Raw genomic sequence first — 135,249 nt, 5'->3', positions numbered from 1 at the left:
GGCCACACTGAAGGTGCTCAGAGGCCACACGAGGCTCAAAATGTCATCCCAGAAAGGAAGATGTAGACTTCGGAACCTCTGCCACCAGCACAGATAAACAGTCCATGGAGCCAGATGTGGTGTTGGGAACACCTGGGAGGTGAAGACGGGGCATCAGGAATTCAAAGCCAGATGCTATGAGTAAGTAAATAAGTAAGTAAAGGAGGTGAGGGGGAGAGACTGCCACACCGGTGTTTCGTTCCTTGTCAGAGAGGGCCCCAACTGTGGCTCTGCACTGCTCTGCCCAGTACACAGAGGAAGCCAAGGCTATCAGTGCCACAAACCCAGCCACGGCAACAGGGCTGTGCCTGCAACCAAAAGCGACAGAGTGCTGCCACCCTCTTGAGACTCCAGAAACCAACCAGCCATTGGGCTTGCCTTGTCCTGAAAGTTTTGCCATCAGGGAAGTTCCATGGGGAGATGATTTTTACCCTGAGACTCGAAACCCTGTGGGGTTGTGGTGGCCCCGGCTGGTTCTCATGTGAGGGCTTCTGGTGGAGGGGGTAGGGCTCCTAGTAAATGTCCCCGCAGAGGTTCTTGGCACTATACAACGTCCATTTTCCCGCAAAGGTATTTTGACACAATATTTGAACAATGGTACTTGATGTGGTCATCAAAACGGCCAGTGGTCTTGAGAAACCTGGAGTTAGAAGTTTGGGGAAGTGGGGCTCTTTTACTACAGGATCTGGCTATATGTACTGTGGATCTTTAAAGAGGGGTGTATGGAAGCTCTCCAGAGGGACCCTCTCTTTTGCAGATCAAGGACGGGCTCACTTACCTTCCAAACCTGCTCTACCCTGACTCCTGATCACCCTCATGGTTGGTGCTCTCATGGTCTACCTAGCAGACGTGGGACAGAAGATCCCCGGAGTGTCGTCCTGTGTGTGGAGGGTTTGGCCATCAGTGTGGAGCTGGTCCTCTGGAGCATGGTAAGGACTCAGAGACAGCAAGGCTGTTGTCATCACTGTGGATTTTAAGAGCATTCCTTAGGAGTCAAGCCCAGCATATACAGTCACTGGCCATCACCCTCACGGTGAGATGGTGACACCAGGTTTCCAGCAGCCAAGTGTGTATGCTGTTGGGCTATCATGTGCACACACCACCCAGGGTGTCGCACAGAGTGCAGGGTTTGGTGCCTTCACTCAACTTTGGCTTGTTTTTGGATTCCGGCGCTTGCGAGGGCTGCTGTCTACAGCATCATGCTATCTTTATGGCTCTATGTCTAACACTGTATTGTGTTTCTCATGAAGAGTCCTCTGCATGGGGGTAAACATGCTTTCTAGTGCAGCTGTGGACACTCTGGCACGCAGAAACAAGCCTGACTTAAGTCAATTATTTATTCCTCACCAACCCAGATTTCTTAATCTGGAAAAGGGGGGAAAAAAACGGTCACTGGCCTTAGTCACAGCAGGCCAGGTGGAAGGGATGACACAGAACAACGTCCTTCCCTTTATTTCAACAGCGATGCTATGTTGAGGACTGAGTCTCTGACCTCAGAACTTAGAGACCCTTTCTTTCTCTGACTCCAATGTGATCAACTCAAAGAGTATTTATAAAGCTCCTGCTATCTTCAGCAAGCTTATTGCCCCCCAGGGAGTTCAAAGCTAAAGACTTCCCTCAGAGGGGGCTGCTGTGTGAGGTGTTTGCAGGCTGTGCAACACAGGCACCTACCTAAAGCGAGGAAGCATCTGGAAGGAACCCTCAATGGCCCAGCAGCTTTGTAGATGGCTCTCTGCCTCCCTCTGCTGGCAGTACTTCACCAGTGCGCCTCCAGCCAGCAAGAGGCTCTCCAGAGGGCATTGGTGCCCATCCCAAGATGTTATTTACGATGCAGACAAGGAAGCTGAAGCTCAAAGAGACATGAAGTACATTCACTAGAGCCAGAGCCATGTGATTCCCAGATCCACGGGAGGCGGCCTCCCCTAGAAAGGACGTAAGGGATTCATTTACCTGCGTTGCCCAGTAAATCACTTCAAAAGCAGAAATGGGTGCTCTGAGAGAAAGAGGGGTTTGGGCGGCCACTCTTCCAGGACCCGTTGCCACAGCCAGTTTGACACATCTGGCTCTCTCAAGGGCTTTGTTCTTTCCCTGCCCAGACTCCCGGAGAGTCCACCAATGCAATGCAAATTACCATCCATGTTTCAGATGCACGCCTTGCTGCTGTGCTGATGCTGTCAGAAGCAGCTGTGGCCAAAAAGCTCAGTCTCTGCCCAAGGGCTTCAACTAGGGTGGGCTTTACACTTGCTCTAGAGACCTCACCACTGGCCAGGATGCCCAAGGCTGCCTCTAGAGCAGGCCAAACTGAGCTGAAAAGCCCCCCAGGACTGCCCCAACTTCCAATATCCCATGGCAAATAGTCCTTGGCAGGCCTATAGAGTCACACCCCAGGGTTCCTTCCCTCTACCCAGACTGTCCCTTCAGCCCAAAGAGCTCTTGCCCCTGCTTTGACAAGTGCCTCTTAAGCACTCCACATCTGCAGCTTTCTAGTGTCTATGCCCCCTCCTGGACAGAGGGGTGGCCTGTCTGTCCCAATTGCAGCCAGCTGTGCAGCCCCTGGATCATCTTTGGAGGTGTGCTTCCCAGAGCCCCAGCACAGCTGGAAGACCTGTCTGCTCTGCCTGTGCCCCTGGGCTAGTATGACATCGACATCTTCCTCCTTGTGTGTTCTACTTCATTTCCATCACGTGCTTATCATCTCAGATGGTGGCTCAGTGATCTAAGAATGGGCCCCCAAAACACAAGCCAGGCCAAGCGTATTGCAGAACTCTGGAGACATGAAAGTCAAGTCACAAGGCCAACCAGGAAGCTCACAGTAGTGCAGTTAACATGTCCTACACCTGGAAGGGAGCAGGCCTACTGTGGATTCTGAGCCCTTGTTACTCATGAAGTTTCCAGAAGCCTTCGAGAAAGTTTAGGACAGGTTGTGATCACTATGTTTTCACAGGTGAGGAAATGCAGGTGTCTTACTAGATGCCTTGAATCTCTAGCTTCTAGAATCCTGTAGTACAGTTGGGCATAGCAACTACTCAACAGTTGCTTAAGCCATTTTGCCTATGTTCTACCAGCCTGGTGCGACACCAGAGGTGTGTCCATTCCTGTGGGGAGGAAGGACTGCAGGCCCCATTCTCAGCAGCCTAGGATAGGAATACAGTGGCCAGGGCTTCTTGGCACCTTCTGTCCACAGGTCAGCTCTCATTCACACCTGCGGTGAGCACCCAGGGTCTAAGACACTAGGGACGGAAAGCAGAGCCGGCAAGGTGCAACTGTCTGCATACGGAGCCCCATCTGCAAGCTAGCCTGGCAGTATGGGGACATGGGAAAGTGATGCTGGCCTGAGGCTCCTTTCATGCTGCCCACCATTGCTCTCAGGGGCTGGGCTTTAACCTTCAAGAAAGGGTCTCTCCTCACATAGGCCACATGATGGCCAGCCTGTGGGGCACACTGGTAGGAGCCTATACATTATAGGGTCTGGAAGCAAATGACACACACCCCTGAGTCACAGCTGTTTCTGCTTCCCAATCCTTCTCAGCCCATCACCTCCTTTTCCTTTAGGAAGCCCTTCCTATCCGCTCTTCCTACCCTTGTGGCCCTAACATGCTTTACCCAGGGATCCCTGGTTCCTGGACGCTAACCATTTCTGTTAGCCTTCTTGATCGGATGGAAAGGCGTCCTGGGACTCAGAAGCCCAGGAACACACAGCTGAGGTGGGACAGTGTCCCAATGGAAGGGCACCCTGAGACACAGGAGCCCAGGAACCACCCAATTCTGAGAAGAAGCCTCTTCAGCTTTGCACCTCCCAGAGGAGGGTATCCCCAGCTGAGCTCAGGAGCCTTAGACCCACTCGACCTCTTTGCTTTTCCTCTTCTTTGCTTCATTGCTTCCTGGCTTCTTCCGATGAGAGAGTCACATGAGGCAGCAAATCTCATAAAAGAGGTTTACTGGCAGGGTCCAGGATGTGGGGAACAAACTCAGGGTCAGATGTCCCTGCTCGCAGGAGAGGACAGCAGCAAAATGAACAAAGGACATGGGCTTATGTAAGCTTTCTTTCTTTCTTTTTTCTTTTTTTTTCTTCTTTTAAGACAGGGTTTCTCTGTGTAGCCCTGCATGTCCTAGACTCTCTTTCTAGACCAGGATGGCCTTGAACTCACAGCAATCTGTCTGCCTCTGCCTCCCACATGCTGGGACTAAAGGCATGTGCCACTACACCTGGCTATATAGGATTTCTTAGGGGCAGAACTTTTCAGGGCAGAGATTTCCAGACTGGTCGGACTTCAAGTCCTGAGCTTGGGGAGCTCAGGGGTTGGTTGGCTTTCCTGTTCAGGGATTGGTAGGATTTTTTTTTGTCGGGGGGGGAGCTCAGAGATTGGGTTTTCCAGCTCAAGGATTGGTGGCTTTTTTACCCCATTTTCTCTGCCCGTGGATTAGGATGGGAAGACCTTCCTGGCTTTGGCTGAGGTGCCACTGCTGCTGGGCTGCTCCGGGAGGCTGGAGAGGAGGTGATGCCACAGAGGACAGCTCCTGTGGCAGTACCTGGTTATGGCAGCAGGCTGAGGCGTCGCTGTTTTGTTTTGTTTGGGTTTTTGAAACAGGGTTTTTTTTGTAGACCAGGCTGGCCTCGAACTCACAGCAACCCACCTGCTTCGGCCTCCCAAGTGCTGGGATTAAAGGCATGTGCCACCACGCCTGGCCTGGTGTCACTGTTTTGACAGCTCCTGTGGTGGGGGGAACCTTACTGCAGTCACAGGCTGGGGCAGGAAGGAAGGACCACTGTTTTGACAGCTCTTGCAATGAGTTGCTCAGGGACCACACTTTCTCCTTTCTAGTTTCCATGTCTATGTGGAGAGTCTGCCAGGGTCTGAGCACAGTGCCACACACAGAGCAGGCACACACCTCCAAGAACACCCAATGTTGAGCCTACACTTAGCAGGTGTGAGGGCAGAGGCTTGAGGCCGAGGGTTAGCCTCTCTTCACCAACACTGCTACATTTTCCTTTAGCACTCCTCAGAGGCCTGTCCCTGACTTCTCAGTGTCAGAAAGGAGCCAATGCCACATGGCCTCCTGATTCAAAGAGGCTACAAGTCCTAGACTAGGTATGCCAAGTACACACCATCAGGCCAGCACTGTCCAGGAGGAAATGTACTGCCAGCCACATGTGGAATTTAACATTTCGTAGTTACATTAAAGAAAAAAACATAATTTTTTTAAATAAGAGATTTTATTCAATCCAACATACTCAGAATACTGCACTTTCAACATTCAATAAACATGCACTAATGAGTCACTGTGAAATCGTATCTATCTAGTACAGTTTATGGTCAAAGCTTAGCTCAGTGTGAACCAGCTATATGTAATCACTCAGAGGCCACCACACCAGATGGTGTAGCTACTGGGAGAGGCTGACTGGGTGAAGATACAGAGAGTACAATGTCACCAAGTGCTAGTCACAGTGTCAGAAAGAGCAGGAAACTTCTGACATGGCCTCCGTGCATGGAAGTCGCGTGGGCTCTGTAGTGTAGCCTAGGCTGTAACAGATGCTGACTCTGCAGGGACTACAGGGTGTGCTGGAGACACTCTGCCCAACTTCAAATAGAGGAGGAGTCCCCAGGCAAAGGGAAGGGGGCACCCCTAGACATAGGAGTCACCATGTGTCCCGCCTGCCCCACGCAGTCCCAGTTTGTGCCTGTTGCCTCAGTATATGCATTAAAGTACCCTAATTCCAGATCTCATACTGCCCGGTGGCTTCCCAACGTCCAGAGAGGTTAAAATCAACAGAGGAGGGCTGACTGAGCCTAAACTGGAGTGCCTGACTCAGAGGCCAGATTAACTTGGCTGCATAAGGCATTGAGTCCTGTCTCTATCTTAGGACAGAAAGCCCCTCTTTAACATCCTCCACCCTCTACCCTTGGAGGCCTGAGGGTGGAGACCTTGCATTTTATTGGTTATTGTTGTTATTTGGACCTTTCTATTACTTAGCTCTAACCATCCTGGGGCTGTGGTTGCTGCTTCTCTTAGGGGGCCGAGGCCTGGGTCTACCAAACGTTCTCCTGTGTTGAAAGAGGTTGGGAATCTGGTTCTCGAAGGACAAGTGTTAGCTTTACAGAGTGACCCACATTGCCACGTCAGCGGAGCTGGAACTGGACCTCAGCGCTCGGGCCTCTGCGTGGCTGAACGCTGGCCAGCTCCACCACACTTCCTACTCCTTCCCTGTCTCCGGGTTCGCAGGCGCATGTCTCCATGCCCTCAGGGGTTACAGGTGAGGGGGGCCAGGCCTGGTCAGTTCCCGGATGACAGCACCCACCTTTTTCCGGAGAGCTCTGCACCGACAGACACAAGCCAGACCTGCTGACGTCCCTGGTCAAGAAGCCCAGCGCTCAGCCCAGGGCTTGAGGCCGCGCCCCACCGGGAGGAGACATGAGGGAGATTAGAGGACCTGGCCGCCAGGCTATGGCTCCTTTCCTCTAGCAGAGGCTAGGGGACCGCGTGAGCGAACTTGCCAGCTCTAGAAAAGGCTTTTCCCCCTTAGCCAGGCGAACTGCACCCGGTAGGCTGCAGCTTAAAGCTGTAACCAGGCAACGGATGCGGCTCCGCGCATGTGCAAGCACAACCCGCAGCCGACGCCGGCTTGTCCACTCCAACAATCAGAGTGGCGCACGCGCAGTCGCCCCGCCGGCGTCCTGGGGAAGCCAACGGAAAATGGTGAGGGGGCGAGCGGCAGGGTCCGCTAAGCCTCCGGACTCAGCGGAGCTGCTGGCTTCGGTCTTTGAAGACTGCTGCGGTCTCGATTGAAGAACCTGGTCTCTTCAAATCCTAAAGCAAGAAGAGTGCTAGACAGAACCCGCGTAACCAGGGCGACGTCGGGAGGCGGGACCGCGCGCTCTTGACCCAGCAGGTGAATGAGGGGCGGGGCCACGGAAGCGACGCTGTAAGGGACTGACGCAGAGGGGCGGAGCTTTGGGGGGGTGGGACGACGGGATGAGGCGGCAAAGGATTGGACGAGAACGAGGGGCAGAGTCAAGAGGAGCGTGACGATAAGGGGGCGCTAAAAGGAATGGGAGGGAGAGGGGGGCGGGGCCAGAGGGGGCGTGGCAAGATCTAAGTGCTGAAGATAAGCACGGAGCGCTGCCGGGGAAGCAGGACCGTGGGGGCGGGGCAAGGGGTGAGGCCGCGAAAGACTGGACTAAGGCGAGGGGCGGGGTGATCCAGGGGCGGGGCGCGCGCTGACGTAGCCGTCGGACACGTCGGCGGCGGCGACTGGAGCCGGATGTGCCAAGATGGCTACGGCTGCTGCTGGGTACGCTCTGGTTCCCTCTGCTGCCGCCGCGGTCGCCGGCTGAGTTTCAGTTCGCAGCGCCTGAGAGGCCAACCGCAGCTGCGCGGGTGAGGGCTGAGTGTGTGGAGCACGACCGAGGCCCGCAGGCGGGCGAGGCTGCGGAGGCCAGGCAGGCGCAGTGAGCATCGGGCCTAGCCCGGAGTGGCGAGCGCATCTCAAGAGACGCCGTCAGGCCTGGGGAGAACGACAGTACCGGTCCGCCTGGTGCTGAGACACCGGGCAGGCTACGGGCCACGTCGCCTTGGTGGGTTGTCCGGGGCGCTCGCGATTCCTGGACCTGAGGGGAGGGCAGATGCCGGATCTGGGCTGCGGGAACTGGTCGGCCGCTGGGGATGGTGTGTTAGCATGGCCGTACAGTGACACCTCAGGAAACCTGCACTTCTTTAAACCGAAGGCAGGTGCAGAAAATTGCAGAGCGAGACTTTTGCTGGGTTCTGAAGATGTTTGATTCTCGTTGGCTCGAAGACTTCCTCCGCATAGCTGGTGATGGGACACGTTTCATTTGAACCAGGGAGTAGCAGCATTTATTTGTAATCTCTTGGCCGGTTGGAGCAGGATGTCGCAAGGGAGGTCGTGGACTGTTTTCTACCAAGGTGTAGAAGAATGTTTGCATGGCAGCGGAGCGTCCAGACACTAAGCCCTGTAGATCAGCTCTGGCTGCTTTGCTAACACGTTTTTGAGTGGCTTGTCGAGTGGTCGTGCACGGGTGAAGATTTCCTTTCAAATGTGTTAACTAGAGGCGGTTTCCATTCTGAATGCGACCATAAGAAACAGCAGATTCACATCTTACTGCCCCTGCCAGTCCTCAAGCTAGTTGCAGCACAGTACAGCTCCTCGCATTTTTTTGTCCACGTACCCTTTCCTAGGGTTTCAGTGCTTTGCAGACGAGATAAGAGGCAAAGTAGAGATTGGTTCCTCTTCTTGTGACTCATTACTCCTGGTGGTATTCACCCGAGTGAATCTCCGAACTGCCCTTGGGATTTTCTCTTGAGATACTGTGCAGATTTTGATATCCTGTCTTGCTTTTGTAAACATTTATGAATGTCCTCGGGTGTCCTCCTCACATAGTGTATAACTCTTTCTCTTCTGCAGATGCCTTCTTCAACGTTTAAAGGGTCTTGGTTCAGATTTTGACTTAGAAGAGAGGTGCTTATCTTGTCTGTCTGAGAAGTGTATCACTGGTAGTCACCATGGGGGAGACTGTTGGCAGAGTGGCGCTCACTAATGTTTTTGGGTACCCCTGTAGCGTATAGGTTACAGGTGTTAAGTCAGTGGCAGTGAGAGAACAGGGAATGTTTTAAATACCAGCATCACACAAAGTCACGCCTAAAATGTCTGTGTTGGGGCTGGAGAGATGGCTCAGAGGTTAAGAGCGCTGTCTGCTCTTCCAGAGGTCCTGAGTTCAGTTCCCAGCAACCACACGTAGCTCACAACCATCTGTAATGAGATCTGGTGCCCTCTTCTGGCCTGCAGGTGGACATACAGATAGAGCACTCATAGTTAAATAAATAAATAAATCCTCTTTTTAAAAATAGATTACACACATCTTATGTAAGTATGTATGTAGATATGAGGAAGTAGAGCTGCAGAGGTGGGTTTATGAATAATGCATTTTTGAGCTCAGTCGGTCTCTCTGAAACAAGTGATTTTTCAAAAAGTAGATAGCTGGTTGAACAGAATAAATAAATGTGTCTATGATCCTGAGATAAATGATAGGCAGTTCATTATCTTTCTGTTGGTGAGTAAAGAAGATTAAAAGAATAATGTTCAAGTCACAAGATTGTTTCACCGGAAACTGGCATACTTTGGAAGGCCTTGATAAATTATAGTAAAATCTTGTTAAGAGAAAATTCAGAAGAAACTTCAGAGGGGAAAAAAAATCCTTGTTCCTTCTACTTATGAATGTAGAAACTAGTTTCAGTGAGAGATGGTTACCTTCATCTGCTCACTGGCAAGCCAACCTAATGACACCCGATGCATCGCCCTGTAGAGTATATTGTATTGTAGTTTAGTTTTTGCCTGTTTGGTTTTAGTTGTTTGGGGTGTTTGAAATTCTTGAGATAAAGGCAGCCTCAGTTGCCTTTTGTGCTGTCCAGGCAGGGTCTGGATCCACGTTATTGTGTCTGTGTGGCGCTGCTCCTGGTCAGATCAGTAGGGGTGGAGCAGCAGTTCTTCCCCTTTTGGCTCATGGACAGAGAAACAGCAGTGTTCTTTCTTGCCTAAAATGATGACAGGTTAGACCCTAATGAACTCCTGGCATTACTTCTAATTGCAGTTGCCTTGTAGTCCAAGTCCAGGTGCCTGTCAACTGGATAGAGTCGTCTTTTGGCATAGGAAGGAGTGCATGTGGGCAGTAATGGAACTGAGTCAATAGATTAATAGAGCTAACGTTGAGGTTGGGATTAGAGACCTTTTGTAAGTTGCTTTACCTCAAACACATATATCAGTGGGCTTTGGTTTTGTTTTGTTTTTTAATCTGAGTATCAGAAAGATGTCTAAGAACAAAACGTACATCTGTGAGCTAAACGGCCTTTGCCTTATTTTTCTGTGGATTAGCTAAACAAATTTCTTTTTGAAGGTGGTGTCAGGAAGAAGGACTGACACAAAGAAAAGGGCTGTCAAGGTGCCACGCTTGAATTGGGCCTTGTTCAAAAGCAAGAAAACTCTGGTGAGGATCTTGCTGCTCCCCCCCACTCCCCACCCCCACCCCAGCTTTTTTCCCCCTGAGGTTCATTGGGAATCCACCTGTTGGGAATGTGAGTCCAGTAAAGCTGCTGCACGTTTTCTTGGGATTTTTAGTCAACCTTGTTACAACTTCAGTGGCCAGAGGCAACTTTGTTTCACTGTTTTTGGAGGACAACCGTAGATATTTCACTTCTCGTGGTAAATGGATTTAGTAACTTTATAACTGTGGTTTAGGAAGAGTAAAGGCTTCTTTTCAGGACTTAACCTTACAAAAGGCATGAGATGGGTGTTTTTTTCTTAAGAGTAGAGTTGGCTCTTTCTGGATGTGGCAGTGGTGGCTTAGGGAAGTGTCAAGGACCAAGCAGCATCTGGTGGTCTGTCATCCTGGCAATAGGGTTGTTTCTTGTCCCTGACAATGTGGGGTGGGGATGTGGAGATGTGGAGCCCTTGGTACGTAACTGATTTGAAATCACATTTAGTCTTTTTATTTTGATAGTTTTATTGATTGCAGCCAGGACTGTCAATCTTTTGGTCTTATGCTCTTATGTTTTCTTTTCTTTCTTTCTTTCTTTCTTTTTTTTTAGCACAAATTAAAGAAAAACTCTACCCTGCCACTTCTATAAGCAGCATATCCTTGAGTGGACGACTCCAGCATGCAGCCACCACCTCAGGCAGTCCCATCTGGCATGGCAGGACCACCTCCAGCTGGGAATCCTCGGAGCATGTTCTGGGCCAACAGCCCTTACAGGAAACCAGCCAGTAATAATGCACCAGTGGCTCCCATAACACGCCCACTGCAGCCAGTAACGGATCCGTTTGCTTTTAATAGACAGACTCTTCAAAACACACCAGGAGGCAGTTCATCCAAAAGCAACCTGCCCAATTTGCCTGGCCCAGCCCTCTCTGGTTTTTCTCAGTGGCCTGGTTTGCCTGTGCCTCCTGCAAGTGCTGGGGAGATCGCCACAGGACTTCATGAGCCTCTGTCAGGAGCTCTGCCACAGCCTAGAGCAGATACCAGGCCATTTCCTCCTGCATCTACCCCTTCTTCACTGCCTGGGCTGGAGGTGAACAGGAGTGCTGAGCTTGCTTCCAGCTCAGGACCTGAAAGCCAGATGCTGCCACATCCACCTCACTACATTCCAGGAATGGGTCCTGAGCAGCCTCATGGAGGCCATCTGAGTGACCGTGGGGCTGGGCCTGACCACCCCGTGAATAGGCACACCCCACATGATGGTGCTGTGGCCCAAGCAGCATCTCCTTTCTTCCCTCAGCCACACATGCCAGGTCAGTGGGGGCCAGTACAGGGAGGCGCTCAGCCCTCCTATCAGCATCACCCACCCTGCGTGGAGGGACCTGTGCAGAACATGGGGCCCCAGGCAGCCAGTTTGCCCCATTTTCCCTCTCCATCAAGTCTACTCCAGGGACCTGGCCATGAACCCCATGGCCCATTGACATCTACTTCAGCGTCCTTGGCCAGTGGCGAAGGGAATGAGCTAGCCCACCAGCAAAGTAAAAATCTCCCGTTGACTAGCTTCCCCCCTAAACATACTTTTGAGCAGAATCCCAGAGTTGGGACTATGTGGTCAAGCCCAGAGTTCAGGCAGAATCCAGGAGTGAATAAAGAATATCTGTCAGACCCTGCCCATGTGAATCCATTCGCTCAGGGAAATAGCCCTGAAAGCCAGGCGCCCCGCCCCCCAGAGGCTGCAGCTAGCCATGCCCTGCAAGAAGCAGCCCCTGGAGCTCTCTCCATGTTTTTTCAAGGGGAGGAGACAGAAAACGAGGAGAATCTCTCATCTGAAAAAGCAGGCCTTGATGACAGAGTGGACTTGGATGGCTTCTCTTCGACCTCCAGATTGAGCCATCCGCCACCCCCTGCACATGGAGCTGGTGGTGTCTACCAGGCCTTTCTCAAAGGTCCTAGCAGCGAGGTTGCTCAGGAGGGAGATACTCAACCATACTTTCCTCAGTCTATGGGCGTCCAGCTTGACAAACAGACCACCATGACCCCTGCTAGTGATACGTGGGGTGATACCTCAGTTGCTGCGACCCACTGTGCTAGTGGGCCACAGTGTGAGAATGTTGAGAACTTAGAATTTGTTCAGAATCAAGAAGTTTTGCCACGTGAGACCCTGAATGTGGATCCCTTTTCCCTGAGTGATCAGTTCCGATATGGGCCCATTCCTGGGCCAGCTGCCTCCAGGCCCGTTACTGTGGGCCACACCAGAGGTGGAGGGCTAAGTCTTGAGACCGCTGATGTAGCACTGCACCCTACACGACCTGACAGTGTGTCGTCCAGCTATAGCAGCCACGGCCACAGAAGTCCTCCTGGGTCAGCCAGACCCCAAGAACTGGTGGGCACGTTCATTCAGCAAGAAGTTGGAAAACTTGAAGATGATACTTCAGGAAGTTTTTTTAAGCAAATTGATTCTTCTCCTGTTGGAGGAGAAACCGATGAGGTGACTGGGAGCCAAAATTACTGCAGCAGCTTGTCCCAGCCTTCAACCCCAAGCCCTCCAAAACCTACAGGAGTATTCCAAACAAGTGCAAATAGTTCTTTTGAACCAGTAAAATCTCACTTGGTTGGAGTGAAACCGATTGAAGCAGATCGTGCCAACATGGTGGTTGAAGTGAGAGGGACCCGGGATTGCCAGAAGAAGCGCAGGGCTGCGGTGGGGCCACCTGATGCCACCCCAGGAAACCTGGAACAGCCACCAGACAACATGGAGACCCTGTGTGCACCTCAGGCCTGCCCTCTGCCTCTGAGCACCACCGGGGAGGCTGGACATCTGGTTTCACACACAGCAGGGCCACCCTCGGATACTCTGCGCCCTGTGCCTGAGAAGAGGCCCTCAGCCAGGGCGCAGGGGCCTGTGAAGTGTGAGAGCCCAGCAACAACTCTGTGGGCACAAAATGAGCTGCCAGATTTTGGTGGCAACGTCCTTCTAGCCCCTGCTGCCCCTGCACTTTATGTCCCTGTAAAACCAAAACCTTCAGAGGTTGCTCATCATCCGGAAAAGGCAATGTCTGCACCACAGCCACGGAAACCAGGGTCTATGCCACGCTTGCAGAACCAAGACCCTCCTGGTGCTTCTGAGAACCTTGAGAACCCTCCCAAGGTAGGAGAAGAGGAGGCGCTTCCATTGCAGGCAAGTTCTGGTTATGCGAGTTTGCTGTCCTCCCCACCCACTGAATCTTTGCACAATCAACCTGTCCTGATTGCCCAGCCTGATCAAAGCTATAATTTGGCTCAGCCTATTAATTTTTCTGTGTCCTTACTGAATCCTAATGAGAAGAATCAGTCCTGGGGAGATGCCGCGGTGGGGGAGAAACCTACAGTGAGCAACAGCCGGGCTCTCAGTGGTAATCCTGAAGAACGTGCTGTTTCGTCTGGAATTCCAGCCAGTGCTGTGATTGGCTTATCTTCGCCTAGCAGTGTCACCCAGAGTTGTGTCTCTCGAGGTTCTGGGTCTTCTGAAAAGATTGCTAGCCAGCCTGCCAGCTTGTTGGTTCAACAGCTATCCCCTCCAACCCCAAAGAACTCATTTCCTAAGAGTCAGAACCCTAATGCAGAAAAGGGTCCTTCTGAGTTTGCTAATAGTCCTGCTGGAAGTACAAGTGTGATGCTAGTTCCACCTGCAAACAGTTCCTTGGTACCTACTAGTAGTAAAGCAAATCACTCTAGTAACCAGGAGGAAGCTGTTGGCGCCCTAGACTTCACAGTAAATAGAACTTTGGAAAAGCCTGTAAGAATGTACAGCCCATCTCATTCAGATGGCCCAGCTTCTCAGCAGGCTCTTGCCAGCCATCCCAGACAATCTGGGCCTGGGCTGCATAACCAGGATCATTTCTATCAGCAGGTAACAAAAGATGCCCAGGACCAGTATAGCCTAGAAAAAGCCCAGCCAGAGCTGGTGCCTCCTCGGCCACAAAATTCCCCCCAACCAGCACCCCAAGCCGCGTGTCCAGAGCCTTCAAATCCAGAAAGCCCACCCACACAGGGACAGTCTGAAAACTTGGCCCAGCCACCAGCAAGTCCTGCTCCAGTCACCATGGGCCAGCAACTGCTGCCTCAGCCACCACAGTCCTCCAGTGCATCGGTTACATCTCCTAACTCCAGCCAGGCAGCTGTGCGGTCAGAGCAGCCATGGCTACACCCACCACCTTCCAATGCTTTTGGCCCAGCACCTCAAGACTTGGCATCCTACTACTATTATAGGCCCCTGTATGACGCCTACCCTTCACCGTACCCGTCAGACCCTGGGACGGCCTCCCTATACTACCAGGTAAGAGCATGATGTTTAACCATCTCTGTTGCCTCACTTTGCCCCCTTTTCTCCTTTTATGCTATTTCTCTCAGGAGTAACCTGTCTTCAGACCAGTGTGGTACCCCTGAAAAAAGTTCTGTCCACCAACGAAGATCTTCCTTCAGAGGTTCCTGTCAGATATGGCATGTTGAGTGGCTTGTATTATTGATGCAGTTTTTGTGTAGTCCAACATCTGATTGACAAAAAGAGTGCTATGTTTCCTAGAGCATTCCTGAGCTCGCTGCAGTTACAGTGCTGTGTTGACCCCTTTAGGGAGTATGTTAGCCTTTGGTAGGTTGTGTGTTGTGTGTTGTTTGTTTGTTTGTGCCTTGGCACAGGGTGTCACTGTGTCAGCCAAGTTAGCTATGAACTTAAAACCCTTCTGCCTCAGCCCTCAGCATGTTTCACCATGCCTCACTTTTGTTTGTGGTGGTTTTGGTTTTGACAGGCTTCATTGACCCCTGGTTAGCTCATATGTCGCTAAGGATGACCTTGAAGTCCTCACACTCCTGCCTCCCCCTCCTGAGTGCTGGAATTACCAGTGTGTGTCACTATATTCAGCTTTTTAAAATATATTTTAAAACGTTTATCATGCATGTGTATGTGTGCATGTGGGCACACCCACACCACATTGCACACGAGGATGTCAGAAGTTGGTTTTTGCCTTCCACCATGTGGGTTCTAGGGGTCAAACTCCAGCCAGCCATTCTGCAGACACCTTTTATAGGGTTTTAATAACAAAAACAGCTCAGCAAACCAGCGACAGGAATAACTCTAGGAATCCTCCATGTCCTTCCTTGAGAATCTTTGCGGGAAAAAGGTTAGATTGTCCATATGCAGTAATGAAAAGAGGTGGAGGGACCATAAGCCTCTCAGGAGCATAGTAGTGACCCTGCAGAGGGGAGGCCTACTGCAGGGGGGGGGTGCTACTACAGGGGGGGGGACTACTGCAGAGGGGGGTACTGCAGAGAGGGAGGCCTACTGCAGAGGGGATGCCTACTTCAGAGGGGGAGGCCTACTGCAAAGGGGAGGCCTGGTGCAGAGGGGAGGCCTACTGCAGAGAGGGGTACTGCAGAGGGGAGGCCTACTGCAGAGGGGAGGCTTTCTGAGGTCTTTCCTGCCTCCTCCTGGTGTGGTGCAAGCACACAACTGCTGGTTAGAATCTACTTAATCCTGCAGTAGTATGAAATAATGTTGTCTGCAGACATGCCTGATCACTGTTAGCTTTGCCTCACCTCTGGCCCAGACATATCAGTACTCAACTTAGGTGGATTGTGTTACTGGAAGGTGAAAGACCCAAGTCCTCCAGTGTTGGGGGCCAGGTGGTATTGAGTTCTGTGTGGCCTGAGAACAGTTGGCACTGGCACTGTACAGGAAGATGGGTCAGAAGAAACCTTAGAACAGGGTGTAGCAGCTAGGCCAGAGCTGCCGTGGCCATAGGCGTATGCCTCCCTGTCAGCCTGCTGTGCTATTAGGTATACATGTGTGAGCAGCTATGTATCTAGATTTTAGAAGAAGAAGAAGCCATAGTTATTATTTCTGTCTGAGGCAATTCAGCCTTGTGGCCTGATCTTGGGCTACCGAGTGGGTGGAGCCACAGATGAACTGTAGGCTCCTTGGGAATCCTAAGCCTCACAGCTCTTCTGTGAATGTGCTGTCACACCTCCATACTGCTGTGGTCCTCAGTGGTCAGAAGAACTGTTTGCCATGATTTCATGTTGCCTGTCAATTGATGCAGGGCTGAGGTTTTTGCACATGGAGGGATACGCTGTGACTCATGCCTGTATCACTTCATTTCTCTTCAGACATCCGCATGTCCTACGGGGCCTTTTTTCAGAGATAGGGCAGAGACCATGGTTTTGTTCCACCATGGCTGAAATCCTCATCAGAGTAAGATGATTTTTTTTTTTTTTTTTTAAAGCCAGGTATCAGTGGTTCGTGCCTTTAAGTGTGAGACTGGGGAGGCTGACAAAGGTGGATTCTACACGTTTGAGGCCAGTGTGAGCTGCATAATGAGTTTCAAGTCAGTTTAGGCTAAGTATGAGACTCCGTCTCAAAGCAAGAAAACAAAGAAAAAACAAAACAAAAACATCCCCCTAAATTCAAAAACAACAAGCAGTATCCCGTGTGTGTGTGTGTGTGTGTGTGTGTGTGTGTGTGTGTGTGTGTGTGTGTGAGGCTTTTAAAAAACCAGTAGTTTCGGGGCTGGAGAGATGGCTCAGTGGTTAAGAGTGCCGCCTGCTCTTCCAGAGGTCCTGAGTTCAATTCCCAGCAACCACATGGTGGCTCACAACCATCTATAATGTAATCTGATACCCTCTTCTGCAGATAAAGCACTCATATGCAATAAATAAAATAAATAAATCTTAAAAAAAAAAAAAAAAAACAGTAGTTTCAGGGTTCATTCACGTGGATCCCTGGTCTCCTTGCTTTACTGAGGTGGTGGCTAATGTCCATTTGTGTCGCTGAGATCAGATCGTCTGTGTGTTTAACCCTGCAGGAGGAAGACTGCCCTGGGGGAGGGGGGCTGATAAGGAGATTTCTGCTAGCTGCCTGTTGCCATGGGTGGCACCTTAGGCTTGGTTTTCATGAGAGAATCCTACCCAGGATACTGCTCCTGGGCAGTGGGCATCTGAAGCACCTAGAGCTAGTCCTGGCCACTCAATGTCTGCCCTTCCTGGAGTCTAACAATGCCCAAAACTTCTTTCCACAGGACATGTATGGCCTGTATGAGCCTCGATACAGGCCCTATGACAGCTCAGCATCCGCGTATGCCGAGAACCACCGCTATTCGGAGCCTGAGCGGCCCAGCTCCCGTGCAAGTCACTATTCTGACCAGCTCACTCCCAGGTGGGAGCTGCGTCCCAGGCGGCTGCTTTACTCTCATTCTCAGCTGTTGGTATTGCTGACCATGATGGTAACTTAGTGATGAGAATAACTCTTTATCTGTAGAGACTATGACAAGCCTATTTTGTCAGCATGAGCAAACAGAGGCAAAGCACACTGCCACAGGCAGTCCTAGAAGAGCTGTCACTTTGCATTTGTCCCCAAGCCTTAGTCAGGCCAGACCCTATGTAAGGCCACTAAGAGGTGGCCTCTGTGCTATTAGATGGGTGGTTGTTCCTGTCATGGGCATACCCGTTCTACTGGGAACCCTGATCACAGAGGTGGCATAATCCATAGCTCTCTGATACAGCGACTAAAAGCTGTGTTCTGTGCCTGGCTCTGCCTGGTTTGCTGAGCACCCCCCGCCCCTTCTCCTAGCCTGCATACCTCCTATTCTGGCTATCCATGCCTCTCTTGTGTAGTCACAAAGGAAGATTTGGAAAGAACTCTGGTATTGTGCCCTCTGAGTAAGTCTGTGTGCTAGGTCAAAGTTCTGTCTGCATTCTCAGTTGCCCAGAGCCTGCTGTTGATGTTGTGTGCACTCCAGGCCATTGACAACATTGTGCAAAATAGTGGGGCGTGGGCCTTGGTCACTGTGGACTCTGCTCCCTCAGTTCCTGCCCTTGCCCTGGTTAGTCAAGCCCAGGAGTAGGTGTTCATGGTACTTAACCTTGCTATAAGGATGTGTCCTTCTTTCGCTTAGCAGCTCCCAGCTGCTCAGGTTATATGTATTATGAGGCTCTGGATTTGATCCCTAATACACAGACTCCAAGTGCATATGCACATACGAGAGACGGGGCATGGGGGTCAGCCAGAGACAGAAAGACAGACAGACATACACTTGATTTTGAGAAAATTGTAGGGATCTTATATGGGAAGTAGCATTTAGACTCATACAGCTCAGCTTTCTGATTCAAAATCTGTGAGACGGCAAGAGGCATGTGAATCTGTTTGCTGGAGCGCAGAAGAGAGAGTGCCAGGGCCAGGGCCAGGGCCAGGTGCGTGTCCTCACTGTCAGTCTGCCTCCCACATGTCTGCTGCAGCTTCATTTGTGCATTAGCTTCCAAGAGTGACTGTGACAGAGCCTCAGGCTAGGCCAAGTTGCCATCCTTGTGATTTGTCACTATAACAACAGCTCTTCACTTCCCTTCAACTCTTGGGGTCCTCTGAGTGTCCCAGCCTGCAGGAGAGTCTGTTCTCCTGTCTCTGTCTATGTTTGTGGACACTCAGTGTTGATGTGATGCTCAGTGTTAGGGAGATGACATCGCCACAGGAGCTGCTTGGGGTGGGACACATTTCCTCACATCCTCTGTGTGCTTCCTGAACTGTACGTAGGTAAGCTGGTGAGAGCACATAAGGCAGTGGCGTGCTCTTGGTCTTGCTCTGTATCAAGCTTCGGGCACCACTGCCGTACAGATGCCAGCCTGGAGTAGCCAGCCTCAGTGGTGGTGTTCCTGTGGCTGGGCGGCTGCTGAGCAGTTTTCTGAAAGGATATCAGAAAAGTAAAAAACAATGTTTAGTGCCTTTGACAATCCTGAGAGTGCCAGAAGTGCTTACACAGTCTTTTGTGAGCAAATCTTGACCTTCTCTGTAAAAAGTCAGTAAGGCCAGTTCCTTACTGATGTGCTGGCCCTGGCCCACCTCACAGATCCGCTCCTCCACGGCCACGCTGAGCACACAAAGCTAATGACCTTCCCTTTACGGGAAGTCGTTTTCTTTGGGCTCACATCTGTAATCCCATCACTGTAGAGATGTAGGCAGGAGGATTGTAATGAGTTTAAGGCTAGCCTAAGCGACACAGTGAGACCTTGTCTCAAAAACAAAAAAAAGAAAAGGAGAGGAGAGGAAAGTCGTCGGGATTTTAGGTTGGTTTGGCTCGTGGTCCTTGGTGTTGCTCAGCATGCGATACGGACTTGTTAGAATGCAGCCCCGACCCCCCCACCCCCCAGGCATCTTAAGGAACTCAGTTTTAGGGAGTTTCCTGAGTCCATAGTCGCATTTTTGTTTCTGTTTGTGATCTGGTTAGAATCTTCCATGGCTGAGGTGCTCTCATGAATGTCTGTGTGTGCTTCAGGTTGGCTGATTTCTCACTGCACTTTAAGAAACAGATGCTATGTTTAATAGCTCTTTTTTTTTTTTTCAGGCAAGGATATCCTGAGGCATACTATAATTCGAAGAGTGGCTGGAGCAGTCAGAGTGATTACTATGCAAATTATTACTCTGGCCAGTATGATTACGGAGGTATGTTTAGAAGTTGTAGCTATTGCTGGGCACTCAAGATCACTTTTCCTTTCACTGGCCTGTGTTTTTATCCCAAGCCAAAGTAATTAAGAACTCTGAACATCTGAGAAATGATCTTTTTGGCAACGTCATTGAAAAGAGCATGGTGTCTCTGTCGTATTGGTGTGAAGTGCAGTGACTAGCCCTGAGACTTCCTGACCCACTGTGCCTGCTCGGGTGTCAGCTGATGAGGCCAGCTTCCTATCACCGCTGCCGCACTTAAATGCGCAGAGGCCATTTGCTCCTTGGTGGTGGATGTGGCCTGCTCATTGTGGCAGTTACGATTTCTTCATAAGCCTCCATACTTCTCTTTCACAAAACATGTCCAGGAAAAGCTGTGAGTTCCCTTAGCGACCCTGCTGTGTGCTCTTGTGTTACAAGGCCTAGCAGTCCCTTGACAGGCCTACATGCGGTTCCTTCTGCCTCCTGTGGGGCCCTTTGCCCCTTAAACATTTGCATTACTTGTGACTAAGAATATTGTACATATTCCCCTAAAACAATACCTCTTGGTTTTTAGAGTTAGTTTTTAATGAAATTACCTTTCTTTCTTTCTTTTTTTCTTTCTTTCTTTGTTTTTCAAGACAGGGTTTCTCTGTGTAACAGCCCTGGCTGTCCTAGACTCGCTTTGTAGACAAGGCTCTGTGGAGAGATCCACCTGTCTCTGCCTCCTGAGTGCTAGGATTAAAGGCATGAACCACCACGCCCAGCTATGAAATTATTTCGTAAAATACCGGTATCCTAAAACATGAGCTGGAGAGATGGCTCAGTAGTTAAAAGCACTGGCTGCTTTTCCAGAGGACCTGGACTCAATTTCCAGAACCTACGTGGCAGCTCACAGCTGTCTGTAACTCTAGGCCCAGGGGATCTGGCACCCTCACAGATAATACATGCAGGCCAAAGTGTGTGTGTGTGTACACATACATACATACATACATACACATATACATATACATATATACACACATGCATATATGTGTGTAAGTGTGTATATATACATATATGTATACTATGTATACATATGTGTGTGTATACATACATACACACACACACAACCATACATACATACATACATACACATCCTGAATCACATTAGGAAGATAATTAGTATAACCTGTAGTTGAGAATTGAGATTAATTACTAAAAGGGCTGGAGCTATAACTGTGCCACCTAGCTATACATCTGGCTATTCTTGAAGTCTTAGCTTTGATCCCTCACATCATAAAACAAGCCAAAACAGTGAAAAAGAACTTAGTACAGAACTCTTGTAGTAGCATCCAAATGCTGGCACTGAGAGAATAGCCAGTGAGTGCTGCATCATGCGCAGGAGGCAGCTGGCCTCTCCGGGTCAGAGCGTGTTCTCTAGACCATGCCTGCCCTGTACTCCTACCTGTCCGCCTGCTCCGGGAGCTGGAGGGGTCTCCTGTGTGCTGCGACCACACTCGTCTCCTCGTTCTTCACTTGCAGACCCAGGCCGCTGGGATCATTACTATGGGTCTCGCTTCAGGGACCCACGCACCTGGGACCGGAGATACTGGTATGACTCGGAACATGACCCATACAGGAAGGAAAGCTATGCTTACAGCGACAGGTTGGTGAAATGCACATGTATGAAGGAAGTGGGAGGAAGCTGATGTGTGCCTTGCTTGCCCTCCTCTTGTCTTTAGGAGTAACCAGCCATAGTTCTGGGACTTCTGGGAAGTAATCTGTTAGCGTCTGACAGAGGAAGCTCTGGCCACCCATCCCTGTGCCCTGTGGGAGGCCTATGGGAGGAGAACTGGCTCAGATGTGTTTCTTCCCAGGAGCTCTGGGAGGACCTGAGGTCTGCCTCCTTTCTTCAGTGTCCCTTTTCCATCCTGCCTATAACCCAGGAAAGGGGACACCCTCAAGTTGCAGCTGCAGGGTGCTCTGAGACCACCTGTATCTGAACCCAGGATTTGCTTTCTTGTGCAATGCCAGCAAGCTTAGCTGTAACTAACAGTCTTCAGGATAGAGGGATAAACAGGGCAGTGAGCAGTCAGGGCTAGCAGCAGCCTTGGGAAGGTCCTTGTAGTTACATGGTGTCCCGGGGAGCTGTCCTTCCAGTTCCCTGCTTTGGTCCCCTGCTTACTCTAGGCCTGAGAAGTGTGATGATCACTGGAGGTATGACCCTCGCTTCACGGGGAGCTTCGATGATGATGCCGAGCTCCACAGGGACCCCTATGGAGAAGAAGTAGATAGGCGCAGCACCCACAGCGAGCACTCAGCACGGAGCCTGCGCAGCACTCACAGCCTGCCCAGCCGCCGCAGCAGCCTCAGCTCCCACTCACACCAGGTGTGCTGGGCAGGCCTGGCAGGGGGAAGAGCAGCTGTTTAGGTCTTGGCCCCAGCGTTGTCTCTGCCTGGTTCTGGCAGTGTACCCACAGTCTTTCTGGTGTTCATGGGCGCTCACTTTCTCTGCTTGATTTCTTTCTCAAGAGTCAGATTTACAGAAGCCACAATGTGACTGGCGGTTCCTTTGAGGCCCCTCACGCCCCAGGCTCACTTCATGGTGATTATGCCTATGGCACCTATGCCAGCAATTTCAGCGGTGCCCATGGTTATCCAGAGTACAGCTACCCTGCAGACACCTCCTGGCCTGCTGTGGAGCAAGGTGCGTCTCAGCAGTTCAGAGTGCAGCTACCAGACTGGGATAGAACAAGGGAGTCCAATCAGCTCCTCTCTGCACCCTGTGTCCACTGTCCTGAATGTTATGGCTTGTTGGTACAGGCCAGTCTGGCCCTTGGATTGACATTTGACTTAGGGTCTACGAGCTGTCTGGTGATCATGTGTGCACTGTGTGACTTTGAGCTCTTTTTTTTTTTTTTACGATTTATTTATTTTTTATTATGTATGCAGTGTTCTGCTTGCATGTACATTTGCACACCAGAAGAGGGCACCAGATCTCATTGTAGATTGTTGTGAGTCACCATGTGGTTGCTGGGAATTGAACTCAGAACCTTTAAAAGAGCAGCCAGTGCTCTTACCCTCTGGGCCATCTCTCCAGCCCGTCTAGTATCCTTTCTAGTCAAGCCTTGAAGGGCTCTTCTCTACTTCTCTACGTTCCCAAACTGCTGTGTGGGTGAGCGGGTCCCCTGTGAGGCTCTTGTTCTGATTTGTGCCAGAATCCCATTCTGACTCCCTCCTGAGAGGCATAGCTTAAAAGGTGTAACTGAGAGCTCTCCTAACTGAAGTCTTGGTCAGGGACAAACCATTTTTGTGTATGAGGTACTCAGCTCTTTTGCTCTTGGTGCCCTATGACAGTCAGTCTGAAGCTGACCTGGTCAGGGAGCGTGGACAGGAAGTTGTAAGACATGACCAGCTAGCTCACTGTTTCTTTTCCTATTTATTTAAATTCAGTTCCATCAAGACCGACCTCTCCTGAGAAATATACGGTGCCTCATGTCTGTGCCAGGTTTGGTCCTGGCGGTCAGCTCCTTAAAGTGATTCCCAACCTGCCTTCAGAAGGACAGCCTGCACTGGTGGAGATCCACAGCTTGGAGGTAAGCGGGGACCTGTGGTGCTCTCTGCACCTCACAGCCGTGGGAAAACCTGCTTTTCTGGAAGCTTCAGCTTCTAGGGCTTTTGTACTGTTTATTTTTGGTTTTTTTGTTTTTGTTTTTGTGTTTTCGAGACAGGGTTTTTTTGTGTTAGTCTTGCTGGCCTGGACTCAGTTCGTAGACCAGGCTGGCCTCAAACTCACAGCGATCCACCTGCCTCTGCCTCCCAAGTGTTGGGATTAAAGGCGTGTGCTACCATGCCTGGCTGTTTGGTTTTTGTTTTGTTGTTGTTGGTTTTTTTTTTTCCATACTGTTTAGAGGATGGCTCTTCTCCCAGAAGTCAGCACATTAAGCAGATGCTACACTTATTAGATATGGCTTCATTGTGCTTTTTCTTTTTCTGTCCTTTTTTTTCTTTCCTGTCTTTTATATTTCGAGAGTGATTTTTTTTTTTCACTAATGGACAGAGACTGGAGGGTGCACAGATATTCTGCAGCCTCAGGAGCCTCTCTTGTCACATCTGCCAAGCTCAAGTGGGGATTTCCTGTTTAATTGGAAACCTCCATTGTAGTTCATGCTCGTGTGATTGGGCCAAGTCCCCTCGCCCACTGGGCGGAGGGATGGGCGTGGCTCCAGGAGTGGCTTCTGCGACTCAGTCTGCCTACACACAGGAGCTGCTCTGCCCCTCTCATTGCAGACCTTGCTGCAGCACACACCTGAGCAGGAAGAGATGCGCTCCTTCCCGGGACCTCTCGGCAAGTAAGCTTCCTCGGTGCAGTGTCTCTTGATGTCTGCCATAATGGCGGCTGCTGAGTTTGGCTCACAGTTTTGGTACCTTCATTCACTGGGTGTTTGTTCTTTCCCCAGAGATGATACCCACAAAGTAGACGTTATTAACTTTGCACAGAACAAGGCAACAAAATGTTTGCAGAATGAGAGTTTAATTGACAAAGAGTCTGCAAGTCTTCTTTGGAATTTCATTATTCTGTTATGCAGGCAGAATGGGGTATGTTCCTTTTTACTTCTTGAATGTTCTCCCTGTTTGCCTTTGGCCTCAGAATCTATTCCCTCCTCCTATCCTGAACTGTGAGCAATGTCAAGCCTGCCATACGGTGCTCCTTCAGGAAGAGCATCCTGCCATGCTATACTTCCTGAAGACGAGCATCAGTGGCACCCACATGGGCAAGTAGGACAAAGGGGAGGGGTAAGATTTGGGATGAGCTGACACCTCAGCCCTTAGGGGAGGCTGAGAGTCAGGTGTCCCTACCCACATGGAGAGTCGGACATCTTTGCCGATGTCTAACACATGCTGCCTTTGCAGACCTGGCCAGGCTCTGACAGCATGGGAACTGTCTTGCCGTCTGCCTGGATCTTAGTGTTGCTCTCCATCCTGCCCCCATTAATCCTGTAGACCGTGGTGGGAACAGACATTGCAGAGCTTTTGTTACGAGACCACAGAACTGTGTGGCTTCCTGGGAAGTCACCCAATGAGGCAAACCTGATCGATTTTACTAATGAAGCTGTTGAACAAGTGGAAGAGGAGGAATCAGGGGAGGCCCAGCTCTCGTTTCTCACAGACAGTCAGACCGCGCCCACCAGCGTGCTGGAGAAGGAGACCGAGCGGTTCCGTGAGCTCTTGCTGTATGGCCGGAAGAAGGTAGGCAGCGCTGCAGATGTTTTCTAGTGTCCGTCTATGGGCTCAGGGCAGAGACCAGCCTCCTTCAGGGAGCAGCTGCAGTGAGTGTTGTTGAGGGATGAAGTCCGGCTCTGCCTGATGTCTGTGGAGGGATCAGCAGTGCTTCCTCTGAGATGCCCACTCAGCGTACAGTGTGGATGCTCGTCTGTGTGCAGAATCCCAGTCCTCTTACGAACTGAAGCTGCAGGCGCTCCTGTGCATTTTTGTTAAGACATAGCGGAGGCTGACAGTGCGCACAGGAGTGCTGAGAGTGCACATTAGAGCAGAGGATGTGCTGAGAGTGGGAGATGCGTCATACTGGCCCATAGAGTTCAGTACAGCAGGGGTAGCTGATTAGCCCAGAGCTCTCTCTCCTTCATTTTATGATCAACTTAGACGTTCATGGATTAGTCTCCTTTGGATCTAAGAATTGACCGTGTGCATGATAAGCATATACTCTCAACTATATCCCAACCTAGAAGGTGGTTGTTTATTTTTAAAATAAGGTCTTTGTGGCCCAGGGTAGCCTCAAATGCATGATCCCCCTGCCTCAGCCCCTGAAGTTCTGTGGTTTCAAGTGTGTGCTACTACACCTGACCAGAAAGCTTTAAAAAGAAAAAAAAAAGCCTCGCTATATTTCCCAGCAGGCCTTGAACTTCTAGACTCAAGTGGCCTCCTTCTCTCTATTTTCTGAGTAGCTGAGCACAGTGGCGCCCCATGCCCAGGGAAAGCTCATATGTGGCCCTTGGGATTGTAACATGGATGTTTCACAGCTAGTTGAAATCATAAGACCCTATTGGCTTTTATGAATATTTACTTCTTGTTTGTTTTATTTTGTTTTTGGTCTTTTCAAGACAGGGTTTCTCTGTGTAGCCTTGGCTGTCCTGGACTTACTTTATAGACCAGGCTGGCCTCAAACTCACAGCAATCTGCCTGCCTCTGCCTCCTGAGTGCTGGGGAGTAAAGGCGTGCGCCACCACACCTGGCTTGAATATTTACCTCTATTGCCAAGTTTTGCCTCTTAGCCAGAAGTGCTAAATTGTACCACAGATCATTTGGGATGCTGGGAGCCTATGTTGAGGTTTTCTTTTGGGGGGGGGGGGGCGTTGTTTTTGTTTGTTTGTTTGTTTGTTTGTTTTTTCTAGAGAGGGTTTCTCTATATCCTTGGTTGTCTGGAAACTCTGTAGACCAGGCTGGCCTTGAACTCACAGCAGTCCACCTGCCTCTGCCTCCTGAGTGCTGGGAGTAAAGGCGTGCGCCACCACTGCCCAGCTGAGGATGTTATTTTTATTGGAAGAGTATTCGAGGAGGTTACATGTCACCTAGATGAGGAACCCATCCTGATGTTGCACTCCTTACAGTGGTGGTGCTGCCATTTGTTCTAGCTGGTGTGCTGGTTCCTCACACAGGACTGGAGGATAGAAGCAGTATGTATCTCTAGGTGCTCACTACAGGGAAAGGGCAGAAAGGCAAGACTGTCATCTACTAGCTGTGAACACAGGGTGTATTTGTCTTTTTTGACCTGCCACTTTTTTTTTTTTTCCCCTGCATGTGTACGATGATATGTGGTTCTGTCTGGTCCAATGGTGAATGTGATTGTTCACACAAACCCTGAAATGTATTGCAGGATGCTCTGGAGTCTGCCATGAAAAACGGCTTATGGGGTCATGCTCTGCTGCTTGCAAGTAAGATGGACAGCCGGACGCATGCCCGTGTCATGACCAGGTGAGTCATCTTGAAGTGCTCCCCAGCCCAGCTGCACAGCCTGACTCTGGCACTCAAGTATCTTGTCTCTGCTATAAGGTTTCTGTGGCCTTTCTTGGGGTTATATTGTTGAGGGAGTTTTAAATTTTTTATTGCCTTGTTTTTTACCATTTCTGTAAAACCTCAGTGAACTCTTCATTCTGACGGTTGGGTAAAGGGCTGAGAACGGGCTGTGGTTTTTTTTCCTCCCCGAACCAGAGGGAGAGCTCCCCATTCTCTGTACACAGGTTTGCCAACAGTCTTCCGATCAATGACCCCCTGCAGACCGTCTACCAGCTAATGTCTGGACGGATGCCTGCTGCGTCCACGGTGAGTGTGCAGGGCCCCAGGACACTAGTGGTGGCCCACAGTCCAGTGGGATTTGTGTGTGCTAAATACTAGAACTATGGAGTCTTTCTGAAACCTGTGTTTCTTGTTCTTGCTTTCTCATTGGGCTTGGCCATCAGGAAATTAAAGGAGACAGTCTCTGAAGGATAAGGATTTGTTTGGTGTTCTCATTGTAGTGTTGTGGAGATGAGAAATGGGGAGATTGGAGGCCACATCTTGCAATGGTTTTGTCCAACCTGAACAACAACATGGACGTTGAGTCTAGGACCATGGCTACGATGGGTGATACTCTAGGTGGGTTAAGTATGCGGTAGGCCTTTGGAGTCTGGCTGTGTGAACTGTGCCAGGACCCGTAAGAGACATGGCCTTCATAAGTCAAATGTCTCTTTGGCACCTTCCCTGAAGAGTTTCCAAGGACTGATGAGATGTGGTTGTTCTGTCTCTTTTTAGCATCAAAAGGCCTGCTGGATGCTGCACACTTCTGCTATCTGATGGCCCAGGTTGGATTTGGGGTTTATACAAAGAAAACTACAAAACTTGTCTTGATCGGCTCAAATCACAGGTAAGGAATTAAGTCAATATAACAGTATTCATTTTCCTCTAAGAAGCCAGAGACCCTTGTTTGTCCTTCAGTTACTTTGGAAATGACATGATGGGACATACTTGGGGTTACCTGCTCTGAGGTTGATGATGCCAGTAATTGGCCACTTTTCAAAAGGAATAATTTGCTTCTCCCACAGTTTGCCATTTTTAAAGTTTGCCACTAATGAAGCCATTCAAAGGACGGAAGCTTATGAGTATGCGCAGTCTCTTGGGGCACATACCTGTTCCTTCCCTAACTTCCAGGTGAGCGGGGGCTGCAGGGGGTGGCCAGTGCTCACCAGGGCTTGCTTAGTTAGGGTTTGAAATTCTTTCAAAAGTAATGATGAGGTGTTTTGTTTTGGGGGTTTTGTTGTGTTTTTATATTTTGATACCTTGAATATACAATTGATCAAAATGCCATATTGAATAAAAGATTTTTATTTCTATTTTTGTTCTTAATATTCCAGACTAGATTTTAAGAGCTTTTATATATAAAATATTTTTAATGAGAATTGTGTGGCCTGACCCAGTATCCGAGTGAGTGTGTGTGTATTAGTAGGGAATGTTTATAGTTTGCCCACAAAAAAGACAGTTGTCTGAATGTCTGGCAGCAGCAGACCATCAAATCTTGAGGGGCTGGCTACATCAGAGGTGATACGAGGGGTGTAGGTGTCTGCTTTGACCTTTCACTGTCACAGAGGCATCTAAGATCTCTGGAGCGATGTTTAGGCCCAGGTCTGTAACGGTGCATTTGTGGGAAGCCTCAGGACTGTGGTGGTGCACTTTTTGTTTGTTCCAGGTGTTTAAATTCATCTACCTGTGCCGCCTGGCCGAAATGGGACTTGCCACACAGGCCTTCCACTACTGTGAAGTAATAGCCAAGAGTGTCCTGACGCAGCCTGCTGCATACTCTCCGGTGCTGATTAGCCAGTTGACTCAGGTTAGGATCTTCTGGTGCCTTCCTGCTGTCATCATGCCAACTCAGCCAAGGCTCAGGCTTCTTCTTGCTGGGCTTGGGGGTAGTGAGTGGCACTCGGCAGAGTGACACCTAGACACTACTTTGGATACCTAAAGTGCTCTTAAATGGCTCTTGGGTGGCTCTTTTGGACTTTGCACAGGAACTCTACAGATACCTGTGCCCATGCAAAAATTCAGCTATAAGCTTCAAAATAAAAGGATCCGTCTGTGTTGAGGGAACCTGCATGTAAAGTGCTTTTAGTTGGTTAAAAGCTCACACTTGTCGGCCAGCAGCTGAGTCTGCGTCCTCACTGCACCTCTGCCAGGGACCTCTTGTTATTTTGATCAACCTCCAGACAGGAGCAAAAAGCCCACAGCCACCCTAAGGAGGTCCTAGTATGTGGTATGTCAAGCTCAATTCCTAAAATATGTCCGTGGGATAACTAAAGAAATTGCTATTTTGGAAATATTCAGATAAACCCAAAAGTACAGAGAATAAATAATAAAGGAGGCTCATGTCATGTGCTCCATCTGTCTTAATCCACTCAGATCCTTTAAAGGCCCTGGTCAGCTGGGCACTGGGACAGGCCTCCTGATCCATGTAAGTGTCAGCTCCACCCTGGGCTCACGCTGATCACCCAGCTTTGTACAACTCGCCGTGACCTCCTTCAGCACTCGCCCAGTGTCCTACACTTGGGGACAGTTTTGTTGGTGCCATGTGGCAGTAACCTCTGTTCTCTGGAATGCAGATGGCTTCGCAGTTACGCCTCTTTGATCCTCAACTGAAGGAGAAGCCAGAAGAGGAGTCCTTCGTGGAGCCGGCCTGGCTGGTGCAGCTGCGGCACGTGGAGAGGCAGGTCCAGGTGCGTCTTCTGACAGCACAGCCTTTTCCTAGAACTTGGCCTGGAGGCATCTGATGAGAGGGTTTGTGCCCCTATTGTTTTCACACTGAAGCATTTGATGGTGACACTGGGAGTTTCTTCGTTGCCAGGAAGGCATTGGGGGCATGCCACCTCTTGAAGTGGAGAGTGCACTTGGGTTCACATGTGCTGTCAAGCATAGGCTGTAGCTTGACTCTGTTTCCTGTAGGAGGGCACTGTTCTGTGGAGCCAGGATGGAGCTGACCCCCAGCAGTGTCACATCGCGCCGGGCTCTGAGGTGGAGCAGTTGGATGGCCCAGGACTCAGTCAGCAGGGAGGGCCAAGGGCCGACAACCCTCTGCTGATGCCAAGCACGGAGCCTCTGATGCATGGTGTGCAGCTGCTGCCCACAGGTGGGGCCCAGAGCACCCGTGGACTTGCTTGCTGATGTCTGCTTTGGAAGAGAGAGTGTTTTCTACCAGAATTGAGGCATTGTGTGCCACATGGTGACTGGTGATCTGTGGGCCTTCTCCTCCCTCCTCATGCTTGAGCACGTGAAGGCGCAGAGCTTCACATGCTCCTCTGTGATGTCATGGGTGCCTGTGCCCTCCTGGCCCTGGTCCTTGACGGACACCAGCTGCCATTTCACTGCTTGCTTCCCATGGCTTCCTCAGAGCTCTATCAGAACAAGTGCCACTGCTGCTCAGCCTGAAGCTGCCTCTCCCCATCTTACTCATCTTGGGAAAGGTTACCCCATTCCTCTAGGGATGGAGGTACAGACCTACCTCATATTTTGAACCTTTTTCGTGGTCAGGCAAAAACCTGCTCTGTCCTTTTGTCTCATTCTGCCCCTGTTCTGCAGCTATCCTCAACTGGCCTGAGGACAGACAGGGCTTCCCAGCAGGTCAGCCCTGATAACCTTGATACCTCCCTACTCTATTCCAAAGCTCCCCTGCCGACTCAGACTGCTATTGGCCCCCATCCTGTGGCTCCCATCCTGGAGTACTTCCCTCATTGCCTGTTTTCTTTCTTTGTGGTTCATTCCCTGCATCAGGATTCTTATTTTGTATTGGGAGATGGGAAATTCACTGTGTTGCCCAGGTTGGTCTTGAACTTGTGGTTTACAAATTCCCATCTAAGCCTCCTGAGCGATTGGGCTCATAGGCATATGCCCTTGTGCCCAGTGTTGAGCTGGTAGACAGGACTTGCTGTGTGGATGCCTGTGTGACCCAGGCAATGGGGAGAGTACACTACCAAGGCAGCACTGTGCTGGGGACCACGCCATGCAGGTTACAGCCCTGCCCCACGTCACATCTGCTGTCACACCCATCCTGACCCCGAGCTCCTAGGACGTGAATGGTCTGTTTTTCCCTAGACCACGGGCAGGTACTGCTTTTTAGCTACCTCATCAAAGAAGCATGGCTGTGCAGAGCAGCTGTAGGAAATGAGCTTGTGACAAGCTGATCAGTGCCTGCCTGGAGCAGTCAGCAACAGTTGACCTTAGATTTCCTCTTCTCTACTGTGGCTTGCAGCTCCTCAGACACTCCCCGATGGCCAGCCAGCTCACCTTGCCAGGGTGCCGATGTTCCCAGTGCCAATGTGTCGACCCCCCCTAGAGTTGAGTCCTGCCTATGGACCCTCAGGGGCTGCACTTGGCTTCCCAGAGTCCTCCAGAACTGATCCTGCAGTGCTGCATCCTGGGCAGGCCCTACCAGCCACTACACCAGGTCTCCAAGAAAGTGGGCCTCCACTCCAGCAGGCCAGAAGCCCAGATCCAGGTATGTCTGCTGAGGGACTGATGTTATCCTGAGAGCAGAGCTAGTTAGTTGGTCTCGGTATTAAAGGAAGTAGCTGGTAGAAGAAATCGTGTGAACTAAAAGTGCTGGCTTTGCAAACTGAATGGGTTAAGAGTCCAGTGCAGGGAAGCAGCAATGCTAGTTTCTGCTGTGGTTTGGCCATGTGCTACCATTTGAAGCCTAACTGCCCGTTAGAGTATAACAGAATGGCCCTGGGGCATTTGCAGGGTCTGTCTCAGTGCTTGTGGGTTGCCTAGGTGGGTGGCAGATGTTTCTTTGGAAGTCAGATTTGATAGATCCTGTGCCTATCTGTGACTGTCTCACTATCTATTTGAACAAAACAAAACATAGGCTTGTTGGGGCTGGAGAGATGGCTTAATGGTTAAGAGGAATGGCTGCTCTTCCAGAGAGCCTGGCCTCAATTTCTAGCACCCACATGGCAGCTCACAACTGTCTGTAACTCCAATTCAAGCGAATCTGACACCTTGACACCCATAGACATAAAATTAAGTAAGTTATTAAAAACAAAAAACACAGACTTTGGCCATGCCTGGTGGTGCACTCCTTTAATCGGAGCACTTGGGAGGTAGATCGCTCTGAGTTTGAGGCCAGCCTGGTCTACAAAGTGAGTCCGGGACAGCCAAGGCTACACAGAGAAACCCTGTATTGAAAAAGAAAAAAAAAAAAAAAGAAGCCCTTTCTCAAAACAGCCAAACAAAACAAATACAAAGAAATACAGGCTTGCTTTTAAAGAGAAAAGCAGTTGCCATACTTTCGGGGAAACCTTCCTTTTCTGTATTAGAAAGGAACCCTGGTGACTGAGCCTGGTAGTTAGTTGCTTTGCCCTCGGTCTGCGCTCTGCCAGCGCCCTTTTCCCCTCCTGTCCCATGGCAGCAGCTCCAGGACCTTGTCGTTCTCTTTTGTTTTGACAGAAGCGGTGCCTCGGGGCTCACCTGTGAGACACTTGGCTCCAGAGCTCAGCGAGGAGGAGTGTGGTGGGAGCGTTTCTGACCTGGTACTTCCCGTGCCTTGCTGTGACTGGGTTTTATGAGTTGGCTGAGTAGATGCCTTGGCTCCTTGTTCTTAGTCTGAAATAGGAAGGTAAAGAAGGGAAGGAGATAACTTTTCAGTTAGATTCTTAAAGTGAAAGTGTCTCTAGAGATCACTGTAGCTGGGGCCAGGGAGGTGCATCAGCTGGTAAGGGTGCTTGCAACCAAGCTTGATGACCTGAGTTCATTTCACATGGGAGACACAGAGAGCCAACTCCTACAAGTTATCCTGTTACCTCCACACATATGGTGTAATACTTGTGCCTCCAGGCACATGCAAACAAGTAAGTTTAAAATTTACTTCAACTAGGCCTGGCGTGGTGGTGCACGCCTTTAATCCCAGCACTCGGGACTCAAAGGCAGGTGGATCGGTGTGAGTTCAAGGCCAGCTTGGTCTAAAAAGTGAGTCCAGGACAGGCAAGGCTACACAGAGAAACCCTGTCTCAACCAAAACAAAAACAACAAAATTACTTTGACTCTTCAGATGTGAAAGTTGGTGGGGAAAGAGGCAAAAGAGAGAATGGAGTGTTGTAAAAGCAGTTCCTGTAAGCAGAAGGAACACTCACCTATAGTGAAATTCTAGCTGTAATTAAAAAAATTTTTTTTGGTTTGGTTTTGTTTGGGGTTTTTTGTTTGTTTGTTTATTTATTCAAGACTAGGTTTCTCTCTGTGGCTTTGGCTGTCCTGGACTCACTGGCCTTGAACTCACAGCAATCCACCTGCCTCTGCCTTTGCCTCCCAAGTGCTAAGATTAAAGGCATGTGCCACAATGCCTAGCCACTTTTGTGTGTGTGTGTGCACTCGTGTATGTGCATGCATGGATCCCTGTAGAGGCCAGAGGCGGGCATTGCATCACCCAGAGCTGGAGGTACAGGTGTTTGTGAGCCGCTGCATGTGAGTGCTGAGAAGTCATTACAAGCGCAGTAAGCACACTTAATAACGGAGCTGTCTCTCCAACACCTTGATTTCTTTTAGCATCACTGTGGGGGGTGGGGGTGCATGTGCTCTAGTCCTGCAGACGTCAGGGCAACCAGGCTCTTTGCTTCCACCTTCACCTGGGCTCTAGGATCAAACTCAGATTGGCAAGCTTGAGCTGCAGCGCCTTACCACGAAACCGTTCGTTAGCTCCTGGAGAGGCTATTTAGATTGTGCTGTTTTTCTGAAGGTCCCTTGCCCAGCTCTGAGCAGCGCCGTCCTCCGGGCATACATATGTTCCATTTCTTGGAGCACGGCCATGCTCTTTGTTGCTGCTTGTAGGTGTGTTTGGCATTTCTCTAGCAGACTGAGAAAGCTTTAGGTGCCCGCAAGGCCGCTCGGCTCCCTTCAGTTCCCTGCCCTACTAGATAATACTCCCTCAGTCCCCTTCAGCTCCTCACCGGGAGCTCCAGGAGAGCCAGTGTTCATCTTGCCTTGTGACAGGGCTCCTCCAGAACAGCACGGGACTTGGAGACCTCCCCTGTGTGGGATCGTGGCAACTCCAGTCTGACACCTGCTCCATCCCTGACACCTGATGCGGAAGGGAAGAAACCTGCACAAGCCATCAAAAGGGAGGCCAAGGAGCCCAAGAAGGTAACCAGGCCTGCCTCCTGTCTGGTGCCGAGGGGTAGGCTGGATGTAGAGGGAGGGCCGTAGCCTACAGCAGCTGGCCTGGAGGTAGGAGGCAAAGACCAGGCATCCTTGTCGGGTTGTTGTTGTTTGGGTTTTTGTTTGTTTTTTTGCCTTTTGGTTTTCAAGACAAGATTTCTCTATGTAGCCTTGGCTGTCCTGGGCTAGCTTTGTAGAGCAGGCTGGCCTTACAGATATCCGCCTACCTCTGCCTCCCCGAGTGCTGGGATTACAGGTGCCACTGCACCCAGGGACATTCATCTGTTTTATATCAAAAACTTGTACATTATTTTCCCACCCAGATTATTTCTGTACAGGGAGAGGAGCTTTGTGTGGAGCCATCTTGACTGCCCAACTTCCTTCTACTCCTGGGGTGGGAAGAGCCTGATGCTCAGTTTGCTAGAGGTTGGATATGGAATGCTTCTGTAGGTGGCATATTACCATCCTGGCCTTGGTTATGAAAAATAACACTTATCAGCCAGGTGTGGAGGTGCGCACCCTTAATCCCAGCACTCAGGAGTCAGAGAGGCAGGTGGATCCCTGCGAGTTCCAGGACATAGTAAGGCACTGTCTCAAAGAGAGATACACTTAGAGTTGTGGGGTGCTGCCTAACTTTTGAGGTGTCCTAAGTCTCATCCCCTGACTGTGAACGCACACAGCTCATTGCACATGAGAGCCACCCACATGGCCGTGTCCTCCATTGCTCCCTCCCTGGATGTGGGTACTGCACATGGCGGCACACGGCCATGGCCAGGCTCCTCTCTAGGAAGAGCCCTCACGCCTTCCATGGCTTCATTTAGACTGAGTCGTGGTTCTCTCGTTGGCTGCCTGGGAAGAAGCGCACGGAAGCTTACCTACCAGATGACAAGAACAAATCAGTGAGTGTTGCCCAGATGTGTCAGTGCTTGGTTGGGGGGTGGAGAGTGGGCAGATAGCAAAAGCCTGTCACTGGTTGACAGTACCCTGTATTAGGATTTAGAACAGACTTGATAGAGTTCACATTTTTTTGGGCTGGAGAGGTGGCTCAATGGTTAAGAGCATTTGCTACTCTTCTAGAGGGCCTGGGTTCAATTCCCAGCACCCACTTGGCAGCTCACAACTGTCTGTAATTCAAGTTCCAGTGGATCTGGCTCCCTCACACATTCATGTAGGCCGAACACTAGATAAAAACCAAAAATAAAATAAAATAAAATAAAAAATTGATTTTTTTTTTTTTAAACTTAACATTTTCTGAAGTTGTAAAGTGTCTAAATCAGATTCTAGTTCCTTTTAATTTGTTCTGCTGATATTTTTCTTTTTAAAATTTGGGCAGATTGTTTGGGATGAAAAGAAAAACCAGTGGGTGAATTTGAATGAACCAGAGGAGGAGGTAAGCAGTGTATTTAGGTTGCTGTGTGAGAGGAGGGCTGCCTGCTTTGCTCCTTGTCGCCTGGGCATCGTGCCTCTCTTCGGAGAGTCCTCGCCGGGCTCCATCGTGTTAAAGGTATTGCTGAGCTGTCTCTCCCTCTGCAGAAGAAGGCTCCACCCCCACCTCCAACATCGCTCCCCAGGGTTCCACAGGTGGCTCCCACTGTGCCTACAGGACCACCCACGGCCTCCGTGAACATGTTTTCTAGAAAAGCAGGTAATAGCTGCAGCAGAAATCAGAGGTGTGTACGCAGAGCACTGTCCAGTGGCATCCAGAGCATAGTCAGCTGTCAGAGTGCTCACACCGCCCGTGTAGACAGGGTGCTTTCCACCCTCGGAGCTGGTAGAGAGTCCATAGGCCAAAGCTCCCCTAGTAAAATATGCAGCCTGGGCCTGGGTGGAATGGAAGCAAGCCCATTCGGCAGTACTGGTGGGCCCCCATTGTTCCTCTGACTCAGTGGTAGCCAAGAATATCGGAGGTTGCTTGGTGCTCAACTGATTGCCTCCCCTCTTGTTGGTAGGTGGGTCCAGAGCTCGCTATGTGGATGTTCTAAACCCAAGTGGGACACAGCGGACTGAACCAGCTCTTGCTCCTGCAGATTTCTTTGCTCCTCTCGCCCCGCTCCCAATCCCTTCTAACTTATTCGTACCAAACCCAGGTAGGAGTCCGTGCGTTAGGCCCGTGTCTGCCCTGTCCTTACTTACCAGTCTGTCTCTGAGCCTCTGGCCCCAGTCTGCCTAGAAGAATGACTGGGCCAAGGTGCCAAGGGCTAGAGGATTGCGTGTACTTCTTTGGCAGTTGGCCTTTCCTCTCTGAAGGTCCAGAGTTGAACGCCTACATGAAGATTATTATACAGAACGTCCCAGGGATTAGGATGGGGTGATGACCTCATGCTCTCTCACTCACAGATGCAGAGGAGCCACAACCCGCAGATGGGGCTCAGTCTCAGGCAGAGCCCGCCCTGGATTCTAAGGTATGCAACAGTGCTGTGGGAAGAATGTGAGGGGCTCCCTGCGTCCTTCAGGATTCCTTTCCCCTTTTCAAATCAGTATTAGGTGTGTCTAGGTCACACTGCCTACATTTGTTTGGTAAAAACATTAGAAGGTGGATTCAAGGCCTGAGGAAGGCGCCCAAGGTTCAGTTTGGAAAGATGGAAAACTCTAAAGGTGGATGGGGTGATGGCTGTATAACAGTACAGTGCATTAGTGCTTCTCGCTTTGAAGTTGTGTGGGTGGTAACTGTGTTAAACATGCTTTACCAAAGGTTTTTAATTTTTATTTATTTATTTATTTTTTTAAAGACAGGGTTTCTCTGTATAGCCCTGCCTGTCCTGGACTCACTTTGTAGACCAGGCTGGCCTTGAACTTACTGCCTCCTGAGTGCTGGGATTAAAGGCGTGCGCCACCACGCCTGGCTTTAAGATCTTTTTTAAAACATTGTTTTTAGAAAACAATTAGCTCTAGCAGTACAAAAAGTAAAGAAGTACAAAGAAAGCAGATAAATGTCCATGTTACTAGGAAACTATCCTGGTCTGGACCCCATGGCTTCTCCCACTGTCCCCCATAAAGTTGGAGGGCAGTGATGTGAGACACACACAGGCTATGGGCTATGCCTAGCACAAGCATCAAGAACCACTGGAAACAGGACTGTGGGGCCTCACAGAAATCCCTGAGCATAGAGAGCAGCCTTTAGGCTACAGCAGGACAGGTTTCTTCTCCCTGTGTAAAAGGCTCTTTGAGATTGGAGTTAACACATTTCATATTTCCTCAATAGATGGTAAATTCTGCAGCCTCACCCCCTGGACCTGAGCTCTCACCTTCCAAACTAGATGGCTCCCAGGGAGGAGAGGTAGGGAACGCCATCCCTACATGAGTGCTGTGTGTGTGTTGAGAGGGAGTGTGTGTTATGTGTGTATTTGTATCTTATATGTGTGTGTGGGAGGAGGTGGAGGGCATGTGTGTGCATGTGCATGAGTGTGTGCATGTTGCATGTATGTGTGGGTGTGTGTAGATGTGGTGGGGCATTTTGGCCTAGAACAGAGGCTTCTTTAGAAATGTGTGGAAATGAGGCTGGAGTGATAGCTCAGAGGTTAAGAGCACTGACTGCTCTTCCAAAGGTCCTGAGTTCAATTCCCAGCAACCACATGATGGCTCACAACCATCTATAATGAGTTCTGGTGTGCAGGCAAAACACTGCATACCAAATAAATAAATAAATAAATAAATAAATAAATAAATAAAATGAAATGTGTGGAAATAAGTAGGAAAAGGAAGTGCAAGATTGAAAGACTGTGTTTTATTCATAGTAAAACATTAACTTGTTTGATCACTTTTGCTCAGGAGCTCTGAGTCAGGTGTGGGGGCTGACATCATTTTCTAGCCAGAGTTCTCTCAGAGTAGCCTAAACAATTTCAGAATTTTGAAGTGTCCCAGTGTGAGAGCTGAGAGCTAGACAGAGTTTTTTCCCCTTTCCCGGAATAATGACAGTTTTCTTAACCAAAACTATGGATGGCATTTGAAGCTATCTCTGGCTGTCTTCATTTGAGTGACATTGATTCTAATGGCATCATAAAGCTTTTGAACCCAGCTGGCAGCTTGGAGCAGAGGCGCATGCTGATCTTCATGTCTGTATCTGTGTGTGTTCTTGCTGTTCCATAGCTCTCGCGCTGTAGCTCTCTGAGCTCGCTCTCACAGGAAGTGAGCCGGCATTTCCATCAGGTACCTGTGGCTGGTGGCTCCCTCCTTCCTTGGGGCTGTGTAGCCCTTGTGTCCTTAGAGAGTCTGCCATCCTCTTCACTTTGTCACTAACCCCTTGTCTTACCCCAGCATCATATGGGCAGAGACGCAGTTTTCCTTTTTTAAAGGGTCTGGGCTTATGCTACTGTCTAGATATGCTGGTGGTGGACTCACCTCACAGGGTTTAGAGTTTTGAGATGAGCTTCGTAACTGCTCCTTGTGAAGTGGCCTGACCCCAGTCATGCTATCAGCATCTCCTGAGCTAAGACACCACTTGGGAAGAAAGATTTCTTCTTGCTGATGAGGCTTGAGGAAGTCTCTTTGTAGCCAATGGGAGTGTGGCCATGATAGCCAGACTGGAGGAGACAAGGAATGCTGTTCACCTTGTGTCTTGGAGCCAGGCTGTGTCAGTAGCTGGGGGCATTTCTAGCTGCCTGTGACTTTAGAGCAAGCAGGTCTCCTAACTGCACTAATGAAGTCTCAGTGTCCTGCACTCATCATCTGCATGTTGCTGTTCAGATTATTTTTACTGCATGGTGCTTTGTCTCTGGCTGTTCTGTGAACCATCCAGTAATGAAAACAGGTGTTGCCAGAGCTGTCTTTCTCTGGGGCCTGTTGGAACATTGGTGGTCCTTCTGATGCGCTGTAGCACTGGCTTGCTGAGGACCTTCTCTGTGCTTCACAGGCTCCTGGAGACCACTGTCCTGCAGGGGCCACTCCTGGTGGCTCTGTGCCCTTTTACAACCCTGCTCAGTTGGTACAGGTAAGTGACCCGTGGCTTTGTTCCTCATGACCCCAGCTTGCCTGCTTTGTGAGTCTCTTTTGTTTTTTGTTTTGTTGGTTGGCTTTGGTTGTTTTGTTTTGAGACAGTTTCTCTGTGTTGCCCTGGCTGTCTAGAGCTTTTTTTTTTTTTTTTTTTTTTTTTTTTTTAACATACATTGGTGTTTTGCCTGCATATATCTGTGTGAGAGAGTTGGATCTCCCGGAACTGGAGTTACAGACAGTTGTGAAATGTGGGTCCTGGGAATTGAACTCCGGTTCTTTGGAAGAGCAGCCAGTGCTCTTAACCCCTGAGCCCTCTCTCCATCCCCTCTGGCTATTCTTTAATGCAGAGTTACACAGCCACAGGGCAGAGATGTGGCTTCCAGTCCCTCTTCTAGGCCTAAGCCTCCCTTTCTTGTAGATTTGCTGTCTCACTTGACGTAATCTGCGTTCTTGCTTGCCTCATGTCTCTCACTGCTTTGGGCTCTTCAGGTTAAGGACTGTTGTTGTTGTTGTTGTATTTTGAGACAGAGTTTCTCTGTGTAGCCCTGGCTGTCCTGGACTCACTTTGTAGACCAGGCTGGCCTCGAACTCAGTGATCCACCTGCCTCTGCCTCCTGAGTGCTGGGATTAAAGGAGTGCGCCACCACACCCGAGGTTAAGGGCTTTTCTTTCTGTTACCATGGGCTGAAGGTTGCCTCCCTCTGTTGCCAACTCCCTGTTCCTGCACAGGATGTATGGCTTCCCCCAGGTGAGCCAAAGGCTTCCAGCCCAGTCCTCTTCTTCTTGAGAGCAGCTCCACCAAGGAGACTCCTGGTTTGGAGTTTTTCATTGTCTCATTCCTGATTAATCCCTCTGGATGACACACTGCCCAGTAGCTTTGAAGACCTTTTGGGTCTGCCATAGGTGCTGGGTTTAGAGTTTGCTGGGTGCAGTTTTCAGATGGGAATTTTCTGGTGCCCACTGTGAGATTCCAGGTCCTCATTCTCTGTCCCTGAAGACTGGAATGGCATCTTTCCTTAAGGGTCTGACCACCCCCTCCTCAGTCATGGTCCCATGCACTTCTGCCCAGGAGAATATAGAGTGAGCTGTGTGGTTTCTTTCCTCCACCAGTCTTTTGGGGGGAAGTGTAGTTCAGCTTCTGTTTGGGGAGCTGTGGAGGGGAAGGTCTCTGGGCAAGCGTCGTTATTTTGGGGGACAGGAGACTTGAACCAGGCACTTATACATGCTAGACAAGTACTCTACAAACTGAGTTATTTCCCTAGCCCTGGGGCAAGCATGTTGTGTGGGTTTTTTGTTGTCTATTTTAGTTTTGGGTTTTTTTTTTTTTTTTTTTCTTAATTGAGGAACAAGCAAGCAAAGTTTATTATTTACTTAAATTTTTATTTTATGTATATGAATATTTTGCTGCATTTATGTCTGTGTGCCATTTGCATGCCTAGTGCCTACAGAGACCAGAAGAAGGTGTCAAATCTCCCAGAACTGGAGTTAAAGATGGTTGTGAGTTGTCATGTGGGTGCTGGGAATTGAACCCAGGGTCTCTGGAAGAGCAGCCAGTGCTCTTAACCACTGAGCCATCTGTCCAGCTGCCTTATTTCTTTTGTTTGTTTTTGTTCATGTCATGCAAAGTCTACTGAGAAGTAATTAATTCGTGGCAGCCAAGAAGGGCTCAAAAATGAGTTGCCTGCTCAGGTATCTGACCTTCTGATCACAATGTCCTCAGCTCACTCTCCCAGGGACCCTGCCCTCAGCTGTGTTAGAGCCAGCTCTGGTCACTCTGTATAGTCCTCTTGAGGGCCCTGCCACCTCCTGTGCTGGGCCCTGTGTAAATGAGGCTGCTGCTGTCACGTCTTTGTCTATATTTCCAGCTACAAGATCTTATTTTTCTTTTGACCTTGTAGTTGAATACTATGACAGATTCCTTGGATTTGATCCAAGTAAGACCTAGTGAGGGAGGAAGAATATGCTGGTCTTCTCTAGTGGCATGCGGTGACAGAAGACCATAGGCCACTGTCCACGCTTGGGCTCACGGAACCCTTAGCTGGCGCAGCTCTGTAGAGCTAGCCTCCTCAGTTCTCATAGCCTTGAGAGAACTGTGGCAGAACAAACACAAATCATTTTTGCAGTGCTGTGGGCTAGGAAATGCTAAGCAGCGGAACTTGGCACCCACAGAAGGTGCCAACACACTCTGCCCGTGCGTCAGTGATCTGTGGACCCACCCTGCTACCCAGCCTCTAGGCTGGACACATGTAGGTCACTGCTGTTCTTTTTGTTTCAGGCTTCTGTCACCTCAGGGAACTCAAGACCAGGGAGGATTGGCCAAAGAAAGTATGCGGCATTGAACTAGGATCGCTGCTGGACTCATGCTTGGAACCCTGAGATGACCAAGAACCGATCAAGCCGCCTCAGGTCTCATGGATCCCGATGGACATGGCAGTAGCTCCGAGCCGGTCACACTGTGTGCCCCTCCTTGCAGCCCATGTAGATGAATTATTGAAAATTGATTCCAAGGTTCCTTTCAGATGCTGAATGGAGTGGATCTAACTCAAAGTCTTTCATGTAAAAGAACAATGTTTCCTTCTTAGCCACTTTAGACAAATTAAGGACGTAATATTTTGAGTCACTTGAGGATCCCCCTGAAGAGAGGCTAGATGGGGCTTTACCACAGGAAAGCTCCGTTCCTTGGAAGCTAGGGCCTTGCCTGAGAAAGGCTGTAAATCAACCACGGTTCCTTAGGATGCCGAGAGAAGAGTGACTGGAGAGGATCCTGACTCTACTGGGCTGCCTGGTCTAAGAGGAGCCCTGAGGTGACTGGGTAGCTGTGCCCTGTCCTGTGGACCAGGGAGTCCACACCAGCTCTTCAGAGGGCTGCCAGATGGCAGCTTCTCACAGCCTGGGAGGGAGGTGGTTACCAGGGCATGTCTCTCCAAGAATTCCCAGCCTCGCTGCATTTTCTGTGGCCTGATTAGGGCTGGGTGGATCTTACTGCTCAGAGCTCCCCATCACGGTCCAGCCCCCGGGCAGAGCCCCAGGGAGCTGATGTTCTAAAGCTGTTAGTCCTAACGAAGGGTCTGTGTAGGGCCCTAGCACTGACTCACTGTCACCTAGAGGCACCTTTTAAAGAGGTGGCGTGGCTTACGGTTGGTGTCCTAGCACACACTCTGGAACCTTGCCCCTTTACCCCAAGCCCAGCAGGGACCTTCAGCAAATACTCAGTGGCTCGACCACGTCACTCTTCGTACTCAGAGCTTTAAGGCGTCACTGACTGTGGCTAAACTATCCTTTTACTCTAAAGAGGAGAAGGAAAAGATTTTAAACATTTATAAAAATCAGCAGGTAATTTGGGTAGAAAACATAAATTGTTTGGCATTAAATTTAGAAATTGTAGAAACATGGAATTAGCACAGCCCTTTCTGGTTTTCTGGTTCTCTGCATCACCTAGGAAAGACTCACAGAATGGTTTCCAGAATGGTCCATAGATGAGTGTGCTTGGACTCTCTTGTTTCTGTCACTAAGAAAGCCCTGTCCCTGTGGGTCAGTAGCAACTTGTGTCCTTGCTGGGACCAGGCAGGAAGGACCCTTGCCTCTGGTGCGACCCTGCCCAGGCTCCGTGTTGACTGCCAACCACTTTTGATTCAAGAAGCTTCTTCCCTGGGAGCTGCTATTTTTCCTAAATTCAAATTGTTAAATAAAATATTTTGGGCTCTCAAGTAACTTCATTTATGGCTTCCTTTGTGTTTTAAGGGGGGCGTTGAGATCTTCAGTGTGGCTAGAGCCTTGGACACTATCGTTGTGGCGGGGTCTATCTGGAGCGCCTCTGCCAGATAGAGCGTGGGCTCGTTTGGGGGCGTGGCTTCCGGGATGGGGGGAGGAGACTGACGCAGTCCTCCAGACGCCAGGGGGCGCTGTGGGCGGCGGTGTGATCTTGGGCTAGGCGGTTCTCAAGGCAACCACAGAGCGGGGCCTGGGCCAGGGTGACCACTGGATTAAGCTGGGGCGAACCCTGGGCGGGGGCCGGGGCACGGGACAGCAGTCGTTGTTCCAGCCGCCGCTGTGATTGGGCTAGGCCGGCCTCCCCCTGCGCTGGGCCCGGCCGGATCAGACCTCGGGCTTCTGGCGGCGGGTCTGCGACCGAAGGGAGGGCGCAGGTGAGCCTAGGACGCCGAGCGCGCTGCCCTACTCTGCCACGGTGGGGTGGAGGGCTGGCCCGGGGTGCTGGACAAGCTTCTGCAGCTCCGAGGAGAAAGTGCAGCCCCGATGCCCGGTGCTTACTCACACAAGGTCGCTTTAAGACCAGCAAACTGGCTTCAGGGAGCTAAGAGATTTTCTCCGCAGTTCCTCAGGCATCTGTGAGAAGTCAGGACTCCAGCCATGCAGCCACAGGCCCTGCTCCAAATGGACCGCCACATGCCACAAAGGGAGCCACCCGAGTTTTCTTGGCATCCAGCAGGTGACCTCTGACGTGCATCCTTGACAACACGAGCTGCTTACTAACCTCCCAGGGAGGATCTCTTTCCTCAGGAGAGCCAGGCTGAGTGGGTGAGGGCAGGCCAGGTCCGGACTATGCCGTCCAAGTCAGCTTGCCTGCGTCACATGGAGGCACCTGGGCAGCTGGAGGGCAGAATGCTCCAGGGACAGCTTCTAAACGCTGAAAAGAAGCTCACCCCAACACCGGGCTCCCTACCAGCCACAAACTCTCAAGGTTCAGAGACAAACCCCATACCTCCTTTCAGCATTCCAGCAAAGCCTGGCGACCAGCGCCCACAAGCCGAGGCAAACCTCATCACCCCACAGCCGCCCATGAGACCCAAGTTGGAGCGAACCCTGTCCCTCGATGACAAGGGCTGGAGGAGGAGACGGTTCCGAGGTAGTCAGGAGGATCTGGCTGTCCAGAACGGGGCCGGTCCCTGCAGGGGTTCCATTCGGGACTCTGCCGCCCAGTCCTCTGCCTACCGTCGGCCCCTGCCCTGCCTCAGCACATCCCTACAGGAGATCCCTAAGCCCAGAAGGAGTGACTCTCATTCTGCAGGGAGCAGCACCTCCTTGGACCTCCTGCACAGAGAGGCTGCCCCAGGTGGGGGCTCCCCCAAGTTGGCAAGTTTGCGTGCCTCACACACACCACCAGCCATGGACCTCAACATAGCCTCCAGCTCCCTGAGGACAGCAAACAAGGTTGACCCTGAGCACAGCGACTACAGGCTCCGCATGCAGAACAGACTGGTCAGAGCCCACAGCAGCCTGGGCCCTAGCAGGCCCTGGAGCCCCCTGGCTGGAGACGATCACTCCATTCAGTCAGCCAGATCTTCCTTCAGCCTCCTGGCCCCCATCCGCACCAAGGACGTCAGAAGCAGGTAGGGCTTCCTGGAGGGAGGGCCACGCACTCTGGAGACATCATCCAGACTCCTCTAATTGGGCCAAGAGCAAACTGAGCCGGGCATGGTGGCCCATGCTTGTAACCCTAGTGCTTAAAGGGTTGAGGTAGGATAGTCACAAATTCAAGGCCAGCCTGGGCTACAGTGAGCCACCAGCTCCATAAACAGATGAACGTAAGGAGACAAGCTGCACAGAGGCTGTGTGAACCGCTTCCCATAGAGAATGCCTAAGACTTGGAAATGGAAAATTAGGCAGGTCTGTATCATTTCAGAACCTTTCCTTTGTGGGTCAGTGTCATTCACAGAGACCCTGAACCCGTAAAAGTAATCATCCTGCCTCCTTCCTTCCACAGGCAGATGAGAGCACACCCGTTATGCTATCATGGCACCCGTAGCTAATGTGTCCATACATCCTGTTAGGCAGCTTTCTCCCTCTCCGAATTGGCTCCCCCCCTTTTTTTTTCCTGTGTGGAGGGTCATGTTTGGTTAGGTTTGCTTTGGTTTTGGTTTTGGTTTCCAGACAGGGTTTCTCTGTGTAGCCCTGGCTCTCCTGGACTCGCTTTGTAGACCAGGCTGACCTCAAACTCACAGCGATCCTCCTGCCTCTGCCTCCTGAGTGTTGGAGTTAAAGGCATGCGCCACCATGGCTGGCTGTGGTCACAAGTTTCTTTGGCTGTACTGTTATTTAACCACTGTCCATGAGGAGCTCTCAGGGACTCCTAAGTGATGCCCGGAGGAGGGCTGGGGGCTGTCCCATCACATTTTGGACCCTGGGTCAGCGTTTTACCAGGACATTTAGATACCAGTTAACCCACTGGACCAAGTGACAGCCTTGGGAGAGTCTCCGCACTATCTAAAGCCACAGGGCCCCAGTGTCTGTGACGAGGACCTGTTAATGTCCACACACCACCCTGAGAATGCACAGGACCTCTGTTTCCTGTGTTTGGCCTCTCTGACCCCAGTAATTAACTTGTATGACTTATACTGAAAAGAACCTCGGTGCCACACTAAGATGAGCCCTTTCTTCTGTGATTTCCCTGTGCTGGCTCCCCTCTCCTGGGGCCACAGCCACCACTGGGGGGCACAGGACCAGAGCATGGAACCTCCTTCCCCAAGCTGGTCCCTTTCTGACGGGGGCTTGGTCTTGGCCTGTAAGGTGCATCCTGCCTATAGCTCTCCCACAACCATGTTGTGGACATGGGGTGGGTGGGGCAGGAAGAGTGGGGAGGATCTGGAGATGGCTCTTGCGTCGTTTCCAGGAGCTGCCTAAACAGGGGACTATGGGTTAGAAGGTTTCATACAAGGGACCTCGTGGCAGAAATCTGGAATGGGGTCACGTCAGGGCTGCCTTGATCTAGAAGGCTGAAGGAGCCTTCCTTTCCTGCGAGTGATGTGTCTCCGCAGTGTGGTTTCTGCCTGTTTCCAGATGGTCATTTCTAGGTTTCCCAGTCAATGACTCCAGCCCTGCCAACTCCAAGGCCCTCTTCAGGAGATGTTGCCGGCTCGTAGCTGCACAGACCATCTCCAAAGAGAGCCACGTTCCGAGGGGCCTCGGGTGGACATATCTTTAGTGTGGCCACCATTCAGGTCCCTTTAGCTGCTGGAGGGAGGCCGTCCTCCCAGCACCTGTAGGCAGCCCTGCAGGGAGGTCCCTCTATGCCACACCCTTTCGCCACAACATGCCCCGGTGCCCTCCTAGCACCTCTAGTCATTAGTAGGCCAGCAATCCTTTTAAATATTTAAACATTTTTTATTATTTTTAATTAGGGGTGTGTGTGTGTGTCTGTGTCTGCATGTGAGCATGCATGTGAGTTATGTGTGCCAGAGTGCCAGGTGCCTGCAGAAGTCAGAGATGTTGGATTCCCTGGAGCTGGAGGTACAGGCAATTGTAAGCTGCCTGATAGTGCTGAACACCAAACTCAGATCCTCTGGAAGAGGTTTTTTTTTTTTTGAGACAGGGTCTCTCTGTGTAGCCTTGACTGTCCTGGACTCGCTTTGTAGACCACATTGGCCTTGAACTCACCTGTCTTTGCCTCCTGGAGTTCTGGGATTAAAGGCATTTGCAACCACGCCTGCCCCCCCCCCCCTCTTTTTTTCTTTTCCTTTTTCTTTTTCTTTTTTCTTTTTCTTTTTTTTTTTTTTTTTTTGGCTTTTCAAGACAAGGTTTCTCTGTGTAGCTTTGTCTTCTCTGTAGACCAGGCCCAGAGATTCACCTTCCTCCGCCTCCCTAGTGCTGGGACTAAAGGTGTGCGCCACCATTGCATACACCAAGCACTCTTAAGCACTGAGCCATTTCTCCAGTCCCACCGGGGTCTTTTTAAAGAGTACCATTTCTACCACATTCAAAGCATTATTACATGCAGTCCATAGGAAGTGAAAATAAGTCTGAGTGATACCCATGGATCCCTGTCAATCACAGGGAGCTGATGGGGGGGGCGGGACTTTATCCAATCTGTTTCACACCTCACAACTCCAGCCTGACACAGTGTTCAGCTCTGTCGGCTTTATCCTGTAGTCACTCAGCGGCGAAAGTACCTGATATTAGTGTGTCAAAAAGGGAAGTACTGCTGACAACACTTCACTCTGGGACACAGATTTGACTTTTTTCTTTTCCAACAATTTGAAAAGTGTGAAAACTATTATTTATTTATTTCATGTGCATTGGTGTTTTGCCTGCATGTGTGTCTGTGTGAGGGTATCGGAACCCCTGGATCTAGAGTTACAATTGTAAGCTGCCATGTGTGGCTGCTGGGAATTGAACTAAGTCCTTTGGAAGAGCAGCTTTTAACCACTACGTCGTTGTCTCTCCAAACCCGTGAAACTACACTTAGTGGTTGGATCAGGCTTAGGTCAGTCTGCCAGTTGCTATTTCAGAAGAGGCCACCAGGTTGCGGTAGCTGACCCACTACTTAAGAAAATTAATTTGCACCTGGCGATGGCGGTACACGCCTGTAATCCCAGCACTGGGGAGGCAGAGGCAGGCAGATCTCTGAGTTTGAAGCCAGCCTGGTCTACAGAGCAAGTTCTAGGACAGCCAGAGCTGTTACACAGAGAAACCCTGTCTTGGAAAAAATAATAATAATTTGTCTGCATGTATGCACGTGTGCCCCGGCCCGCTGGGGTTCGACTAACGCTCGGGAGGAGAATTTCCCTGTATAGGGACAGAACACAAGACACGAAGAAGGGGGCAAGTCTGGATTCTGATCAAACCCCGTTTAATGAGAAATTTCCTAGAGTTTTTATAAGGCAGGGGGCAGGGAAGCATATTGCTATGGCAACCCAGCTGTAGGCTATCTCAAGATGCGAGGAATTCCAAGCAGGTCACAACATCCTGCCACACCGAATATTTTGCTATCTTTAATCTAACTGTTAAACTACAACAGGGTGGCTCCATCTAAATCTTACCTTTAGTCTAACTGCTGAGCTACGACAGGGTCAGCTGGTGTCTGGTAAATGGCAGACTTCTGGAGAAATAGGAACCTAGGTTCTGACAAGATGGCTGAACATTAGCCATGCAGCCCGTCCCCTACACATGTGTGCATGGGCGTGCAGTGGTGACCATGTGTAAATCTGTTGGACGGTTTGTGGGAGTTGGTTCCTTCCTACCCTGTGAGCCCTGGGGATCAATCATGTACATCAGATGGATGGCAAGCACCGTCACACAGAGTCAGCTCACTGGCCTAATGTGCCACTTTTTTTTTCCCCCTCTTGTGACAAGGTCCCACTATGTAGCCTTGGCTGGCCTAGAACTCACTAGGTAGACCAAGTCACATTTTTTTTTTTAATTAGGCCAGAGACTTGAAAAGCACATAGGGCTCCTGTCAGCTGGTGTTGGAGTGATGCCATGTGTCTCTCTGTCCCTTCTTAAACCAGTGGAAGTGGGGGTGAAGCGAGCAGTGTAAGCACCAGCTTCCTCTGGGAGCGGGGCAGCTGGGTGGTGGCTGACAGGAGGAGTGCGCAGCTCTGAGCAGGGAGCGGAGTGCCTGGACTGTGCTGACAGAGGACTACCTTGTCCTGCTATCCCAGCTGTCCTCTGTCACCACTGAGCAGCCTCAGGGTGTCTTGGGCCCTTGCTTTGCACTGTAACATGTTCTCTTCCGGGTAGAACTGGGGGGTGGGAAGAGGGCACGAAGATGGGGCGGGAAGTGACCTTGGCAGAAACAGGAGAATGTGTCTGGGATTCTGGAAGCTAGGTGGTCCCCATGCCACTGCAGGTAGAAAAGCCACAGGAACAGTGGGGAAGAGCGTGCCTTCCCTGAATAAAGCCTGTGCGCTTGGGGAGGGCAAGCAATGCTGTTGTAGAAATGGAAACGCAGGAGGGAAGGTGATGAGTGGAGGGAAAGCTTGGGCTGAGCGCAGAGCCAGGGCACGCGGGGCAGTGAACAGAGAGGCTTCAAAGCAGAGAGCCACACAGAGGACTGCCCTGTAAGAAAGAGTGTGCGAGGAGGGGACAGTGGCAGGGACCGTGAACGGGGAAGCTGAAATGGCACCTGGAAGAGTGGCTTCACAGATAGCATTTAGAGGAAGCCAGTGAGACGCCGGCCTGCGTGTGTATAATTTCTTTTTATTTAGAGTTATTTTATATGTATATGTGTGCTCTAGGGATCCAGCATCCTCTTCTGGACGCCACAGGCAGCACCAGGCACACCCGTGACGCCCGGACATATATTCAGGCAGAACCCTCATATAATACAAATAAACATAATCTCCGGGAACTAGAGTTAGGGATGTTGTGAGGTACATTTGGGCACTGGGAACCAAACTTGGGTTCTGGAAGAGCAGCTCAGTGATTTCAATACTGAGCCATCTCTCCAGCCCAGCACCTTCATTTCTTTTTCTTTTGGAGGGAGGGTAAGGGTGGGGTGGGGTTTGGGTTTTTTTGTTTGTTTGTTTGGTTTGTTTTGTTTTTTCAAGAGTATAGAGATATGTAAAAGATAAGACAAAAAGTAGATTATTGAATCTACTTCTCAAGGCCTTAATTGTTACTCACAAATAAGGTTAATTTTGATTCATTGACATAAAATTTTGTTATTGATACAAAGTAGGTTTAATTTTGATACATTAAAATAGAATTTAAAGTTGGTCTTGTTCTTCACACACTGCATTTCTGCTCTAGTATGAGGTATTTATTGTACACATGCAGCTCAGTTAATACATAGCTTACTTCCAGTGGTCTGACAGTGCTGTTATAGACTGTTTAGGATAATTAGGCAATACAAGTCAATTGCTGATCTATTCATATCATGTCAAGTATAAGAATAGACATGCTGGCCTGAGAGATGGCTCAGTGGTTAAGAGCACTGACTGCTCTTCCAGAGGTCCTGAGTTCAATTCCCAGCAACCACATGGTGGCTCACAAGCATCTGTAATAGGATCTGATGCCCTCCTCTGCCCGCAGATGTACGTGCAGGCAGAGCACTGTATTCATAATAATAAATAGGTTAATAAATAAATAAATCTTTAACAAAAGAATATACATGCTAGCTTTAACAGATATGATTCTATAGATAGATATGATAAAATAGTTTGAAAAGGTCTTCAAAAACCTCAGAGACCTACAAAATATGACATTTAAAAATATTTTTATTATTTTAAGGATTCTTTAACAATAAGACAGGGTAACTCAGGCCGGGCATGGTGGCGCACCCCTTTAATCCCAGCACTTGGGAGGCAGAGGCACCTGCCTAGAACTTCATTTCTTTTTGTTTGTTTGGTTGGTCGGGCGGGGGTGGCGGGGGGGGGGGAGGGTGCTTGAGACAGGAGTTTCTCTGTGTAGCCCTGTCTGTCCTGAACTCCCTTTGTAAACCAGGCTGACCTTGAACTCACAGTGATCCTCCTGCCTCTGCCTCCTGGGATTAAAGGGTGCACCACCACGCCCAGCTTGGATTTCTATATCTTAAAGGTCTGGAGAATAATGGAAACAAATCTAATATTTCTCAGTGCATGAAAAAAAATCATGCCTGCATGTTGACTGTATGAGGGGGTTGAGCCACCTGGAGATGGAGCTACAGAATTACGGGCTGCCATGTGTAGGCTCTGTGTCTTAACAATTAAACTTTATTATACAACCCAACTAGCTTACACAAGAGGGGAAAAAGGTTAAAGGGAAAAAAGAGTGAACCTTCCAGTATCCGTTCCACGGGACAGGTCCCTAGGTGTCTCTGGCTTACGTGCTGGTCTGGCCTGTTCACTGATCCACATAGGCTCAAGCCTGGTCTGAACCTGCTCTCTCCTCTCCACCTGCCTGTGTCACGTGCGAAGGGCGGTTTCCTTCTCCCATTGAGGGTCGATTAGAAACACAACAGTCCAGGTGGAGTCCCCAGGTCCGCTTCCTGAATTCCTGGCCCAGGATGGCTCCACCCAGTGTATCTCAAGGTATCCATGGTGTGTCAAAGGGTAAAGCCTGCCAAGACAGCTTTCACCTGTGACAAAGCTTACAGTCCTTCCCACAGCCATGTGTGTGCTGCGGGATTGAACCCAGGTCCTCTGGAAAAGGAGCCACCTCTCCAACGCTGCCGTTCAGACTTCAGTGCCCTTATAAACACAGCTTCCCAGGCACCCAGCCACCACCGTCATTTCTCTCTGTAGCTTTCATGCCCCTGTACTATGACAATGGCGTTGAGTGACAGGGCAAAGGCCAAGTCACCCACAGGGCTGTATATGCTCAGTATCTCTGTCCAGGCTGGTTGGGCAGCCCGTGCAGCACGTGGTGCACACATGTGTTCTGGGGAGATCAAAGGGTCATCGCCCCGCTAGGACGGTATCTCAGCTTGACAAGTGTGCCCTCCTTCCACTGAGATCTAGAGATGGATGAGCGTCGTACTGGCTTGTCATGAGGTGGTACTGCACTCTAGCTGAGGAAATCCCAGCTCCAGGGGCAACACTGATTGATACCTGGCACGTCCTTGTTGTCTTTGGGGCCCACATAGCGTGTAGGTCCTGTGGCTTATGGGACCGATGCCTTTGGAGAGAGTGGCCCCAGAAGTACCTGTCCTAGCGAAGGAGCTCCTGGGTTACTCTGGCATCGCTGAAGCCGGCTGCTTGCTTGCCTCTTCTTTTTATAGGAGCTATCTGGAGGGAAGTCTTCTGGCCAGCGGGGCCCTGCTAGGAGCAGATGAGCTAGCCAGGTACTTCCCAGACCGGAACATGGCTCTGTTCGTGGCTACCTGGAACATGCAGGGCCAGAAGGTGAGAGGGCTCATGGTGAGGTAGGGTGGAGGCAGCCGGCCTTTGTGCCCTGAGAGGCCCCAGCACAGTCCACTGGTCACAGCGTGGCCTACCTCCATCTCTGTGAGTCTTGGTGAGGGGTTGGGGTTGAGCATGCACCTGGGCGATGACGAGGGGGGGTCCCAGGCTGGGAGGTGGCAAGTGAACAAGGTGGCCTCAGAGAGGGAAACTGTACCTGCCGTGTTAAGGTTCCCCGGAAGAGCAAACCTACAGCTGTGCGCACTTCTCTTTGAAAAGAAGCTATTGACTGCAGGGCCTTGCTCTTGAGCTTCTGCCCCTGGACCTGAGGAGCTGGGTGGCCTTGACTGACTGACTGGTGGCTCTTCACTGCAGGAGCTCCCAGCAAGCCTGGACGAGTTCCTGCTCCCCACTGAGGCCGACTACACTCAGGACCTGTATGTCATCGGAGTTCAGGAGGGCTGCTCTGACAGGTGAGCCCCCATCAGCCTCCAGCGTCCTGTGTGGAAAGTTCACTCAAATAGGCCATGCGCCTGATGGGAGGGAGCCGAGGCCCTCATGGAACCGAAGCAGTGTGGGCCACATGAGCAGCCACCGTGCCTCATTGAAATGAGCATAACTCAAATCGGGAATGCTTCAGGTTGTCCAAGGGAGCACAGAGGCAGCTAAGATGCTTGGTTTGTCCAGAGGCTCCGGGCTGCCACCTAGAGTGGCATATGTCTGGTCACATGACGTCCTAACTGATTTCCCTGGGAAATGGTCCCACGGCTATGTGTTCCTCACTACAGTTTATGGGGTTCCTTGGCTTGTGTGTGGAAAGCAGCAGGCTTTGTGTGCTCTGAGGGGGGGAGCGGGGGGAGCCCGTCCTCAGAGCCTCCAAGTAGAGATGGGGCTCCTCTCTGCCAGCCCACAGATCTCTTGACAATTCACACGGGTCTTAGATGGCGTCAGAGATCTGCACATGCCATTGGATTGAGGGCTTGAGCCTAAAGCCAACCTGAAGGTGCCATTAGCCTGGTTGTTATCCTCAGTACAAGATGAGGCCCAGCTGTGGGGTCCCTTTGGAACGCTTCCGGGGGCTCTCTGGATAGAGACGGGGACGTGGAGCTGAAAGGCCGCATGCCCTTACCTAACCTGCCTCCTCCCCACAGGAGGGAGTGGGAGACACGCCTGCAGGAGACACTAGGCCCTCAGTATGTGCTGCTGTCCTCAGCCGCACACGGGGTCCTCTACATGTCCCTGTTTATCCGTAGGGACCTCATCTGGTTCTGCTCAGGTAGGTGCCACGGGGCTCCCCCCTCCGCCTCTCCTCCCTCTCCCGTTCTCTCCTCCTAACCTCCCCTCCCCTGTGTGTATACACCATAGAGCACCATGTGGAGGTCAGAGGGCAACCTGCAAGAGGCAGTTTCTCCTCCCACCTTGTGGTTCTGGGGATCAAGTCAGGTGTTCAGGCTCGGCATCTTGCTGGCCCTTGCCAGGTCTCTAGGTGTCTCCATATGCAGGCTCTAGTAACATGGGGTCCCCTCACAGCAACCTGCACCCTCTCAGACAAATGTGCACTTTGTGCCTGGCTTCCAGCCTTTGAGGTTCCCATGTCTGAGAGCACACACAAGCACACCTAGTGCGGCTGTGTCCGCGCAGGCCCCGAACCCCAGTTCCTTGCCTTGCAGAGGTCGAGTACTCCACAGTAACCACACGAATCGTGTCTCAGATCAAGACCAAGGGTGCCCTGGGCGTCAGCTTCACCTTTTTCGGCACCTCCTTCCTCTTCATCACATCGCACTTCACCTGTAAGTGCTTCCAAGCCCGTATAGCAGAATCCTGACACTGGCCCGGGAGCAGCGTCTCTCCTCCAGGCCTTTGTCCAGGTGGGGTGCCAGTTACCTGAGCAGTACTGGCTGGCTCTGCCTCCATAGAGCCTGATGGGTCACTGCTGTCAACCACAGTCCCCTGAGGCAAAGCCCCCCAGGAGGCAGCTGGGGACAGTCAAGGTGTGGGGCAGTATTTGGGGCAGGCTCTTCATAGCTCAGCTGTCTCTTCATGAGCTGTTTTGTCTCACAGCTGGAGATGGAAAGGTAGCCGAGCGGCTGCTGGACTACAGCAGGACCATCCAAGCCCTAGCCCTGCCCCGGAATGTGCCAGACACAAACCCCTACCGCTCTAGTGCAGGTAAGGGTGGCAGCTGCACAGGACACCCCAGCACATGACTGGTTCTGTCCCTTGTCCCATAGGAGCTTAGCAGAAACCACTGGAGGATTTTCGAGACTTGGGAAGTCAGCTGGGCACAGTGGTGCAGGCCTGTAATCAACTGCACTCAGGGAGGCAGAGGCAGGTGGATCTCTGTGAGTTCGAGGCCAGCCTGGTCTACAAAGCGAGTCCAGGACAGCCAAGGCTACACAGAGACACCCTGTCTTGGAAATAACAAAAACAGACTTGGGAAGTCCTCATTACTGAGACAGCCACTAGGTTTGCAGGTGGACAAATGGGAGCCCATCAGACCTAGTGGCTTGACCTGGGCTATCGCTGTTTGTCCCCAAGTCCTCACTACTGACTACTTCCTGGCACTGTGTCACTGAGCTGTGAGAAGCAGATAGGATGGCTAGCCTGCTGTGTGCAGCAAGGTTGTCCTTTGCACTTGGGACTGCGCAGATGTCGTCCCAATCCTCTGCAGCTGTCGACCGTGGCTGCTTCCATCACGCCTTCCTGGGGAAACTGCTGCTACCCACCTGTGATGCTATGGGGCAGGGGACCCAAAGACCCCATCACTTGACCTATAGTCCATCCATCGGCCAGCAGCTCATAGCAGATAAGGAGAGGCCATCACCAATGTATTTTCCCACTTGTGCCCAGGGGATGTCACTACCCGGTTTGATGAGGTGTTCTGGTTTGGGGACTTCAACTTCCGCCTGAGTGGTGGACGAGTGGCCGTGGAAGCCTTCCTGAAGCAGAACCCAGAGGTGGATGTGCTGGCCCTCTTGCAGCATGACCAGCTTACCCAGGAGATGAAGAAAGGTGAGTGGCCTGGGGAGCAGCACCTCCGGTGTGGCAGGCCCTCCCTGAACTCTCCTGTGTTGCAGGGTCCATCTTTAGAGGCTTCGAGGAGGCAGAAATCCACTTTCTCCCATCCTACAAATTTGACATTGGGAAGGACACCTACGACAGCACCTCCAAGCAAAGGACACCCTCCTACACAGTGAGTATGTAAACCTCATCCTGCCCTCAGGACTCCTGCCAATCACAACTCATGTCAGATGATGTCGGGGGGGGGGGGGGGGCTGACACTCAGCACACAGCAGCCAGCCAGGTTGCTAGCCTAGAACTCAGCACCAGACCTAAGGCCAGTGCGTGCGTGCCCACAGCCTAGCGTCTCTAAATGTATAGCAGGGCTAAGTAGGCCATCCCTCAAAAGCAGACCATAGTTGAACTCACACCTGAGTCCATGTGCCTGGCACTAGGAGAGAACAGGCAGGAAACCCTGCACTCTGGCCTCGCTTTCCCACCAGACCTTGGCTCTCTTGATACACAGTTGGCACCTGGTGGGGCTCTGGGACAGCCATGAGAGCAAAGCAGCTCCCCACTGCTGAGAGCTAGAGGGGACCAGATGCCTAACAACAAGGCTCCCCTAGCTGAAGCAAAGCTAGGCCAGGGCTACAGGTCCACCTTGCTGCAGAGATACCTACAACAGAATGTCGCACTCTTTCTGCTTTGCCATCTCTTCTGAAGGACCGAGTCTTATACAAAAGCCGCCACAAGGGTGACATCTGTCCTATGAAGTACTCCTCTTGCCCTGGGATCAAGACTTCAGACCACCGTCCTGTGTATGGCCTGTTCCGGGTCAAAGTGAGGCCGGGGCGAGACAAGTAAGTCTCTGCTCACCCCTGGAAACTGGCTGAAGCACAGAGCTCCTGCCAGTTCTTGGGGGGTGGAGTCGGGGGGTGACAGGCTCAGGGGTGGAGAAGCCTGTCATTGTTTCCTGCTGCAACACAGCAGACAGGCACAGTGCCCACAGCCCCTAGGTCACTATGAAGTTGCCTGCATCTGGGTCTAGGTCCTAGCAGTTCTGAGGGTGCTGACCTTCGGGCTGGCATGAGCTTGTGGTGGGCTCAGGGTTGAGTAAGCTCCTCCTGGAGCAGCATGCCCACTAGCCTCACCTTGCTTGGCATTCCCACACCCAGGGTTGTGACTGGGGCAAGGGCAGCCTAGATGGCATGAACCCTAACCCTGGACAGTGGCCCATTTTCTATTGGGCTCAGCAGGTGTGCTGCTGAGAGGCTGAGGCCAGCGCTTAGAAAAGGTCTTTCCTTCACAGCATCCCATTAGCTGCCGGCAAGTTTGACCGAGAACTATACTTGATCGGAATTAAAAGACGGATCTCAAAAGAACTTCAGAAACAAGCACTGAAGAATCAGAGCTCCAGTGCTGTCTGCACTGTGTCTTGAAGTTACCAATCAAGACTGACCACTGCAGCTTGGGGACCAAGGTCACTGGGAAGAGATGGGCTTGCTCTTTGGTGCCTCATGTCATGTTGAGGGTCCTCATATCACCACAGACCCCAGCCCTCAGGACAGCAGTGGGCTGTGGCCAGGACAAGCCTCAGTTATTTATATCATGTTCCCACAGACACATGGCAGGGATTTGTTCTGGGTGGGGCACGCGGACACCACGCACAGCCTCCCACAGAAGCTGCAGACTGAGTCAGGCTTGCCCTGAGAGCCCCACATGCTACAGCAGCAGTTCCGGCTTCCTGCCCGTGAGCACTGAGGTCACTTCAACCCCTTTTATTTCTGTTCTCATGCCAGAGCCCAGGGTCTAGGTCTGTGTCCTCCTAACATCCCCTTTCCTCCTCTACTGAGGGACCAATCAACCTCTGGGAGAATTCAGAGGCCAAAGCCAGGCTGTGCCCTGCAGACAGTTTGGCTGGCTTTAAGGCTCTACGTTCTGGTCCCAGGCTCCCAGCCCCCGGTTGAGTAGGGATCAGCCCTCCCCACCGGCCAAGCCCAGCTATATGAAACTCATGGTTTTTAGGGCGCTTCAGACCACTTGCTTTTATGCTGCTAGCCCCAGGATGGCATTAACAATGGCGTCACCAGGCAGCACCTTGGTAGGCTTCCTCCCTTAAAGACAGTGTGGGACTCATCATTGCTTTCAGTCTTACCCTATCCCCTCGGAGACAGAGCGTTGAATGTACAGACACCCAGGGGCATCCACTCTAGTCTTCTAAATTATTTATTTTTCCATATTTATATTTTTAAATAAATGCATATATTCAATCAGAATCTCTCTCTGGCCAAAGACTGAACCTTGGAAGAAGCGGTCTGCATGCACTCCGGGGCCTCAGGACACCCCAGGTTTTAAAAGGCAATAGAAGTCAAAGGGAGCAAATTGGTCTCAGCTGTCACCTGCTACTACTCAGTCCCACTCCAGGTCCTTCTACTTGGTGTTGTCCCTGCTCACAGTCACAAGAAGCAACATCTGGAAAGAGAAGTGCCTAGTCGCGACTCCAGTGAACCATAGTAAAATATGCCAACAAATGAGATGAAACTTGCCAGCGTCGGCTTCTAGAATGTAGATGTCAGCAAAGCCAATGCTGCCTGCTTCAATAAACCACTCAAATGTATGTGGAAAGTGCCAGAATGTCCAGTCAGTGAACAGCAAATTCCCATTCAGAAGATTTGTGGTAATGAAACTTGAAATGTTTTTCCTCCAGACAGGCTGCCCCAGACCTTATGCTCCTGCCCTAACTCCTGGCTTGAGTAACGTTTAGTGCCTCCCCCCCCCCCCCTTCTTTCTTTTTTAAATTTTGTTTCAAGACAGGGTTTCTCTGTATCCCTGGCTATCCTGGACCTCACTCTGTAGAGCAGGCCCACCTCTGCCTCCGTGTGCTGGGGCTAAAGGAGTTCACCACCAGTGCTCGGCGGTTCAGTGCTCCTTTGCACACCATCTCTAGGACCTTTGAAAAGACAGGTAATCCTGGGACATCCCAGTGTAGGCTGAGAGCCCGAGTGTAAAGACCTGGGGGTGGGGGAGAGTGCAGTGGTGACCATTTCCATTTCCACAGCCTTTTTACATTTAGACAGGGCATTTCCGTTGGAAAGTTAACATTTAAACTACTGTAAATGAAGTGGGAAACTAGAAACATGGCTTTGTAAATAACTGAACAACAACTAGCACAGTGACTCAGAGACTCATGCGTGGAAGCACAGTAATTGAGGCCAAGGCAATATGACTACTCAGAGTCCCAAGCTAGCTAGGGCTAAAATGCTCTCAAAAAACAAAGAGGTGGGAGAGGGGGACTGTGAAATACATTTGTCTTGTTAAAAAACTTAGCTTTAATAATGAGTAGGCTAGATGTGGTGGCACACACCTATAATCCCAGGATTTGGGAGCCAGAGGCAGGAGGGTGTCTGTGGGCCACAGTAGCATGACGGCGTGTGCCTGTAATCCTAACCTGGAAAGGCTTGTGAGCCGATTGCAAGTGTGTTTTCTCCCTTGGAGCCATGGAGCCTCTGATCTGACTTCAAGCCTGCGCCTGATTCCCCAGCCTTCCTTGCTCCAGAATCTCTAGTGACCAGACAGTGCCTGCTGCAGTAGGCACTCAGTAAAACACCCTTGCTAGATGAAGAACAAGCCACTTGTGTTTGAGAGACACACAAGTCGGTGGCAACAGTAACTTTCATTCAAGTTTTCAGTTTCACTGTTGGCACTGTTTTCAACGCTAGCCATCCTTACACAGTGTCCACACCAACAGTAGCATGCACAGACGCACTCGGCAGCCTGTCTTCGAGGGTCCTAGAGGGACTCTACCGGAAGAGCCGATATGTCCTGGGCAGGCGCCCATCTCTGCTGGACAGCGCTGCCTGGATGTGCTCGTAGGTGGGTAGGTCAGTCAGATCACCCAGGGCGGCCACAGCAGGCTTCCCAAGCAGCATCTTGGAAGCAACCCTCTTGATGTCTTCTGGCTTCACGTTCCCTACATCAGAGAGTAAGAGGCAGTGAGGGCAACAGCCCAGTTTCCATCTCCATCCAAGTGTACTCCTCAGGGCCGAGGAGCCCTGATCTACCACTGCGGGGTGGGGGCTGCTGAGGATTCAGGCTCAGCTGCAGATGGACTGACCAAAGATGGATCAGAGCAACAAAGGACAGTGTCAGTTTCCATTCAGTGGCAACTCCAGTGGCTTAAAATTATTTTCAAGTTAAATGTAGTGGTATGTCTGTAATCCCAGCACTTGGGAAGCAGAGGCAGGAGGATCAGGATTGACACCAGCTAGGGTAACAACAGACTCTGCCTCAAATCCCCTCAACAATAGCAGCAAAAAACTATTTTTAAGCACATGAGGGCAGCCAGGCAGGGTCATGGACACTCAAGATCTGGAGTTTGAGGCTAGTCTAAGCTGTGGGCCAGTCTGTGAGACTTAGAACAACCCAGCTGTGGACGGCATGGCCACCTCATCAGGAGTCTCATGTTTAGACAGAGTGAGCTGTCATAAGTTCACTTTATTTTCTAGTCATTAGGAAAAAAAATCCAGCCAGGCGAGGTGACACACACCTTTAATCCCAGCACTCAGAAGGCAGATGCAGGCAGATTGCTGTGATTTCGAGGCCGGCCCAGTCTACAAAGCGAGTCCAGGACAGCCAAGATAACACAGAGAAACCTTGTCTCAAAAAAACAAACAAACAAAACAAAACAACAAACAGAAAAAAAAAAATCCAGACTCCTTCCTTCCCCCAGTGCTGCTCGTCCTTCATGGCGGCCACGCAGGCACAGCCACCCACAGCCTGGCCTTTAGAAGGAGCCCCAGAAATCCATCCACTAGAACCACAAGGTCCGCTCATTTTCTAGAGATGAGGCACTCATGAGGGCAGGACTCCAACCCCAGGCAGGCAACTTGTCTTCAGAAGACAGGTGACAGTACCCACACTGCCCTCACCTACACTTCTGTTTTTGTTTTGGGGTTTTTCGAGACAGGGTTTCTCTTTGTAACCTTGGCTGTCCTGGACTCACTTTGTAGATCAGGCTGGCCTTGAACTCACAGGAATCCACCTGTCTCTGCCTCCCAAGTGCTGGGATTAAAGGCGTGCGCCACCACACCCGGCTCCACCTAGAGGTTCTATTCCAAGCTTCACACCCAATTCCAGAAGATTGAGCACCAGCCATTAGACACACTCCCAAGCCACAGGCTAGAGCTTCACACAAGCTACCTTATCCCAGCACAGTGACACTGCTCCACCCCCAGCACCACCAAGGCAGAGGCACCTAGCTGGTATTAACATGGAGCTGGGAAAGGACTACTGGGCTTGTGGTGTGCAGACAGCAGGGGACCATCTACCTATCTGCTCCAGGGCAGTCTCAAAATGGGACCAACCCAGCCTTTTGCATATACTCACGAATGAGTGTGCAGAGCTCGTGGGGCAGCTTTCTTGAATGTGTAGCCAGCACCTGCCGCCCCACATCCTCAAAGATCACAGGCCTGGACTCCAGGTTCATCATGAGCATGGACATCAGCTGTGTCTTGGCCCGCTCTAGTTCCACCTAACAACCGAACACCACCAATCACCTAAACTGGCAGAGGGGCAGACTCCAACAGTAAGAGGGCCCAAAGATGAGCAGCGTGGAGGGGCTGTCCCAGTGTGGTTTCCAGTCAGGCACACCTCCCAGGCACAGAACTGCACTGGAAAGGCCTTTATCATGTGGCCAATCTCTGCTGCCTGCCTGAATGGCAGGAGAGCACGTGCACCAGGAAGCCATACCTGCTTGCACAAGAAACCAGAGGACGGCACACGCCTGTGACCCCAGCACTTGGGAGGCAGACGCAGGCGGCTGGTCTACAGAGCAAGTTCCCGACTGCCGGGGTTACACAGAAAAACCCTGACTCAAAAAAATCAATCAACCAACAAAAATGTGGGTTTCAACATAAAATGGAGCCATGAAAGACCTAGAAAAAACCCTGTGTCGTTCATTTTGTACAATGCTGCTTTAGCTTATGGCCATTCTATAGGAACCACAGAGAGTGGAAATGACCTGGGGCAGTACTGGGGAGGTGCTTCAAGCCTTACCAAATCCACCGTTCTGCCCATCAAGATAAACTCCTTTGTGATGATTTCTACCATTTCTCGAACCTAAAAAGAGGATGAGATGAGGGTGTGAGCTCAAGTGCTAGCCGGCTGACCCCTCAAGCTTACCCCCTCCCCTGCCATCCCACCCAGAGCTTTGGTCCTCTGGAGTGAGAGGTAAGGGCTGCCCTCACTTGTCTTGGGTCTGCGCTGGCGTGAATACACAGGAGGCCTGTGTCTTCATAGCTATGGTGGTAGGAGGTTGCATTGTACATCCAGTGGTGCCTGTGAGGGGACACACAGTGTGGTGAAGGCAACAGGATAGCTGGAAGGTGTCAGCACAGTCCGTGTCCTCAGCAGCCGAAGGACAACAGCACCCAGCCAGCAGAACCCACCGGTTGAGCACATTGAGATAGAGCCTGGAGAACATGCCCTTGCCAGGCCCTCCAGCCGAGAAGGAGCCCCCTCCTCCCATCATCATGTTCAGCACAGCAAAGGGGATGAAGTCATCCTCCTATGGAACACAGAGGCACACCAGTCAGTCTGTCAGCCACAGTGGCTTGGCCCCACTGGCACCACAGACCTATACCTGCACTCACCAGGAAGGAGCAGCTCTCCAGGCCCACCATGATGTGTGTGAGCTCTGGAATTGGGGTTGGGCCAAGGCTGACATTGGACATGTCTCTTTCCACCTGTAACCAACCAGACATGTGTCAATAAAGCTCGCAAATTTTACTAAGAAAACAGCCACACTCAACCAGACATCAGGTGACCTCAGCCCTGTCAACTCTTGTCTTGAACAAGGGATATGCTCACACTGTCACAGTGCTGGACTGTACACTAAGGAGAAGCATAAAGGCATTCATCAGAGCACATCCCAGAGAATCCATGTTCTAAGACACAGCCCTGAGGGCTCCCAGCTGAGTTACCTTGATGATCCCCCCAGTGTACTGTGCCACTGATCTGTCAACATCCACAGCCCCAGTAGCTCCCCAGGCAGGCTGAGCTCCCAGGAGGTACTTTCTGGCACATTCCACTAGGTGCTCATGCTCCACACCCACTCCAGCAAGCACCATGCGGTCAGGAGTGTAGTAGTTCCTCAGGTAGGAATGCAGCACGTCTCGATCGATCTTTGCTATGTTTTCTGCAGGGCAAAACCGGTGCAGGCCCACTGTGTTCTCCCTAAAAGCAGCCTGAGGCAGGCAGAAAGGAAACACACTCAAGTGAAAAAGAAAACATCAGGTCCCCGAAGGCAGGACTTCCCAACATGACCTATAACATCTGTGACAAAAAGGCTGGGCATTAGCTCCAGTTTGGCTCCATGTTTGTGTTTACAGACGTGGTAAACACTACCTTAGAGAGAAATTTAGGATAACAGATAGGAGTGGTAAAGACTGTGATACCCTCAGTGGGAACAGCTACCACTGCAGACGTGGCAGGCCCATGCAGCTATTGAGGAGTGGCACATGTCTGTGGAAGCCGAGGCAGGGAGATCATGAGTTCAAGACCAATCCTGACCCAACTAGCAACTGCCTCATAAGCAAACAACCAAGAAGCTAAGCCTGGTTTGTAAACCTCGCCACCTGCCAAGCCAACAGCAGGGAGGGCACATGGGGGTTCCTATCTTACTTCATGAATCATCTCAGTGAGCAGTGGCTCTGGGTCAGGCCTCATGTTCAGGTCCTCGAGCTCAAACTGGACAGCCATCCTCGTCATCTCAATTTCTTCATCTGCAAGAATCCAGAAAGGGGTTTGGTCTGAACCCAAAGGGAAGAAAGCACTTACCCTGAGGCTGACCCTGGCCAGGTGCTACAGTCACCTCCTAAGGAAAGCCCTCGAGCACCTGTGGATGAAAGGGAGGCTGCCAGGTGAACCTTAAGGACCCGACCACTGGTCTTGTTTTGTTCTGCAGCCCCTGGGCTTGCTCCAAGCTCAGATGCCTCACTTGTTGTCTGTTCCAAAACACACCTGTGAGGACACAAGGTGGATGCGATAGCATTTAGGAAACAGACACCAACTGAGTCAGGGCTCCTTTCTTTAGCTGAGCAGAGAGCAGCTGGGAGGGACCAGCTGTTGTTCCCTCCTGGATCCTCCTAATAGGAATCCAAGTCTCACCATTCGCAGGGCCAGGGAATAATGGAGACCATGCAAGGGAAACTTCTGCAGACACAGCATTGCGTGTTTACACACAGGATGAGGGACATTTCTGAATAGAATTTATTGCGTGGGTGTAGGTCACCCCAACAAGAATTTTAGTAAACCCTTTAAGGTTTTTTAAACATGAAAGTACGAAACAAAAGGTACCATCCTAAGGGTTTGTTTAAGCACTGGCCTTCCCTCCAATCTCTGGCACATGAGTTCCCAGCTCCAACAGTGCCCTGCCTCATACTGACAGCCCTTCCAACGCTCCTCCTGACCACCCAGTCACAGAGCCACACCTGTCAGGCAGGGGTGCAGAACCACATCAGCCAGCAGGCCCACCACAGTGTCCAAGCCTTTGCTGTCAGCAGACACAGCATACATGGTGGTGTCTCTGGAAGAAAAAAGGCCACAATAGCAGGTGCGAGGTTTACACCAGAGGACAGCTCAAGGCTTGAGGTTCTACATGCCAGCGAAGGCTCCACCACGGCCTCTTCCTTGGGTGTGAAGGTCTTACAGGAGCCACGACTGCCCACAGTGAGGCTTCCCATACAATACTATGGAAGCGGATGGAGCTGGTCCTCCCTCTATCCACAGACCAAGTCTTTACTCCAGATTCCCAAGCCTGGCTAAATAACCTGGCTGGTCCAAATATAGACTGGTTTCATGAGGAAACACGGCCAGCTTCAGAGAGCTGACAGGGGCCTGCTGTCTAACTGGGCATCCCTCACAAGTCAAGCCCTGGACAATTAGACGTTCATGGGATGTCAAGAAGGAAACGAGTACGGTATGCTTTCTGTCCCCAGCACTCCATCAGACACGCTGTTCATCTTACAGCCTGATTCCAGGGACCCCAAAAGACTATGACCAAGGACAAATAGGACAGTTCCACACGACACAAAATACCTTGAGGTCTGGCAGTCACAGATACCGCCATGCTTTTCCAGCGTAAGGAGGATTTCATCTTTGCTGCCAAATCGAGCAGTAGACTATAAAAATAATAAAGCTTCAGTAAGTAACCCAAAACCCAAAAAACAGTAAGTTTACTTTTGCTTTCAAACACACAAAATTATCTTCTAAGTCTTTTGTGAGCATCAACTTCATAAATGAGTCATTAACTAATAATACAAGTTCTTACAAAAGAAAACTCAGAAAGTTGTAAAAATTACAAACTAGACACTGACCGAAAATGACAATTTTTCCAAAAAATGAGCAATTCCACTAAGGTATTTCGCTTCATATCGTGATCCTGAATTAATAAGAACTAGTAACAAGAAGAAAATTGACAAGTTAAGCCAGATATTCAAAACATTTAGTCAACAGAAAGCTTCCCAAACCATGGTTTTACCTTGGCCAGTCATTAGGGCAATAGACACATTTGTCCTTCTTGGTGATGGTCTTACAGACACAAACAAGTTAATGGGTTCTGGGTTTGTTGTGTGTGTGTGTTTTCGTTCGAAACAGGGTTTCTCTGTGTAGCTTTGGCTGTCCTGACCTTGTTTTGTAGACCAGGCTGGCCTCAAACTCATAGCGATCTGCCTGCCTCTGCCTCCCAAGTGCTGGGATTACAGGCCTGTGGCACTACACCTGGCCTTACAAGTTAATATTTATAGAATCCTAGCTGGGGGTAACTTCCAGAACTACAAAAAAGTAAAATGGGGGAGGGGCACACCTTACAAACCATCTCCAAATATGGCCACCGTTCACATTTTGGACAAGGTTTCACACTTAACACGCTTCCCCTGTGAGTAGCCTATGATGGACATGCTAATTACAACTATCAAATTGGAGGGCCCACCTTCAACATGCCAGTAGAACTTACTTCCTACGGTACAGAATTGTCCAAACTTATTTTGAGATGCCACACGAAGCCCATTGTCCAGAGTGGTCACTTTGGTTTCAAACTTCTCCTGTCCATCAACTGTAGCAAAAATAGGCTTGGGCACTCCAGGTAAGGGAGACGACAGGGGGATGTTGGGGTACGCAGCACCACTGCTGAACCGTCTGTGAGCAGGAGGTCCAAACCTACAGCAGAGCAACCAGCCAGTTAGAGCGGTGCTGGGTCACAGGCACCTGTGTTGACCACTCAGGTGTGCAGGAGAAGGCAACAGGGAAATCTTCAGAAGAATTTACTCCCTGGGCCTCAACATAATGTGTAAGAGTGCTGGAGATGCAGGTTCTGCCATAGGATCTCAGGTAGCCTGGGTCAAGTCTTTGGATCGTTTTAAACAGAAAAATAATGACTTATTCTTATGCGTTTGAGTGTTTACCTGCACGGACATAACGTGCATCACGGGAATGCCTCGTGGCCATGGAGGTCAGAAGAGGGCGTTGGATCCCCTTCGGGAATCCCACGTTGGAAGTCGTGTTAGGAATGATTGTAAGCCTCCACGTGGGTGGGTACCCAAACCCAGGTTAAGCAACCACTGCGCCCATTCTGGACAGCAGGGTATGTGAGAAACCAGTTCTTGCACATAAGGCTCTAGGCCAGCCCTATCAAGGCCCCAGCCGGCTGACTCTGGCGACCCCTCCAACCCGGTCCCAGTGCCGGGCTCGTTCTCCAGGCCCAACACGCCTGTGCTCTACGCCAGGGTCCATTCTCCTCTTCCAGGTCCCAGGGGTGCTTACTCCTCCCAGTACCCCTTCTTCGCCTCGGCTCACCTGGGCCGCGAGCACAGAGCCGCAGAGCCCCGAAGAAGTCGCGCAGCCGCCCACACCGCCGTCGCCATCGCGCCGCCGCGCCGCCGCGCTTCTGCGGTCACTTCCGCTTCCGGCCCCGCCCCGCCCCGCGGCGTTCGGCGCTGGCTTCCTGCCGGCCCCGCCAGAGAAGGCAGAGGCTGGCGGTGGTGCGGTGGGCCATGGGGCTGCGGCCGGGCTAGGGCTCGGCGATGTCGGGTTTCGCGCGGCGGCCGGGCGCGACCCCACTATCGCGGACGCGAAGCCTCGTGGTTCCCGACGGTGAGCGGTGCGCGGCCGGGGCCGGGCCGGGGGGCGCGGGCGGCGGCGGCCCGCGGTGAAGCCGCTTTCGTTGTCGCTTACAGCTCCTGCGTTCTATGAGCGCCGGTCTTGTCTCCCCCAGCTAGACTGTGAGCGCTCCCATGGCGGGGACCTGCACCCCCATCTCTTCGGCTTTCGGCCGACGTTTATGTGCTATGTGCCCAGCCCGGTGCTGGCTTCCGTAGGAGACACAGGTGAGAGTCGGGGCGCTGGCCGCAGTGCGGAGCTGGGCAGCAGGGGGAGCCCTCCCCACAGCCCCCCCCCCCGCCCCAAGGCAGGAAAGTCAGTGTCCGGTGGAGCTCGGAGACCGCTTCAGCCCACCCGATTGGGAGAGGCGAGGGGCTGGACCTAGCGGGTCTATGTTCCACCCACAGCTGCTCCGTGAGCGCTCCGGAGTGTGTAGTTTACCGCGTCCAGCCTCGGAAGACATCCTCCTACTCCCAGACCAGGGTCTGTCAGTGGGAGTCAGGCGGCCTGTAGTCTTCACCTCCCCTAACAGATGCTGCAGTCGTTAAGACTTGCTGTGATCACGGTGAGCTGACAATGTCTCTTTGCAGATTTTGGCTATGGAAAGGAGAAATGTACTAAGCAAGGTCCGTCGGGAGCCCATGAGACACGCTTTGGAGGTAGAGAAGCTCAGTGTTTCTTCTTTTCCCCCTAGTCAGACAAGGTACCAGGCAGTTTTCTGGCCATAGGCTTTCAGAACGACAGGGCTTAAGGGGTGTATCTGGAGCCCAAAAAGAGCAGTGCAGATAGAAACCCAACGATTGGGTGTGAGGGTAAAATAAGATGTCAGAGGTGCCTGGGAAGTGGAAAGTATCCTCCAAGGGTCCTGCAGAGCCAGCAAGACACAAGTCACAGAAACCCACTTTACTCACGCTGGCACATGCAAGAGACCTACAGAAGCAACTGAGTGTGTGTGGTAGGTGTGGAGGAGGCTGGTCAGCTAGGGTATGTAGAGAGAAGGTCAGAGAAATGGATGACATGGGACAGTTCCTGGCACTGTGGCATCTCTAGAGCTTTAAAGCCCATATAGGAGCAGCCTTCAGCCCACACTACGTGTGTGGAGTGAAGTCAGCACCGGGAGCCTGGGCATGTGACTCAAGAGACTAATTGCCTGAGTATGTGCAGATCCCTGACCTTGGTCTTTCACACAGCGTTTTCTTGTTTGTTTGTGTTTTAAAACTGACAAGTGGTGTGGCACACACCTGTAATCCCAGCACCCAGGGAGGCAGAGGCAGGCGGATCTCTGAGTTCGAGGCCAGCCTGGTCTACAGAGTGAGTCCAGGACAGCCAAGGCTACACAGAGAGACCCTGCCTAGAAAGACAAACAAAAAAGTGGCGGGGCCGGGCGTGGTGTTGTACGCCTTTAATTCCAGCACTCGGGAGGCAGAGGCAGGTGGATCGATGTGAGTTCAAGGCCACCCTGGTCTACAAAATGAGTCCAGGATGGCCAAGGCTACACAGAGAAACCCTGTCTCGGAAAAAAAAAAAAAAAAGTGGCAAGGGTTGTTGTCTGGGGGAAGCCGGAGGGTGAGAGCCTGCCAGAGCAGGCCTGTTCCCCAGCCTCCTTGGCCAGCTTTCTTGTTCTGTAGTATTCTTGGAGTCACAGTTGAAATGTGATGGTCGCACACGATGGTGGACCCTCTAACAGTCTTTGTGGTGTCCATTAATTTCAGGTGACAAACTTGAAGACCTTGAAGAAGCCAATCCATTCTCCTTCAAAGAGTTTCTGAAAACCAAGAACCTCAGCCTGTCAAAAGAAGACACAACCAACAGTCGGATTTACCCGAAGGTACATCTGGGACGCTGTCAGTGGTTGCCTTAGGACGTCTCTTCTAACATACATCTTTGGAGACAGACATTTGAGTGTGGGGAACAAAGCAGAACAGATGTGGCTGCTGATGGAGAGACTGGGTGGAGCAGCTACATGGCCCCTTTTGGGAGATGAGATGGGCCCTCTCTGTACAAGCTGAGCATAGAGAAGGCTGAACATTGGCTTTCAGGTCCCAGTGTTTATCTCTACTGTTTCTAGGAAGCTTCAAGGCACCCACTGGGATTAGACCACAGCTCCCCTGCCTCCCAGCCAGTGGGGTATGGCCTGGAATATCAGCAGCCATTTTTTGAAGACCCAACAAGAGCCAGCAACCTAGAGGAGGAGGAAGAAGAAGATGGATGGAATAGAGCCTATCTGCCGTCCGCTGTGGAACAGACTCATTCCTCTAGAGCCACGGAGACTACATCACCCTGTGGCACCTACCTTTCTTTTTTTTCCAACACATCAGAGCTGGCAGGTCCTGAGTCTTTGCCTCCATGGACGCTGAGTGACACTGACTCAAGGGTCTCCCCAGCATCTCCCGCTGGGAATCCCAATGTAGACTTTGCAGCTCACGAAGAGTCCTTGGGGGACAGACACCTGCGGACACTGCAGATAAGTTATGAAGCAGTAAGTGAGGGCTGTGCGGCACCCAACACAGCTGGGCAGTGTTCTAGAGAAAAGCTGCAGTCACCCACTTCCTGGGTGGCCTGGGCTCAAGGCCAACAACAAGAGAGTTGGCCATACAGTATCTTGCTGTAGTAGTTCCCTGTGGAGGGACGTGGAGATATAGCTAAGTGGTAGTGTTTTTCTACCTTGGCATGTCCTAGGTTAGACCTTCAATGCTGAAAAATAAGAATGAAAGTGGAATTTCTTTTTCTTTCTTTTTTTCTTTCCTTTTTTTTTTTTTAAGATTTATTTATTTATTAAGTATACAGTATTTTACCTGCATATACACCTGCAGGCCAGAAGAAGGCACTAGGTCTCATTGTAGATGGTTGTGAGCCACCATGTGGTTGCTGGAAATTGAACTCAGGCCTTTTGGAAAAGCAGCCCGTGCTCTTAACCTCTGAGTCGTTTCTCCAGCCCGAACATGGAATTTCTTGATGAGAACTTTACCCTGGGTTGGTTTTTGTTGTGCAGTTAGTATAGCAGGCTGTAAGCTCACAGGCGGGCAGGCGTAAACTAGAATGAGTAGATAGCCCGCTGGAAGTGTTGGCTTAGAGTCATCCTGCTGAATGTCCTGCATGAAGGAAGGTTTTAAAACTATAGTCACCTAGAAACATTCAAGTGTGGTGTTGCCCTAGGTCATCTCTGTTAAGGGCTGGAGAGTTTAAATTCCAGAGCTGGGTACGGAACTGCACAACTGCCATCCCAGCACTTGGAATGACTTGAAAGGTGAAGGCAGGAGGCATAAGAGTTCAAGGCCATCCTTGGCTATATAGGAACAAGTTAGAGCACAGCCTAGGCTACCAGAGATGCTGCCTCAAAAAGACGTTTCAAGAGCCTGGGCATGGTGGTGCACGCCTTTAATCACAGTACTTTGGGAGGATCACTGTGAGTTTGAGGCCAGCCTGGTCTACAAAGCAAGTCCAAAGCTACACAAAGAAACCCTGCCTCAAAAAATTAGAAAGTGGGCTGTGTCTCTACACCTCTGGCCCTGCCTCAAGTGCATAAGGTTCCACCTCCAGACTGACAGAATATTCCAGAGTAGAAGGATGCTCCACTTGTGAGGTAGACATACTGGGTGTCTAATGATTTTTTTTTTCCCCCTCTACAGCTGAAAGATGAAAATTCTAAGCTCAGAAGAAAGCTAAATGAGGTTCAGAGCGTCTCTGAAACTCAAACAGAAATGTATGTAAACTTACAGTTAGGCATTACCTTTAAGACCTCTTCCACCATTAGGCATCACCTTTAAGACCTCCTCCACTGTTCAGGGAGCTGGGTTCCAAGGGATGAGGGCCATAGCTGCTTGTCATCCGCAAGCCTAAAGCAGCAAACACGTTTTTCTTGTATTCTGATTTAGTCTTTTTAAGACACAAGTCAGCTGAACTTTGTCTTGGTTGGCAAAGCTTGGGAAAATGGTGCTGTGCCTTCCACTGGGAGCAACTATGGCTGGAGGTCCTTGTCACCTTATGACTGCCTGTGGCAGCTGCTCCAGCCATGGGTTCTAGTGGGTTCCACCAGTTAATCAGGCTAAAGTGCTGTTGGAAGCATTCTTGACAGGCCTAGAAAACTCAACTCAGTGTTTCCTTTACTGAGGGTGAGGACGCTCGAGCGGAAGTTGGAAGAGAAGATGATCAAGGAGGAGAGTGACTTCCACAACCTGGAGTCAGTGATCCAGCAAGTTGAACAGAACCTCGAACTGATGACCGTACGGAGGGGTTCTGCTCTGGGGTAGCGGGCAGTGGGCAGGAATCTGCTGAGACAGAGCGCTTGTCACTGTCGCCAGAGTCCACAGCTGGACTCTGAGGTCAGCACAGGGCTCTCACCATGCTGAGTATGTGTTCTATGGTAGGCCAGCATGCCCTGATGCTGTGAATGGGTCCTCTCTCGGGGTCGGTGGTCCCTCGTGCTGTTGGTGAGCAGAGGCAGAGCCCAGGTCCTCAGGTGGACGTCCATAGGCAGAGAACCAGGAAGGAAGATTATAGCTCACTGCTGTCTGTGGAGCTAAGTGTCCTGTACTGACAGCCTTGGTGATGTATACTGTGTTTATTTTTTGGGGCCACAGAAGCGGGCTGTGAAAGCAGAAAATCATGTCATGAAGCTGAAACAGGAAGTAAGTTTGCTCCAGGTAAGTAGTGAGAAGGTTTAGCTGTTTGCTTATACGAGTTTAGGGAGAGGGAAAAAATGTGAGCCAGGCATAGTGATACTTGCTTATAACCCCAGCATTCAGGGCCTGAGACAAAAGGGTAGTCATAAACGTAAGGCCAGCCTGGGCTACGGGTGAGAAGAGCCTGTTCTGAGTAGGCCAGGGCCAGGCTCAGCCCCTTGTGCAAGTCTGTGCCTCTCCATTGTGACGCGCTGGTCTTCCACAGGACTGCAGTGTGGCGCTAACTGCTCACCCCTCTTCCTAGGCACAGCTCTCCAACTTCAAGCGAGAAAATGAAGCCCTGCGGTCGGGTCAGGGCGCCAGCCTTACAGTGGTGAAGCAGAACACCGACGTGGCCTTGCAGAACCTCCATGTTGTCATGAACAGTGCACATGCATCCATAAAGTGAGTCCCTGGATGGTCTGGCTACCAAACATTCTAGCTATATAGTCTAACTAGACCAGAAAGGGAAATGGTGCTAGGTAGTCTGGCTAACCTGTTAGGTCACACAGGATTATTTTGTTTTTGAAATGGGCTCACCCTATAGTTCTGACTGGCCTGGAACTCACAGAGATCCTTCAGCCTCTGCCCTGAAGTGCTAGGATTAAAGGTGTACACCACCACACCTGGCTTATTTTTGTTGTTGTTCTTGGTTTGGTTTTTCGACACAGGGTCTCTCTGTGTAGCCTTGGCTGTCCTAGACTCACTTTGTAGACCAGGCTGGTCTCAAACTCACAGCGATCCACCTGCCAAGTGCTGGGATTAAAGGCATGCACACCACTGCCTGGCTCTGGCTTGTTTTTTGAGTTTTTTTATTTTTAAAGATATATTTCTTGTGTATACAATGTTCTGCGTGCAGGGGTGAAGGTCAGAAGAGGGCACCAGATCTTTTTATATGTGATTGCCAGGAATTGGAACTCTGGGATCTTTGGAAGAGCAGCCAGTGCTCTTAACCTCTAGCCATCTCTCTAGCCCCATTTTCTGAGGTTTTTTTGTTTGTTTTGTTTTTTGTTTTTAGACAAAGTCTCACTGTGTAGAGCCGGGAGGGGGAGTTTTGAGACAAGGTTTCTCTATGTAGCCCTGGCTGTCCTAGACTTGCTTTGTGGACCAGGCCGGCCTTGAATTCACAGAGATCCGCCTGCCTCTGCCTCTGCCTCTCTTGAGTGCTGGGATTACAGGCATGTGCCGCTGTGCCCCGCAGGACTTTTATTTTTTAACCTGTCCCAGAGAACCTTCTCACTAGGAGATGAGGATGATACCATGACTTAATCCAGCTCCTTCACCTGTAGACATGGCAGCTCTAAAGAAGGGGGTGACATGACTTCCCCTTTATCCAGAAGACTGCCACTGCCACAGTCAGCATACTGTGCTCTCGTCAGTTGATGATAGCATCAAACATTCACCAAGGCTGCACCCTGGTCAAATGTACTTAATTCATCTGACTTACTGCACATGAAAGCATAGTTCTCATGACTAGGGATATGGCGTGCAGTGTACTCATTGAGAGTACTGCACCACCAGCTTGGCCTAAGCAAAGAATGAAATTCAGAAAATCAGTATCCGTTTCCAATGAACTTGTCGTGCTTCCAACCCACCATCTCTGTCTGCCCTCCCTAAACTCTGCTGTGGGGCAGCTGCTCAGTGCACAAGCACATGGGCCTGAGGACAGCCACACAAAGTCCAGTGTGCCAAACCTTGTTGATCCCAGGAGTTTTCTCTCTCTCCCTCTCCTTTAGATCTCTCTCTGGCTACTTTTGCACAGTTGCAGTAATGGTCCTGGTATCTGTGTGTTTCAGGCAGCTGGTGTCTGGAGCAGAGACACTGAACCTTGTTGCTGAAATCCTTAAGTCTATCGACAGAATTACTGAAGTTAAGGATGAGACGGACTCTTGAGAAGCACTGGCTGCCACCAGTTCCCACCACCTCTGCATGGATGTCACCTCCCATCTTCCAAACGTGCTCTTAACTATGCAGCCTTCACCAAAGCATTTCACAGCCTCGGTGGCATTGCTGGCCACCTGAGTACAGAGCTCCTTCCCACCAGCTGCACCGAACAGATATACGCAGTCGTTTGGGGAAAGTCACTGATTTACTGGAAAACAATTTTATAAAATCCAGCAATTTTTAGAAATCACTAAAGTTGAAACAGCACTTTTGTAAGATGTTTGTTCCACTGTCCTCTCACATTTAGCAGTAGGATAAGCTCGGGCTTAGCCTCAACGTTAAGTTGAACACTAAGTTGAACCAATGTGGAAGTGAGCCGCCTGCACAGGGATTCACACTGTCCTGCAGTGCCCCACTAGCTGATGGTTGACATGTGCCCTTCACAGGGTGGCTCCTGCAGTCAGCAGCCTCACCTGAGGCAGCACCACTTGGTAGATGCTGCTGTCCTCCCAGCAGGACCATAGGACCAAGGTCACAGATGTTCCATGTTGCAAAGCTTTATAAACTCACTGCTGTGAGCCGTCAGCTTTGGAAAGCCATTTGGCACTGTCAGTTTTGATGTATGTTAGATGTCGGTGTGCCTTTTGCACAGTGCAGTTCATGGAGTTTAATGTGCACACCCTGTGTCAACACGCTGTGCTGTGCTGTGCTGTGCTGAGGGGTGGGGGTTTGGGAGCCATTTTCCTTTTGGTATTTGTTTTTGTTTTTGTTTTCCTTTTTCCCCTCCTGTTGAGATCAACAATGGCTTTCTTGTCTAAATAAATCCTGAAGATGATTTGTATTGCTTTGTCATTCTGGCTTTGTCAGAGATTCATGCTTGAGCACCACCTGCTTCTTTAACCTCAAGGAATTCTTAGTACTGGCTTATCAGACCCAAGGTTCTTGACCCTTGGAGTCAGGCAGATCACAAAAATCACTGCATTGTCCATATGCTGAGTGAGCTACTCACTAGCCGCACACTAGCTGCACATTATGACACTGGGTGGATGGAAGCCTAGCATCAGATCTCCAGACAAGGCCCTTTAACTCAGCTATGAGGGCACAGCTTTCTAGAAGCCATGGTGTAGCATCCCCATCCCCACTGTTGGCGTCACTGACTCATAAAGAGACCAAGGAACAAGTTGGACATGTAAGGAGACAAAGCTTAGTGTTCCTGCCCACAGGGCTTGAGGCCCTCGGCCTGCCTCCAGCACTACCAACGAGTGGGATGAGAGCTGCACAGCTGTTTGTATACTATTCTCTCAATTTGTGAACTGTTAAAAGTCTTACAAGAACCACAGGGCGTGTTAGTGCATGCCTTTATTTTTTATAGCACCATGGAGTAAAAGGCACGAGGATCTCAGAGTTCTAGTATAGACTGTTCTTTGTAGACCATCTCAGAAAACAAAAACAACCCAACGGTTACAAGTACCGTTGTGAAATTTGCCTAGTACCAGGCTTACCCCACATAAGCAGGTCCTTGTACACCAGGAACCAATAGGCTTGCTTTAATGCCCCAACCCTGGGCCAGACTTAAATCTATTTTCCTTTTTCTTTGAGACAAGGTCTATGTAGCCTTGACTGTCCTGGAACTTGATACGCAGATCAGGCTAGGCGAACTCAGACATCTGCCTGCCTTTGTCTTCTGAGTGCTAGATTAAAGGGATGCATTATCAGTCTTCGCTTTTGTGACCCTAGTTCTTTGTGGTTCACAATGGCTTCTATAAATCTCCATAAATCCGGGCTCTTCCCAGATCCCACTGCTGGCAAGTCGCTGGGCCAGGTTTTTACCAGCCTTGAGCCTCAGAGCTGCCCCTCACAAGCATTATTAGACACTGAGAAGACGCCCCAACTCCCCTAGCCAGCAGCCCTGTGATGTGTTGGACTCTTATGCTGGCCAGGCTGAATGTTCCTGAATGAAAATGTCCGCTTCGGGCGGTCCCAGGTTGTAAGCTCCGAGGACGCCTATGGGGGAAAGTACTTGGCGACACTGACCATTAACCCAAACCCAGGACATCAAGGACTGAGCTTGTAGCTTCCCAGAGAACCAAGAAGTAGCAGAGCTCCTCGCTTGGGCCCCGCCCTCCCGCTTGCATCCCAGCATGCCTTGCACCGTGGCCTGGGGCGGGACTTCCGGTACAAGTTTACGGAGTTCCGCGCCCGCTTCCAGCGTGCTGTGCGAATGGTCGCCTGGGCGACGGAGCAGGCTGCGGCGTGTTTAGGTAGGCCTAGCAGGTGAGGATCGGCGGGCTGCGGCTGGCTGGCGTTATGACCAGGAGGAGGGACGGGGCAGCCAGCGCGGGGAAACCGAGGCCCGGAGTAGCCACGACTTGCGGAAGCGGAGAGCACGCAACCGGAGTCCAGCCGAGGTCCGGTGGCTGGTGGGATGCAGGGTCCGGGTTGCACAGTGCTGTTCTTCCAGCCGCTCGCTGCAGGACCAGCGCCCACCCCTGCCTTAGCGAATCTAGCCACGCAGGGTGCATTGGCCCCCAGCTTCCTTGCCCCGAGTCAGGTTATGATGCCCTTAGAAGAGACAAGCAGAAAGGCGTCTCCGATGTCAGTGAAGGCGGCCTGTGGCTCCCAACTCAAGACTTGAACATATGCTACTTTTTCTTCCTTCACTTGGGCAACACGGGGGGGGGGGGGCGGGGGCGGCTGGACTTGCTGCCTCAAAACACACGTTAGTCTTTCGTTGGAGGCCAGGAGGCCAGTGGCGATGGTTACTGCTAGGTGGGAAGACCCAGCTGCCTCTAGCCAAACTTGGTTGACAAACATTCCCTGTGCAAGTAAGGCGTCTTGTTCAGGGATGACGTCGCTAAAGGGGATTGCTTTGTTTTGTTGCAGTCAGGCAAGGCTGCTGTCACCGTATCAGTCAGTGGGAAGATGTCAAGCTAGGTGCAGGATGTTTCTCATTATTTCTGGATCTGGGTATGAGTCGTGTTCGATTTTTCTTTGAAGCAGGATCTCACTAATAGCCTGAAACTAAGAAATTTGCTTGCCTGTGCCTCCCCAAGTGCTGGGATTAAAAGTGTGTGTCACCGGCTAGCTCAGTGGCACACACCTGTAATCCCAGCCCTCAGGAAGGCAGAGGCAAGTGGATCTCTGTGAGTTGGAAGCCAGCCTGGTTTCCAAAGTGAGTCCAAGACACCCAGGAATACACAGAGAAACCCTGTCTCTGGGGGGGGGGGGGATGTGTACCTCCATATTCAGTTTTTTGATTGTTTGGTTGGTTTTGGAGACGTTTCTTTGTTTAGCCCTGGCTGCCCCCGAACTAGCTCTGTAGACCAAGCTGGCCTCAAACACAGAAATCCACCTGCCTCTGCCTCCTGATTCCTGTGATTAAAGGCCTGTGCCACTTGGCCCAACTTCCACACCCAGCTTTTTATCGTTATTATATTTGTTTATTTACTTGGATATGCCATGCGTGTGTGAGATGAGAGGGATGAGGGAAACCTGGGGTAGGGTCTCTCCACCATGTGGCTTCTGGAACTGAACTCAGGTCAGTAGGCCTGGTGGCAAGCGCCTTTACATGGGGAGCCATATCACCCACCTGAGCTTCTGTTTTCCATAATGGTCTTCCACCCTTCTCTTCTCAATTTCCTTCACCCTCAGGCTTGGCTTACAGCATATCCAAGAAAAAGCACTCCTCGTCAGGCAGCACTGTATGCCAGGTGCTGTTCTGAAAAGATATGAGGGAGCAAGCAAAGCCTTACGCTGAGGGTTAGCCACTCAGCACTGTGGCGAGCAGGGGCCTATAGCTGTGGTCATGGCTTTAGCTCGCAGGGGCTCATCATCTTTTTTTTTTTTTTTTTAAGACAGGATTTCTCTGTGTAGCCCTGGCTGTCTTGGACTCCCTTTGTAGACCAGGCTGGCCTCAAACTCTCAGCAGTCCTCCTGCCTCTGCCCCCCTCCCCCCCCGCCCAGGTGCTAGGATTATAGGCATGCGCCCCCACGCCCGGTGTTGAACTTCTTTTGCCCAGTTTCTGTACATGGTGACCAGCTGGGCACATGAGGGCATAAAAGCCACACAAGTGAACTCTGTTTTAACCTATGCTGGTGGTAGTCTCAAATAAAGCAGGGTCATTTTCAGGTGTTGAATCAAGTGTAGTTCTTGGATGTAAAAAGAATGCCGACTTGTAGGAGTTTAACTTCAGGGCATCCCCGGGCTTTGAGCCTGGGTTTCTGCCTGGGTATCCTGTTGCTCCTGCCATTCTAACAAGTGTCTGAAGGAGGCTGAGATCCAGGCACACTACTCTCTCATGTTTCGTAATACTATGAAAGCAGGCTGGAGCCATGGACATAGACGCCGAGAGAGAGAAAATAACACAGGAGATCCAGGAACTCGAAAGGATCTTGTATCCTGGATCCTCCAGCGCCCACTTGGAGATCTCTGAATCCAGTCTCAGTTCGGACTGTGAAGCAGGTATGTCCATATGCCTGATCTAGCAGGGCACAGCTGGCACAGCTCTGTGTGCCCTTTAGCTATGGTAGGCTGTGGGCTACTCCATGGCCAGACGCTGTTTCTGGTCGACACTGTCCTCGACTTCTACCTCAGCAAGAAAGGTTTTTCCTGTTGCTCAACCTAGCGCGTGTCCCACCTCAGCTGCCACCCGGCCTGGGGCCCTCTAGGCTTGGTGGGATCCTGGAAGGAAGAGAGGGCCCAAAGTTTATCCTGTCAGCTTAAGTAGTCTCCGTGGCCTAGGTACCCTGAGCCCCGCAGTGGGACCCTGTTGTGAGCGTTGATCTGTGTCTGCAGCATCCTCTTGCCACCCCTACTCCCACTCCATCATCATGTGCTTATGTTTCTTACAGACTCCGTGCCGGATGAGGATGTAGGGACTGCCGCTGGCTCCCCTATCCTGGTAATTGTTGCCTACCAGGCTGGGCTGCTGGACCGTGTCTGCTACCCACCTTCCGAACTGGCCCAACAGGGCTCGGTTTGCATCCCTATTGGTTTTTCTACAACCAACGCTTATTTATTGTGAAAATAAAACATCAAAAAGTGCTTAGTTACTTTTGGGGTCCTAGAGAAGGAATCCAGGGCCTCGTGCACACTAAGCTCACACTACCACTAAGCTGTACCCCTGTACAGAAATTACTATCAAAACTAAAGTTTAGCCACAGAAGGACAGGTTGGTGGCTGCTGGGTTTTCCTGAGTTCACACTAAAAACATCAGACGTGGGAGGCAGCATACCCTGTGCTATGGGATCTGCTCCACAGCTAACCCGCTGGGCCTCTGTCTCCCCAGTCTGCACAGTGGTCACCATAGATGACTTAGAAAAACACCTGGCACAGATCTATTCAGACCAGTGTTGCTAACCATGCTTTGTTCATTTTAAGAATTTTATTTGGGGACAAATAAGTTGGCTTATTTCCTTACCAGGCAAACAAGAGTAGAGTCCCTTAGGGTTAAGGACTGTTGTCTCTGCTCAGTGGACCAACACAGCTCTATAGTCATTGGGCATTTGGCATTCACAGGTTTTGACCCTGATGGCTATACAGGGAGTTTCCTTGCTGAGATCTGAGACTTGGGGGAGCTGGGGATGGGGGCAAAGCAAACTTGCTGTGAAGTTCAGGCCTCGCAGATATCTGTTGCAAAAAAATGGAAGCTGCTTGCTGTAGCACAACCCCTAACCCCAGCACACAGTTACAGGCAGCTCTCATGTTGTTGATTGAAAAGAGGCACAAACTCTGCCTTGATAATGGACTCTGTATAACTGTGTAACTGTGTAACTGCCTCCCAGTAGGGTCCCACATTCAGTGCACTTATACTGGGGCTGCCTCACCGTGCCTTGTGGGCTTAGGCTTGAGCTTGGCAATGGGGGGTGGGGGGAGCTGCCTATGTTCCATCTCTTAATGTGTCATTTCTGGCTTCTAACCAGGAAGAAGAAAGGTGGAGTGATTCCAGCAATGAAGAGGAGGGCCCCAAGGATAAAGCTCTTCCTCAAGACCCTGAGACCTGTCTGCAGCTAAACATGGTCTACCAGGAGGTGATCCGGGAGAAACTGGCAGAGGTTAGCCAGTTGCTAGCTCAGAACCAGGAGCAGCAGGTAAGGTGGCCTACTCAAGGCTTGTATAACCCCTCCTGGCCCTCAGTGCCCCACAGGATCAAGTTCCTAGGACAGGGCTCAAGAGTGGGTCTGCTTACCCACCACCGGCCCTCTTCCTCTGCCGGGCCCACTGATGGCCTTGCTTTTGTCCCAGGAGGAGATCGTGTTTGATCTGGCTGGGAGTAAATGCCCCAAGGTGAAGGACGGCAAAAGCCTGCCCTCATACATGTTCATAGGCCACTTCATGAAGCCATACTTCAAGGACAAGGTCACTGGATTGGTGAGCAGTAAAAGAGCCATCTCTCAGCACCTGGGAGGAAGGGGCTCTTTTCCACAGCCTTGTGAGTGCTTGTGAATTCCCTTGGCTTAACATTCTCCACTCTCCTTAAAACTGCCTCATCCTTTGGTGAGAGTCAAGGCTTCCTAGTGGACATTGGCCCTCTGGGCTGTGTTTCCCTAAAATAGAATCACAGTATTTATTAAGTCAGTAATATAGCTCTGAAACTGCTGGTGCCTGTCATCTCCGTGGAGTCTCTGATCACTTCCTTGTACTGGTGTACTGGTTTATGTCTAGAGCTTTTCACTTAGTAGTATCTTGTGGTACAGAGGTCTTGGGCCTTGGCCCTACATGTGGGCAGGACATGACAAGGCTGGGGGAAGATTCTGAGTCTCAGTGGGAGCCCCAGAGGGTGGGTGTGGTTGTGTCCTAATACTGTACACTCTCACAGGGGCCTCCTGCCAATGAAGACACACGAGAGAAAGCTGCCCAGGGAATCAAGGCCTTTGAACAGCTCTTGGTGACCAAGTGTAAGAGTCTAGCAGGCCTGTGGACGGGCATCCTCCCCACAGCCTGGCCTCTCCTAGTCATACGTGATAGTTCTCAGACCTGTCCTTCCTATGGCATCATGGGCTCCTTCAGGGTTTTATCACTGGGACTGGCCACTTCTTTCCAGTGCTGAGTGGGTTGCAGGCTGCGCCGCACACACAGCACTTCCTGACTCCGGCTATTCTCAGAACACCTAACCCTGAAAGAGTACCTGACCTAGGCTTTGGGTGGAGGGTGGCTTCGTGGGCTGGAAGGTATTCTAGTTAGCTGCCCTGCTGCCATCCAGAGATGTAGCCACTGCGTTTCTGGAGCAGGGAGCTGTGAGCAGGCTAAGGTTGAAGAGAGGGTTCAGTGGACACGTGTGTCTGGAGCAAGCAAGGTCTCGTGCCATCCCATCACTATTTCTTCTTTCTCAGGGAAGCACTGGGAGAAAGAATTGCTCAGGAAGTCTGTAGTGAGCGACCGCCTGCAACGCCTGCTTCAGCCCAAGTTGCTGAAGTAAGTCTGGAATCAGGAAATCATAGCCTTCCCCGCACTTGAAAGCCAGGTGGCTGTGGGGCTGATGAGGGTTATCGTGTGCTCTGCCTGTACTGCTGCCCTTTCAGCACTGTGATGTCAGTGTCTGTTGACGGGTACATATCCCACGATCAAAGGGCATCATGCATTGCCGAAGGAGAGTCCACAATGAAGGACATTATTGTTTTGATAAATTGCCACCATCAGTATTGAGCTCGCAGGTCCAGAGGTGCCTGGTACTCTCTGGCCCAGCTCCAAGAGACACATCCGTTCTGATGCTGACAGTGTTGGTACTCAGTACTGATGATGGGAATGGCAGTTTTCCTGGAGTGTGAGCGAGAGCTCTTCCCTCCCAGCCAGTTGTTTGCTGTAGCAGTAGCAACAGAACTAAGTCAAGCTTGCCTGAGATGTCTGTCCTGAAAGCCAGAGTTGGCAGAGGGTCCAGGATCTGAGATACCGGCAGCTACTACCTGCCTCTGCAAACAACCTGGAACTCTGTTCTGATGGTAGGGGTGCCCCGGAGGTGGTGCCAGGGCTTCCTTTGTGGTAAGGGACCAGGGCAGAAGAGAAAGCACATTCCCGTGCAGGCTTTCCAGCACTGAGCTGTGGGGCTTGAACAAGAGCAGTTCAGAGAAGAGAGCCTCAGCTTACATAGTACACCCATCCACAGCTCTCCTTCGTTCTACCTTCCTCGCAGGCTTGAATACTTACATGAAAAGCAGAGCCGAGTTTCCAGTGAGTTGGAGAGGCAGGCCCTGGAGAAGCAGGTTAAGGAAGCAGAGAAGGAGATTGAGGACATCAAGTAAGCCAGGGCCTTCTGGGTCTGGGAAGCGCCGCAGGCCTTGCATGTCACCAGCTCCTTGTCCTTTCCTTTAGCCAGCTCCCAGAGGAAACTTTGCTGGGGAACCGGCTGGACAGCCACGACTGGGAGAAGATTTCTAACATTAATGTAAGTCAGGCAGACCTGGGTACCCACAGCTGCAGAAGTGCTTCTAAGCCACGTGTGGGTGGGGACCAGGTGGGGAAGCCTCACCATCCCTGTGCCTTACCCCACTATAAAGTCTCTAGTCAAGTATGCCTAGCAGTTACAAGTGGCAAAAGGACTTCATGGGACCCTCCCCAGTGGACAAAGTGCCCCTCCTGAGATGGACTGTCTTCAGTGTCATTTGGCTGCACAAATAAGTCCACTTGCTTAATGGCCACAGAAGCCCCTGGCTGGCAGACAGGCAGCCCAGGCAGGAGCTATGTCTTTGGTATGCTTGGCATCAGCAACCCCTCTGAAGGCTGTGCTCTCATGGCTGCAGTTTGAAGGAGGCCGCAGTGCAGAGGAGATCCAGAAGTTCTGGCAGAGTTCTGAGCACCCGAGCATCAACAAGCAAGAATGGAACCCAGAGGAAGTAGAGCGGCTGAAGGCCATTGCCGCCAAACATGGCCACCTGGAGTGGCATTTGATTGCAGAGGAACTAGGGGTAAGGACCAGGACCTGAGAGACCCTGGGAGGACATGGGCTTCTGGGCTTGGGGTAGAGCTCAGTGGCATGCTGTGCAGTTGGCTTCATTAGGAATTGCTTTGTTTGGTAAATTGTGGTTTTGTGTGTGTGTGTAGTTCAAGACAAGGTTTCTCTGTAGCCTTGGCTGTCCTGGACTCACTTTGTAGACCAGGCTGGCCTCAAACTCACAGCGCTCCACCTGCCTCTGCCTCCCGAGTGCTGGTATTAAAGGTGTGTGCCACCACGCCCAGGGGTAAATTGTGTTTTTAAAGAATCTAATTTGTGTCTTTGCTTTCATCTGTTTAACTTTAAATTCCATCTTGTCTGGTGAAAATGTCACCCTTTATTCATTTCTTTGCTTTTTGTTTGGTGGGAAGAAAAGCCTAGAAGCAAACCATAGTTCAGCACTTAGCACATCTAGCCCCGTGAGTGCTGACTAGAGAGCTGGCTCAAATAGAGCGAGTGGCTGGGTGTGGTGGCACAGGCCTTTAATCCCAGCACTTGGGAGGCAGGCGGATCTCTGTGAGTTCGAGGCCAGCCTGGTCTACAAATCAAGTCCAGGACAAGCAAGGCTACACAGAGAGACCCTGTCTCAAAACAAACAAACAAACAAACCCAAGAACAAATAAAAAAGAGCGAGTCTACTGGGAAAGCCTTTCCATGAGGGATGAGTAATGGGGCCAGTGCAGCAGCAGGGTCACGTGGCTATGGCTTATCTTCCTGAGGCTGTGCCCTCATCCCAGCCTATGGCTGTCCTCATCAAAGGCTCTAAGTGGCCTGCCTTAGAGCTTGAGAGCCAGAGGGATACCTGTGAATGGCTTTGGGAGGCACGCCCACAGCATTTCCTTCCTTCCTTCTAGGAGTTGCCAGTGTGGTTTGAACATCTGAGTTAGTTGTCACAAGGATTTTTCTTGTTTGTGTTTAAGATAAGGTGTCAGTCTATAGTCCAGGCTGGCCTGGAGCTCACAGTGTAGCCCATGCTGACCTCAGACCCTTGACACTCCTCCTGCTTCAGGCTCCCAGATGCTGGGATTAGCCACACAGCAGTCTATAGCCAAGTTGTCTTCCTATAAAGACAAAGAGCCCTCTCTGAGCTGCTCCTGTCCTGGGTCTCCACCATGCTCTGGCAAACTATGACCTCACAGGAGCCTGGAAGAGGAAAGCTCTGATGTACAGAGTGGTGCCTGTGGCTCAGGCCTGCCTGTCTCCCAGAAGGGCTTGGAGGGCATTTCTGGGTGTGTCAGCATGTGCAGGGAAAAGCCCAGTGACGCCTGTTTGTTTCTGTTTGGCCTTGGGAAGACAAGCCGCAGCGCCTTCCAGTGCCTGCAGAAATTCCAGCAGTACAATAAAGCCCTGAAACGCAAGGAGTGGACAGAGGAGGAGGACCACATGCTCACTCAGCTGGTCCAGGAGATGCGTGTAGGGAACCATATCCCATACCGCAGGAGTAAGTCACCATACCAAAAAGCATCCCCCAGTTGTTTAGCTGCTCCAAGCCCTAGTGGTCTGAGCCCAGGGGCCTGGAAGCAGGAGAGTTTACAGTTGTACTAGGGAGAAGTGGGGGTGTGGGGGTGGGAGCCATGATATGAAGGTCCTCGTGACCAGAGTAACTCCTCTCTGTGTTCTGGGAGGCACCTCTGTCCCTGCTTACTGCCTGCATAGGACAGATGAGCCCTGGTCTTCTCTGTCCCCAGTTGTCTACTTCATGGAAGGGAGAGACTCCATGCAGCTGATCTACCGTTGGACCAAGAGCTTAGATCCCAGCCTGAAAAGGGGATTCTGGGCCCCAGAAGAAGATGCTGTAAGTTTAGCGCGCAGAGAAAACTGTTCCCAGGAAATTTGCTTGCCTGTCCTGAGTACAGTCCTTTACCTTTCTTAGCTGAGAGACCTCGGGGTGGGGAGGGTATGGCTGTCCTGTGAAGGCATTGTCTGTTTGCTTCTTTTCCTGCAGAAGTTGCTTCAAGCTGTTGCCAAGTATGGGGCGCAGGACTGGTTTAAAATCCGGGAAGAGGTGCCAGGTAGGAGCGATGCCCAGTGCAGAGACCGGTGAGTTGCCCGCACTGGCTGAAGGAGCGACTTGCTTGAGTCACACTTCTGTAGACAGGCTAGGTGACAGCAGCCCAACAGTGATACGGCCACAGGGGCTTTCTGTACGGGGTTGGCACTGTTGGGAAGCAGGACTTCCATATTTCTGTTGCCCACAAGTGGCCACTCTTGCAGACATCCTCCCACGTTGCTGGTGGGCAGGTCCCCAGCAGGCTACTGGGGCTTTCTCTTTTTCTTTCTAGTTTCTTTCAGCAGCTTGTTCAGATTTATTTCACTTTACCTTGTTAATGTACGTCATTTTGACCGCTCTTTAGAAAACCTACAGCCAGCAGCTCCACAGAATCCCAGGCAAAGGTCTTCAACAGAGATACACAAGTAGCCAAAAGGCTGGTGAAAAGATGGTCAGAGTCACTAGTTTCAGGAATGCAAGTCAAAACCACATTGAAATTGTTCACACATGTAGGGGAGCTGTTTAAAACACACAAACAGCATAGTAACAAGTGTTACTGGGGGACAGATCACAGCCTCCAGAGAAACTAGAGCATGGGGCAGCATTGTGCTAGGGCAGTGTAGTCCAAACCTACAAAACTCGGGCAGCCTAAGCAGGAGTTCTTGATTTGGACAAGACTTTTTGTAAGCTGGGCACAGTGGCACACGCCTATAATCCCAGCAGTCCAGAAGGTAGAAGCAGGTGGATCTCTGTAAGTTCAAGGCTAGCCTGATCTACAGAGCAAGTCCAGGACAGCTACAGCTACACAGAGAAATCCTGTTTCAAAAAGCCAAAAAAATAAAGTGTTCATAGAACATTTTTCACTATCAGTAAGAAGTGTGGGGTGCAAATTTGGAGTGCTGGCATTTGCAAGGAAGGGTGTTCTGACAGATGCTGATGATAGATGTCCATTTGGATAAAAGGTATACAGGCCTTGAACATTCAGACAGATGTTATCAAGATATGCTCATTTCTCTCAGGAACGTCCCTGGGTCAGTGACTCTTGTGTTTGGCTTTTGGAGGAGCTGCTGGACTTTGTGCCAAGTGTCTCTAGTGTTCCCACAAGCAGCGTATGAGGCTTTCAGCACTCGCCCCAGCATGTTTTCCTGTGGTCATTGTCTCTGCTTGTGGCTGTACCCTTCCAAGTGCCTGTGGGGTAGACTCTCACTCTGTCAGCTCACAGCAGCCCCTCAGGGCTAACTGTTGGGCCTCTTTGCTTGTGACCGCTGGCTTCTTACGTAAATGTGGACATCTCTTTGGAGAAGCATCTGTCAAGTCCCTTGCCTGGTTCAAATTACTTACCTTTGCATTGCTGGCTTCTGAAGGCTCTTTATGTGTTCCAAATGCAAGTCCCTAGTCAGGTGTAGGATTTGCATAGAGACTCCAGTCTATGGCATGCCTCCTTTCTTTACCAGACCCCTTAAAGCAGTGGTTCTCAACCTATGGGCTGCAACCCCTCGGTGGGAGGGTGTTGAGTGACCATTGCACAAGGTGGCCTAAAACTATCAGAAAACACAAATATTTACATTACAATTCATAACAGTAGCAAAATTAGTTATAAAGTAGCAATAAAAATAATTATATGGTTGGGTCACCACAACATGAAGCGCTATATTAAAGGGTCCCAGCATTAGGAAAGTTGAGAACCAGTGCCTTAAAGCATGAAATTTTTTAAATGTGCCAGGTGGTGGTGGCTTTAATCTCAATACTCAGGAAGCAGAGGCAGGTGGGTCTCTAAGTTCAAGGCCACCTTGGTCTATAGAACGAGTCTCAGATCAGGAAACAAAAAAGATTATAACATTTGCTGACGTCCAGCTTATATTTATTTGTTTGTTTGTTTTGCTTGTTGTATTATTCTAAGACATTGGAGAAGGCAGGACACAGTGAAAGGTTCTTACACCTAACGTGTCTTTCTGTTTCCACACCGTGTTCAGCTACATCCGACGACTGCACTTCAGCCTGAAGAAGGGACGATGGAATGCGAAAGAAGAACAGCAGCTGATCCAGCTCATAGAAAAATACGGTGTGGGTGAGTTGTCGGCACTGCCTGTGGCTGCTGCCTCTGCTCAGACCGCAGGCTGCTGCCCTCTGTCAGCTTCTGCCTCATCCTCAGCCTTCCCAACGGCAAATGCACTTCTGTTTTGTTCTGTTTCTTTTGTTTTGGGGATGGAATCCAGGACCTCAATCCAGCTAGGCAAGCAAAGCCCCAGTTCCGTGTTCCCCATTACAAGAGTGGATATCCACTACAGGAAATTGGGAAGCTAGGCAAAGTGGTACATATCTTTAACCCTGGCACTCAGGAGGTGGCTTACACACACACACATACACGCTGCACAGAAACATGCACACGCACACATACACACTGCATAGAAACATGCATGCGCACACGCACACTGCACCTGCCATTGTTGTGTCTCCAACATCGTCACAGCCATGCTGCCTTTCAGTAGTCTTCTGGTCCTGCTTCCTTGGCTTCAGAGGTGTGCTCTGTGCCTTGCTATTCTGTGCAGAGGAGCCTCTGGGATGTTCAGCTAAATCTTTTTTTTTCCCCCCGACACAGGGTTTCTCTGTGTGTCCTTGGCTGTCCTGGAACTTACTCTGTAGACCAGGCTGGCCTCGAACTCACAGAGAATCCTCCTGCCTCCACCTCCCAAGTACTGAGATTAAGACATTTGCTACCACACCTGGCTTCAGACAAATAAGTTTGTGACTACTGTTTGCAGTATTTCCCAGTTTTTTACTACAGGGCAGGAGTGAACCAAGTGTTTGTAGCTAAATCTTGCTGATATTGGTGATATCTCCTTAGAAAAAAGCTAATTATGGTTCAGGGACATGCAAAACAGAAAAGATTTTGTCACCAGTTGTCACACCGCTCCATACATGTAACACACGGGTGTGCCTCTGCAGCGCTAGGGACAGAGCATTGGCAGTGTCTCTTTAGAGTCTGAGGGCAGCAGATGCCTCTGTCCCTGGGCGTGTCCCTTCTGACCTGTGTGTACCAGAACTTTCTCAAGGGGCTGGTCGGCCTGGTCAGACGCTCTAGCCAAGCCCATGAGGGAAGACCATCCTGATGACCTCTGTCCTACAGTCGGCTCTAGTGTGGTTGTTTTTGCAGGTCACTGGGCAAGAATAGCTTCTGAACTGCCCCATCGGTCAGGCTCTCAGTGTCTGAGCAAGTGGAAAATCTTGGCCAAGGTGAGACATTTGCTTTCTTTCTATGTATATGCTCTGCTTGAGCTCAGGTGAAAGGCCCCTAACCTGTGGCAGTGCTTGGGCAAAGTGAGGTATTAGCGGTGGTGGGGAGGGGTATGCACAGCTTCTAACCCTTGCATGTCCTCTTTGAGAGGCCAAGGGCACAGAGACACCATACCTCAGCAGCAGTGTGCTCTGTCCCTGGAGGTTTCCATGCCTGGGGCTTCTCCTTAAGGCTGTCCTGTGTGTCTGGGTAGCTGAGACCTGAAGCAGCCCATTCCTCCCCTCAGAAGAAGAAGCATCTCCGAAGGAGGAGAAGGCGGAAACCCCTTCACAGTAGCCAGTGGAGTTCTAGCACCAGCAGCAGCAGCAACAGCAGCGGCAGTGAGGGCTACGGTGGTGGCAGCAGCAGCAGCAGCAGTGAAGACTCAGATGTTGAGCTGGAGAAGTCTCTGGAGAATGACAGAGCACTGGGTCCTCCACAGTACAGAGTGCCAGACATTAACCAGTGGGTTCCGACCAGCCTGTTCACCAGCCAGTCAGAGAGAGACGGGACAGGGTGCTACCCAGTACACCCTGCTGTCACCTCCTACACTCTCGATGCTACTCCAGGTCACCACAAGGAAAGTTCCATCACAGTCTCCACTCCTGAGAGAAGCCAGGTGCAGGTGCCCCGTGGGACCCATAGCACTCTTCCAAGAGGGGTCCAGTTCCTCCACTTACCGGACGCTCACCTAGCAAGCTTGAAAGACACAGCCTGCAAGGTGGGCCCCAATGTACCCTAGAATGTGAGCAAGGGGAGTGTGGTGGTGTTCTGTGCTTAGTGGTCACTAAGGCTGTCACTAGGCAGTTTGGTTTCTGACCTGGCAACAGTGTGTCCTGTTCACTAGAATGTGTTGCTTAGGCCTGGTTTCAGAGTTGTACAGTAGCAGTGGTCTTCATAGGAGCTTCAGCCTCCATCGTCCCCAAGTCATTTGCTTTAAAAGCTGTAAGGAGATCTGCTTCAGGGCTCTGTGAGGGCAATTCTCCAGCTGATGTGAGTCCCTGGGGTGTCCCTTGGGCAGTGTCAGTCCATCTTGGCTGCTCATCCCCCACCCCCCAAACCCTGTCCTCAGAGTCAGGACTTGGGGCTAGGTGCAGCTCTGGCAATGGCCAGAGCAACCTCTGCTGCTCTGCCCCTGGGGTTACTGGAGGGACAGTGCAGTCAGCCCAGCCGTGGTGCTGCCTGCTGTGTGGGCCAGAAAAGCTCTTAGAAAGAGAGCTAAGCCAGGCCCTGCTTGAAGACCACATATTTGCCTTACCACAGAGTACTTTCCCAAAAAGCAAGTGGTGTTCATGCGATACACTATGGAGTCTCACAGGAGGTGTTAACCCTGCACGGTGGCAGGCCTGCACCAGGTCCTGCTGTAGCCAACCTCACAGGGTCTCTTTTGATGTACAGCATGTGTTGAAAGTGCCCCTAGAGAAAATGCTGAAGTTGACCAGGACTCGCCCAGCCACCCAGAGCCACACACTGGTGAAGGAAAGACTGAGGCAACCACCTTTGCCTAATTCACGCTCAGGATCTGACCCTGACCCTGGTGACAGTACAGCTGGGCCCCACCTGCAGCGGCTGTGGCATAGAACTTTCCAGAATCAGCAGAGACGCAAGAGACAGGCTCTGCACCGCAGGCTCCTTAAGCACAGGCTTCTGCTGGCTGTGATACCCTGGATTGGTGATATCAACCTGTCCTGCACGAAAGCTCCCCGGAGACCTGCAACAGTGCAGACTCAAGGTACTGCCCAGGGCTCTGGGCTCTTGTGGGTGGGAGCAAGCAGTGGAAGAGCTTCTCCTTGTGGCAGAGCGACCCCTAGGGGAGTGGTGTACACAAGGCCTGTGGAGGGGCAGGGCCAGAAGGACAGCTAGGACTACCCCTGAAGGATTTGAGAATGAGCAATTGAGCCACCCTTTTCTCTCTACCCTTGTGAAGCAAGGGCCAGCTGGATTTGGAGTGGTGGTGAGAGGCTTCGGGGGCCCTACCCTCTGCTCTCTGAGGTAGTGTGGCTCTCAGGCTGCTCTGCCATGCTCTGTCTTGGGGATCCTTTTGGAGGGGAGCTTCACGGCTAGAGCCACTTTGCACTTTGTCCTTGACCTCTAGCTGACAGCATCAGGATGCAGTTAGAATGTGCTCGCCTGGCCAGCACGCCCGTGTTCACGTTGTTCATTCAGGTAAGCCCCAGCAGAGTGCTGTCTGCTTTGCACTATTCTTGTGGGTTCACACATTACAGTCATTGCATTGTGAGTCCTTGAAAGCAGTCTCCTGCAAGCCTGCAGCTTTCAGCAGACTAACGTGGAAGGGATGTTTGGTTCTTCAGCATTTACTATTGAGTTAACCAATGACTTAGAAAGGAGATGAGCACCTGGGCCCCGGGTCTAGGAGGAGGAGGAGGCAGCCCTGGGGTGTGATAGGGACATTGGAAGAAGGGGCAGCAGCATGGAGCCCAGGCCCAAGCTGGCAGCCTTGAAACGCCCATGACCGGGCAGTCAGGAGCTTCAGGGGTCTGGATCTATTCCTGCGACGACAGCCATGGGCAGGGCTGCTTTCCATCTCCTCAGCCGGCTGTGGGCCTGGCCCAGTGCAGGCTAGAGCAAGGAGGTTCTCATGCTCAGGTCTCTCAGCTATTGCAGATTGACACTGCAGGCTGCATGGAGGTGGTCCAAGAAAGGAAAAGGCAGCCACCTGCGCTGCTCCAGCATGGCACCCAGATCCCACGGCCACATCTCCTGCAGGTAACAGACAGGGAACAAAAAGTGAGGACAAGCTGGGTGTGGTGGTGCACGCCTTTAATCCCAGCACTTGGATGGCAGAAACAGGTGCATCTCTGTGAGTTTAAAACCAACCTAGTCTGCATAGCAAGTTTCAAGCCAGCCCTGGCCACATGAGACCCTGCCTCAAAAATGTAGTGAGAACAAGTACTTTCCATCCCGAGCCCCAGTCCCAGTCCCCGAGCGGCCCAGGCTCAGCACCTCAGCGAGGGGCAGTCCCTAGACATTGCCATAGAACAGTGTCACCCTCCCTCTACACCGCCCCTGTGCCTTACCTTCTCCAGGGAGGCGTCTGTGTGAGTAGCCCCGTGGGAGGCCTGATTAGAGTCCGGGGCAAGCTGTGGGCAGTCAGGCTGGCTGCAACCCCTGGTCTCTGCAAGTCACTATTACCATCTATTCTGGGAACCAAACCCATGAGCTCGGTTTGGGAGAGGCATCACCTTGGAGCTCTGTCACCTGGGGAAGACAGTGAACCCAAATAGAACTCTGGTCCCACAGCCCATAATCCCCACACTGTCCAGTGATAAGCTTTGGGCAGGTAGCTGTTAGTGGAGCTGTACTGAAGGCCTACAGCGGCAGCTGTGATCCTTTCCCAGGACTCCCTGCTTAGTGCAGGTGGGCGGGCCCCAGGGTTACAATGGGTAGTGATAAGAAGTAATGGGGTCCAGCAGATTCTACAGGCTGATTCTCTCTTTTCACAGGCATCCTCCAGCGCCAAGAACAGCACAGGTAGCAAATCTTTCTCTCTTATGGTGGGAAATGCCATACAGTTGAGCCCCAGCCTCCAGCAGCACAACCCTGAGAATAGGCTAGAGGGACCTGAAACTGCTTAGGCTTTCACCAGATTGCCACTGGGTGCTTGAGGGCAGCATGTAGTATCACATGAAGGCTCTGGTTTTGAGAAGGCTACAGCTTTAGAAGCCAGTCTCATAGCTTGTTAGTAGGCATGGCTGTTTGTGACATCTGCTGCTCTCTCTGTGAACAGAATGTCTTGGGATGGGGGCCCATGAGGTGAGCAGGGGCTTTACATGTGGGCTTGCTGGTGTGCCAGGGCACTAGAACCTGAAGTTCTCGTCTCTTCCTGTAGGCTCCCTCCACCCAAGCATGCCTGGTCAGCAAACTGCAAACAGAGCCAGCCACAAAGGTCGTCCACGGCTGGGGTCCTGCAGGGCTGAAGCTACCTCCTCCCAAGTTCCTGTAGCCTCCCCACATGGCCTCCGGCCAAAGCCCAAGACTGTATCTGAGCTGCTTCGTGAGAAGCGGCTCCGGGAGTCCCGTGCCAAGAAGGCCACTCAGGCTCTCGCTGCCCTCAACAGCCAGCTACTGATCTCCTCACCTGTGATCCTCCAGCCCCCTCTGCTGTCAGCCCCACAGGGTTCCCCAGCAGCAGGCCCTGCAACACCCAGTGCAGAGCTCTCTGTACCTATGGCCCCAGTGATGGTCAGTTCAAGTCCTTCTGGCTCCTGGCAGGTGCCTGGGATCACAGATAAGCAGCACCCCAGCCTGCAAACTATTCCCATAAATCCTTCCCACAAAGGGACCCAGATTACAGCCCCCGCTGTTTTTAGGGGCCTGGCCCTAGCCCCTGGGCAGGTCCCCACAGGCTGCCCTCCGAGTTCTCTCGTACAGTCTCAGGCCTCTGCCACATCCCAGAAACAAGGCCTGCCCAGCGTCCTGCCCATTCTCCCAGCAGCCTCCAGCCTCACTCAGCTGTCTGTGCAGCCCCTTAGTCTGCCACCAGTTCTTAGCCCACAGGCAAGTGGGCAGCCCCTGACAACCAAGGCCAGCCTGCCTGTCAACTGGGTTCTCACAACTCAGAAGATGCTCTCTGTTCCAGTGCCAACTGTGGTGGGTCTCCCCCAGTCAGTGGTGACCCCAGAGACCATAGGACTGCCAGCAAAACAGCTACCTTCCCCTGCCAAGACTCCAGCTTCCCTGGGACAGCCTCCAGCCAGTGCCGACACAGACCCCAGAGGGCCTCGTGGCCAGGAAATACCACCTACACCTGGGTCTGAAAAGAAGGCCTTGGACCTAAGTCTGCTTTCCCAGGAAAGCGAAGCGGCCACCGTGACGTGGCTGAAGGGGTGCCAAGGTGCTTGTGTGCCCCCACTGCGGACCAGGATGCCCTATCATCCCCCTTACCTGTGCAACTTGCGAGCGTTGTCCAACCTCCTCCTCCATAAGAAGGACTTGGAGCAGAAGGCTTCCTCTCTGGTGGCCAGACAAACAGCCAGGGCCCATCCTGAGGCCGAGGCTGAAACCCTACAAGCTTCCCTAGGGCTGGTACAGAGGCAGTTCCAAGACAACCCGGCCTACCTCCTGCTAAAGACGCGTTTCCTGGCTATCTTCTCCTTTCCTGCACTCCTGGCCACTCTGCCCCCCGATGGTGTCCCCACCACCCTGTCACCAGCTGTGGCTATGGGTTCTGAGAGTGACAACGAAGACCTTGTTGGTGACCCGAAGCTCAAGGACAGGACTAGGGAGCTGGACTGCATGGCCTGCAGAATGCAAGCAAGCCCAGCACCCACAGGCCCTGTACAGGTAAGGATGCTGGACTGCAGCCCAGTGGCCCCTGTTGCAGGCAGAGGGCCCTGCAGTGCCTTGCCAGCCTGTGTCTGGCCTGCCCGCTGGGAGTGGTGAGCTGGCAAGTGGAAGTTGTGCAAGGGAAAAGCCTGTGGGTTTCTGAAGGAGGAGGAAGCTCGTCCAGTCTGCCCGGTTAGGAAAGGGTTTCTTAGCAGAAGTTGCCTCTCCTTGGCTGTGTGTAGCAGGAGAGGGGGGCAGCCGTCCAGTATAATGTACCCTTGCCCCACTCACATACCATACACCCAAACTCAAGGTAGAGAGGGAAGCCTGACACATGCCCTCAGGGTGGGCTGTAGGCGCACTGGCGGTATGTGTCAGTGGCCCTTGTTCCTGCTCTTGTGGGTCCAGAGTCCCTCCCAGACATCTCTTGCTCACAGAGAGCTGGCCTGACAAGACGGTCTGTTTCCCATAGGAGCCTAGGCACAAAATGTGTGGGCCCATTTCCCTGCCTTCCCTGGCAAGCCTCTTCCCCTCGAGGGTTAGACGTGTGGAACCTTCCCCCACTGTCACTCCTTTCTTGGTGGTGCTACACTTCCTGGTTCCACAGTGACTGGAGATCTCTGGGATGTATTCTTGTCTCTAACGTTGTTGGCTCGCACCTCAGAACAAGAGCATGGCTGCCATGGAATTGCCTGATGGTTGGAGACCCTACCTGAGGGGCAAAACTGCAAAAGCTAGGACCTAGCTCCTTCCTTGTGCCTGTCCTGGTGACGCTTACCCTAGCAGCTACCTGTCCCTAATGTTTTGGTTGGGGAGGTGGCGGACCCTGTCCTCAGAGTCCTCCCTCCCCATTCCCTACCTGTCCTGGCTCGGGTCACTCTTGTCTCCCCCAGCCTGGCTTTTTTGATGTTTCAGAGAGCTCCAGGTACTGGTGAGGATTCTGCCCCCTCCAGCCTGGATACTTCTGATGACCTTGATGTGCTCAGGACCCGACATAGTCGGCATTCGCGGAAACGGAGGCTGCTGTGAGCAGCAGGGTGAGTCGCTGTGGAGGCCGCTGTGAGCCTGCTGAGTCCCTGTGGAGGCTGCCCCTGGCATCCAGGAAAAGGTAGAGTCCAGAGTGTGGCGCTCTCTGCCTGCTCTGGGAAAGCTAAGCTGAGGCAGGGATAGTGGCATCACATCTGAAGGCTGGGCCTATGGGGACACTTAATGATCCTTGTCCTCTGTCCTTGCCGACCTGAAGCCCCATGGTACCCACTGTGCCTCTAAGCCTTGGCACTACTCCCTCTGCCTTCTTTTATCTCCTCCCTTCCTGGGCTATCAGCTCTCAGAAGCACCGTCTCTGGCTGCTTTTCTGAGGTAGCACTGCTGACTCAATGTTCACCACATGCAACCCATGAGCGTAGTTGCTTTCAGTCTCTGACCACGAACCCTAGACTACCTTGCTTTCATGGCTGGGTCCCTGGGTCTGAATTAGCAGGGTAAGCAAGGCAGCTGATGGGACTGTGAGGGATGTTGTAGTTGGCTTGTGACGCCCTCATAGGTTATGCTGCCTGTCCTCAGAGTGCAATGCCAGCTAGTCCCTGCCCTTCATCTGTGCACTCTCCCTCGATGCCTAGGCCTGATGGGGTCAGGCACTATCACAGGTATCCCTGTTTTTCAGGACAAGGACTCAAGGGGTCGAGAAACCCACTCTTAACCAGGCCTGACCAGAAGCCCACAACCCTCTGCAGGAAGAAGCTGTAGGCCTTCAGACTAACTTGTCTGCAGCAAGCAACAGGGATTCTGAGAACAGTAGTCATGTGACCACAGGCCAATTGTTACCAAACCCACATATTTGAAGGAATAAAGTAGATACCTATTTTTACTTCAAAAGCAATGCATAGCCTCTTGTGATTTTGTGTAGTGCTTGTCTAGTGCATCTGGGGATGTGGTTGCCTGCCAGTCCTGAGAGCCTCCCACACCCTTGGCTGCCCATGCAGCCCTGAACCCAGGACTTCACCAGAGAGTGGGGAGAATGGAGAAAGAGCTCCTCTTCCATTTCATGAAAGTGTGTCAACTGGCCTGTACCCCCAGGCAGGGTCCCTATTATCAGCACCCATCATAGCAGCAGCGCCCCTTATGATAGTAGCTCGTCTTTGCGTGAGGCCGGGACCCCACTGGGTCTTGCTCCTCCCTTTTCTTACTGTTACCATGGTACCAGACTCTGTGAGTCCTGGGTCCTCCGCTCTCCAGGATCTGGACATGGACATGTGTTTATCCTCTGTGGGAACGTTTCAGCTCAGAATAAAAGTGTCACCAGCCTAGTCCTGGTGCTTGTAGCAGCTGTCAACAGCTGATGACCCAGCAGGTGGCCTTTCACCCAGCAGGTCGCCCATCATACACAAACCACCAGTCTATTTTGCAACTCCCTCAATTTGGGGGTTTTTCAGGACTCTGTGCTGTTGATTTCTATCTTCGTTTTATGGCTGAGAGCTTGACTTTTTTTATTTTTTATTTTTTATTTTTTTATTTATTATGCGTACAATGTTCTGCCTGTATGTGTGCCTGCAGGCCAGAAGAGGGCACCAGACCTCATTATAGACATTATAGATGATTGTGAGCCACCATGTGGTGGCTGGGAATTGAACTCAGGACCTTTGGAAGAGCGGCCAGTGCTCTTAACCTCTGAGCCATCTCTCCAGCCCCGAGCTTGACATTTTTATTAGCACTTTAAGAAGACACCATGATCTGGGTTTTTACTATTTGGGGACACCACTGTGAAGGCCTGGTGCTTCCCTCCCTGGGCTGACTGCAAAACCCTTCTTTGCCACCGTGGAAACCCAGGCAAGGCATGATCCCTAGCAGTATGGCTCCCCAAAGACCAAAGAGGAAGGACTTCTGACTGTTCCCTCTAGAAGTATGGTTCAAGGCCACTGTCCCCACAAGAGCCAGCAGAAAGCCACAGAGGAAGAGACCAGCTGGGGCTTTGCTTGAAGCTTCCCACACTTCGACAACAACACTGGGAGCTTTTGCCTCAACTCAACCCAGCAGGCTAGGCAGGAGTACCTGTCAAACAGCTACGCTGGCTGGGCAGGGCTGACAGGTCCCCACACCCATCTCAGGCTGACTCTTGAGAGGCCACCCTGAGGTAGAGGCTGTGGCACACAGACCATAGAGGACTCTAGCTGCCTACAGCCTGTGGATTTTGACCAAGCTCTGTGGCTAGACTGGCTCTGCAGCTCCCTGGATTAGCTCTAAGTTGACCCCGTGTCCTGGAGGAGCAGGGAGGCACAGGGTGGGAATGCTCTAATGGATTTGAAGGCTGTTGGGGTACCATATCTCTACTGAGTGCTGTATTGTGGAGTGTCAGCGTTGGTGTGACCAGAGCATGTGAGCTTGGTGCTGTGGCTAAGCTTGACCATGGCCTGCCACACCTCCCCGGCACCACTGACCCTAGGATGGCAGGTGAGGCTATGAGACAGTGCTGTGTTGGGAAAGCAGCTTTCAGAAGCTGGGATCCAGGAGAGCCTTGGACCGACTCTCCATTCACAATGCCAGATGTTCAGATGAGCTGACTCTGGGCTCCCAGTCCCAGGCAGATGGGCAGATGGGGAGGGTGCCTCTGCTCCCAGAGTACTTCTCCTTCCCCCTGTTCTGTTCCTGGATGGGCCAATCAGAAGGTAGACCAGCAGGGACCTGTGGGAGGACTGACTGTGGGAGGACTGACTGGCTTGTGGCGTCAACCAGAACACATCAGGAAGTGAACAGCCTCCCTCATGGCTCCACCCTTCTCCAGTCAGGGACCATCTCCACTCCCGGATACCCGGGCAGCATCCAGCTGGCAGGTGGCTCCCACAAGACCGAGGTAAGTTCAGCTGTAGTACCCTTCCTGGAAGGTGGGTGGAAGCCTGTGACAACTCTGCTGGGGATCCTGGAGCGTGTACCCCAGAGCAGCAGTGGGCACTTAGAATCATTCTCACCCCTCGTTTGATCAATCCTTGTGCACTGCATTGTAGTCCTCCCGTGCGGGGACTGTACTGCTGTGGGGCTAGAACGGCAGGCAATAGGCCCACCCAAGGTTCAGAGGCACGTCCCCTGGGTCAACCAGAAAGTGCAATAGGAAGCTGAGAACTGCTTCTGAAGAATAAACCTGCTGTGGCTGTTGTCTAAAACGTTGCCCGCCTCTTCTGGGCGGTATCTCAGCGTTCTCCAGGGCCCGGGGACTGAGCCAGGGGCTCTATGGCCACCTTAACTCTGTCCTATAGTCAGTGGAGCCACTCACTGAGGCTTCACCTGTCCACAGGTAAAGCACTGGGTGGTTCCACATGAGTAATCCTACTATGTACAACTGGCCTGACTGATCCCCAGTATGTGGCCAGAGGCCAGGGCTCATCTGGGGCAGAAAAAAAAAAAAAAAAAAAAAAACCACAGGATTTGCTGGTGCCCAGCACCTGAAAAACTGGAGGGGGGCAGCATCAGATGTCTGCTAGAGACCATGGATGACATTGCCTGCCCTTCCAGCGTACCCCAGCCCAGCAGGGAGACAGGCATTCTTCTGCAGCCAAGTCTCAGTTGCCCTCCCAGAATAGCACCATACCACAGGCAGCTGCCATAGGGCTGTTGCATCACTGGCAAGCTACAACGGAAAGCTTGAAGGACATGGGGCCTGTCAAGGAATGAGGAAGTCTCACACAGGCCTGGCCCCCTGGCAGAGTGAGAAAAGCCTCCAGCCAACATACCTCTCAGTCCCCACCTGGGCATGGGCCAGCCAGGGGCCATGCCACCCTAGAAGGTGCTATGTAGGCTAGCCACTAGAGGTAAAAGCTCCTACCTGTAGGAGCACCTTAGGGTGGAGGGCAGGAACTGGGAGCAGGGCTACTGGACAAGGACTGCTCTTGACCCCAACCTGTCCCTTTCCTGACACATATCCAGGTGACTCGGGGAGAAAGCTTGAGGTGACCAGAGGGGCAGGAGAGCTGCTTGGGGAAGGTGAGTTTCATACCTCCAGTCTCCCTCAGAAACTGACCTGACATGGAGCTGAGGGGATGAAGTCCCTTATGTCCTTGCCCAAAGCCCTGAGCTGGCACTCACAGGCCTGGGTCCTGTTGTAGGCTGACTGCTCGGCTCCAGGCGCAGCAGCAGGACACCAGGAGGTGGGCCCTTCGTCAGCGGCTCTCCCCAACCGTGACCAACCCTGACCTGCAGAGGACATGTCAGACTACGAAAACGACGACGAGTGCTGGAATGCCCTGGAGAGCTTCCGGGTGAAGCTCATCTCTGTCATTGACCCCTCACGGATCACACCCTATCTGCGCCAGTGCAAAGTCCTGAACCCTGATGATGAGGAGCAAGTGCTCAGCGACCCCAACCTGGTCATCCGCAAGCGGAAAGTGGGTGAGGGCTGCTCCCATTCCATCAGGCCCTAGAACCCCGTGATCCCCACCCAGCTCCAGCTCCGTGTAGGGTGGATGAGTGAGAGCCTATTCTCTCTTCATGACAACTTGCTGCTGCCCAGAGGAGAGAAGGGGGTTCCCACCATTGTTTAGACCCTGAGAGAGTCACAGCACCCTGTCCTGCCTAGACTGAGACATGCAGAGTGCCTTATGCAGTAGCCCAGATCCCTCTGCGAGGTAGGGTCCAGAAGTGTGGGGGGGAGTGGGGGGGATCTACAGCTTGGGATCTCTACCCAGAACTTTATCTGCTGTCCCACGGGCCCCACAAGCTTTTCCCGACCCCAGCCCTTGGCCTTGACTCTGTCTTCCACCTGAAGGTGTGCTTTTAGACATCCTGCAGCGGACAGGCCACAAGGGCTACGTAGCCTTCCTTGAGAGTCTGGAACTCTACTACCCTCAGCTATACAGGAAAGTCACTGGCAAGGAGCCAGCGCGTGTCTTCTCCATGATCATTGGTGAGAGGCACCAGGGTGGGTTGGTGCTGTGGGTGGAGTCGGGTGCTTCTCTGACTGCATTGGAATAAACAGTCTGACACAGCCCTGTGGTGCAAATCAGCGTTGTGGTCCCTGGGGAGTATGCTCAGGTGGGCAGGGGTCGGGGGGGGGGGGCTTCAGCATCGTGGTCCCTGGGGAGTACGCTCGGGGGGGGGGCTTCAGTGTCATGGTCCCTGGTGAGTACACTCAGGTGGGCAGGGAGGGGGGTGCAGGGGGACTGCAGCAACGTGGTCCCTGGGGAATACTCTCAGGTGGTGGGGTGAGGGGGGAGGCTTCAGCGTCATGGTCCCTGGGGAGTACGCTCAGGTGGGCAGGGGTGGGGGGGCTTCAGCGTTGTGGTCCCTGGGGAGTACTCTCAGGTGTGGGGGGGGCTTCAGCATCATGGTCCCTGGGGAGTATGCTCAGGTGGTCGGGGGTGGGGGGCCTTCCTGGATTGCTGAGGTCCTGCTGGTCTCCAGAAAGGGAGCCCTTCTCTGCTTTTCCTACTCACATATTCACTGAGAAGCGGTGACCCTTCTAAAGTGCCACTTCCGCAGGGCCCAGTTGTCAGCCAAGGGCGGAGTCTTACAGTTTGCAGAGGCGACAGAGGATGTTGGAATAGCCACAACCCTATCAGTCCTCGTTCCTCTCATAAAGTAGAGAGGGCTAGGTGTGATACTGCGCACCTTTAATCCCAGTACACGGGTGCCGAGGCAAGCAGATCTCTGAGTTAGAGGCCAGACTCAACTACATAGCGAGACCTCATCTCAAAAGGGGGCACGGGGTGGGGTTGGGGGGCAACTGAAGTCCTGGCATGCAAGTGGTCCTGAGTTAGACTCTCGGTCAGTTCACCTGTGAGAGGCAGCAAGGCAGACTGGGCCTAGTGAGCACACTCAGGCTTAAGGGACCATCAGCTTTCTCCATGGGAGGCCAGTAGTGCTCCCTCTGTCCCTCAAACTGCCAGTCTTCAAGCACACACTTGGGGATGGGGATAAGCCCAGGGTCTGCAGGTGACAGCTACAGGCTCCACTTGACACTCCATGGTCCCCCAGACGCATCCGGAGAATCGGGCCTGACGCAGCTGCTCATGACAGAGGTGATGAAGTTGCAGAAGAAGGTTCAGGACCTGACGGCCCTTCTGAGCTCCAAGGACGACTTCATCAAGGAGCTGAGGGTAAAGGACAGCCTGTTGCGTAAGCACCAGGAGCGGGTGCAGCGGCTCAAGGAAGAGTGCGAGCTGAGCGGCTCGGAGCTGAAACGCTGCAAAGATGAAAACTATGACCTCGCCATGCGCCTGGCGCATCTGAGCGAAGAAAAGGGCGCAGCGCTCATGCGGAACCGGGACCTGCAGCTGGAGGTGATCACTTGCCCCACGCCCGCGGGGGGAGGCGGGGGGCGTGGCCCTGACCCGGAGGAGGCTGCAGCTGACTGGACTATCCACCCACAGGTGGACCGGCTCAGGCACAGCCTCATGAAGGCGGAGGATGACTGTAAGGTGGAGCGCAAACACACGCTGAAGCTCAGGCACGCCATGGAGCAGCGGCCCAGCCAGGAGCTGCTGTGGGAACTGCAGCAGGAAAAGGACTTGTTGCAGGCCCGGGTGCAGGAGCTGGAGGTCTCTGTGCAGGTAGGGCTACCGGAAGTGCGCACCAGGCCCCACATTTGCGGGGCTGGGGGGGGGGGGTTGGTGGCGGGCGGGGGGGCGGGGACTTCAACAAGCTGGGCACATCAGCGTAGCTTCGTGGGCCTCCTCAGCCGGGCTTGTTGCCCTCTACCACCTCCAGGAGGGTAAGCTGGACAGGAACAGCCCCTACATCCAGGTGCTAGAGGAGGACTGGCGGCAGGCACTGCGGGAGCACCAGGAGCAAGCCAGCACCATCTTCTCCCTACGCAAGGACCTCCGCCAGGCCGAGGCCCTCCGGACCCGGGTGAGAGAAGAGGGCGGGCAAGCATTGCCCACTGGGTACCTGGAAGGTGGGGTCTGGGACCTAGCTCACTGTCTCCCCTTCACTAATTCCTAGGGTAGGTACAGTGGTGTCTATCCACAGCTTTGGGGCTTACCATGTGACCAATGGTGGCTGAGGCTGTGGCTTTGGATCAGGCTAGCCTACTGAGGCCTGGGACTCCAGTGCCTTCCCCATCATTTTAGCTAGCCTGATCTTGTGGACTCTGGAGCTGTTGCCCTGAGTCCAGCCCAGGCACCAGGTGGGCAACGGAGAGTTGCTGAGGCCGAGCGGTGCTTCCTGCAGTGCGTGGAGGAAAAGGAGATGTTTGAGTTGCAGTGCCTGGCCTTGCGCAAGGACGCCAAGATGTACAAGGACCGTATCGAGGCTATCCTGCAGCAGATGGAGGAGGTATCCATAGAGAGGGACCAGGTGGGTACCACCTTGTGTTCAGAAGATGAGAACGAGAGGAGTGCCGGAGCCAGGCGGTGGTGGCACACGCCCTTAATCCCAGCACTCAGGACACAGGGGCAGGAGGACCTCTGTGAGTTCGAGGCCAGCCTGGTCTACAGAGCAAACTCCAGGACAGCCAAGGCTACACAGAGAGACCCTGTCTTGAAAAACAAAACGAAAGAAAGAAAGAGAGGAGAGGAGAGGAGTGCTGAGGTACTAGTACAGCAGCCTTTGGAGCAGTGGTCAAAGCATTTTTTGTTTATTTGCGCACAAGGTAACTTGGCAGTGTTGAAAGGTAGAATTTGGGACCACTTGTACCAACACAGGAGAGTTTGCCTCACTCAGAGGAAGAGCTTATGTAGCAGGGGAGTCACCATGGCCCCTGTGTTGGGTAGAGTAAGGACAGGTGGGAGACTTCAGTAAGGGAGAGGAAGCTGCTGGCTGCACAGGTAAGGCTGGGACCATGTGGTAGAGGAATTGGTCATGGCTGCCTGGTCATAGGCAGTAGCAGAGTAGTAGCTCGTACCTGGAATCCCAGCACTTGGAGGTTGAAACAAAACAAAACAACAAAATTACTGTGAATTTAAGGCCAGCCTGGATTACACAGTGAGTTCCACGCCAGTGTGGGCTCCGATGTGGGACCTTGTCTCCAAAAACCAAAACAACTGAGCCAGGTTTGGTGGCCTGAGCCTGTAATTGCAGGATTAAAGGAGGGGGCTGGAGAAACAGAAACTCAAGGCCACTCTCAGCTACACAGTAAATCTGAGGCCAGCCTGGGAGAGTGAAACTGTCTCCTAAGGAACAAAAGAAAAAGCACTGAGTGCGCATACCTTCAAACCCAGGTGGATCGCTGTGAGTTCAAGGCCAGCCTAGTCTACAAATTGAGTCCAGGACAGCCAGAGCTACACAGAGAAACCCGGGCTCAAACAACAACAACAACAACAACAAAAACCCCACAGCCATTGATCATGTTCTTTTTAAAAAATATTTATTTATTTATTATGTATATAGTGTTCTGCCTGTATGTACACCTGCAGGCCAGAAGAGGGCATCAGATCACAGTATAGATGGCTGTGAGCCACCATGTGGTTGCTGGGAATTGAACTCCGGACCTTTGGAGGAGCAGTCAGTGCCCTTAACCTCTGAGCCATCTCTCCAGCCCTGATCATGTTCTTGATGTCAAGCTGCATCCAGATTTTATAAAGGTGCCCCACGGGTGGGACAGGGACACGCCCTGACTAGCTGCTGGGGATGCTTCTCAGTTGGACCCCTAAGAGCAACCTTGAGTATTAATCATGGAGAATTTTAGCTGCTTCTTTGTAGTGTTTTTCTTTTAAAATTAATCTGTATTTTATTGTTCTGAGACCGTGACTCATGTAACGCAGTCTTGCCTCCAAAGATGACCTTGAACTACTGATCCTGCGAGGATTCTGGGCATGGCCTACCCAACCCAAGTGTCTGTTCATTTGTACCGAGAGCCCTGGCTGCATGGCAGACCCCTCCAGTTCAGCAGCTCCAACTGGGCCTTCTGGTAGAGGCCGGGATCTGTACTGGCAAATTGAGAGCCAAGAGCACCTCTGGCCAGGCCCCTCACTGAGGGTGTGCCCTCTGCTATCCCTGCAGGCTATGGCCTCCAGGGAAGAGCTGCATGCACAGTGTTCCCAGAGCTTTCAGGACAAAGATAAGCTGCGGAAGCAGGTTCGAGAGCTGGGTGAGAAGGCAGACGAGCTGCAGCTGCAACTGTTCCAGAGTCAGGGCCGGTTACTGGCCGCCGAGGGCCGGCTCAAGCAGCAGCAGCTGGACCTGCTCACCCTGGTAGGCCTGTGTCTGCTCTCTATCCGCGGTGGTCTGCGCAGGGAGGTAGCTGGGGAGGGCGAGGGGCAGGGCAAGATTACAACCGCAAGCATGCAGCCTAGTACCCCCATTCCTAGCCTGGCATGGCTGATGCCCTGCTTGTGGCCTCAGAAAATGCCTGGGCCTTCCTGAGTCCCCCCTGCTCAACCCTGTTTCAAAAAACAAAAAACAAAAGACATGTTCTGGGCAGGGTCCTGGAGAGAGGCGCTGACATGGCTGAGATGTGTGCAGGGGCTCCCTAGAGGATGGGACCCTCACCATGCCTGGCCATCCCATGCCCAGGTGCTTGGAACCCCTACAGCCCACTGACCAACTCCCTTTTCTGTGGCCACAGAGCTCCGATTTGGAGGACACTTCACCCAGGAACTCCCAGGAGGTGAGTGTGACCCAATGAGTGGGCGAAGAGTGGGCCTCTCCCTGGCCTTCCACCTCCATCTGACCTCATGATCATCTCCCACATGACCCTATTCCCTTGAACCGGGCTATCCCTGCTCTCCCATTTGGTCTGGAAACGGGGAAGAGTGCTGGCCAAACTCCAACACCTTTGCTTGTGAGCAAAGTAAGGCACAGACCAATGCCCGTATCCTGGCCTCTGGGGACAGGAACTTCATGCTAGAGTTCCCTTTGCCTGTTGGCCTGGCTGGGACTGAGTCTCTGAGGATCTCTGTGCAGAGGGGTGACAGTGATGGCTGTGCCGACTGAGGAGATGGAGTCAAGTGGGCAGTGGGGTGGGCCACAGCTAGTCCTGGAAGAGCAACGGTGGCTTGTAGCATGGCCTGACTGGGTGGCATGTCTCTCTCTGGAAGCTCTCACTGCCTCAGGACCTGGAGGAGGATGCCCAGCTCTCAGACAAAGGTGAGGCTTCTAGGCTGTAGTCTCTTGACCTCCCTGAACCCTGTCCCAGCCTCAGCCCACAAAGCTGTGAGACTGACTTTGTCTTTAGCATTCACACCACTCCGAGGATGGAGAAACTGAGGCAAGGAGTGGCAGTGGTGAAGAGCTAAATTCTTAGGCTTAACACACCTAGAGAATAAGAAATCTGATTTGAACATGGGGCTTAGGTCTCAGGGGCTGTTGCTCAGAGGGCAGTGAGTGTGGAGTCCCCATTCTACACAGGTCCAGCTTTCCCTACCAGCCTTCCTCCTCAGAGGGAGAGACTAGCCAGTAGTACCCAGGTATGCTCAATGAGGAAGTGAGGGATGGAGCCGTGACAGGGCAGCAAGCAAGGAGGTGGGGTGTGTGCTAGCCACAGTAGCAGGCTGACAGGCAGGACTCTCCTCTGATCTAATAGTCGGCTCATTAGGCCTGGAGGTGGCAGTTCCGGGAGCTGGTGAGAACACAAGTGTCCTGGAGGAGCTGGTGGGGGGGTCTGGTGCAGGGAGGGGCCCTGAGAGCTTCCGTGAGAAGTCAGACTTCCTCAGCTCCTGCCTTACCTACCCTAACCCTAACCGAAGGCAAAAAGAGGAACAAGCGGTGCAGATGGAGAAGTGTGGAGGTGGGTCACCTGCTTCAGCCCCCAAGACCCAACTTGGGGCCACTGAGTCCCATGTGGGCACAAAAGGAGGAAAACCCAAAAACAGCCGGCTCCCTAGAAGGCATGCCAGGAGTTAGGCACCACGAAAATGAGAGGGGTGGGGGGAAGGCTGCGGGCTGCTCTCAATACCCTGAGCCCTCCTGGTGGTCGGAGTCCGCCCTGGACACCTTCTGCCTGGAGGCTTGAGCCTTGGTCTACCCAGGCCCGGGGGAATGCTGGATCTGGCCACCTGGACCCGCTCTTCTAACTAATGTAGTGTACTTGCTCTCACCTCCAGAGGCTCTGAGCCCTCCACTGAGGCTGCTCCCACCCCACCCATGGGAACCACTAAGCACAAAAATGTTGCCCAAACAACAAGGACACAGCGTGGGGCATGAATGAGCAATCTGCTCTGGGGACCTGGAGTCTTTCCTAGCCATCTGTCCTTGTATATGTGGTGACAGTCAGCTTGGAGGTGTGGATGGGTCCTGTCTGTGAAATGCAGTCTCCAGTGACTTGTGTGACGGTCCCAGCCCATAAGGCTGGCCTGGGCTGTTAGCAGGGGGAGGTAGCGGCCATGCCAGATGGGACCCCCCACAAGTACAGCTCTTCCTTTCAGGTGTCCTGGCAGACAGGGAGAGCCCAGAGCAGCCCTCCATGGCTCGGAACAAGGAGCAGCTTTCACAGACCCATGTAAGGCTGATTGGGGCCCCCAGAGCCCTGGTGACTAAATGGCTGATCCTGGGGAGAAGGGTTACTCCACCTGTACCCCTGGACAACTGGGGACCACAAGGTCTTTGTATGTACGATGTAATGTCTGCGAACAGAACCCTAGGTGTGAAATGGTTGGACAGGGGACAGGGGTTAGCGATGAAAGTTCACTGTCAGCCTGGCTAAACGGATAGTTTCCCCCATGCTCACTCATCTCGGAGTCCAGCAGGCCCCACGGCCAGCTAGCTCCGCATCACACCTGATGGAGTCCCAGGACAGCCATGGGAAGCCACGGTCTCCATCTGTCGGCCCGGTTCCTTCTGCAGGAGACGGAGCCCAGCAGCAGCGAGCCCCCGGAGAAGGAGCGGCGGCGCCTCAAGGAGAGCTTCGAGAACTACCGCAGGTGTGGGGCAGCGGGCAGGGCAGCAGGGCAGGCGGGACTCCTGCGCTTACCTGCTCACACTGCGGGTCCCACAGGAAGCGGGCGCTCCGCAAGGTGCAGAACAGCTGGCGGCAGGGCGAAGGGGACCGCGGGAACACCACTGGCAGCGACAACACCGACACCGAGGGCTCCTAGCGGACTGCGCCAAGGCTGAGCATCTGTGTAATTGTGAAGGGGTGCTGTGTTTTTTTACTGTGCGCTACACATACATTGTACAAGTACTGGAAAACGGAGCTAAATAAAATGACCACCGAGCCGAGCCTGTTGGGCCATTGCAAGCGGGGTGACACCAGGGGGCGATATAATGCAGTGCATCATGGTGTACAGAAGCCGAAGAAGGCCGCTTCCGGCCACGGCGCCCTTTTCTAAAATGGCCGATGCAGCCTCAGTCGCACGGGGCGGTGTAAGAAGAGGCGGCTAAGGACCACAGTCGGGATGTTGCGGACAGCGCTGGGCCGCGTGCCGACCCTACTCCGTAATGTGCGGACCCGGGATCTCGGACCAGGGCGTCTTTGGGATTCGGGGGCTCGCCTAAGGACCGCGGAGATACGTCGGGGCTGGGCCTGGGGCTGGCGGAGCTCGAGCTCCGCGCCCGCACCAGGGCGTGTTGCGGCGCTGGGGCGCGTGAAAGCGGACCACTACCAGCTCGTCTATACCTGCAAGGTGGGCGCGGTCGGCAGCACCCGGCGCTGGTTGCTTTCCTGAATGTGTAGGGTTCTGGCAGAAAGGGCTGGAAAGTCTTGGGACGGGGAGGGGGCGGAGTCTCACGGAAGGGGTGGAGCTAACGATGAGGGGCTGGGCCTTCTGGGAGGTGGGTTGGGTCATCAGGAGACACGCGTTCTAGGAAGTAAGGGCTTGAACTGTCTCCTAGATGAGACCGTCTGGGAAAGGGCTGGGGCTGTCCCTCAGAGTGGAGTTAGCCCTTGGGAAGGGCATGCCTGTGTATTCCTGGCCTGACCACCTCTCTAACCCAGCTAGGTCTGTGGGACCCGGTCATCCAAGCACATCTCAAAGTTGGCCTATCACCAAGGCGTGGTCATTGTGACTTGCCCTGGCTGCCAGAATCACCACATCATCGCGGACAACCTAGGCTGGTTCTCTGACCTGAAGGGGAAGAGGTGAGGCCAGCTGGGAGGATAGGAGACAGGAGGATTGTGGCCCTATATGAGCCTGGGTCCTGGGCCGGCAGCATGGTCCGCTGCTTGGCTTCCTTGGGACCCCTCTCTCTACCTGGACGGCCCGGCTTCCACGTGGACCTGGAAAGAGTTGAATTTGAATTTCAGATAAACCAGGAATGGCCCCCAAATGTGGCCAACGATACCTCTAGGCAGCTCAGCCTAGGTCTGTGGCTCTAACTCTGTCCCTGCCTGACCTCTGATCCCTCCGTGATCTTGTCACTTTCTAGTGGAGGATTTTTGTCCTTTGCCAGCTCAGGGCAGATAGAAGAGTCTGTGTAGCCTATGGAGCGGGTGCTGGCTTTCAGTTGGTATTCTCACTTTTGGGAGAGCCATGGGGAGGGCCAGGAGGTAGTGTGGAGGATGGGTCTATGGCTATGCCTGGTGGCTTCTTAGTGGTTGTGAGGAGGGATCAGTGGCAGAGTCTGGACAGAGACAAAAGGAGAGACTGAGAGATAAGCCTGCAGGCCTTGGGTCTCTAGGGTCCACCTGTGGGACCCGTGCTGCAGAGAAATCTCAGCTGTGATGTGTAGGAACAGAACAGAACTGCAGGGGTGGCGGTCACCCGGTGAGAGGCAGGGCCAGGGCCCTTCATGGTCCACTGTGCAGGAGAGATGGCTTCGGGGATGGTGCTTATAAACATACACCATTAGGTGGTTCTGAGAGGTACTGGTGTCATGTGAATGCTGGGACAAAGTGTTCCAGGCCCAAGCTGACCATGGGGGTGCCCTTGAGGGAGCCCGGTGTAAGGCTAATGCCGCTCTCCTGTCTCGAAGGAACATTGAAGAGATCCTAGCAGCCAGAGGAGAGGAGGTACGCCGGGTGTCTGGTGATGGTGCCCTGGAGCTGATACTGAAGCCAGCTGACCCGCCTGCTACCCCAGAAGGAGGTGAGGGTCCCACCCACCCTGGCAAGATGGAATCGAGCTGAACTGTACACCCCACCCCCCCACCGCTGAGGACTCCGGGCTCACAAAAGCTGCTGCAGTCACCTGGAGCCCTCAAGCCTGCTGCTCCCTGTCAGTAAAAGCCTTCACCGCCAGGTGCCGGGCCTGGGCTCTTGTTTTTCTTCTCTGAAGTCAGAACAACTCTGTGGTTCTAGGACCCCCGTCTAGCCTTATGATGGGCCTACATCTTCAGAGGAGTCTCTTCCTCCCTGTGTATAGATAACTAGTTCTCCATTCTCCGTAGGGCTGGGGCTGGCGTTGTGTTAGGCTTGTGGCCTTGGGCAGTTTTTGTTCCTCAGAACAGTGTGCCACTTCCTCCCATATTCCCTGACACCCCTGGCTAGCACCGGTGGCTTCTGTTGGGTGAGCTAGTGTCAAGGCCAGCCCCCAGGCTTGGCTTTTGTAGCGGAACAGGCTGCTCAGTGTGGCCATAGACCTGCAGAACAGGGCTCCAGTGCTTAGAAGGAGAATGATCTGGAAAGCCTCCCCTCCCCCATGAGCTGACCCCACCCTCGCCCCCCAGTTCTTCCTGTGGTGAGGGCTAAGAGAAGATGTGTGGAGTGATGAGGGCCACGTTGTGCTTACGTTGGCGTGTGGTTCATCTCCTAACTTTGTTTGACATGCCTTCAGGATGTTCTCGTGCTTAGGAAAGCAAGGAGACGCGAGAGCAGGTTGGGCTTTTTGCAGGAGTTTCTGGGCCTTGTGACCTCCAGCATTAATCACTACCCCATCTGGCAGGGAAAAACCTGGGGCAGGAGGGTGGAGAAGGCAGCTGAGTACAGTATGACAGTGACACAATGCCTCCCTGTCTCCAGGGACCCAGCTAGTGATTAGCAGTTCGCTCTGGGCCGTGGGAGGCCGGGTGCACTTGCAGCCTGGGCCTCCACTCGATTACCCCCTGTCCTTCCCTCGGCAAACACCCTGCTATTATCCCCACCCAGAGCCTCCTGTGCCATTTGTGCGAACTGTCATAGTCCTAGAGACAGAGCCAGCCTCCTACTCCAGCCTGCTCCCTGTGGAGGACACAGAGGTCAGAGGGGGCTGACTGTGTTGCTTGGGGGCCTTCCAGTGCAGGAAGCTAGTGGAGCCTGGCCAGGCCGTCTCGTGGTCAAGTGTCTGGATCAGAGTTTGAGGAGGCCTGGAGATGGCTAGACCTGATGGCAGGTCCTCTGGATGGCAGAGCCCACGGTTTGGACTCACCTCTTATGTGTGCCTTCTACATGTCGCTGCTCCCCACATGGGGCCTCACCTCCCATTACTGCAGAGTCCACACACCACCCTGTTGTGCAGATTCAACCTGGGCCACAGTTTCCAGTCCTGTGGCCAGGTCCCCAGCAGCCTGGAGTTCTGACTACTAGTGAAACTGTCTACTCCTCTCCTCCCCCCCCCCCCCCCCCCCCACGCTGTGGAGACTCTAGGAAAGCCCTACCCTAGCATCCGGTACCTCTTGGCAGACCAGTGCGTTTAGCATGACTCCTGCGGGTGGCACGGCTGCCTCTCCATTGCCTTCCCAAGGCAGCTGCCTTCTGCAGTGCTCCCAGCCTGTCTGGAAGACCATGGCTGTGCTCTGGACTTTAGAGACTTCCTTAACCTATTTTAGCCTATATTCTGCCTCCTTTGGGCCAGGTCAGGCCTCTTCCCCAAAGGCCTAATCAGGACATGAGCGCCATGGTGCTGCTCACCACATGAATACTGAAGACAAGCCAGGCCCTCTCCAAACTCCTGATGCTTATAATGACAACATGAACTGCCAGGAAAAAGGAAGCCCTGTGGCTGGGTGCAATCCACTTAGGGTGAGGCTCTCAGAAGGGCCGGTCCCCATAGTGTTCACCAATGCACTGTGACATCCTGGCTTCTGATACCTGACTCTGGAAAACCAGGATTATGGAGACAGCCGAGAATACAGCAGGTAGAGGCCCTGACCCAGCCACTCCATTGCTACACGCATCAAGGACACATCTCTCATGATCTCAGGTGGCTTGGACACTGGAGGACACTGCACTGGGCAAGCCAATACTATGTCCAAGAAGGCCGACTGACACAAATTCCAACAGAAGCCACACTCACTTGGCAGACTTTTATTTCTGGGTAAAACAAAAACAAACGTACTTCTCGGGTTGGAAAGAACCCGTGAACAACATGGCAAACACGTGTGAGCAATAAATACACATGTACATTCAAGTATGCGGGCGGCCACCACGTCCCGCCCGAGACCCTGTGCTCTGTTATCTGCTTCTGCCCGCGGGGTGCTGTTGCCTCAGTCGGGTCCCCAGGCCCAGCCCTTCAGTTTCCCTTGCTCTGCCCCCTCCCAGGCTGCAGGGTAAGAGGCTCCGTGTTAGTAGGTTGTACAGAGCCCTCCAATAGGGCTACCTGTAGGATCTGCAGGCAAGAGCTGGGACCATGGTCCCCAAGGGTCTGTCTCACAGATGCCCCAGGACTCCTACTTGAGTCCCCATCCCAACTGCATTGCCCTGTGTCCAACTCAGATACTGCAGCTGGACCCTTCCTTGGGGAGGAAGCCAAGATACCATCTCCCTACTAAAATGGGGTGGATGTCCGCTGAGGGGACTGGAGATGGTGTTGAGCAGAGATCCCTCATGAACGCCCACCAGCCAGCACTCCTAGGACAAGACCCTGCCTGTGTTTTGGGCTTGGAGGCTTGCCTTGTCCCTTTGCCAGAGACAAGATCCATCCTTCCTCAAAGGCCAAGTGCAAGGCTAGCGACTACCAGGTCAAGGGTATCTGGACTTTGCAGTTGCCAATCTCCCATAGCAGGGTTGGGTTCAGACAGGCCAGGATAGGGCCTGCCCTGGGGAAGTGAGACAGATCAGAGTATATCTCCTGTGTGGCCATCCCAGGACCAGCTGGGGGACAGAACATGCCTTGCCACTGTAGCCCCCTTTACCCACCACCCCGCTCCAGAATAGTCTTTGCGGCCCCTCTGGGGAGCTTGGGGAAGTTGGCAGTTTCACATTTGGCAGGGCAGGGCTTGTAGAATCTGGACAGCACCGGGGCTTGGGGCCAACATGCTGAAGGCCCGGCCTGGAGCAGGGCAGGCCAGGCTTGCAGGAAGCTGTGGACCATATGGGGACAGAAGCATGCCCTTCCCCATATGGCAGCTCTAGCCTGAACCCACCACCCTGGGGTGGGGTGGGGTGGTCCTTGAGGGCTATGTGCCCACTATCTGGCTCAGTGGGAAGGGGCTGGGGGCTGAGCTGGCTCTTCATCATGGCCTTGGGAGGATTTGGCTTATTGAGGGATCATGGCCATTGTGGACAGCTGTGAGGTCCCAGAGTCCAGGATAGGGCATGCCTGGCCGTAGGGGTGTGGCCTTAGCTGGCACCTGGTGGACACTGCTGCCGGGGATCGGACAGCCCGCTGGCCTCTTGCTCTGGGCTCCCAGCGAGGTCCACACGCTGCTCATCCATCCGCTTAGCCTGAACCCTCTGGATAAGACTGAAGAAATCCTCGTCAGGCATGGTGGGGCCTCGGGGCAGCACATCCGGGGGTGGGCAGCGCTGGTCATCAATCCTGGAGGACTGGGCAGACACACAGTGTAGATTGGTGGGCTTGTATTTCTAGGGTCTCTGGAGGGGCCTATCCTGGCACTGGGTGGGTGATGGGTTTATTGAAAATCTGAGAGCAAGCCGGGTGGTGGTGGCGCACACCTTTAATCCAAGCACTCGGGAGGCAGAGGCTGGTGGATCTCTGAGTTCGAGACCAACCTGGTCTACAAAGTGAGTCCAGGACAGTCAAAGCTACACAGAGAAACCCTGTCTTGAGAAAATAAAAAAAATCCGAGGGCAGCAAACTCTGGCTTGGTGTGATCCACGCAGAACCCGTTTCAGCCACCTCTTGCCTCCCTGGTTCTGGGGTTGTGCAACATCTCTTGAAGATTCTCCCCAGACCTGTGGCTGGCCAGCCAAACAGAAAAGGCTAGATGATACATGCTGTGGGCGTAAAATAAGCCAGCAGCTACTGGGCAGCCCTAGGCCCAACTCACGGGACCTGATGATCCAGATACTGTACCCCTAAAACTACCCTGGAACCTGGCGCAGTCCTGGATTGCCCTTGGAGGGCCTGGGGGCCACAGCTCAGAGCTCGTTACTTGGAAGCCACCACCATCACCATCCCAAACCGCCACCCCACCAAAGATCTCCTCTGGATCAACCAGCTGACACCACAGGCTCTGCCTGTTGTGACGTGGAGGATGAGGGGCCTGAAGGACGCTGGCTTCTCGTCAGGGCTTGGAGCAGAAGGGACTGGAGCCGGTGCAGCTGATGGCCCAGGTATGTGAGTGGGCAAGGCTTCTCAGGAGGGGCTGGCTTAGAGGAGGCTGTCTGGACGCTGCTGTGGTCCTGTCTCCTCTGTGAGAACGAACATTGATCTGGAAACTTAGCCTAATGCAGAGGTGGGACTCTGACCCTGGTCATTCCTGTGTCTAACTAAGCCCCGCCATGTACAAGTTCCAGCTGTGTGAACCTACCACCCACCCTCCATGCTGCAGGGCCTCGAGTTGATGGCACAGCTCACAGCATCCCAGCTTCACCCCATCCCACAGAGTGAGACCCAGCCATGGGTAGCCCTGCCCTGGTTCTCTCTTCCCACGCCTAGGTTCTCCATTTTACCTGTTGGCCCATGCTGTGTGATGTTTTTCAGAGCCATACCTGCCCCAGTCCTTCCAGCCAGCTGCTAACATCCCAGATCTCCCTCCCTTCCTCCCAACACTTGACCCCCTCAGCTTCCTCTGCCCAGATGTGGAAGCTGGAGTGGGCATCCCTGGATTTGGGGTCCTGGCAAGCCCGGGCTGAACTCCGGCATCAAAATGTGCCATCTCAGAAGGTCTTTGGCCCCTTAGCAGAGGAGGGCTTCAGGCCTGAGCATCTGTGGATGGTCCCTGACTCTGGCTGTGCCACCCTCACCCATCAGCTTATTGCTATGCCTCCCTTAGGTAACCTTCACGTGAGGCCAGAGCATGCTGTGGGCCCGCTGGCTGCTTCTGCAGCTTGGATGAGGCCCCATTCTCTCCTGAGCGCACACCCACCTGGTACTTGATAAGCATGTTGAAAAACTCATCCCCTGGCTCCTGGGGGTCCCCATCGCCTCGGAGGTGCCCCACATTGTTGAGGGTGATGCGTAGCCCAGGCAGGCTGCCCACGCTAGCCCTCTGGTCGTCTAGCCGGCGGCTCTGGGAGCTGGCGATGAGGTCAAAGAACTCCTCAGTCTGTGGTGAAGCTGTCACGGAGGGCTGAGCTGCAAGGGGCAAAAGGTGAGGCCTGGAGAGGGGCCACTGGTACCCCAAGGGAATATGGTCCCAGGGAGTCTCCTATGCCTGCTCCGAACACCTTGCCCCTGCCCTGCCTCCCACTCACCTTACCCCTGCCCTGCCCCCACCCCTGCCTCCCAGGACTTGAGGAGCTGACAGGAGAAAGCTTTGGCCTCCCACACGCTCAAAGGCTGGGATGCATAGACACTGCCTGTTCTTCTGGGCGGGGTAATTACATACTTCCCAGGGTACAGCTCCGGGGACAAGTGTGGAGGTAGCTCTGGGTGATGGCGGCGGGGGGGTGGGGGGGAGCACTTTGCAGCTGGCCTTTCCTGTTTGTGGGGCTCCTAGGATTAGTGCTGGGTCTGGCTGGTGGGCCCACCCGAGCTCTGGACTCACCTGCCCTCTCGTCCAGGGTGGTGGCAGCTGTGGCCTCAGCAGCCCCTGCCTGGCCTTCTTCCAGGGGACAGCGCTGGTCATCCATACGACTGCTCTGGAACTTACTCAGCAGGTCAAAGAAGCACTCCTCGTCAGAAGACGGGGCCCTGGGAATACCCTGGGTTGGAAGGGAACCTCGATTCAGTGCTCGGTGCCTCAGCCTCCCAGAGCTACTGGCAGGACTGCCCACCCTGACCACACACATTTCTAAGACCCTCCCAGGTGCTCCCACCCTGACACAGTGCCCCCAACCCTGCTGCCTCCTGCCTCCACTTCTGTGGCTGCCAGCCCCAGCCAGTCACTTCCCTGCCTCGCTGCTACCTTGGCCGGGGCCACCCCTACCCGCGTCAGAAGCCACCATCCTCAGGAAGCCTCCTGAACTCCATCCCAGAGGGCCCTTTCAGTCATGCAGAGCTCCATTTGTGCCCGGCTCTGATCCTGTCACTAGATATATGACCTCAGCCGTCAACTGGCAGCAATGATGGAAGGAGCCATAGGGTACATCACCAAGGGCATGGAGACCCAGGTGGGGTCTGAAGGTCTTCTTGCCTCTTTCTGGCTTTAGGCCACACAATGAAAAGGTCCTAGACCAGCGTCAAGCTCAGAAGACAGCTGCTGCAGCAGCAGTGTGTATGTGTGTGTGTGTCTGTGCTACAGCAGTGTGTGTGTGTGTGTATGTGTGTCTGTCTCTGTGTGTGTGTGTGTGTGTGTGTGTCTGTGTATGTATGTGTCTGTCTCTGTGTGTGTGTGCGCGTGTGCACGCTGCGGTGTGTGTGTGTGTGTGTGTGTGTGTGTGTGTGTGTCTGTGTATGTATGTGTCTGTCTCTGTGTGTGTGTGCGTGTGCGCATGCTGCGGTGTGTGTGTGTGTGTGTGTGTGTGTGTGTGTCTGTGTGCTGTGGTATGTCCTCTGTGAGCTGGCTGAGGCGGGTGACTGAAGGCCAAGGACTGGACCTCCACAGGGGATGAGGATAGGTATACAGCTGCCTACTGCTGAGAGTTCCTTCCTGAAGAGAAAAAACTTTGTGGAGTCTGTACTGGGCTCTGGCTCCCTGGGCTGACTGGATGGCAGGATCCATTCTTTAATGTGTGGTTAGGTAAGCGCGGGTGTAGTCTAAGCACTAGGTCAATGATGACTGTCCTAAGCCCAGACAAGTCATGGGGTGGGGAGGCTACTTCCAAGGCAGAGTTTGGGTCTATGAACCCTGAGCACCAGGTGACTAGAGCAAGCTGTGCTATTCCAGACTCAGTTTACCCATCCTTAGCGGGAAGGGCAAGGCTTTGGCCTACCATGTGGTTGGGCCTCAGAAGCCTGGCCTGGGGTCCAGGACTGGAAATGGGTGGGATGGGGTCTAGAACCAGTTGCTGTGAGAAGCTGGAACCTGCCCCCAGCCCACCAAAGTCCACACAAAGAGCAGAAAAGTAATGCCTGAGAAAGCCTGGCTCTGCGAAGCTGTGGCCTCCTGTATACAGGAAGATTCCCCATGCCTGGGATGTCCCTGTGCACAGAGAGGTCACACAGAGGTCAGAACACAACTGGGATCCAGATACAAGCAGACCTGGCGGACAAGCCCAATGTAGGACTGAGCTCAAGATTCCAAACACAATGAGAGCCCAGTCATGGGGCTACAGACAGGGCAGTCACATGGCAGAGGAGAGAGAGGCCCTACCAGGCCTGGTCCCCAGGTCTGCAACCTCACTGTTGGAGCCAGCAGAGAAGGCTGCAGACAGCCCAGCCCCAGGACAAGGAGCACTTGGACTGAGGGGAGCCTGCAGGCTCAGCAGGGGGTAGACTGCACTCCCCAAGGCCAGTGGGAGCTGCACAGGTGTCTCCAGAGGACTGGACACCTGCTCAGAGGAAGCTGCCTGCCTTCAGGGTCCAAGCTGAAGGGTCTGCTTAGCACCCCAACACACACAGAGATACATGCAGACACACAGACACAGATATATACAGATACATGCAGACACACAGACACAGATACACACAGAGATATATGCAGACACACATATATACATACATACAAAAATACATACACACACATACCCAGACACACATGCAGACAGATACAGACATATATGTACATGCAGACACAGATACATACAGACACACACACACACACACACACACACACACACACACACACACACACAGCTCTAGACTTCCTTGCTTGACGGAAGCTCCTGAGGGTCTGAGACCCCTCTCTCCATCACTCCTGAGTTGTCAAGATACAGTGGAATCATATCCAGGCTGAAGACTTGGGACTTGGACTTCCTATGCGCACTGCCCTGCTCATCCCTCTCATACCCCTAAGGAACATGAGGCCAGGTCTGCGACCACAGACCCCCCCTGTGGGTCCTCTGAAGACTGTGACAGGCCTCCCTGTCCCCTCCCCACCACCTAAATCTCTCCTTTGCCTCAAGTCCTGACTCTTTCCCAAATGTCTGAGTTCCTTTTGAGTCTGACGGCAATCTCCTGTACTTTAGCGTAAGCCCAGCTCCTAGGAGTGCACACCGGCCCACCCCTACCCTGGCTAACTGAAGTCCCTGCATGCCCAATGCCCCACACTCACGCAGAATCACAGGCTCCCTCCAGCCGCAGCAATCAGGAGCTGTATGACTGCCAGGCCACGTGCAGCCCAGGCAGGATGCCAAGGTGCCAGGCACAGCTGCTACCACCTGCCCGAAGTACCAAGTGTCTCCTCGCTGCCGTTGCTGGGACCCACGGTATTTGCCTGATGCTTAAATAGGAGCCAGAGAGAAGGCTGGCCTCTCCTGGTACCCGCCCTCGCTGCTGCAGCTCACGAGCGCGAACACACACACACACACACACACACACACACACACACACACACACACACACACACACACACACACACACACCGTAAACACTGAGCTGGCCTCCTCCAGCTCTACAGAGCACACCCCCTTGAGGTTGTGGGTGGGCATGCTAAAGGCTGTGGGGGTGGACAGCTTATCTGAAAGCCTTTTCCCACCCAACCCCTGGGCCCCTGGGCTTCCTTCCAACGCTAAAGCTAGGCCTCTGGAAGAGGCAGTCTCTTCCCTCAGCTTTGCCTCCTGAGGCCACCACAGACGGGACTCCTGTTCTGGCCTGGGCGGCCCTTGACATTGGCAGGGTGGCCCCTTGGCTCTCCCACAGCCTTCCTCTGAGCCCAGGGATAAGAGACTGTGTGTTCCTTTCCTAGCTCCCCAAAGCCTCCCTGTGAGAGGTATAAAGTGGGCTGGAGCGGAGCTGGAGGCAGCCGCCCTGGCAGGAAGGGTGGGCTCTAGACACTAAGAATAACCAAGGCTTCCATGCAGCACAGGCCACCTGAGCCTGTAGTGGGGTGGGTGTGTCTTCTGCTACTTCCTAGAGCGTCAGGCCCTGAGTGGCCTCCCTTCACAGAGACTCAGGAGCCTAAATACACTGTCTGTCTCTGGATCTCTGGCAGGCCCCACCCTCCGCCCACTGGCCATTGAGCTACCAGATAACACATTTTAGTGTGCTGCCAGGAAAGCAGAGAGTCAGTCCCCCAGGAGGTCTGAGCATCCCGGGTGTGCCGTGGGTCCCTGTCACGTGGGTCCCTGTCAAAACACGGGCGGATGCTAACTCCCCGCTATCCTTTCCATACTGGGTCTATAGTTGTGCCCAGGCCACCCTGCATGTCCTCCCCAGGCCACCCTGCATGTCCTCCCCAAGCCCAGGGATAGAAGATGGGTCTCTTCTCACACTGTCCTGCCCCAGTACTGAGGCCTTTCCCTGGGAACCTGCTCTGTGGTCAAGCTTGGGGCGTTCCCATCCATCTCCAGCCATCCCTTGCTTTCCTCAGCTCAGGTCTGCCACTCTGAGAGGTGGCTGGTCATACCACTTCTTAGGCTTGAGGCAGAGGGCTCCCAGACTGGTATTTCTGCCTGGGTACCCTGAGTTTGGGCCAGTACTCAGACCCTCTGGAGTCTCTAAAACAACTGCTGAGGTGTGGGATGCAAACCTGGAGTAGGCTGCGCAGTCCAGCTCCCTTAGCTTGTGCAGCCAGGTCTCAAGGGTACCAGTAAGCCAAAGGGGCCTGGGACACAGATAGAAGTCACCTGAAGACTGCTGACAAAGGTGGAAACTGAGGCCCCAGAAAGAGACAGAGCCTCCAGGAAGGCTGACCTGGAGTGCCTATGAACAACCCCACCACCACCACCCCCGCACCCAGGTGACAGTTATGAGCTCTGTGTGCCACAGACTACCTAGATGCATGAGGCCAGGTGGAAGGCCTGGCAGCTTACAGCTCTGCCTCACTGAGTAACCCGCTCAGCCTCAGCACATCCTCCACTAACCACCCCAGCTGCCAGGCTGGACAGGCAGAGAGAGACGGAAGGGCTCAGTGCTCAGGTTCACAACTGCCCCCTCACCTTGGCAGGCACCTACCATACGAGGCACCTGCACCCTTACGTCAGCACTGTCCAATGGAGAGTGGCCGCTCTCCCACGTCCTCCTCTCCTCAGTGGCATCGAGACCTTCCTGATACTTCCTGCTCCTCATGGGGAGGGGGAGCGAGTCCCTGCCTGGCCCCCTCCAGTCCCCTGTGTGGTGCGTGTCTCCACTCTGCTCCTGGAGGCAGAAAGGCAGGTTGGCCGTGGGCCAGGACAACTTAAAACCAACCTCGGTCCCCTCTCAGCAGTTGGTCCAGCTGCCCCAACTTCATGTATGTGCACAGTAGGCATGCAGTCTCCGAAGGAAGGAAGAGAGGGCACAAAACAGGATGAGACAGCAGCCATTTGAGTGGTGCCACCCTCCTTAAGTGTCAGCCTTCTCGTACTAGGTACCACAGGTGACCACAGGAATCCTTGACCTTGAACTCATGCTATGCCCCAAAGGCTATTTACAACTAAAAGATCAGAGAGGCCGGGCTCCTGCCTAGGGCTGTGTAGTACCCACACTAGTCCCCCCAGATTTGGAGTTTGCCAAAGCCGGCCAGCTTCTCCAACAACTAACAGCTGTTCTCCCTTCAGACAGAGTCCAGTGGCAGGGAGCCAACAGGAACCCTGGACATGCCACCCAGGGGGTAGAGTCAGAGCACCTTGAGGGGGAATGGTGACAAATGGGCTCCTGAGGGAGGGACATTTATCTCCATGGGGGACAGGGCCCAAAGAGGTTGCTGATAGCTCTGCAAACACTGCGCACTGGGCTCATTAACCCTGAGTCCACATGCTGACTGCGTCTCTACTGCCATCTGTTCCTCGGTCCCTAGGCCACCAGCCCCAACCCCTAGCTTACCCGGTCCAGAGGGAGTCGCAGCAGGTCCCAGGTCTCAGCACTCAGCCTCTGTGTCCTTTTGGGTCTGGCGCCTGGAAGAGATCACAGCCAGTCAGCCCAGTGCTGACCCTAAGCTCTGAGGCCAAGGGACCTGGGAGACCAATGACACAGCAGCACTGCTCTCCAGGGCCAGAGTTCATACACATCCCGTCTTGTGAAGGGAAAATAGTGTCTATCTGAGTGGCCACTGAGTCACCTAACAAGCCACACGGGACTTACTACGGACACATCTAATTCCAAGAAAGGTGCAGCTTTGGTGTCATGTTGCCCTACTCCCTGCCAGGTCCTAATAGGATTCTCTGCCAAGCCAAGCCCCAGCCTTCCCACTGTTTCTTCTCCCTGGAAAGCAGCCAGTGTACTCTGTATCTCTCCCCCCATGTAGCCACACCTGATCTCCCCAATCCTACCTCCTAAACCCACACAAGGATGGGTCAGGGAAGAACATCTAGGTGCCCAGGGCTCACTGTGGACCATCTTAGCTGGAGTAGCAATGACATGGCCGAGGTCAGTCCTGCTGCATGGGACTCTGGACACTGAACAACTTCGGGCCAGCCTGGTCTGTCGGATGATTTCAACTAAAAGCCTGAGCTCCCAGACGAGACATATTGCTAGCCCCCAAGTCCACAAACACAGTTGGGCGGGAAGGAGCAACTGCCTGTTCCCAGACTGCTCAGTGCTGCCACCAGCCCCAGGGGTCCTTGACCTCTATTTCTAGGTGGGTTGGGGAGCAATCCCACCATGGCCCCCAGACCCTTTCCCAGCACAGGCAGTGATGGGCAGGAGACTGGGGATGTGAGCATGGCTTAGGCAGCTGCTTTGACCACCTGCAGGGCCCAGGGCAGGAGACTGGTGACATGAACATGGCTTGGGCAGCTGCTTTGACCACCTGCAGGGCCCAGGGCCTGGGAGAGTCAACAGGGCAGTCTGTATACATAGCAGAACCAGGTCAGCCAAGCCACACAAATGGACAATCTAGGATGGAACCAAGATGTGAAAAGACACTACAAGGGGGAACCTGGGGGAGAGCCAGTGCTGGTCCCAGCCCCTGAGGACCTTGTGGCTTGTGAGGAGAGGTGACAGGAGGGGAGGGTAGAGTGTACCTGGCAATTTGGAGACCCAGCCTCTTTCCTTTCCCTGATGCACTAGTTCTCCAAGGAACTGCTGACCTGTCAGAGCAGGACCTCAGCTAACAGCCCAGCACACCTGCCACTATTTCCACCCCCTCATCAGCCCTCCAGGCTCCAGACAGGCGCTGGACAGCAACTGCTCAGGAGTACATCATAATGTGGATTCCTAGTCAGGGCAGGGCCCGTGAGGCAAGGAGGTGCAGTGAGGAGCGCCAGCCTGGCCCTGGCAAACGCAGGCTCGATGCTGGCATTGCACTACAAGGCTCACCTCCTGGGTGGATAGGTATAGGGCACTGGCCAGTACTCTGTGACCTATCCGCTGTTGTATCATGGGACAAAGTGGCCAGCACTGCACTCATGAGAGCAGCAAATTCAAGGCCATCCTGGGCTATATAGTGAGTGTGAGGCCAGCCTGGGCCATATTCTCAAAAACAGAATGATGGACAGGAAGTACAGGAATGAGGATCAGTGCAAGGCAAGCCCCAGCCTCTAGCATGTCCCACAGGCCTTTAGCCTGATGCTCTACAGCAGCCGTCAGTGAAAATAGGACAGAACTTCAGATGCCCAGCGAGCCACCAGAGGCCATCAGGAGGAGGATGGGACTCCATCCCCTGGCCAAGCTGGGGCTTTTGAGGGAGAAAGCCTTGTGTCTTGCTCTTGAGTCGTTCACAAGGAGAACGTTCCAGCAGGAAAAAGCCACCCAGAAGGATGTGAGGGCTGCATTCAGGAACTATGGAGGGGCCCGACTGGGAGGCCACAAGCCAGTCCCAGCACACACAGGTGTGGCTCTGAGCATCCAGGAGGGCTCTCCTGCCGTCTCTCCTGCCCTCATCCTAAGCTCCCCACAGCCACCATCAGCCCCTGCGCATTCAGGCCCAGATGCAGCCATGAGCTGTAGGCCACTGATGCCCACTCCACGCCCAGATTAGGAGAGAAATAATGAGGACACGCAGGGCATGGAGACGGCTCCTGGGTCCCCCGTATGTACTAACAGAGCCACCAGGATGAGCCCACCACTGTGATGCTGTCCCGGTGGACCCAAGATGCGGCAGAGGCCAAGAAGCTGGCTCAGGGCACAGACAAGGCGGGAGGCCGCTGGGCCCAGCTAAGTGAATCCTCTGTCTTGAGTCAAAGAGGTCAGGTCAGGACAGTGCAAATGGCCATTTCTCCTTGGCTGAGCCCTGTCCACTGAGACCTCAAGACCTTGACCCTTCCTTCAGCTTCCTGTCCCTCCCACTTACAGTTCAAGGTCTAGAAACTTCTCCATTATGCCTACCCATCCAAGGTGGACGGGCAGCGCTGTCTTCTGAAGGCTCCTGACCTCTGTATGGGAGGGAGGGCCAAACTCATGAGAGCTCTTTGTCCCCACCCTCTCTCCAATGGGAAGCACCCCACCCCCAGTCCACGATGGCTCCTATCAGTAGTTTTACCTCCAAAGGATGGAGAAACTGGCCCTTTTCCTCCATGGGTACCTGTGTTATTTCCTCACCTGTCCATTTAATGCCTCCTCAATGCCAGAAATACCGTGAGCCCCTGACTAGATCTGCTTCCCCTCACCTGGGTCTGCAAGTCCATAAGGTCCTCCCCCATGGCCAACAGCTACAGACATGTCTGTAAAGCAGGCTCAGCCAGCACTCAGGCCATTTGCCCACTGTCATTCTCAGCATTACTAGTGGGCCTGTCTCCCAGATGGGACACTGAGACCAGGGGACCACAGTAGAGAGAGCCAGAGCTCAAGCCCATAGCCTATACTGCTCCTCAGACACCACACCAAGCACACCCCTGATTCAGAAGTGGAGAAAGGCCTCGAGGAAATTTCCCATAAGACCTCAGAGATGATGATGATGATGATGGTGTGTGTGTGTGTGTGTGTGTGTGTGTCTCCCAGGCCCATCAAGTTCGGCAGGGATAACCAGAGCTAGCTTCTTTTCTCCCTTGCACGTGCATCAGAAGGCTACACAGAAATTCTGCCTACATGTTCCCTATACCGTTGCATTCTGCCAAGTGTGCTGTAAGAGCCTCGGAGAGCTACACAACTGGGCAGAAGCAGCAGCTGGCAGGGTAGTACCCCCACCGACTAGGTCACAGTCTGGAGCTGCTGTCTTGTGGCTGAGAAGGCGCCACCAAGGGAAGGGAAGGCCTCAGGGAACCAGGGATCTATCTTCCTGCACAAAAGTCCCTTGTATATACCAATTAAGTCAGGAGGTGAAAAAAAAAAAAAAAAAAAAAAAAAAAACTGAGCCCTTGTCCTGCCTCAAGCCCACTGGCCATCACACTTACAACGTCCACCATGCTCAAATCACACACTACTCAGCACAAAACACAGCGCACTCACTGCGCAAAGCCCACTATTGCTCCCTCAAATAGTTTCCACTCCTTCAAGCCATCAATGAGTGCCTTGTCCTACAGCCCGCCCTATGGCCCACCACACCCACATGTAAATACCAGACCAGACTGAGCCCAACAACTGAAGGCCACACCCCTTGGCTGTGACTTCCCTTCAGGCCAGGCAGAATGAAGTCCCTAGGCCCAGGAGGCCAGCCAACTGTAACCCTTCTGGGTCTGTGCCCTTTGGGGTGCCCACCTATGCCCTGCACCCGAACCACTTGGGCGGACTCTCGGTATGCGCCTGCCTAGGTGCTGGACAGTTCACGGGAGGCAGAGTTGGCCCTTCTCAAGTGCCCCAGCTGAGCACAGCTCTCTCCTGGCTTCCTGATCCTGCCCCTCCTGGCTCACCTGAGTAGGGGTCTCCCTCAGGACCACACAGACTCTCACAGTGCCGGCCTGCCTTCAGCAGCTGCATCCCAGGACCTGAGGGTACCAGAGCCCTCTCCCTGACGTCCTCCTTGGAGGACAGACTCTTCTCCAGTGTCCAGGGCACAACCGTTGGCTGCAAGGAGCTCTAGGGGGAGGAGGCTTCCGGGGGCCCCAGCTGGGAAGGGTCTGGCATGCAGGACAGAGCAGAGGAGCCAATGTGGGGAGGATAGAGCTGCCTTGTCCCTGGCCATTCACTTGTGACTTGGCCCCCTTTTCCATTAGCTTGGAGGAAGAGTCAGGATGAGGAGCTGGCTGCCTCTGTGGGCATCTTTCCAGAAGCCAGCCAGTCCTGCTCAGGATACATGGGCTGTGGGCTGTACAAAGCTTTCTACCCTGGGAAAACACCAGCCAGGGCCTCACACTGCAATCCCAGCCCACCCATTAGCCACTACATTTCTTGCCACATGGAGTGGCGGAGGGTCCCCGAGCCTTATTTCCAAGCCAGGGCACACTGAGAAATCCCAGGCTTTGGGGCACCAGGGTCTCTCATGGTAGCAAGAAACCCTTCTGGCTGTCCTGCGAGGCTGGAGTCAGTGGGTGCCCATGAGGAGCTCGGTGGGGCTCCGTTCCTGGCAATCTCAAAAAAGCAGGGGGCAGCAGGTTCCCTGCTGAGGCTTGCCTCTGCCCTAAGGCTGACTCAGCACTGCGCCCCGCATCCACCCAGCCCCTCCTTTGTACGTGTTAATGTATTTGCTTTGTGGGGAACATTCTGTCCTTTCATCTACTATGCATCTGACCTACATGGGACAATCGTCATCGACTTCGTAGTTGGTCCAAATGAGGTCACTCAAGTGGCTTTGCCTGATTAGTACTCCACGCAGGCACAGAGCGGCTCCCTCCAGCCTCCCAGCAGCCCCTCCTACGGAAGATGACCGGCGGACACTCTGGTGCTAGGCTGCTTAGGAAGGAGCCATTTCCTGTCTTCTTGCCATCAGTCCTGTGGTGCCACCGGGATCTTGGGAGAGAGGGGCTCTAGGAGACCACAGGTCCTTGCCTTCTCAGGGACAGTGCGGACCTGGCTACCATCCCTCTGCCACTGGTATTCCTGGCTGCTTTCCATCCGGCCCCACCCTTTCAGTTGCCCCTTGTTGTGGCTTAAACAAGAATGGCCCTCAAAGACTCATGTTTGTATCCTTGGTCCCCAGATAGTGGAACTGTTTAGGAAGGATTAAGAGGTGTGGCCTTGTCAGAGGTGTGTCACTGGGAGTGGGCTCTGAGGTTTCTAAAGCCCCCCCCCCCTTTTTTTTCTCTCTGTATTTCTCTCCCTGCCTGCAACCTTTGAATGAGATGTGTGCTCTCAGGAGCTCCCTCAGCACCATGCCTGCTGGCCTGTCCCCACACTCCCCACCATGACGATAATGGACTAAGCCAATGAAATGGTAAGTGAGCTCCTAATTAAATGCTCCCCACCTCGCCCCCCACCCCCACCCCCAGCATTAGAGTTGCCTTGGTCATGGTGTCTCTTCACGGCAAGAGCAGTGACTAAAATACCCCTGATCCTTGATTTGTCTCTGTGGGGTCCATCTGTGCCCCAGAACCTCTGGACACCCTGTCTCTCCCCACATACTGTGAGCGATGCAGGTCTGTGTCTACCTGTCTCTCTACTCCTGTGAGCTCCCCTGGGCAGTGGGCCCAGTGGGCCTGGGTCTCCTGGGCCCAGAACAAGGGTGGGGAGAAAAAGTACCCAGATGGGGTACCGCCTCTTCTCTTACTAAGCTGTTAGTGGCCCCTTTCTGAGAGACCTGCCCCGTGCCCTGTGAGTCCTGTTGACCTAACCCTGTCTTTTCCCGAGTTCCTCTCTTGCCATATCCTTGCTCAGAAGCTGCCCCGACCGGACCTCACAGTCGCAGCCCTCAGAACCAGAACTCACCTTGTGCCTCATAGCCAGCCAGATCTGGCTTCTCTGCCGCTGCTGGGCTGGTCAGCCGGCCCAGGGCCAGCTGCAGCTGAGCAATATTCATGCGGGCCGTGAGCTCTCCATTTCGGTCACCAATCTGAAGGAAGCAGAGGTGGGTAGATGGGCGGGTGAGGCGCAAGTGTTGGTGACAGGGCTCCCGCACACCATCTTTGGCCTGCTGGACAGCTTGAGCTGACCTCAGACCCTTGGATTCCTGAGATAGCCAGTCTCCTTCACTGCCAGACGCTGACTCCGAGGGTCTGTTCCTGGATGTTCCAGACAGCCTCTAGTCCACCCCGCAAGTGCTCAGGGTCTTGAGAAGCCTCCTGTGAGTGGTCAGCTTGGCCTGGTCTTGGGTTATGCCTGTCTCAACTGTAGGGGCCTGTCGTCTCTCAGGCACCACCTGAGCCTTCACAGGTGGGTTATAAGCCCAGCATGAGGAACCTTGAGAGCCATGAAGCTCAGAAGTCTTCAGAGACTCCTGCCTATACCCATGGGGGTGTGGGGGTAGTCACCTCTGGAGCAATCTTCAGACAGGGTCTGTTCTGCTCTAGACCACCCTGTCCTCCCACCTGAACCTGGGTGCCAGTGAAGCCTTTTTTTTTTTTTTTTTTCTTTCCGAGACAGGGTTTCTCTGTGTAGCCTTGGCTGTCCTGGACTCACTTTGTAGACCAGGCTGGCCTCGAACTCACAGCAAACCACCTGCCTCTGCCTCCCAAGGGCTGGGATTAAAGGCGTGCACCACCACCACCACCACCACCACCGGCTGTGAAGCCCTTTTTCATGCTGTAAAAGCTTGAGGTCCATCCTTAGTTAGGGAGGCCAGGTTTCTCTGGGATGTCCCCGCACTGCCCGTGGTAGCAGGGGACTGAACAAAGAGGAGGGAAGACTCGGTTTCCTAGAAAGGGGCCCCTAGGAAGTATCCCTGGGCAATAGAACATGGGTCTCCTTGGTCCACCTCCAGGAAGTTATTCCCAGCATCCCCGTAACCCAACATGGCCCAGTTCTACCGGGGTTGGAGGATGGAATGCACACAGGGACACCAGCATTCTGAGTGTGGAACCCCGGTCCTCGCTTCCCCACAGACCCACAGACCCTTGTACACAGACGATGTGGAAACTGTACTTATAGGGACCCAATGTTCAGAGACGCCAGCGGCAACAGCCCGAGCAGGAGACGGTGGGCTGCTGAGGCACCAGCAGAGGCCTAGGGGAGGGGGCCCGGCTCACCTCCTGGGAGATCTGCAGGTGCTTCTTGGCAAAGGTCAAGGCCTGTGCAGGGCTCCCCATAGACACATAGGCATTCCCCAGGCTCCAGCACGCCCGGCCCTCTCCCACCCTGTGAAATGTTAGACAATCATACTTGCCTCCCAGGACGGCCTGCCACCCCAAGTCCCTGACCCTCTCCCAAGCCTGGTATACAAGGTACAAACAGCCCAGTGTCTCCTCAGCCAAAGAGGCCCACTGGCCCTGGCCACAGTGCTAGCTGATCCACTTCCTTTAGGGAGAAGTGCCAACCAGCTACGCTTTTGAATTAACTTGAGTATGTTACCAGTTTACCCTGAGGCCAACTGGAACCTCCATAGGGCCCTTAGGCCCCAGCACTTTGGTACTGTTACTCAAGGCCTGGCTCGCCCCCTAGTGGTCAGCTTGCTCCATGCTCCCTCGCCCAGGTCCAAACAGAGCCATGCCCTCAGGGCCATTTAGCTGTTCCCATTGCTGTATAGCCACTACCTCTGCCTAGTTCCTGGACACTTCCATTTCGTGCCCCTCCCACAGGAGTCCTGAGGACAGGACAGCTCTTGAAGCGTGCTGTGGGCAGCAGCAGAGCAGGTACTCATACCCAGGCTGTCACTGTAAGCCAGTCGCGGCCCGGGCCCTGTTCCCACAACACACCTATCAGCCAGCTCCTGGGCGATGGCCAGATGCCGCAGGTGGTACTCGGCAGCTCGCTCGTAGTCCTGCAGCAGAGTGTAGGTGTTGCCCAGGCTGTAGCAAGCCTGTGCTTCCACTGCCTGGTCCCGGAGCTGCCGAGAGAGCTGCAGCGTCTTCCTGTGCAGCATGGAAAAGCAGTCAGGGCCTGGTTGGGGTGGGGGGGGGAGGGTGGCCACAACACCAGATGCATGAGGGCGCACAGGTTCCCACTGGTTAAGAAGCTGGTAGTCTGCTAACCACTCTGAGCTGATGATACTCTCCAGGGCATCCAGAGACTGAGTGTCCACCACTCAGAACTGTGAGGTGAGCATGTGGGCCCCACACTAGGCCTGGTCCTGAAGTCTCTGCTCCATCTAGTGGCCACCCCTCTACCCAGGAGGCAGCTAAGGAGTGTGGACCAGGTCCAGGACACCCATGAGCTTCATGCATCGGCCCACCTGGCTGCTGGGAATGCAACAGGGGAGGGGGCATCTCTGCAGCTAGCGTTCAGTGCACCTCAGGGCTGCCCTCTGGGATGGGCATCTCTGCAGCCTAGTGTTCAGGGCACCCCAGGGCTGCCCTCTGGGATGGGCATCTCTGCAACCTAGCGGCAGTGCACCCCAGGGCTGCCCTCTGGGATGGGCATCTCTGCAGCCTAGCGGCAGTGCACCCCAGGGCTGCCCTCTGGGATGGGCATCTCTGCAGCCTAGCGGCCAGTGCACCCCAGGGCTGCCCTCTGGGATGGGCATCTCTGCAGCCTAGCGGCAGTGCACCCCAGGGCTGCCCTCTGGGATGGGCATCTCTGCAGCCTAGCGGCCAGTGCACCCCAGGGCTGCCCTCTGGGATGGGCATCTCTGCAGCCTAGCGGCAGTGCACCCCAGGGCTGCCCTCTGGGATGGGCAACTCTGCAGCCTAGTGGCCAGTGCACCCCAGGGCTGTCTTCCCTGCTTACTTGTAATGTTCAGCAGCCACATCAAAGCGCCCCAGGAAGATGTGGGCATTGCCCAAATTGCTGTAAGCCCTCCTCTCAGCTGCCTTGTCTCCAAACTCCTTGGCGATGGCCAGACGCTGCAGACAGACCCAAGCCCTGAGACCATGGCATAGCCCTGGTACCCTAGAACAGTCGGGGATGCCTCCCCGCCCAAGGTGCTGGCTTGATGGCTGAACGTCCAGGGGAGCAGACAGGAACCATTGGGTCAAATACAATAGGATCTGGGGGAGCAGTGGGGCACTTCTGCTGCCCTGCTACTGAGGACTGGGAGGGGTGACCCTAAGCCTTCCTGTTCTAACATCCCTGACCCAGCACACCCGGGCCCAGCTTACCTCTTTGTGAAAGGTTGTGGCCTCGGTGAAGTTTCCCAGCAGGTAGTGAGTATTACCCAGGTTGCCATAGGCCCTGCCCTGGGCCGCTCGGTCGCCTAGTTCCTTCACCAGGGACAGGTTCCTCCTAGGGGGCCAAGTCTTTCTGAGCCGTGTTCTTTCCAGCACCAGTGGCTGCACTGCCTCCTCCTGGGGCTGGAAGGTACTGAGTGGCTCTCCCAGGACTGTGTGGTGGATCCGGGGTGGCTTAGAATGGGTTCTTTGGGTCAGATGACATCTGAACCTCAGGGCTGGAAGTCTGGTCAAAACCCACCCGCCTGATACATGTGTGGGAGGGGAGGGGTGGCTGTAAGGCAGTAGGGCCGGGTATGTGTGAGGGTGCTTTGTGTCTGGGGATCTGCCCAGTCCCTCAAGCGGCACACATTGGCTCAAGAAGTGTTTAAGGAATGCAAGGGCATTCAGACAAGCTCCAGCCCCCTCAGTCCTCACCCCATGGTGCCAGCCCACCCAACTCACTCACTCATAGAACTCAGAGGCCCTGTGCAGGGTCTCACGGACATCAGGTGGCAGGTACCCAGGGTCCTGTGCAGCATTCCAGGACAGCTGCTTACCCTTGGCGTGGTACACGTTTCCAATGTTGTAAAGTGCTCTCGCCTCCCCAACCTGTGGGCAGCAGTGAGGTAAGGGGGCATGCTCTACAGTCCCCCAGGGAACTCACCCCAAGGTGCACTTGCAGGATGTGTTCTCGGCCCCTGGCCTGCTGGGTCTCTGAGGAAGGGCAAACCCAGTTCCACCCTCTATCCCTTCTATCTCTGCCAAGTGGGTGGTAGAGATGGCCATGCCCAATGCTCTGTCTGCTAATGTTTGAGGGTAAGAGCCCCGGCAGACACGGGAGGGGCAGAGGATCCAAGGGGTCCAACCACTCACCTTGTCCCCTTGCTCCTGGGCAATGTCCAAGTGTCGCTGGCAGCAGACGATTGCCTCATCGAAGCGGCCTAGGACCTTGAGTGTATTGCCTAGGTTCCCGCTGGCCTTTGCCTCGCCCATGCGGTCACCAATGGTCCTGGAGGGCAGGAAGCAGTGAGGAGCCAGTCAGGCTGGGCCCTGAGCTGAGCAAGGGCCTCAGAAAGCTCAGAGGAGAAGGACCACCCGTGTAGAGTGACCCACTGGCACCAGATCTGGACTGAGCGCTGAGGACAGGATGGGGAGAGGTTCTCCGGTGGGTGTGGTTACCAGCATGGGCAGTGCTGGGAGGAGTCTACCCCATCTAGGAAGGCAAGGTGGCTCTGAGGCCTCAAGATGGAGCCAGGTTGAATGCGGAGCAAAGGAAAGGCCCCATAGGACACAGTAGGAACACAGAGTCAGAGGCTAGACAAGACTGGAGACACCAGGATGGAAACTCAGGAACGCTGGGAAATTTGAGACGGGTATGGGCAGGAGGGAGACCATAAACCTTCAAGGGGTTAAAGTTCACAGAAAGAGCAGGGGCTCCTGGGGGGTAAGACCACCTTACAGAGAAGATGGCAAGAGTGAGCTGGAACCCAAGACCACAGAAAAGAAACATCTCTAAGTGGTAGAGACACAGTCTCAGGAAGAAAGAGACACAGCAGGCCAGACAGAACATGTGGACAGACACGTGTTCACACATGTACACACATGCAGGCCCAGGCACACAGATATTTGCGCATATAGACACACACACACATATCTTAACCTCTAAGGGGTCCACAGATCCCCACCTCCCAGGCCAGGACCTCCTGCTGGGCTCTCCGGGTTCTGAGATACCTCCCCAAGGGCAGGGCACCAGACCAACGCCATCACAACCCACCAGGACTTACCGTGCCAGCAGTAGGTCATGTTTGTGGAACTGCAGGGCCCGGGCATACTCCTTCAGGTAGAAGTAGGCATTGCCCAGCTGGCTATAGATGGCACTCAGGGTCTTCAGGTCCTCCGTGCCCACCTGCACAGCAGCCTCAAAGAAGGCCACACCAGCCTTGAAGTCCCCCGCCTTACACAAGCGCTCGCCTTCCAGTGCCAGCTCCAGACAAGAGGCCTCCATCCTGGGCAGAGAAGGATTGTCATGAAGCACCCCTTGGGATCCTCTGTGGTCACAATAGAGAGGCAATGTCCCTCTCTAGAGTGGCCTACATCCCAGCTGTGTTCACAGATACGCCAGCTGGGAATTCACACTCTGGAGCAGATACTGAGCCCAACAGTGCCGCAGCTGTGCAGCTGACCTTCGCCTCTACCTCTTGTTTTGCTGTGTCTTGTTTTTGTTTTTTTCAAGACAAGGTTTCTCTGTACAGCCACGGTTGTCCTGGAATTCACTCTGTAGACCAGGCTGGCCTTCTACCTGTCTCCACCTCCTGAGTACTGGGATCAAACGCTTGCGCCACCACTGCCCAGCAATCCCTAACTCAATACCTGTCCCTTACCACCAGGGAGCAGGAACAGCCTTGATCTGAAGGTTTCATATGTAGCGTTATAAGAGCCTCAGGTTGTGGTAAAAAAGTGCGAATGTCCTTATGGGAAGCTGTGCCAAGGTGTCCCGTCCCCAGGCCCTGAACGGACCATCACCACCACCAAAGTCCCCATCCTATGCTGCTCCTGTAACCCACACCTGGGGACTTGAGTAAGCAAGTCTTTGCTCTCGTTTCAGACCAACCTGTCATTTTTCTTTTCACTGTTTGAGCCAGGGTCTCTCTATACTGCCCGTGCCCAAGCAATTCTCTTGCCTTGCCCTTCCCAGAAGCTGGAAATAAAGACATATGGCACTGGGCACAGCTCCGACAGAATACTTTTGAAGTCAACATCAAGTGCCTTGTCGCCCAAGATGCTGGCCCCTCCTCTGTGCCATGAGGATCAGTCAAGAACCCAGAGTGATGCGGGGGGAAGGGCAAAAAATCAAGGACAGAGGCGCTAAGCATTTTAACCAAAGGTTCTCTGACACAAACTGCAAAGCCACATCCTTCGTATTCTGTTATCAATGGGCATTCTGACCTTTCCCAGGATAACCCTGCCACGTTAATAGATAGTGGAGTCGACGCACCCTTGAGAAGCTGGCCCAAGTGCCTGCATTCCCTAGGCTCAGAGAGTTGTGCTGCTGAGGGAAGTCCCACCCTCCCTGTGCCCAGGTGCCCACACAGTCAACACCTTGGGAACCAGGCTACGATGTCCAGTCCCCTTGGAAATCCCCCAAGCCTACAGCACCTATGACTTCTTTTCTGCAGGACAAGCGACCACTCGAAAGGTGCCTGATTTTCCAGAAGCCAACCTCTGGCTGCCCTGCTCTTCTGACGCCATAAGATCAGGTGCAAAGAAGCTGTGATGCCTGCCTCCACTCTCCCCAGGGAATGGAACACGACTCTCAGGAGCGGTGGGCAGGAGCGTGTCTGCTGCCTCTCCGGCTTCTGGTACCTTCCATTATGCTGCAGTCTGGGCTGGTCCTGCGAGAGCATCTCTGGCTATCATCCACCCAGCCAGCTCACCACATGCCCCGTGCTGTGCCTCGAAGGCCTCTGCTTCAGATCAGTGTCATTCTCTGGGTCTGTCTGCCACAGGGAGGCTGTGGGGGCCTGCCCCTTCCGGACACACAGTTCAGACATTCTTAAGCAAGGCTGAGGCCCAGGCATAGCATTTGAAGGGTCCTCGGTCAGATGCTGTTAACCAGCGACATAAACACAGACAGGGGTAGGCAGGACACTAGAAACACACTTGGCAGCTGGGCATGGTGGCGCATGCCTTTAATCCCAGCACTTGGTAGGCAGAGGCAGGTGGATGGATCGCTGTGAGTTCAAGGCCAGCCTGGTCTACAAAGTGAGTCCAAGACAGCCAAGGCTACACAGAGAAACCCTGTCTCAAAACAAACAAACAAACAAACAAACAAAAAGAAACACACTTGGCATCGGGGGAAAGGGATTCTTGATGGGCTGAGGCTCCAACTTCCCTCCACTTCCGTTTCCTCCAAAGACCAGCAGAGCCACGTGGCCTCAGGGTAAGGCATGTGACCTTGAGACCAGGAAGCCAGGCCCTTGGACTATCCTCTTGAACTCCCATCTAGACAGTCACCTTACCAAGCCCTCTGGGAAAGGCCATCAGATGCCACATTGGCCACAAGAGCCGTGGTTACTATGGCAACCAGCCACAAGACATCTTTTCTCCTGTGGCCAGCGCCAAGTTCTGGCTTCTTAATTAAGGCCTATCTGTCCCTGCCCCGTGGTTGCTGAGCAGCCAGATATACCTCAGCTTTGCCGTCCTTCTAGATGACTGCACGGGAGTCTATTACATGGGGGTACTGCCACCCCACCCTGTCATCCTCTTAGCCCAGAGATTTGGCACCAAGAGAGCAAAGGTTTGGGAGCGGTGTGGGGCAGAGGCCCTGGAGAATATGCCAGAAGGGGCATCAATGTGGTAATCCTGTACCAGAACTGACTTAGGCCATGACAAAAAGAGTCTTTCCCAAGACACCCCCAAATTATGCCAGGCATCCGTCTCTGACACCTGTCCCCTGCCCAACTAGCAGCATCTTTTCTCTGCAGGTTCCTGTCCCTCCTCCCTGACTCCAAGGCACTCCCGGACCATGCCTGGACCCACCTAGCCATCCAGCCTTGAACCCCGAAACCTGCCTGGTCCCCACCTCTTTCTCTGGAGGTTCCGCATCTTCTGCACATACAGCCACAGCTCCAGGCCCACAGGCAGCAGCAATGGGCGGGGGCGAGGGGCACCATATACCACCTTGCACACAGCCTTCTCTGCCAAGCTCAGGCCAAGAGGCTGGCCCTCCATGGCGGTAGCCAGCACCATAGAGCTCAAAGATGTGCCAATCTCAGGATCTTAAGGCTGGGCTACAGGAGACCCCAAGCTCTCCAAAAGCGCCTCCCTCCTTCCCGGGGTATGACGTGAATCAAGGGATCAAGGGCAGCTCAGGCTGGACAGATGAGCACTGATGGCAGACGGGGGTGGGGTAGGGAGCCTAAGGTAATCCCCTGCTGCCCTTCTGTCCTCCAGGGGCTGGGCAGGGAGCACAGAACCAATCCCTTGGCGAACTTTTATGCAGGTCAGACCCAGGCCCCGGGGGTTTCAGGATCACTAGGACTGCACACACCAGGTGCCGGTAACAGTAGTGGGGAAAGGATGGACGTAAGGCATGAGACCCTCCTAATCCAGCTCTGTTCTCCACCTGGTGCTGACAGAGGCTGCCACAGAGCTGGAGTCCCCCACCTGGAACGCCAGCCAGGAGGGCCTGCCTCACAGCTGGGCAGAGCTAGGATTCCGGACCTTTTCACTCTCTCCACCCGCTGGTGTTTGGTCTGCCCTGGATCCTGGCACAGGCAATTGAACTGAACTGGAACACAGAGTCCTCTTAACCCTGCAGGACTCTCGCCCACGGCTACACTCGCACAGCTCTTCAAGGTAAGCTCCAAATTACGGGTTTAACCAGGGTGCAGGGCCACACGGGGTCTGCGGAGGCTGATCCCAGGGCAGTTGGGCTTTCTCTCTAACTTCGAAGGTCCTAGGAACCTTCTCAGCCCTTCCAAGGCCAAGGGGAGGACCCCCAAGAGAGGAGGGGAGCTACTAATGTGGACAGAGGACCGCAGGATCAGATCCTGGAAAATCCAGTGCCCGAGAGAAGTGCATTGGTGGCCTCTCATAGGCCTCCTCTCAGTGATGACAGGAACACCCCTGGAAGCTACATGCCTTTTGGCTATGGAACCCAGAGAGGAGAATGGGGGTGGGGTGGTACATCTGCAGTCACAGGACACTGGGCAGTAGTGTCCTGAGGCCACTTTGGGCTCTTAGCAGAGACAAAAACTTCCGGGTGAGTAGAGAAGGCTTCTAGACCTTGGATAACTCGCATCCTATTCTGAGGTTCTGTGGGCACAGGGGTTCTACTTCTGGAACACACTGGCTAAGACTACCAGGGTACAGCCTGGACCCTGGGGTACTCTTTTGGGCCTCCGTGCCTCCCCATCAGCCTGCCTGTTTTGCTTTCCACCCTCTCCTGGTCTTTTGGGGCTAGCCAGTTTGATGTGGCTGAGCAGAGAAGTTCCTGGAATGCCCGTCCCCCCAGATCACTTCTGCAGGCCCATAAGGTATTGCCCATGTGTCCCCTGTCAAAGTGTTCATATGTCCAGAGGGCTGTGGCCATTTGAACAAACAGATGCCAGGTTATCTGAGGCCCCAGAAGACCTGTCCACAAGGGTCACCTGAAATCTTACCCTCGAGGTTCAAGACCAAAGTTGTGTGGGGCTTGGAGCTTAGCGTGCCCCATTGGCCACACCACCTGATCCTGGGATGGAGCAACTTCTTGCCTGGGATTTGCCATCTGGCTAGACAGACCTACTACTGAGCAGGCAAACAGCAATCCTTCACTTTCCTAAAGAGGAAGGCAGTGCCCACCCTAGCTGGCCCACCTCCACACTGAGGTCCTGAGCGCAAGCCATGTGACCTATACCGAGCCACTCTGGAAGGATCACAGCCCTGTGCTGCTCCCCTTAGAGATGCCAAGAACATAAGTCGCAGCAACCAGGACCCAGGCACTGTCTGCCATATCCCAGTCACCAGAGCAATAACTGACCTCCTAATGGCCTGCCACATTCTGCTCATGTTCTCTGGCCTGCTCTCATGTGCCTGTCCCCTTAGGACTCCTGGTGCCCTCTGGTACCCACAACCAGCTGGCTCCTTAGCACTCCAGCTCCAGCTACCCAAATCTCTGCCTGCCTCTTTCCCTGCAGAGCAGTCACCTGGTGCTGGTCCCTGGCCAAAGGCTTGAGAGACCCTTGCTTACAACTGTCCCAGGTCCACCCGTCCCCCTCTTTAGCATCTGACATTCCCTCAACAGCCAGAGGAAGGGAGGCATTCCTCGGCTTCAGGAAGGTTCCTAAGGGTCAGGTTTGCAGAGACACCTGGGGGATAGTCCTGTCTGGGACAGTGCTGAGGAGAGGACACAGAAAGAGGTGGCAGAGTAGGGGACCAGCAGTGTTTGGCCATGCAGCCACAGAGGCCTTGACATACCTAGGAGCTGCAATGCCTGGCCACCATGGCCCCTACCCGAGGTGAACCTTTTGTAAGGCCTCCTCAATGTGCACCCACACACACACGTCTGCTAACCCTCCCTTCCTAGCCTCACTCAGCACTTAGCCTCCTGGCTTCCCAAGGACTCCCTGGCTACTTGCTCATCTCTCTGAGACCCTCTATCCCAAGCCACTGTTCTGGCCCCGGTGCCAGCAGACAGGGGACTTCTCAACAGAGACCCCTTCCTCTCTATCCCATCCCTCCCAGCCTCCCCGAGCCAGTCCCCATTTTATAAGTGTCAAATCCTCTCAGCTAGATGTCAGTGAGGAACGGGCTGCTCCTGGGAGGGTAAATGGTACAGAGATCATCTCCCACCAAGACATCCTGTATCAGCTCGGGAACAGCCACAGGAGCTCTTAGATCAGGTGACTACAGTTTACCTAGGCACCCATGTACCAAAGCAGCCACAGTCCCCGGCTCCCATGTCAGCAGGCCAGCTTCCCAGGACACATGGGGGTTTATCAGGAGACGGGACATGCGCAGATTTCTTCCTTTTAGTTGCGCTGGCCACACGTGCTGATGATATGCTTTCCCTCTCTGAACTCTCTCTAACACAGGCTTCAGGCATGTCACATCTGCCCAGCTTATTAAAGCCAGGGACTCGCTGTCCAGGCCTGGTTGTGACCCCCCCCCCCCAGCTGGAGGCCACATCGCTCACAGGCCTCCTGGAAGGCCCTGTGGGAAGGCTCTTGGCTGCTCGGCTGAAATCTGGTCCCAGCTCAACCTTCTGAGCGCAGCTTGGGTTTCAGTTTGGAGGGTTGCCAGGTTGAGCTCAGGGCCTCACACAGTATGCTGAATATTGTCCCTAACCAGAATTTAGGGCCAGGGTTCTGCCTAGTGAGTCACGTCAAGGAGAACTGGGGGCAACCGACACAGCTTGGAGACCTGTGCTCTGATTATTCACCTCCCTTTTACACACACATGCACACACACACATACACACACACACACACACACACACACACACACACACACACACACGCTACAAGCTGCACGATACACACCTCCTTCTCACAGGTGGCTGGCCCTGAGGTAAATGTGACCCATCACAGCCTCCACTCCCAGGGGATTCGAGGAAGAAGCTGCCAGAAACCTCTTACCCCTGCACCGGAACCTGGAGGCAGAGAGTAGGGCTCAGGCGTGATCTCCGACACTACACAATGGTGACACTGTCTCTGAGCTGCAGTAGAGTCGAATGGGAGGGCAAGGTCTCTTCAGCTACCAAGGCCTCAGTTTGCTCTTTGGGGGTACTAGGCAGAGCTTGGCTAGCTGATGGGCCCCCTCACATGGGACAGATTTCTTCAGGGTTGGCCCCTTGCAGGGAGGCCCCAGATTTGGGGGATAGAAAAGGCGGGGAGTGAGATGCTCACTGCAGAGTGCTGGGCCTTCCTCTAGGCCTGCTGACAGCCTAAAGTGCCTGTCGGCGCTCAGGCCCTTCCATCACAACCTGAGGCCAGCGTGAACTGCCAGCACCCGGTCCACTTCTGGGACCAGCACCTCATTGGGGGAACACCCTCATCAGGAGGGAGTCACCACTGAGGCATGCAGCCAGGGGCAGGGCTAGCCTGTCATGCCCCAGTGGGCGTGGGCACAAAGCACAGACCGCTGGATCACCTGTGAACCTGCCTCGAAGGCAAGTGCCTTTGTAGGGAGGCACACACCCACTTGCCTGGTCCAGGTCCAGCTCCTGCTGGCCTGAGGCTGGGGATGGCTAGTGACTGTAGGGACACCCCCTCCCCATCATGACAGCCTGGGTCTTGGCCACGCCACCCCAGCACCGGGTCATGGCAGTGTCGGGCTTGGGAGGGGAACTCCCCGCAACGAACCCTGACATTAGGTTACTTGGGGACACCCCGCAGA

General features: G+C 53.0%; 8 protein-coding genes across 29 annotated transcripts; 6 read left to right on the top strand and 2 right to left on the bottom strand.

Moving 5' to 3' along the window:
- The first annotated feature begins 7,288 nt into the window (after positions 1-7,288).
- On the top strand, positions 7,289-41,201 carry Sec16a (SEC16 homolog A, endoplasmic reticulum export factor). 2 transcript variants are annotated; one of them, XM_051167105.1, is made up of 31 exons: positions 7,289-7,613; positions 10,639-14,340; positions 17,075-17,211; positions 19,391-19,488; positions 20,992-21,115; positions 21,640-21,838; positions 21,982-22,156; positions 22,903-23,045; positions 23,740-23,801; positions 23,910-24,048; positions 24,454-24,699; positions 26,345-26,442; positions 26,709-26,790; positions 26,985-27,102; positions 27,259-27,370; positions 27,549-27,654; positions 28,190-28,330; positions 29,097-29,210; positions 29,437-29,620; positions 30,740-30,985; positions 31,936-32,018; positions 33,472-33,621; positions 34,458-34,535; positions 34,970-35,026; positions 35,170-35,281; positions 35,586-35,723; positions 35,974-36,038; positions 36,839-36,913; positions 37,723-37,782; positions 38,486-38,563; positions 40,841-41,201. In XM_051167105.1, the coding sequence occupies exons 2-31, from the start codon at positions 10,708-10,710 to the stop codon at positions 40,907-40,909; spliced, it is 7,122 nt and encodes a 2,373-aa protein (XP_051023062.1). In that variant the 5' UTR covers positions 7,289-7,613; positions 10,639-10,707; the 3' UTR covers positions 40,910-41,201. The 2 variants fall into 2 exon arrangements, with proteins under 2 accessions (XP_051023062.1, XP_051023061.1); XM_051167104.1 differs by lacking the exons at positions 33,472-33,621; positions 34,458-34,535; positions 34,970-35,026; ... (5 more) ...; positions 38,486-38,563; positions 40,841-41,201 and having other exon boundaries at positions 7,289-7,416; positions 31,936-32,290.
- A 1,291-nt stretch (positions 41,202-42,492) lies between these two features.
- Inpp5e (inositol polyphosphate-5-phosphatase E) lies at positions 42,493-55,707 on the top strand. Of its 4 annotated transcripts, XM_051166462.1 has the most exons (11): positions 42,493-42,710; positions 42,898-43,913; positions 50,999-51,122; positions 51,495-51,592; positions 52,271-52,395; positions 52,790-52,909; positions 53,181-53,288; positions 53,970-54,131; positions 54,197-54,312; positions 54,843-54,979; positions 55,429-55,707. In XM_051166462.1, the coding sequence occupies exons 2-11, from the start codon at positions 43,126-43,128 to the stop codon at positions 55,556-55,558; spliced, it is 1,908 nt and encodes a 635-aa protein (XP_051022419.1). In that variant the 5' UTR covers positions 42,493-42,710; positions 42,898-43,125; the 3' UTR covers positions 55,559-55,707. The 4 variants fall into 4 exon arrangements, 3 of the variants coding, with proteins under 3 accessions (XP_051022419.1, XP_051022418.1, XP_051022420.1); XR_007832904.1 differs by lacking the exon at positions 42,493-42,710 and having other exon boundaries at positions 42,717-43,913; positions 54,197-54,316; positions 55,429-55,568; XM_051166461.1 differs by lacking the exon at positions 42,493-42,710 and having other exon boundaries at positions 42,717-43,913.
- Positions 55,708-57,790: 2,083 nt separating this feature from the next.
- Pmpca (peptidase, mitochondrial processing subunit alpha) lies at positions 57,791-65,052 on the bottom strand. 2 transcript variants are annotated; one of them, XM_051166559.1, is made up of 13 exons: positions 64,971-65,052; positions 64,132-64,334; positions 63,494-63,573; positions 63,216-63,298; positions 62,609-62,703; positions 61,800-61,900; positions 61,100-61,363; positions 60,770-60,862; positions 60,566-60,684; positions 60,365-60,455; positions 60,174-60,236; positions 59,505-59,649; positions 57,791-58,089 (listed from the first exon to the last, which is right to left on the bottom strand). In XM_051166559.1, the coding sequence occupies exons 1-13, from the start codon at positions 65,036-65,038 to the stop codon at positions 57,920-57,922; spliced, it is 1,575 nt and encodes a 524-aa protein (XP_051022516.1). In that variant the 5' UTR covers positions 65,039-65,052; the 3' UTR covers positions 57,791-57,919. The 2 variants fall into 2 exon arrangements, with proteins under 2 accessions (XP_051022516.1, XP_051022517.1); XM_051166560.1 differs by lacking the exons at positions 64,132-64,334; positions 64,971-65,052 and having other exon boundaries at positions 62,609-62,701; positions 63,494-63,549.
- Positions 65,053-65,161: 109 nt separating this feature from the next.
- On the top strand, positions 65,162-72,504 carry Entr1 (endosome associated trafficking regulator 1). 10 transcript variants are annotated; one of them, XR_007832906.1, is made up of 10 exons: positions 65,168-65,267; positions 65,351-65,500; positions 65,864-65,932; positions 66,986-67,101; positions 67,342-67,752; positions 68,903-68,976; positions 69,385-69,506; positions 69,854-69,916; positions 70,200-70,339; positions 71,731-72,504. XR_007832906.1 is itself a non-coding variant. In XM_051166465.1 (10 exons), the coding sequence occupies exons 1-10, from the start codon at positions 65,198-65,200 to the stop codon at positions 71,825-71,827; spliced, it is 1,302 nt and encodes a 433-aa protein (XP_051022422.1). In that variant the 5' UTR covers positions 65,168-65,197; the 3' UTR covers positions 71,828-72,504. The 10 variants fall into 10 exon arrangements, 8 of the variants coding, with proteins under 8 accessions (XP_051022424.1, XP_051022423.1, XP_051022428.1 ...); XR_007832905.1 differs by having other exon boundaries at positions 69,349-69,506; XM_051166465.1 differs by having other exon boundaries at positions 69,385-69,496.
- A 1,486-nt stretch (positions 72,505-73,990) lies between these two features.
- On the top strand, positions 73,991-95,201 carry Snapc4 (small nuclear RNA activating complex polypeptide 4). The gene is made up of 23 exons (XM_051166457.1): positions 73,991-74,092; positions 76,142-76,280; positions 76,670-76,719; positions 77,741-77,908; positions 78,063-78,188; positions 78,637-78,715; positions 79,151-79,232; positions 79,948-80,052; positions 80,127-80,199; positions 80,555-80,719; positions 82,039-82,186; positions 82,434-82,540; positions 82,691-82,785; positions 84,709-84,803; positions 85,890-85,969; positions 86,257-86,742; positions 87,408-87,741; positions 88,105-88,175; positions 88,626-88,736; positions 89,474-89,501; positions 89,860-91,313; positions 92,211-92,332; positions 95,074-95,201. Exons 2-22 carry the CDS (start codon positions 76,151-76,153, stop codon positions 92,322-92,324), a joined length of 4,101 nt encoding a protein of 1,366 aa, XP_051022414.1. The 5' UTR covers positions 73,991-74,092; positions 76,142-76,150; the 3' UTR covers positions 92,325-92,332; positions 95,074-95,201.
- Positions 95,202-96,130: 929 nt separating this feature from the next.
- Card9 (caspase recruitment domain family member 9) lies at positions 96,131-104,304 on the top strand. 2 transcript variants are annotated; one of them, XM_051166593.1, is made up of 13 exons: positions 96,131-96,266; positions 96,389-96,671; positions 97,048-97,185; positions 98,256-98,560; positions 98,651-98,830; positions 98,988-99,131; positions 99,453-99,578; positions 101,223-101,414; positions 101,788-101,829; positions 102,260-102,308; positions 103,586-103,659; positions 104,004-104,080; positions 104,155-104,304. In XM_051166593.1, the coding sequence occupies exons 2-13, from the start codon at positions 96,488-96,490 to the stop codon at positions 104,252-104,254; spliced, it is 1,611 nt and encodes a 536-aa protein (XP_051022550.1). In that variant the 5' UTR covers positions 96,131-96,266; positions 96,389-96,487; the 3' UTR covers positions 104,255-104,304. The 2 variants fall into 2 exon arrangements, with proteins under 2 accessions (XP_051022550.1, XP_051022551.1); XM_051166594.1 differs by lacking the exon at positions 99,453-99,578.
- A 158-nt stretch (positions 104,305-104,462) lies between these two features.
- Positions 104,463-106,236, top strand: Dnlz (DNL-type zinc finger). 3 transcript variants are annotated; one of them, XM_051166596.1, is made up of 3 exons: positions 104,466-104,782; positions 105,094-105,237; positions 106,071-106,141. In XM_051166596.1, the coding sequence occupies exons 1-2, from the start codon at positions 104,555-104,557 to the stop codon at positions 105,220-105,222; spliced, it is 357 nt and encodes a 118-aa protein (XP_051022553.1). In that variant the 5' UTR covers positions 104,466-104,554; the 3' UTR covers positions 105,223-105,237; positions 106,071-106,141. The 3 variants fall into 3 exon arrangements, with proteins under 3 accessions (XP_051022554.1, XP_051022553.1, XP_051022552.1); XM_051166595.1 differs by having other exon boundaries at positions 104,468-104,782; positions 105,098-105,237; positions 106,071-106,236; XM_051166597.1 differs by lacking the exon at positions 105,094-105,237 and having other exon boundaries at positions 104,463-104,782.
- Positions 106,237-108,502: 2,266 nt separating this feature from the next.
- On the bottom strand, positions 108,503-128,374 carry Gpsm1 (G protein signaling modulator 1). 5 transcript variants are annotated; one of them, XM_051166404.1, is made up of 13 exons: positions 128,154-128,374; positions 127,243-127,378; positions 126,836-126,978; positions 126,319-126,442; positions 125,948-126,063; positions 124,978-125,133; positions 124,312-124,420; positions 123,056-123,179; positions 117,203-117,273; positions 116,354-116,536; positions 111,906-112,062; positions 111,285-111,493; positions 108,503-109,779 (listed from the first exon to the last, which is right to left on the bottom strand). In XM_051166404.1, the coding sequence occupies exons 1-13, from the start codon at positions 128,372-128,374 to the stop codon at positions 109,573-109,575; spliced, it is 1,956 nt and encodes a 651-aa protein (XP_051022361.1). In that variant the 3' UTR covers positions 108,503-109,572. The 5 variants fall into 5 exon arrangements, with proteins under 5 accessions (XP_051022361.1, XP_051022365.1, XP_051022363.1 ...); XM_051166405.1 differs by lacking the exon at positions 108,503-109,779 and adding an exon at positions 110,126-110,607; XM_051166408.1 differs by lacking the exon at positions 128,154-128,374 and having other exon boundaries at positions 126,832-126,978; positions 127,243-127,301.
- Positions 128,375-135,249: the final 6,875 nt, after the last annotated feature.

This window comes from Acomys russatus, chromosome 24 (assembly GCF_903995435.1).
Source record: "Acomys russatus chromosome 24, mAcoRus1.1, whole genome shotgun sequence".
Classification (NCBI taxonomy): domain Eukaryota; kingdom Metazoa; phylum Chordata; class Mammalia; order Rodentia; family Muridae; genus Acomys; species Acomys russatus.
This window is presented reverse-complemented; position numbering and strand designations above follow the sequence as displayed.

Coding starts and splice junctions, on each gene's coding strand:
- Sec16a (XM_051167105.1), top strand. CDS start 10,708: ATGCAGCCACCACCTCAGGCAGTCCCATCTGGCATGGCAGGACCACCT. Junction 26,443..26,708: donor CATGCCCGTGTCATGACCAG/GTGAGTCATCTT, acceptor CTCTGTACACAG/GTTTGCCAACAGTCTTCCGA. Junction 35,282..35,585: donor CATGTTTTCTAGAAAAGCAG/GTAATAGCTGCA, acceptor TCTTGTTGGTAG/GTGGGTCCAGAGCTCGCTAT.
- Inpp5e (XM_051166462.1), top strand. CDS start 43,126: ATGCCGTCCAAGTCAGCTTGCCTGCGTCACATGGAGGCACCTGGGCAG. Junction 52,396..52,789: donor CCTCATCTGGTTCTGCTCAG/GTAGGTGCCACG, acceptor CTTGCCTTGCAG/AGGTCGAGTACTCCACAGTA. Junction 53,289..53,969: donor CCCCTACCGCTCTAGTGCAG/GTAAGGGTGGCA, acceptor ACTTGTGCCCAG/GGGATGTCACTACCCGGTTT.
- Pmpca (XM_051166559.1), bottom strand. CDS start 65,038: ATGGCGACGGCGGTGTGGGCGGCTGCGCGACTTCTTCGGGGCTCTGCG. Junction 64,335..64,970: donor GCTCTGTGCTCGCGGCCCAG/GTGAGCCGAGGC, acceptor GCTCTGCTGTAG/GTTTGGACCTCCTGCTCACA. Junction 63,574..64,131: donor ACAATTCTGTACCGTAGGAA/GTAAGTTCTACT, acceptor TCTTGTTACTAG/TTCTTATTAATTCAGGATCA.
- Entr1 (XM_051166464.1), top strand. CDS start 65,198: ATGTCGGGTTTCGCGCGGCGGCCGGGCGCGACCCCACTATCGCGGACG. Junction 69,917..70,199: donor AGGAAGTAAGTTTGCTCCAG/GTAAGTAGTGAG, acceptor CCCTCTTCCTAG/GCACAGCTCTCCAACTTCAA. Junction 70,340..71,730: donor AGTGCACATGCATCCATAAA/GTGAGTCCCTGG, acceptor TGTGTGTTTCAG/GCAGCTGGTGTCTGGAGCAG.
- Snapc4 (XM_051166457.1), top strand. CDS start 76,151: ATGGACATAGACGCCGAGAGAGAGAAAATAACACAGGAGATCCAGGAA. Junction 87,742..88,104: donor TGCAACAGTGCAGACTCAAG/GTACTGCCCAGG, acceptor CTTGACCTCTAG/CTGACAGCATCAGGATGCAG. Junction 88,176..88,625: donor TGTTCACGTTGTTCATTCAG/GTAAGCCCCAGC, acceptor CAGGTCTCTCAG/CTATTGCAGATTGACACTGC.
- Card9 (XM_051166593.1), top strand. CDS start 96,488: ATGTCAGACTACGAAAACGACGACGAGTGCTGGAATGCCCTGGAGAGC. Junction 98,831..98,987: donor AGCTGGAGGTCTCTGTGCAG/GTAGGGCTACCG, acceptor TACCACCTCCAG/GAGGGTAAGCTGGACAGGAA. Junction 99,579..101,222: donor TATCCATAGAGAGGGACCAG/GTGGGTACCACC, acceptor CTATCCCTGCAG/GCTATGGCCTCCAGGGAAGA.
- Dnlz (XM_051166595.1), top strand. CDS start 104,555: ATGTTGCGGACAGCGCTGGGCCGCGTGCCGACCCTACTCCGTAATGTG. Junction 104,783..105,097: donor AGCTCGTCTATACCTGCAAG/GTGGGCGCGGTC, acceptor TAACCCAGCTAG/GTCTGTGGGACCCGGTCATC. Junction 105,238..106,070: donor TCTGACCTGAAGGGGAAGAG/GTGAGGCCAGCT, acceptor CCTGTCTCGAAG/GAACATTGAAGAGATCCTAG.
- Gpsm1 (XM_051166404.1), bottom strand. CDS start 128,374: ATGGAGGCCTCTTGTCTGGAGCTGGCACTGGAAGGCGAGCGCTTGTGT. Junction 127,379..128,153: donor CATGACCTACTGCTGGCACG/GTAAGTCCTGGT, acceptor CCTGCCCTCCAG/GACCATTGGTGACCGCATGG. Junction 126,443..126,835: donor AGGGCCTCTGAGTTCTATGA/GTGAGTGAGTTG, acceptor TTGGCCCCCTAG/GAGGAACCTGTCCCTGGTGA.